The sequence below is a fragment of the Schistocerca serialis genome, chromosome 3, assembly GCF_023864345.2.
Source record: "Schistocerca serialis cubense isolate TAMUIC-IGC-003099 chromosome 3, iqSchSeri2.2, whole genome shotgun sequence".
NCBI lineage: Eukaryota > Metazoa > Arthropoda > Insecta > Orthoptera > Acrididae > Schistocerca > Schistocerca serialis.
This window is the reverse complement of record NC_064640.1, coordinates 679,383,799-679,527,977: the sequence shown is the minus strand read 5'-3', so window position 1 is coordinate 679,527,977 and position 144,179 is coordinate 679,383,799. Positions and strand designations below refer to the sequence as shown.

At 38.8% G+C, this 144,179-nt stretch overlaps 1 protein-coding gene, 2 non-coding genes and 1 pseudogene across 12 annotated transcripts; all 4 read left to right on the top strand.

Moving 5' to 3' along the window:
* The first annotated feature begins 9,173 nt into the window (after positions 1–9,173).
* LOC126471737 (5S ribosomal RNA) lies at positions 9,174–9,291 on the top strand (annotated as a pseudogene).
* Positions 9,292–33,992: 24,701 nt separating this feature from the next.
* Positions 33,993–97,799, top strand: LOC126470559 (uncharacterized). Of its 10 annotated transcripts, XR_007586236.1 has the most exons (6): positions 33,993–34,172; positions 34,287–34,324; positions 39,083–39,187; positions 79,252–79,351; positions 80,837–81,083; positions 95,240–97,799. XR_007586236.1 is itself a non-coding variant. In XM_050098497.1 (4 exons), exons 1-4 carry the CDS (start codon positions 73,344–73,346, stop codon positions 95,298–95,300), a joined length of 318 nt encoding a protein of 105 aa, XP_049954454.1. In that variant the 5' UTR covers positions 69,890–73,343; the 3' UTR covers positions 95,301–97,798. The 10 variants fall into 10 exon arrangements, 1 of the variants encoding a protein (XP_049954454.1); XR_007586240.1 differs by lacking the exon at positions 34,287–34,324; XR_007586237.1 differs by having other exon boundaries at positions 33,993–34,324.
* Trnat-agu (transfer RNA threonine (anticodon AGU)) lies at positions 97,166–97,238 on the top strand. Its single transcript has one exon. It is a non-coding gene; the product is annotated as a tRNA-Thr (tRNA).
* Positions 97,800–130,373: 32,574 nt separating the features above from the next.
* Trnat-ugu (transfer RNA threonine (anticodon UGU)) lies at positions 130,374–130,447 on the top strand. Its single transcript has one exon. It is a non-coding gene; the product is annotated as a tRNA-Thr (tRNA).
* Positions 130,448–144,179: the final 13,732 nt, after the last annotated feature.

Here is a 144,179-nt window from a genome sequence, read left to right as displayed (position 1 = left end):
CACACACACACACACTGGATAATTTTAAATATAAGACAGTCACAACACATGGAAATTGGAGGAATTTTGCGGCGTTGTGGAACGTTTCCAAACAGCTACCTGAAGGTGATTGACGGGGTGTTCACTTAAACTCATCTGTCACAGTAATGGAGTAGCTGATGACTCGGTGTTCATTTCGATTTATTCCTTGTATTGCAGTCACGTACGCGAACACTGTTTCGGTGCTAGCCATACCCGGAAGGTGTTGTCCCTCCACCAAGACTCTATCTCAAACAAACTACTTCAGTCAGTCATTATGTGGTAATCAACACAGTAACAGTGGACAGATGGGATGAAACGACACATTCAATGTACTGTAATAATAAGCATCACAGTTAATATTGGCATCAATTTCGGCAATTTAACCATAAATTCAACAGCGACCAATTATGCAGCTGCATGCTCCCCAACTTCTGTACCAGTGCTAAACTGTCCTCTTCTACTTTGCAAGGACCATTGCGAATGTAGATAGATGACTGTGTAGTGCGTCCATTCATTGTTGATTCTCGAACTTGTACACCAAAGTATACCAAGCACCAATCTAAATATTTCTAGCACTTCGATCATAGTGCGTAATTTACGAGCTTTCTCTATGTGTATGGAGGTAACGGAGAATTCTCGCATTCTTAGGATAAAGTTAGAGGTTGAAAGATCCCTGCAGCGCTCTCACCAATTTAATCAGCAGCTGACCAGAAGTAAACCGCTACATTCCACTTCTCGTGAAGGAATATGGCGAGCCGAATCTGTAACCACTGTTCCGCTCCTATCTTGCTCGTGGTACCCATCCAGGTGTACAAGATTTCTCCAGATAAGCTAATGTCGAGGAGATTAGCACCATTATCGGTGTACAGTAGTAGAAATGAAAGTGTTATGATGATATAATAAACGGTTAAGAACAAGAAACGAGAGGTTTATATACAAGATGGAGCTCCAGTGGGACGGAGTTTGAAGCATTTGACGTAAATCAACTGCGCTATCAATTTTAAACTAATGTTCTAGTGCCGGGGGTCAGTACCAAGAAGGTATTGGTAAGAGGGAACATAAAGACATGCACTCCTAAGGCTAAACAGATCTGCACTTAAAACACGCTATAATGTTAGATCGTTGCAGTTTCCGACATATTAGTCATGTTGAATGCAATGCTGTTACTATTCCAACGTAAGAAATATATTTTCAGCCCATAACGTACATCCTTCTTGAAAGTTTATCTACGGTAAACTATGGCGACAATCTGTAAAAGAAAAAAAAAGTTCTTCCTTAAAACATCGATTCCTTGTGGTACGTGTACAATGTAGCTTTCCAGAAGTGTACAGCACCCACTGTTCACATCCGATCACGGTTCAGAAATTATTCTATGTTCGCATCAGTCCTATATGAAATAATCTTTAGTAATAGAGAATGCCTCTTACAAGGAAAGAGACAAACGCATAGCGGCGGTGTTTGACATGTGAAATTACATGTCATGCCACCACAATCTCGGTAAACACGATATCAGTCAAGCAGATATATACATGGGGATTGTAGTACCTCACAAACACCTGTCGCTAACTTAGTATCACTGTAGTTATGAAACTGAAGACTCGATTTTATGCCCAACATGCGGCAGGGGAATGGAGTACATCGCATAAATCTTCGTTCATCTAGAGATTACCGCGAAACAGGATGGGTATGTTTCATCCTCATCACACGTGAGGTCGAAGTCCTCTGATGACCGCGCGGTCTCTCCGATGTAAGTTGTCTGGTTGACTGCTTCCACACATTTTCCATCGTTATTCGGTTGAGAGATCATCTATTGTGGTGTGTGCATATAGATGGTGAAAGATGGGTGGAAGACAGATCTGCTGGTTTTCCAGACATGAGAAACACCTTAGTTGACTTTTTAAATTAGAAGAATGCTAAGGAATCTGTTATATCACTCGTCTATTTTTCAGAGTTTACAGGTAAAGATCTTCATAGCCGACATACCTTTCTAGTTGCAGCATGTTCCAGCACAGTACACCTCGCTAAAGTTTCGGGTTTCTAGAAACATAATTTCCAGTCTTTATCTTCAGAATTATACTGTGGAAGCGAATTGTAGGGTACTGCTACGTGCTTGATATCGAGAGCTATCGCGTAAATGGTACGATATTCTGGCAAACCATATGAAAATATATATGTTCTTGTTAGCCCAGACTCTGGAGATTGGTGAAGAAAGCAAGCAGGTTGGGGCTAGAGACAGTAACGTCTTTGTGCCGAGGGGAACCGGCCCAGCGGCCTGAGGCGCTGCAGTCATGGACTGTGCGGCTGGTCCCGGCAGAGGTTCGAGTCCTCCCTCGGGCATGGGTGTGTGTGTTTGTCCTTAGGATAATTTAGGTTAAGTAGTGTGTAAGCTTAGGGACTGATGACCTCATCAGTTAAGTCCCATAAGATTTCACACACATTTGAACATTTTTTGGAACCGGCCCAGCCTTTGTACAACAGTTCGGAGAGCGACGGCTGGCCGTTGAGGGTGATCTGGTCGCGTGTCCGGCCAGCGTGTGTTTGGGGGCAGATGACTGGTGCCTGCCGCCGTGGATGACCTATGGGGCTCATGGGTAATATATAGCGCTGCCAAGGAGTATATACGGTGCATGTTCTTATGTTATCTGTCTTCGTGGTATATGTAGGAGTGACTGGTGGTCGATAGCTCTATGCACAAGATGCAGAAAGGATTATCTTGTATGGTGCAAGATAAGAATTGTGTGTTTACTACATCGATATGGTATGTGGTGATATACCTGGGTTGGACATCGGTTTCACGCTGAGATATTCAAAATTTCCTCGACAGTAGCAGATCAGTGCGATTGAGGAAGTGTCTTTCTGTATTTCGTAATCTATAGACCACTTTTGCAGGGTTTAACTGTCAGTGCAATATGGCTGCTGTATGTTTTTATCGATCTGTATAAAACACTTTTGTCGCTGAAAGTCTCGTAATTTGTATGTCTGTAGAAAAAACTGGCGGACAGTGCTCCCACTGTGGCAGCAGCAGTGTGATGGGTAAATTCAGTAAGAGTCATGCAGAATGCTCCATTCATTCACAAGACATCATCTGTGCAGGGCATAGGGCCTCTACAGACTGGTTCGAACAAGATGAGGGAAAGGTATCTATGGAAAATTATGAGAGTAACGTGATGTCTTCTTTGTCCGAGTATTGAGAGACAAGTTCAAGCAGACCATCCATCTCGGGTGGGATGCTGTCCCCCATCCGCCATTGTGGCTTTAGAGCATCTCCAGACCAGGGGCTGTAGGACACCGACACATTCCAGTCATTTTTCTCATCTGGAGAAGAGTGCTTCGAATTCTGCTTGTGTAGTTGTTCTGATTTTCCCTTACGTGCTTAGACACCAGTGTGTACTTCGAGAAGTGAGGAGAAAATAACTTTTTTTTGTGTTTTGGTAACAAAAGCGCGCGAAGTTCTCAGGGACGGTTTCACAAATGTGTCACTGTCTTTTTCTTTTAGAGTCCGTGTTCAAGTGTGGCGGTACCGGTATTGGTTCAAATGGCTCTGAGCACTATGGGACTTAACAGCTGTGGTCATCAGTCCCCTAGAACTTAGAACTACTTAAACCTAACTAACCTAAGGACATCACACACATCCATGCCCGAGGCAGGATTCGAACCTGCGACCGTAGCAGTCGCACGGGTACCATTATTCCTTGGAATAAAATGTGTCATCTGCAAAGCTCTCTCTCTCTCTCTCTCTCTCTCTCTTTGTGCAGTTGTACATTTGGTTCCTATGATATCCTCAAGTTAAATATGTGAAAATATTCCGCAACACAAGATGTAATAACTCGTGAAGCAGTTCGTGTTCAATGACAAAAGGTACCTGTGTGCCGAGTATGGGTATGAGGTGACCGCGGGTATTTCCAACGTGACAGGAAGTGCTTGGCAGATACTGCGTGACCATGCTGTAAGCTGGCGTGGAGACTTGGTGACAGGTAGCCTGGCGCGTTGCCTGTCAGAGTCCCTGGGCCCGTTGGAAGAGGCCATACGCCAGAGTGGGTGAACGTCTTGCCTCTTTTGCTTCGGCCAGACTCTTACTGAATGATCTACATTTACAGCACACGCATTTATCAGTATGAGCTGCGAAGCATAGCTTAGCCCATATTCGTCTTCACCAAATGTCAATGCTACTGGGCTTTTATCAAACGGTCTACATTTATAGCACACACATTTATCAGTATGAGTTGTGAAGTGTTACTTAGCTCGTATTTGTCTTCACCAAATATCAATGCTATCGACACAGTCCCCAGATTGTACTTTACTCCTCCTTCTCCAGCACAGATATCTCGTGCATTGAACACAGTAATCAATTGCGTCTGCCCCCCCAGTCCAGCAGCTAGACAAAGACTGAGTCCTTGTCCCAGCATTTTCCCCCCAGACCGCCATTTTGGATTACATCTTGGGAGGGGAGAGGGGCAGGGACGACAGTGTCCTCTGATAGCGGTACTGTGAACTAGATCAGTTGGACTCTGGACTGCATGGTGAACACAATGGATGGAGCTACTGCCTATCACAACTAAAATTGTTTAAATAAACAATGCATGCAAAATATAGACTTACATCTGTCCTATCGAGCAGCCCAACACAGACTGAGTCCTTTTTCCACCAATTTCCAGATGGGGGAGGGAAGGGCAGGCGATCAATGCATACAAAGTAAAGACTTATGTCCATCCTCTCTGGCTGCCCAGCACATACTGAGTCATTTTCACGCCAATTTCCAGACGTGGAGGGAGAGGAGAGGAGGGAGGGAATGAGATGGGGGAGGATAGGGGAAGGGGTTAGGTTAGTGGAGGTAGGCCAATTGACCTATTTGCCCACGAAAACTTGAACTTCCCTACATGATGTCATTGCAATGTTGTCACATCTATGGCCGCCATCTTGGACCCACTATCTTAAAAAAATTTGGCAACAATGCAATGTGGGGTGGTGCTGTCTTTGCCCTACTACTCATGATTGCCCTCAACTGCCAGTGCCTAATGTCCAAACCACAACTTGGGCTCCTAGATCATCAGTTATAAGCCCTCGATTTTCTGCTATGGACACGATATGTTAATGTATATTTGGTGGCACGTATCCCCCACATGGCACAGACGCTCCCTCTTCCGCCATCTATGGCCCACCATATACCACGGACATTTCATTCTTATGCTTTCCACGGCTTGCTGTTCAAGGTAAGGTACGAGACCCTCAGGGGAGTTAGGTACGTAGCATGTCCCTTTTCGTCAGCTGTCAAATGGTGCTGTTGTCCCATAGGCCTAAGTGTCTTACCAGCCCGTTGCTGGAGGCCCTTGCATCACGCTCCCTGTCAGCCCCTATCCAGATTTAGGACAGCCAACTGCCCTTCACTTACTTCCGCCATTTTTTCCTCGAACTTAGCTATGTTCGTACTGCTATACTTCCAATCCACTTGACATCCACATAGGCGATCTATGGCTTTCTGCATCAGCACAGGTCACCAAATGTGGTTTAGAGGAAGCATCCCCAAGTCGACTGGCGTGCCGTGCCGTCTGACAATTGGTGTGCACTCCCTATCTTGCCACTGACATCCAGTCTGCATGGTACGTTACTGTCAATGGGAAGCAAGTACGCCAGTGACGCCTTGCAGACACCCTGTTGTGCGTCGCCTGTGAAGTGCTGGACACAGACGAGCATCGCCTGGTGTGCAGGTCGGCGATAGGTGTCTGGTTCTTGGTGAGACAGATGATGGCCCAAATTACCCATACGACTCCTCATCAGATACCTCCTCACCTGCTCCTCTTTCCGGACTCGGAATACTTACCACAAACGAAGACTAAATCTGTGAAGTGGATTTGTGGACATGCAGTTTGCTGACGGCGAGCAAAATGTCCTTGACTTTTGGCTCTTTCTTAATAAACGCCGTTGTGTAGTTGTCCGCAATCTCAAATACAGACCCTTTTTCTACAATTTCCTTTGTAGTGTCTTCGGAGTTGGCTTTTTACTGCAATGAGGAGTTGATCCACGCCTTTTCCACTCTTAGAACCTGTTATCCTCAAGCCATCAGAATGTTCGTCTCCGTAAAAGTATGCATCGATAGTCTCTCCGAGTCTGGCGACTTGCCTCTTCCTTCTCCTCGCGATGTCGATTTGCTGCTATTCTCGGTGGTATTAACAATAATTAATAAAAACAAAGGGAAAAATAAATAAATATATAAATCAGCGATGTTCTTTGTACCCGTACTCCATGTTTCTTACACTTTCCTTGGCTCCTCGGGGGAGGGAATGGGACATGGTGGCCAGGTATTGGGTTGCGACCCCAGCACACTTTGCCCCCACCCCTCCTTTTGGGCTCCACGAAGATTCCTTTGAACAATGAAAAAAAAAGTGGTTCAGACAACAACTAGCAGTTTGCCGACCCGGGTTCGATTCCTGCTGTTGCCAACATTTTTTTCCATATTATTTTTTACCTCACAATGTTAAACTATTAATCATGAAACTTAAACATATTTCAACAGTTCAAATTATAGATGCAGAATTAATATCTTCAAATTAGTTACGATCACTACCATTGTAAGTCAAAAGCCATGAGGCTGGATGGTGGTGAAACAAGCGAGTATACGAGGAAATTTAATATGAAAGTGTTTTCTGTATTCTGTAGATAATCTGCTACAGAGGCCTTTTTCCAGTAGATTTTTGGAGGATAAAGTGAGTTTTAAAGAGTCACGTTGATGTAGTTCGAATGTAAATGTAAAAACAGAGGAGCATGAGATGAGGCAATTTATTTGGCTTATATAACACTGAAAGTTTCGAAATTCTTGCAAAATATTTTGATCAGCTTCTTATTTGTCCAGAACCAACCCATAAGTTCGAATCCTCAAAGATGCATGAAAATCTATAAGAATATTTACCCCCAACTATCAAAGAAACTGAAAAAATTAAAACCTTGTAAAGCTAGTATAGAAGAATGTACAACAGCAAAACTTTTGAAATTGTTTCTACCAAAAATAAAAAATGAGCTAAAATTAATCTTTGAGAAAACATAGAAAACAGAAAAACTGCCAGGAGACTAGAAGGTGGCCTTGATATCTCCACTACATAAGAATGGCAACAAACAACATGTTAACAACTACAGAGGAATTTATTTGCAACCAGATGCATATAATATATTTTCCAAGATTATACTGAACACAGTATAAACAACATTGGAGGGTGATTTCGGTGAAGATGAAGGAGGTTTAAGGAAGAGCAGGTCATGTCCTGAACAAATATTTAGTCCGAAGTGAAATATTACTGAATTCTGGAGGTCAGTATTTTTCTTTGAAATTGCGTGCAGGATATTTTGCAAATGTGCATTTTGAAAGCACTGCTGTCGTGACGGCACCGTGGACGAATAGTCAAAGCAACAGCCTAGCAGACTGTCTCAGATTTGATTCATGCTGATCCCATATTATTTTATTTCTCGCCATGTAAAACTAGTAGATATAAAATTTAAATATATTTAAACAGTTCAGTTTATATATGTAATATTAATATATTCAGTTTAGTTACGATTATTAACCTTGTAAGTCAAAGGCTGCAGGCCACCACAATGCAAAACACTGGTATAATTTTACACGAGTCACCACTGGTCGTTAAAAAAGTTTATTGTTCAACTGAAGTATCTCGGTTGATACAAGGGATTCAAGTGTTACCACCACAACAAATTATTTGTTTGGTTTTTTTCGTACCAGTACTATCATTCTAATAAAAACTTAATTGTGATACCTAGAATCGTTTATGAATTATTCGAGGTGTCCGAGTTATGCAGTTCATCACACAAACATTTTATGTATAAAAGCAATGTGTTACAGGTAAAGCTGTTACCTGGACCACTGTGAGTAACTTGGGATCAGCGTTGAGCATAAAAACTGACAAACTGAAAATCACTGTACATGTCTGCAGTGCCTTTAGTTACTACCCCAAGGTAGAATAGTGGATCCTCTACCACATACTAAAAATTATTTACGATGTAGGATGGAGCTTGTACAATACAAGAAAATGGATTTCAACTCAGTAGAGACAAATAACTGAATCAGAACTCCATGTGCGGAGACCGTTCTTTCGGTCATGTCCGAAAGAACAAACACCATTTTTGATCCGGCAGCCACTATGGATTAAGACACAAAGGAATTACAGTCATTGGCTGCAAGTGGGAATTGATTTAATTCAATGGGGAAAAGTAAAAATTTGTGCCGACCTGGGATTTTTTTAATCAAAGGTGCTATCCTTTTTTTATTTATTTATTTTTCAACTTTTTTTAATATTTCAATATTAATAAAAGAAGGAAATTTAAGTTGTTTTTTCACATATACTCCTTATACTGCTTTATTTTATTTTAGTACAACGAAAAGAAAAGTGACAATCCTCGTCACGGGCGGGAGTCAAAAGAAAACAATGATCTGCATCGCATTCCCAGCAGCACGCGGTGCTGCATCATTAAATTTTGCGTCCAGCCGGATAAACTTAATTATCGCCGCCATTGGGATGGCATCCCTATTTCGGGTGCCGACCGTTTATCGGAACATTATGAGAGTTGTTGCAACCGTGTACTATCGTTCGTACGACTCGTAAACATTATCCAATCACATGTGGTGGCAAAGAGCAAGGAGATAGTCGTCTTCTCAATGTGGAATGTGCCAACATGCATAAACCGTGTATCTTATCGTCTTTAAACGTCGCTGGAACTGCAATTAACAGCATTGGCGTAGGCACTGGGCGCCAGACATGCTGCCGAGCTCTCGCTGGAAGTCTGATTTCCATGACATTGCGGTCTTGGTGACTCATCAAGCAGCAATAGATCTCCTCAGTCGTGGGTGTTCTCATGGAAGATAGTTCCAGACGAACATAACTATAACCCATTAAAAAATGAGAATATTTGTGCAAGGAAGAAGAGACGCTGCCCACTGCTACCGGAGTTCGAACGATGGCGGAAGAAGTTTATCTATCAGAGCTGATGGTATGGCGTTTTTTCGCTAATGCCAATTCCGAACCACTGCTGGGAGATAAAGTGCCATAGCTTTGATGAGGACATTCATGAGGTTGAGGCTACCGTTCTGGAACCATAGGGTTACCGTGTCGTACTTGATATTAAATAACACCCCAGGTACTGACATAGCAGGCAACGGCCTTGCCGCAGTGGATACACCGGTTCCCGTCAGACCACCGGAGTTAAGCGCTGTCGGGCGTGGCCGGCACTTGGATGAGTGACTATCTGGGCCGCCATGCGCTGTTGTCATTTTTCGGGGTGCACTTAGCCTCGTGATGCCAATTGAGGAGCTACTCGACCGAATAGTAGCGGCTCCGTTCACAGAAAACTATCTTAACGACTGGGAGAGCGGTGTGCTGACCACACTCCCCTCCTATCCACATCCTCATTGAGGATGACACGGCGGTCGGATGGTCCCGATGGGCCTCTTGTAGCCTGAAAACGGAGTGCTTTCTACTGACATAGCATCCAAAGGCAACCATGAGGCAGTCCGCGAAACCCTTCGGTACCTGTAGGATCTGCACTACATGTGGCAGCGGTGACGCGAGGTGGCCGTTGGTGTACGGTACACGATGTACTATGTCGAGGGCTCTCAACGAATTGTTGCGTATGGACAACCGAACACTCTGAAGCAGCCGCCGACAAATCGCCGTCGCTGACCGCCTCAAAGAACGAATAAATGTGATCCCCTAGGCACCGCAGCGTTTCCACCGTCTGGAAAGGTCCTGGCACGTCTTCCAGATCTCGTCCAGTGTGTATTAATTATACTGGACTTCGTCATGTTAACGACCGTATCTGCCGCCATCCCGTAAGTATTGAGATGCCCGACAGCCTGACGCACTTCATGTCCTGAGTGGATGAGGAGTATCAGGTCGTCCGCATAGGCACGACAAATGAATGAGGACTCGTGTAGTTTTATTTCATTGCGAGAGCGTCGCATAACATGCATCAGCAGCTCGAGTGATATCACAAAAGCCACCAATGAAATCGGGCACCCTTGCCGCACAGAGCTGTTACGTGAACTGAGCCCGCTTCTCAACCGCTTACCATCACCTTTGATGTAGCTCCTCGGATCAGCGTCGTAACTATGGAGAAGAAGCCGGTTGAAACCGCCATTCGACTCATAACTGACGATATAAAGTCATGGTTTACCCTGTCGAATGCACGATCAAAATCCATCGATATTAGAGCTGCTCGCATTCGACATGTCCCTGCAAGGGCTATGGCATAACCATATTTACTTAAACCAGAGTGAATGTTGCTTCGCACCTCTAGGCGTGCCTTATCACGAGAGATAATCCTCGATATCGCAAGTTCAAGACGAGACACTAGCAGTCGTGCAAAGATTCTGTAGTCGTTGTTTAGCGTGGTGAGCGGCCGATATTGTTTCGAATTGCGACTTCGCTCCGACTTTACAATGGGAAGAATAAAACCCGTCACAAAATCCGGCGTCACGCGCATGACAGGTTGCATCAGCTCATTGTCCATCAACGCCCACTGTGGCACCATCATTTCCGCGAATTCACGATAAAATTCTAACGTTACCCATCTGACCCTGGGGATTTATGTGCTGCTCCTTTCTTGCGTGCCCCCATTATTTCGTCTTCTGTGAGTGGCTCCATCAGAGCAAATGGTTCAAATGGCTCTGAGCGCTATGGGACTTAACATCTACGGTCATCAGTCCCCTAGAACTTAGAACTACTTAAACCTAACTAACCTAAGGACATCACACAACACCCAGTCATCACGAGGCAGTCCATCAGAGCAGCCTTACTCATTTCAGTCAGTTTCATTGGCAACTGTTACAATATGTCCTCCCTCATCCGTTGATCCGTCGGCGCTCCGGCAAAGAGGTGGCGGAAAAGCTCCAAAATTCCAGCCGCAATGTCCTTTTGTGTCATCAGTTGACGACGCTCTAAGTCATGAAGCACTGTGACTAATGATCGGCGGTAGCGTTTTTGTTCCCGCGACACATGATGCATCGAGGTGTGTTCCCCAGTGATGTTGTCTAGACACCCTGCCGGGAACGGGATGCCTCCCAGTCGACTCGCATGGCCTGTAGGATCCGTGCCTTGACACGATGAGCTTCTGCATGATGTTCTGGAAACGAATCCCGAAATGACAACACACGAAGCATCTTCTAATAATAATCAAGAATGGTACACAAATAGGCTTGATGGTTGGTAAAGGCAGTGGGCTATCGTTCAGCATCAACAATCTTATCTCGCAGGCCAACAGAAACATATATCTGATCAAGTCGGCTTGCCGAGTAACCAGTAAAAAACAGAGGCATACCGACAATCTTTCTTTCCACTAACAATATGAGACTGGAATAGAAGGGAGGACCGATAGAGGTACTCAAAGCACCCTCCGCCACATACCGTCAGGTGGCTTGCGGAGTATGGATGTAGATGTAGATGTAGATATATCCATCGCGATTCCCCTGAATTGTGTCCTATGTGTCGGATAAGTCCACTTCCCAGCATATCGCTTGTAGGTCACGACAGGTATTGTAATGTGGAGTTTGATACTTCGGAGCTAATACACAGTCGAAGTCTCTATCCACCAGCAAATGATCGAATATATTTCGCGCATGCTCGTCTGTTTTCTTTTGCCGGATGCGGCATAAACGAAGACAATATGGATGCCATGAACTGTTATCGCCAGACGCCGTACGGAAGGTACACTGAAGAGCCAAAGAAACTGGTACACATACCTAATATCGTATAGGGTCCCCGTGAGTACCCAGAAGTGCCGCAGCACGACGTGACATGGACTCAAAAAATATCTGAGGTAGTGCTGGAGGGAAATGACACCATGAAACCTGCAGGGCTGTCCATAAATCCGTAAGAGTGCGAGGGGGTGGAGATATCTTCTGAACAGCACGTTGCAAGGCATCCCAGATATACTCCATAATGTTCATGTCTGGGGAGTTTGGTGGCCAGAGGAAGTGTTTAAACTCAGAAGAGTGTTCCTGGAGCCACTCTGTAGCAGTTCTGGATGTGCGGGGTGTCTCATTGTCCTACTGGAATTGTCCAAGTCCGTCGGAATGCACAATGGACATGAATGGACGCAGTAATCACACAGGATGCTTACGTACGTGTCACCTGTCAGTGTCGTATTTAGACGTATCAGGAGCTCCATATCACTCCAACTGCACACGCCCCATTCCATTACAGAGTCCCTCCCAGCTTGAACAGTCCCCTGCTGACATACGGGGCCCATGGATTCATGAGGTTGTCCCCATACCCGTACAAGTCCATCCGCTTGGTAGAATTTGAAACGACACTCATCCGCCAAGGCAACATGTTTCCAGTCATCAACAGTCCAATGTCGGTGCTGACGGGCACAGGCGAGATGTAAAATACACGAGTGGGCCTTCGACTTTGAAAGCGCATATCGATAATATTTAGTTGAATGGATCTTACGGTGACACTTTCTGATGGCCCAGCATTGAAATCTGCAGCCGTTTACGAAAGGGTTGCGCTTCTGTAGCGCTGAACGATTCTCTTAAGTCGTTGTTGGTCCCGTTCTTAAAGGATATTTTACAGGCCGCAGCGATGTCGGAAATTTGATGTTTTACCGGAGTCCTGGTATTCACGGTGCACTCATGAAATGGTCATGCCGGAAAATCTCCACTTCATCCCTAACTCGGAGATGCTGTGTTCCATCGCTCGTGCGCCGACTATAGCACCACGTTCAAACTCACTTAGATCTTGGTAACCTACCATTGTAGCAGCAGTAACGGATCTAACAACGGTGCCAGACACTTGATGTTTTATATAGGCGCTACCGACCGCAGCGCCGTATTCTGCCTGTTTACATATCTCTGTATTTGAGTACGCATGCCTATACCAGTTTCTTTTGCGCTTCAGTGTAGTTCCATAATGACTATAAGCCAGGTCACGAACTGTGACCACCTCTCGGACCAATATCCCCATTCCACTATCTTTGTCCGAGTTCGGTGCTGTTTCCGAGATGTAGCCGTATAGGCCTACTTCCTGGAACGCAGTAGTACAGATCTTCTGCGCCATCAGGATTCCACATCTGAGAAATAAAGCATCTCCTGGTAAAGCTGTTGCTTCACAGGCAATCTAATAGTATTAACATTAACTGTCCCTATTTTGCATGCCTGGTTCCGAGTATCCGCCATCTTCGCACTATGCTGAACTGGCAAACATCTACGAAGCCGGTGGTCTCATTGTACGCCCCCAGAAGGTTGCCGGTTCGACGTCTTCCCGTGGTATAAGTTCCTCTCAGTTGTGGAAGAGAGATACGAGTCTCCACTAAGTGCAGGAAGTCACATCGGTGATATCTTCGTCCTGCTCAGCCCAGTCGGTACCAGCGAGGGTCTCTACTACGCCGGGTTCTGTACTAGTATATAGTGTTCGTGAACTTTCCGCAGCATCAACCGCTACTGCTGAAAGATCGATGAACGCCTTAGGGGACAGATCGTCGGAACGACACGACATTCTTAGACTATTCAAATGCATTTGTTCAGTGACATCCGGTGGCGGCTAGCCCTTGTCGGAAAGGTCCATGTTGCCAGAATCATCAGGTGTCTCTTTATGGCCGGCCGGTGTGGCCGAGCGGTTCTAGGCGCTACAGTCTGGAACTGCGCGACCGCAACGGTCGCAGATTCGAATCCTGCCTCGGGCATAGATGTGTGTGATGTCCTTAGGTTAGGTAGGTTTAAGTAGATCTAAGTTCAAGGGGACTGATGACCTCAGAAGTTAAGTCCCATAGTGCTGACAGCCATTTGAATCATTTTTGTCTCTTTATGGGGATGGGGCGAATCTCCAGATTCGAGACGCAATTTCTTACAACGCTTCGGGGAGTCTTGTTTATGCGCCTAGATCTCGACCTCGGGCGCTGTTCAATCCTGCAGCTCTTGTTGCATCACCGTTGCCGCAACGTCCGGGGACCCCTCCACATCAGTTTCGATGGCTTTTGTTGTGTGGTCGTCCTCGTGATCTATCACTTGCAACTTCTAGGGCAGGAGTGGAGTGGGAGACATCTCAGCACCATTGTGGCCTAATGCCCCACCCCCTTCCCCCTCCCCACATCACATCACTTCCTCGCGGAGCGCCGACGCGTATCGCACATAGGGACCCTCCATACCGTAAATCACGGATTTTGATGCACTTCAAATATGTTGTAGAGGCACTTACCCTGAGTAGCTGGCTATTCAGCGACGGGCCTTGGTTTTTGAGAAAAACGATTTTGAAGTTCATTGCGAGCTCTGTATATCCGTAACATTAGACGTATTTGGAGCAAGTCAGCGTAGCGCAGCGGTAAACGTTCATCGCTACCGCGGTGGAGATACTGTGTTAGAATCCTGCTGGTGTCCTCTTTTTTCAAAATCGACCAAATTTTTCAATTTTGTTTCAAAGAATATCAACAAACAGTGTAAGGTGTGCGAAATTATAAGGATATATTCATTTATTAATTTTTTCAAATATTCACTCCGTCTGTGGTTCGCATCATATTCTCCCAATTCATCTTCTTCGTTGAAATCTAAGAATTAATCATCAATATTAACCTGTCTTTCGACCAAGAGATCCTGTATTGCTATACATATCTCATCGCCAATTGCAACGGAATTGGCAGAGATCACGCTAGGCGATGTATTCGTTACGAGATTCAAATCGCAGAGTAGATTTTCGGCGTATTTAATGGCATTTGTGATTTCACCTTTTGATTCTTTGTTCAGCTTCTCTACTTGTGGATACTCTTCTGGCTGCACTACTGCGGAAACACTTGGTTTTTTCATTTCACCGAGTTTTTCTAACACACGGCACTAGAGGCGCTTTGCGAGCAACTGACGCTGTAGTTAGATGCGAACGTACAGGAATGCAACTCGCATCCTCATTGGCCTAGGAGCTGGGGTTCCCGTTACGGTTAACGGTATTCACGAGAGAGGGGACGATAATGGGCGGGGATCGATTTCAGGCAATACAAGAAGCGACCGTTGTACGAACATTTGTAACTTCAGCTGCGAAGCACAAACGGAATGAATATTGAAGAAAATTAATAACTGAATACAACTTTATAATTTTGCACACCTTACACTGTTTTTTGATAAAATTGTAAAATTCTATCTATTTTTTTAAAAAAAAGTACACGAGCAGGAGTCGAACACAGTACCTCCGGCGCGATAGCCGCAAACTTTTTACCGCTGCGCTACGCTGACTTCCTCTTAATACAAGTACTGCTACGGATATACAAAACACGCAATGAACTTCAAAATCGATTTTCTCAAAATCCAAGGCCCGTCGTTAAAAAACCGTATAACCAGGTACTCAGGGTAAGTGCCTCTATAACATATTTGAAGCTCATCAAAGTCCGCGATTTACAGTATGGAGGGTCCCCTTGTCAGTGGTAATGACGTGTGGTGGCCTCCGCGGGGTAGTTGCCCGAGTCTCCTCTTCATGCACTCAGATCGAAGCACCTCACCACCAAATCCAGAGCACGTCCAGATGACAATCGCTCATCAACAGCCCACATTTAAATAGGAGGGCACATGTCTTGTAGGGGCAATTCGCACCTGACAAACACCGTTGAGCACTGGATACGCGCTTAAACTCGGCTAACATTCGGCTGTATGACTAATGACTCTGCAGCATGGCTGCAGTGATTCAATTATCAGTGATTCAGTTACTTCGAAGGGCAGCTCGAAGATTCGAATCGTGTGTACGCTGAGGCCTGCATGAATCACTAACACATCGCTAATACGACCAAGAGTGTCGAAACTGGAATCCCCTTTTGGCGGATTCTGTAATCGTATCATATGCTGCGTCGCCGATCATCTTGACACAAACAGTGTTGCTTGGATCAACAACGAACTTGGACGGGTGTCATGGGACGTCCGTCCAGAAAAAATGCAAGGAACAATAACGATCAAATTAGAGTAAACAAAAAAAAATCGGTTAAAGTATCTGCCTAGTAAGCAGGAGACCCAAGCTCGAATCCCAGTCCAGCACAAATTTTCAACTTTCCCCATTGATTTAAATCAATATCCACTCGCAGCCAATGTCTGTAATTTCTTTGTGTCTTGAATCAGAAGTAATGGATAACGAATGCGAAGTTCACTTATCTCATTAATTTTATCTTAGCATTCATTTTTATTTAATACCAGAGTATACTCATTTCTGACAAAAATAAAAGTCAAGTATTGAGATAGTACTGGTCCAACAAAAAATTTACCGATATTCTAGGTCTCAGTATAAGTTTTACAGGTGGAAAGACTTTCAACAATTTTCCAGATAATGGCGATTACGTACTGGTACTTCTTTTCTATTGCAGGTAACGCTTTGCATCCGAATATCCACTGGTGGAAAAAACGGAAACACAAACACCAACAAATAATTAATGTAGAGTAATGAAATTTCGGAAATACATCTCTCTAGGTAACATATTTCTCTGATTAACATTGCATGATCACAGGTTAATGTAAGCGCGAGAGAAGCCGTTGCAAATATGAAATGGTGGTACATTAATAACAGGTGTAACCTCCAGGATTTGAATGCAAGCGTGCAAACGTGCATGAATTGTGTTGTACGGATACCGGACGTCAGTCTGTGGGGAGCAGTTCCATGTCTGTTGCACTTGGTCGGTCAGTACGTCGACGGTTAATGCTGGTTGTAGTGACGCTGAAGTTGTCATTCGATGATATCTCATATGTGCTCCATTCCAGACAGATCTGAGGATAGAGCAGGCCAAGACAACATGTCGACACACTGTGGAGCATGTTGGGTTACAACATCGGTATGTGAGAGAGCGTTATCCTGTTGGAAGACATCTCTCAGAATGTTGTTCAGGAATAGCCGCACAACAGTTCGAATCACCAGATTGACTTTCAAATTTGTAGTCAGGGTGGTGGTTGTTGTTGTTGTGGTCTTCAGTCCTGAGACTGGTTTGATGCACCTCTCCATGCTACTCTATCCTGTGCAAGCTTCTTCATCTCCCAATACGCACTGGAGCCTACATCCTTCTGAATCTGTTTAGTGTATTCATCTCTTCCTCTACGATTTTACCCTCCACGCTGCCCTCCAATACTAAATTGGTGATCCCTTGATGTTTCAGAACATGTCCTAACAACCTATCCCTTCTTCTTGTCAAGTTGTGCCACAAACTCCTCTTCTCCCCAATCATATTCAATATTTCCTCATTAGTTACGTGATCTACCCATCTAATCTTCAGCATTCTTCTGTAGCACCACATTTCAAAGGCTCCTAGTCTCTTCTTGTCCAAACTATTTATAGTCCATGTTTCACTTCCATACATGGCTACACTCCATACAAATACTTTCAGAAACGACTTCCTGACATTTAAATCTATACTCGATGTTAACAAATTTCTCTTCTTCAGAAACGCTTTCCTTGCCATTGCCAGTCTACATTTTATGTTCTCTCTACTTCGACCATCATCAGTTACTTTGCTCCCCAAATAGCAAAACTCCTTTACTACTTTGTCTCATTTCCTAATCTAATTCCCTCGGCATCGCCCGACTTAATTCGACTACATTCCATTATCCTCGTTTTGCTTTTGTTGATGTTCATCTTATATCCTCCCTTCAAGACACTGTCCATTCCGTTCAACTGCTCTTCCAAGTCCTTTGCTGTCACTGACAGAATTACAATGTCATCGGCGAACCTTAAAGTTTTTGTTTCTTCTCCATGGATTTTAATACCTACTCCGAATTTTTCTTTTGTTTCCTTTACTGCTTGCTCAATATATAGATTGAATAACATCGGGGAGCGGCTACAACCCTGTCTCACTCCCTTCCCAACCACTGCTTCCCTTTCATGTCCCTCGACTCTTATATCTGCCATCTGGTTTGTGTACAAATTGTAAATAGCATTTCGCTCCCTGTATTTTACCCCTGCCACCTTCAGAATTTGAAAGAGAGTATTCCAGTCAACATTGTCAAAAGCTTTCTCCAAGTCTACAAATGCTAGAAACTTAGGTTTGCCTTTTCTTAATCTAGCTTCTAAGATTAGTCGTAGGGTCAGTATTGCCTCACGTGTTCCCATATTTCTACGGAATCCAAACTGATCTTCCCCGAGGTTGGCTTCCACCAGTTTTTCCATTCGTCTGTACAGAATTCGCGTTAGTATTTTGCAGCCGTGACTTATTAAACTGATAGTTCGGTAATTTTCACATCTGTCAACGCCTGTTTTCTTTGGGATTGGAATTATTATATTCTTCTTGAAGTCTGAGGGTATTTCGCCTGTCTCATACATTTTGCTCACCAGATGGTAGAGTTTTGTCAGGACTGGCTCTCCCAAGGCTGTCAGTAGTTCTGGGTGCGTGGAATAATAACCACGAAAGTGCTCTTGCCGTCATGCGAAATTGTATCCAGGCTTTTACTCCTGGTATAGGTCCAGTGTGTCAAGCAAGCAGACAGGTTGGTTGCAGGCCCTCGACTGGCCTCCTTGTAACCAACACACGACCATCACTGCCACCGAGGCAGAACCAGCTTTCATCAGAAAACACAATATACCTCCACCCTGACATCGTTTGATACCACTGAATTCGCAAATAGCGATGGTTTGGGGTCAGTGGAATGCACGCTACATGGCGTGTGACTCGGAGCTGTCCTGGAAGTAACCAATTTGTAACAGTTCGTTGTGTCACTGTGGTGCCAACTGCTTTTCACATTGCTATTGCAGAATCAGTACGATACACTTGAGCCATACGCCGAACACGATGGTCTTTCCTTTCAGCAGAGCCACGTGGCCGTCAGCAGCCCAGTCTTCTTGCGACCGTACATTCCCGTGACCACCGCTGCCACTAACCATGTACAGTGGCCACATTACTGCCAGGTCTTTCTGCAGTATCGTAAAAGGAATATTAAGCTTCTTGTAGCCCTATTACACGATCTCGTTCAAACTCAGTTAGGTTCTGATAATGGCACCTTTGTTTCCTTAAAGGCATTCTTGACTGACGTCAGCTCACCATGACTAATCTCAAAGGTAACTATCGCTCACGATCGTTATTGTGAGTATTTAAATCAAACCTGTTTCATCCTCATAGTGGCGCTAGTAGCGTCACTACTATGCGACTGGCACGAAATTTTAATAGACACCATTTTTCAGACGTAGAAATACGCCTATCAACTTTCGTTTATGTCGCACAAGTCCTTCTAGGTGTTGTGATTTTTTCCGTCAGTGTATTTAAGCAGTTATTGTTTCTAGATGGAACAGTATAATTTTTAACGGTACATATTTAATTTGCCGAAAGTACTCGTAGAAATGGTACTGGGCTATTTAATAATCACCAATTCAAGTGCTGGTATGAAGATACGTTTTACTAATGACTGTCTTTCTGTTTTGACTGATTGCTGCTAAAAAGTCATTTAATGAAAAAATAGTATATAATGCAGAGAATAAAAGCAAAGCAGTCTGGGATGTCATAAAAAAGGAAACGGGGAGAGCCAAACAAACGCAGAACAACGCACTTTTAAGGGAGAAGGATAAGGTAATAAATGATTCACACCACTTAGCAAACTATGTAAACTAGCATTTTTCAAGTATTGCAGAGAAGTTACAGCAAAAATTCCACCAAACAAATATACCGCCTGTAAATAATGTTTCACTAAATACAATGATGTTACTTCCAACCACAGAGAATGAAGTCAATAAAGCTGTTCAAAAACTAAAAAATAAAAAGTCGGTAGGCTTAAATGAAGTACCAATGTGTGTACTGAGATAATGCATCAGGATTATACAAGGCCCCTTAACAAATATGATAAATGAATCCTTCACAGGGGCATTTCCAGAGGAGTTAAAACAGGTAAGAGTTGTACCTTTGCTTAAGAAAGGTAATGCAGAAGACAGAAAATTGCCAGCCCATTTCCCTGCTGTCACCTTTCTCAAAAATAATAGAAGCATTATGAAAAACAGATTAATGATTTACCTGAGTAAATACAATCTTTTAAGTGAATCACAGTTTGGTTTCTGAAGTGGCAAAAATACTGAGTCAGCCACAGTAGAATTCACAAAAGTTGTACTTGATGCTCTTGATAAAGATAAGTGTGTCACAGGCATACTTTTAGATCTTTCTAAGGCGTTTGATACAGTCGACCACAAGATTCTATTAAATAAATTAGAAGCATAAGGAATAAGAGGGGTAGCTAATGACTGGTTTCGATCATACCTAGCAGATAGAGTACAAAGGGTAGAGGTAACACATACTTCAAATAGATCTAAACATTTAGTAAAACATTTATCAGAACGAAAATACATGAATATAGGGGTTCTGCAAGGTAACATATTAGGTCCAATACTGTTCTTGATATACATCAATGACTTTCCCAGTAATGTTACTCATGGTGAAAAAATTCTCTTCGCTGATGACAGAAACATTATAGTCACTGAGAAAACAAGAGCACTCCTTGCCGAGAAAGCAAATGAAACTCTCAAGGAAGTTTATGATTGGTCAATAAGCAATAAAGTGACATTGAACATAAAGAAAACTAATGCCATGAATTTCAGTCTGAAGAGGAAAAATGACAATGTTAAATTAAATGTAGATGGCACCTCTATAGACTGTGTAACAAATGCAAAATTTCTAGGAATGAATATTGATTCTCAGTTTAAGTGGTGTGAACACGCAAAGATACTTGCAAATAGAATGTCATCAGCATGTTACGCCCTTAGAAGCCTATCATCCGTGTATAACATGCAGTGTCTTTTAGTTACATATTATTCATATGTACACTCAATTCTTAACTATAGCATTCTTTTTTGGCTAACAAATACACAAAATATGAACACCATTTTCAAACTCCAGAAAAGAGCCTTAAGAATCATAACCAATAATACCAGTCGAGCTCATTGTAAAGATCTGTTCAAAACACTAGGGATTCTACATCTACATCTACATTTATACTCCGCAAGCCACCCAACGGTGTGTGGCGGAGGGCACTTTACGTGCCACTGTCATTACCTCCCTTTCCTGTTCCAGTCGCGTATGGTTCGCGGGAAGAACGACTGTCTGAAAGCCTCTGTGCGCGCTGGTGTGTGTGTGTGTGTGTGTGTGTGTGTGTGTGTGTGTGTGTGTGTGTGTAATGTTATGAAACACTGTGTGTATAGTGTGTGCAGTGACTGATAGTGAGATATGAGTGAACACTGTGGCATTACATTATTTAATAAGTTATTTGTAAAAAAAGTATTGTATACCAGGAGTAAATCTAATGATTGTCTCTAACTAAAAGTCTGTAAATATGTGTGTGCACGAATTAGCTTATTTTAAACTGATCTAAATTTGTAAATACTTTGACATGTCCTATATCCTTGTAAACAGAGATCTATGAATAAAGCTACTACTACTACTACTACTACTACTTGCAACTCTTGTGATCTAACAGTCGTGGCTCTACAGTAAAGTGTTGTGTGTTTGAACTGAAAAATAAATAGGGTAACGGGTGTGCTTGAACACAAACAACTCTACGGTATGCCTTCACATGACCTTGCTACTTCCATGCGTAATTTACACCATAGCCACAGATTTTCTGCGCGCATGCATGCGTAAAGCGGCATCATTGTATGGCAAATAAGTAACAGTCACCATCTTACGTCGCTTCTCAACATGGGGACAAAGTTCTCCTTGCTACTTTCTGCGCATCGCTCTCTCCGCTGAATTCGAAACTTAACTTAGCACCGATAACTTATATCGACTTGTGTCGGTACCTACGGAGCGCAATTATGACGTCTGAGATAATAAAACTTGAAAAAATAAATAAACATGGTTTAAACATGATAGTGATTACCAAAAACTTGAACGCTTTTAATACTTTAGACTTTAGAGCGTTTCAGAGTTTAATCTATTGTGATGTAACAACAGTATACCCATAGGCGTCCGCAAGGGGATGCAATAGGGGGCACTTGCGCCTCCCCTCTCCCCTGGATACAGGCGTACGGAATTTTAGTCATATATTGAGTAGATAACAGTCATTAGTCTGTGATATTATATGTTTTTTGAACCATCTATTCAGTTTAGCTCTTATGGCATGACATGATTCGAAACTATCCAACTCAGTTATATAAAAATGCGAACTCTACAGTCTTGCCCGCTTCCCTCCGCCCCTCCCAAAAAATCTCTGTAAACGCCCATGAATATACCTAATACGTACATAAGCCGTACCTGTTTCCAATGGCATAACAATACACGGTGTCTGTTTCCTAGGGTACTGACCAATCATCGAGTTTATGTTTGTTTACTTAAGGGTTAAATGACAAATACGAGTACAGTCTGCGGAATTTCGTCGCACTGATAGCAAGAAAGGAGCTGCAGCTGCAGCTGCGTGACGGAGTGTGTTGTTTGATCAGTTCATCTGAGGTGATGGTTCAAATGGCTCTAAGCACTATGGGACTTAACATCTGAGGTCATCAGTCCCCTAGACTTAGAACTACTTAAACCTAACTAACCTAAGGACATCACGCACATCCATGCCCGAGGCAGGATTCGAACCTGCGATCGTAGCAGGCGCGCGGTTCCAGACTGAAGCGCCTAGAACCGCTCGGCCACAGCGGCCGGCACCTAAATATACCTAATATACCTAAATATATAATTTTGCCTCATATTTCATTTCGGTAACAGTTCTAATGGGCTGCCGACCTGTCTCTGGTCGCCACACCTACAAATTATGCCTTTAAATACGCGATTTTGAGAGTTTTTTCAAATTGTGCCCATCTGGAAGGCAGCAAAAATTGATATCGTGGTGAAGAAAACTGAAAACTGTTGAATACGACGAAATCACGTAAATCCCCAGCATGGCGAACCTGTTTTTTTTTCCGTAAGCCAATAGCAGTATAGCCTGTTCAATGGCGGAAATCTCCCACAGTGTTGACACTTGCAGCTCGCGTTGAGATCTGACCACTTATTGTAATGGAAACGACACAAGAAAGTAACAAGGTAATGTGAACCCACTTTAAGGCTATGTTCACGTCCACATCTGGTTCTTATTTATAGTTATGAATGTGAAATGGAATTAAATTAATGAAGCTGCTTAAAGTTAACCAGTTCACTGAGTAGCGGCTACTGCAATGCCACTTACAATTAGTGTCGGCTTGTGTAAACTGGCACGCACAGTGGCAAGCCTCACGAAAACTTCCGAACTCTGTCGACAAACTCGTAGCTGTACTAGAGGACATTGCTTCAAGATAAATTGGAAAAGCTGTACGGAGTAGCCACATTACGCGAATGCAGTGGCCCTTAGCGGACAAAGTAATAAACTGCAAGGTTACTTCACGCAAACATTTACGTATGATGCGGGTCAATTGCTTGGATCGCCGCTACATGAGCGTGAAAGAAATCGGAATGGTATGTTAAATGTCCACTACTTTCCCTTAGATAGGAAAGCTTTTTGATTTTGAATGTAAAGAAAAGAAATAAAGAAAAACAGCGGGTTACATGTGAGCAGTGGCGCGGTAATCGCAATTTTTCATTTAAACCCAAAAAACTTCAAAATAGAAGTGTAAATCAGAAACATAACTACCCACACCCCAGTCACACTCTTCAATTTACGCGACGGAGCTAATCGATCAATGAAAAAAATAGTCTATTGACTTCAATATTAATACCTTCAACGTTAATACTTATGTTGTAATGAATAAAATATTGCAGTGACGCACTTTCTTTGAACGGATCTGTGTTGTGGAGGAATGGTTTCCAGGCAGTGCTACGCGCACCACTGGTGGAATGCAACGACGTTTCAGGTAGTTCGGGTAAAAGTGAACATAACACGTAGTGCTATAAGTAAAATTATTAGCTTACGTTGCTATATTTGATAATAGGAAATTGATTGATAAAAGTAAGTCCAGTATATCCGTTCCGCATTGCAACTGCTGCTAACTTGTGTGGTGTACCAATTTGTGGGGCTGCGGTAGTCATTACGAAGTGAACGGTTTATTGTTGTCATTGTCGCTTTTTTTAGGATTTATATTGAGTGGTATAGTGATATGAAGGAAACTTGCGTCTGGAACCGGAGTGTGCGTATTACAACGAGCTGATTCTTATTGTGACGTGAAGTTTAGCTTGATTCTGTGACTTGTACGTCATTGTGTTTAAGTTAGCCATGAAGCGATCTTTAAGCCAGGAAGCTCTTTCTACCGCCTAGGATGCTGTTAAAAAACCTGAAACTACACCTAGCCGCAAGTATGAAGAGAGCTACTTATAATTTTGCATTACAGTAAAGGGTGTACAGAAATCAGTGATAAGCTAATTTCCCATAAAAGTTCTAAGCACTCTGAGATAGTTGGTAAACCTATCAATTTTTAAAAAAATAAATCTGGGGTTTGTAAAAGAGGCTCCAAATGCATGGCAAATTTCATAAACACTGATAGTAACAAGGGAGTTGATAAATACCTCATACCTGGGTCGTTTTAGAATTAAAAAGGAAAGGAAACCTCACACAGTTGGTGAGTCTCTCTCACTGCCCGGAGCTAGAGACATAGTCCAAACAGCTCTGGGAGAAAAAGCTGCCAAAGAAATACAAAAAGTTCTGTTATCCAACAATAAGGTAAACTGAAGACACACCTTCCATTGTTGAAGAAATTTTGTTATTACAACTGCAAGAGTGCATTTATTTCGCTCTTCAGATGTATTATAACACAGACTTAACAAATATGGTGCAGTTAGTCGTTTGTGTATGTTTTGACCGTCATGAAGGTATAAGAGAAGAGATTTTTTTTTTCAAACCGCTTAAGTCAAATGATACAGCAGAAAACATTTTCAATGTGATTGACCTTTATTTGCTTTAAGTTGGTTTTCCTTGACAAAAATGAGTTGGCGTTAGTAGAGATGGGGCCAAGGCAATGGATAGTCTTAACAGGGCTGGCAGCAAAAGCGGAGAAAGTTGCCTCTGATTGTCGAAGTACATAGTGTACAGTAATACGCTGAGAATCATTGGTTTCGAAGTATATGCACTAAGCCCCCAAACACTTTATACTTTGCATTGTTTTAGCAGACGCTGTAAACATTACAAACCTCATCAAGGCAACGGCTCTCAAGTCACGATGTATGAAGATGTGGGAGGTAAATTTTAAAGTGCTCCTGCGCACTGAAGTAAGGTGGCTCTCGCCGGAAGATTTTAAGTAGAGTATTTGAACTGAGGGCTGAGGTTTTTATGTTTCCCAGTGACAAAAGCACTGGTATATAATACGAGGGTGGTTTGAAAAGTTCTCGGAACGGAATAGAAAAAAAGTACTTACATGACAAACTTTTTTTATTTTTCAATGTAGTCTCCTTGTAGATTAATGCACTTGGTCCAACGATGTTCCAGTGCCTTGATCCCATCTCGAAGATGTGTTTCTTCCAGGCCTGCATAATAGTTGTCAATTCTTCGTTTGCAGTGTATCTTCGTCCACCAAGAAAAATTTCCAGTTTTGGGAAGAGATGGAAATCTGACGGAGCCATATCAAGTGAATAAGGCTGGTGTGGTAACAATTAATATCTTAGTTCGTGTAATTTTGTCGTGGGGACGGCACATGTGTGCGGGCGCGCATTATCTAGATGGAAGATGACTTTCTTCCTTGCTAAACCTGGCCTTTTTTCGCGTATCTTTTGTTGCAATTTGTCCATGAGGTTAGCATAGTATTCTCCAGTAATTGTTTGCCCAGTGGGGAGATAATCTACAAACAGAATCCCTTTCGCATCCCAGAACAATGATACCATGACCTTTCCCGCCGAAGGAATTGTCATTGCTTTCTTTGGTGGCGGAGAATCAGCATGTTTCCACTGCTTTTGCTGTTGTTTTGTCTATGAAGTATAGTGGTGGAGCCAAGTTTCATCTGTGGTCATAAACTGGCGCTACAAATCTTGTTCGTTTCTCCTAAAACGGGCCAAACATAGTTCCGATATGTCCATTCCCACGCAATTTTGACCCAGCGTGAAGAGTTGCGGCACCCATTTTGCAGATAATTTCTTCATTTCTAATTCTTCAGTTAAAATGTAATATACTCTACCAGGTGGCATCTGGCAAGCGTGAGCAATTTCACGCACTTTCAATCGGCGATCCTCCATGACCATTTTGTGCACTTTTGCTATGATTTCTGAAGTAGTGACACATCTTGGCCGACCACTGCTCGGATCATCATCTAATTCTAAGCTCTCCCAACCAAATTTAAATTCATTTGTCCACTTGGCAACAGTTGAATATGAAGGAGCAGAGTCCCCCAGTATATTCTGCAAATCGGCATGAATGTCCTTTGCTTTCATACCTTTCTTTCGAAAGTACTTAATCACTGCTCGAATCTCGATTCTTTTCCATCCTCGCACATCACTACGCGGGAACAACAGCAGAGTCTCGTCACATCCACAGCTCTCTTCCAACAGCACAGACGTGGCAAGTGTTTAATGGCAGTTGTCCAATGAATATCACGTGAACAACTCGTTGCGCTAGCGCTGACATCTCGTGATGATTCCGAGAACTTTTCAAACTACCTCTTATGAAGAATTATTTCACTGATAATCCGTGGTTATCGATATAGGCTTATTTCGCTTATATCTTTGACAGGCTTAATATTTTGAATATGACTCTACAAGGAGGAGGAAACAAAACAGCTTTCTTAGCAGATAACAAAATATCGTCTTCCAAAACAAATTTGACACTTTTTAATTCATAAGTGCTGAACAATGACGTTTTCATATTACCCATTCTTACACCAGTGTTAGAAGACAATGAACTAGCTTCCGTTGCAGATTTAGGTCGAGATATTATTATGCCTTTAGCGGTCTTTCAAAAAAAGTTGCGAAAAGTACATTTCTTAAGATTACATAAAATATGACTGGATAAGAAATCCATTTTCAGGAGAAGTATCAGAAGAAGTAATCACGAAAGAAACTTTCACCGACATGACTAGCGACAGTTCAACGGAATGTGCTTTCAAAAAGAAAACTCTGCTTTCTTTTTGGATGGGAACAAAAACCGAATATGGTACCTTCTCTTGTGAAACAAGCAATCCTATTTTTGGCGCCGTTTGTTACTACTTACATGTTTGAAAGTGGGTTTCTGAGTTTTTGTACATTGAAAATAAATACAGAAACAGTGGTAATGCTGAAGAAGCGTTGGGAGTGAAGTTGAGCTTAACTGAGCCAGACTTAAAAGCTCTGAACAACATGCTTCCGACTGAAACAAGTATATGTTCTTTCATCAGTATCTAATTAAGAAAACTGATTATGAAGTGTGATTTAGCATCGAGGTTTGATTTGATCTTGTTTTTTTTTTTTTAATCTGATTTACTACACTCCATGTTCAGTTTACTTTCTTGAAGAACTGGTTTATATCATTTATGATGTAAAAGTTTAATATGTATTTTAATGTTACTCCTCCCTTTCTCATTGAATATTTGTATCAGAATCGGCTTGACTTAATTTCGTATTATTTGCCACAAATAAGTGCCACATACCAGCATGAACGATCCTGTAAAACAGTACTTCCACAAACCTTATTTCTAATGTGTGTCACATTTCTACCACACATAGTAGTTGATCAGCATGACAGAAAATCCGCACTTTCTTGTCAGTAATGAGCAAGATGATGAAATTTTTACTCTCGTACCGTTCCTCACCCCTGCGGCAGTCGTCACTCAACCATCCCCCCACCCCCCACCCCCTCAGTGTTTGATATAAAGTGAACCAGCCAGTGGTAGACCCAAATTTCTAAAAATGATATGTGGTATGCTGTTGCAAAAAGTCTGGGGACCCCTGTTCAGGAGGAATAGCAAAGTCAGTCTGTGGAATTTTTAAGCATTTCATTCTCTGAAATTTCTCAGTTTTCAGATTAAATTCTGGAAAATCGCGCTCCTTAAACTACTGCCATTCTTTTTCCTTAACACACAGTCTGTATGATTATTTTAGCCCTGCAATGCCACAACATTGTTCATTGCCACTTTTGAGGAACTATCACGGAGCCAACAGCTCAAAAAGGAACTTTGCAAGCATAAATGAAATCATTTTCTCAAAGTCAAGTAGCAAAATTGGAATCATCCGATGAAGACCTCAAAGAAAGTGGTGAAGAGGTTAAAAATACAGGAAAATCTTTCTAGTTTCACTTCTTCTTCTCCGTCTGATGTAGTCAGTTCAGAAGATAGGTACTATTGTGTTAACGTTTGTCCAATAGCAACTCCACTGTAAAAAGTGACATTCTTCAATTGTTGACAGAACTCGAAATATTAAACAATATATGGGTAACTATTCTGAGAAAGGAAGCTTTTGAAATGTTAAACAATACATGGGTAACTATGCTGAGAATGGAAGAATTTGAAATGGAATGTCGTATAAAATGCAGCCTGCAGGCGCTAAGTACTTGAGATTTACGGAGCGATTTACATCGACATCAATAAGCATCAGAATTTTTCTACTGCAGCGCGTTCATTTCCATTTATTTGTATCAGAATTTTCAGTGGATACAACATGTTTTCCAATTCTAAAAGTTGAAGCAGTTTATGCCAGTTCAGCTGCTAATATTTTGGGGTAACGAGTTGAATGAACACCTTTTAATTGATCAGAGCTGAACCCCCCCCCCCCCCAAATCCCCTCCCGCCCTCCACCAGAAGAAAAAATTGTCTCTGCTCCTGCAAATGTGGTTCCAATAAATAGCCAGAAATGCCAATGTAGATTAAATGTGGGGGGTACGACAGAAATGTCAGCACAAAATACCACACCATAAAGAGGAGAAAATGAATAGGAACTAAGTTTTAGTCTCTAGTGTAAAATACGTGTAAGTGCAATGGAAATGGAAATGATTTTTTTGCCATGTCTTAAGTCGTGAATACTAAGGCATTTGAAACATGGTGTGTCATTTGGTATATGGTGATTAACATATAATTTTGCACTTATAACTCAGCGTTGTTTCTTATAAAATATTGGACACGCTTTTCTTAATTTTGAAATGAAGTGGACGCTTTACATAGCCGTTCAGCTTTGGAAATTAAGAGGAAGTGTGAACAGTTAAATGTTGTGCATTTAATATTGCATGGAGTATTATGAGAGACCCTTTTATTTCCCTGACTTATTTTCCATTTCTTGACTCCTTCACACTTTTCATTGTTGTTCTCCACATATCAGTATTATAGTCGCCTTGTCACTCACTGTGCAAATACATAGCAAATTAAATGAGCTATATATTTTGCCCCAGGAGTCCTTCGTCTAATTTTTTTATTTTTTAATGATGGTTTACACTAATAATAACATGGTAAAATTTTTATGTATCAGTATTGAACCTCTTGCCACTGTAGCACAACAAACCTTACTGCAAAAGACGCGTCTTGGCGAAATCTTTAATGCGCTGTATCACTGCAATTGTATATTTTTGGAATACACTAGTATAAACTCGTCATCTACGAAATACGGTCCGGTAGCTTCCGGGAAGCTAAAATTAAAGTGATGGTTGCTCAATTTACTGTCAGCCAATCACAGCGAGTACAGGACATTTCATCTAGTTAGCCGATTACAAGGAGAACAACATACGTCATTTAGCCAGCCTACTACAAGACGATTATTTCGCTGCACGCGCTTCTATATATATATATATATATATATATATATATATATATATATATATATATATATATATATATATATAGAGAGAGAGAGAGAGAGAGAGAGAGAGAGAGAGAGCTATCCCTTCATATACAGCTTTGGTTGTCACAAATATGCAAGTAGAGCAGTGACATTCCTTTTCTTGCATGCGGTAAAAATTTGGCTGCTTTATTCCGAATATGTCGCAGTTTCCATATCTCGATTTCCGAAAGTATGGATGGGCTTGGATACAACAACACAACTCAAATTGCTGGGAGCGAAGCAGTGACATTTATACTTTCGTTGTCACAAATGTTTGGCTGTTATTCTCCGAATAGGTCGCTATTTGCATGGTGAGGCTGTTTTTTCAGAACACCTTGCAATTTCCGAGGGTGTATTTAGGCTGGTACACAAGAGCACAACTTGATGTGCCCCAAAGAAACAGTTGTAATGAAAGACTAACCTGTAGCATAGCCCGAGTTCTTGGTTAGGCTGCAAGGTAACAGTTTGGTTGTGAGCTGGTGAAGCCAACCAATGTGAAAGCTAAGAATCTTTTTGTGAAGACAGGCTTATCTGTAGCGTAGCCCGACGTCAAGTTTAGGTTGGAAGGTGGCAGTTTGGTTGTGAGTTGGCGAAGTGAACGAACATGCAAGCAAAAAACTGGTTGTGCTGACAGACCTATTTGTTGCGTAACCCAAAGCTTAGGTTACATTGGAAGGCAACAGTAGGGTTCTAAGTTGGTGAACTGAATGAATTTGAAAGCAAAAAATCTGGTTGAGGTAACAGATTGATCTGTAGCGTAGCCCGTGGTCTAGGGTAGTTTGTAAGGTAACAGTTTTGTCGTTAGTTGGCGAAGCCAACGAATGTGAAAGTAAAAAATATGGTTGTCGTTATAGACTTACCTGTAGCGTAGATTAAGTTGGAGCGTAACAGTATGGATGTGAGTTAGCGAAGCGAATGAACGTGGAAGGAAAAAATTTGGCTATGGTGACAGACTGTTCTGTAGCTTAGCTCGATGCGTAAGTTAGGCGAGAAGGTAAAGTTTGGCTGTGAGTTGGCAAAGCGAATGAATGTGAAAGCAAAACAACTGGTTGCGGTGACTGACTAATCTGTAGCGTAGCCCGAGGTCTAGGTTAGAATGGAAGATAGAAGTGTAGTTGCGAAGAGGTAAATGTAAATGTCGTGTGACTAGGGCCCTCCGTCAGGTAGACCGTTCGCCGGGTGTAAGTCTTTTGACTTCACGCGAGTATATCTTTCGACAGAAAGATTACAACACTGTTTCACTGGAGCGGGTAAACTTTACCCACCTGGCGGAACTGGGATGCAATAATTCTCTCGAAGAATGCTGCAGACATGGCTAGCCTTTTCGGGGTAAGCGATGCCTTCACTTGCCTTGGTATGTTATACCATTGCTTCCGTTGGTACTGTACACTTTGGGACACCTACTTCGTTCCTGCCTCATGCTTAATACTTATTCGTTGTTTGTTTTTGTGCATTGAAAATGTGATTATGTGATTGGCTGATTACATAACGTGTACTATGCTCTGATTCTGTGCTGTGATTGGCTGGCGAGATCACTTGTCCTGTGCTCTGTTCGGTGTTGACAGTTTGATGCTTTTGGCACCATGTCTGGTGCTTTTTAAATGCACCTGATGCCAGAGTTATTTAATTAACTCTATGGCGAAAATCCGGTGCTATTTTTTCAAATAATTAGCGCTGAACCTGGTGCTGTTGAAAATAAAAGATTTTATCAAATAAACAATTTAAACTGCTACTGCAAGCAACTGAAAACAACGGCTAATCAGCTCTTAGAGAAACCTTTCTTCGCCGTCTGCCATGCGCATTCATTACAAAGTTTTAAATGTGGCACAATTCGACGGATCTGCTGCCCGCACCGCGTTCCCAAGTAAGATTACCTGCATTCGTGTGATCTAAAATGGAACGTTGGTGGCATAAAGTCCTCTGCCACTCTTCCCCCTCACCAGACTGGGATTCCCCGAGATTGATTGATCAGTTTAGGGGTGACAGAGCTATTGAGTTGATATTTGAATGTGGTGGACAGTGAATAGTGAGACAGTTTTTGTTGATGTTTGCGCAAATATGTTATACGTCTGCAAGACATATTGTGCAGTGATGTGGGCATTTGCGGAAAGGAAACTACACACACTTATTACCGTTATAATTAAATATATACTACTAGTCAGCTAACAGTCACGTGGAAACTGCAATATTCTTGACGATTTCGAAGTCAGAGAGATGTAAACGGTGGGTAATAAGAGTGAAGGGAAACTATACTAAATATTAATGCACATATAGCAAGGTCTAATTACTTGCCAAGTTGGGGCATTTAGAAAAGTACAGTAAAACAAATAAGCACATAAAACCAGAGGAACCATTCAGTGGCATCCGGCAGCGTGCTTTACCATAAAGCCAACCAGACAAGCATCGAAGTTGGTGGAAGGGCGGTTCGCAGAACATTGTTCATTTCTGACCGCGAACTACATGTGTGACCTGTGTAAATCCTTCTTTTTCTGGCAGTAAAGGAGCAGTGGATAACTCTATCGTACAAAATGCACAGCAATTGCCCGTAACGTGTTAGCACCACAGTTGAGCAATTGTTAGTAAGTGACTTAGGAGGTCAAGGATATAGCTTAATTTTAGAGGAAACAAATGACACTTCAACAACAAAATTACTAGGAATTGTGGTTAGGTACTATTCTATTGCAAGAAATATAATCGTTAATACCGTAGGTACCTAGAAATTTTACAGTTAGACGAACGCACTGCAAATGGAATTATAGAGGTTTTTAAAAACCACATTCCTAAAACAGAGATGAATTTAAATAAGCTTATTGCTACAGGCACAGATAATGCCTCTGTCATGGTAGGAATTAACAATGGGGTTTATGCTAAACTGAGAAGAGAAATTCCCCATCTACCATTAATTAAATGCATGTGCCATTCCTTGAAACCTGCGGCTTCACATTCTGCCGGTGAGTTTCTGTAAACGAATTTGGTATTCTTAATTAAAGAGACATACACATCCCGATGTGGGGGACATTACACATAAGGAACTATGTGCTACAACAGATGACGGTGATTTGTCATTAAAACTAATTCAGATGAGTGAGGCGAGACGGTTATCCATTGAAAGTTCAGTAACCCGAACATTACGGCAATGGTTGGAGCTTAAAACTCATTTTGAAATCTCGAGATTGAGGGAATGCATTATATGACCGAGCTTTTGTTTTCTATGTATAAGGATGAATCTAACTACTTGTGGTTTTTTTTCCTTAAGCCTATTCTACAGGAAGTTCAGAATGTAAATAATAAATTTGAATCGAAAAGTCAGGATCCCACAAAGCCATTGAATGACCTGATCTTACCCACTAAGTAACTATGTTCAAAAATTATGATTCCTACATTCCAGTTAGATACGCTGAATTCCAAAGTTGAGGATCACCTATGGGCACTTCCCTAGCTTGGATTTTAATGCGAGACAAAACTTCCTTCAGGTAAGCTTTTTGTTAGTGAAGTTAAACAGTTGCGTCAGAGATGTGTTAAATTCCTTCCACAACTTATAAAACAACTGCGGCAACGGCTTCCTGATATCATTAAAGTTCTTCAGATATGTCGCTCTTTCCTTTGCGAGTGTCAAGTACCAGTAAAATGTCGTGTTATAGAAGTGGCAATGCAATTTGTTCAGGATCCCGCTATCATTACGTTAATATATGATCAGTATAAAAATTTACACCACATAAAATGGACTGAAGTAATGGACACAGTAGAATTTTATTGTGAAGTTACTTCATACAGAGGTGCTAGTGGAGAAAACCCATTTTATGAAATTGTAAAAATCGCAATTTCCATACTTTCCTTTCCCGAACGCCGATGTTGAAAGGGTCTTAAGCCAATCAAATGTAATAAAAACAAAACAATGAAATAGACTGAAAGTGAGAACCTTGCAAGTTTGGCAATAAGATATATGCTTATAAATGCAGGTAAATGTTGTTGCGACCATATCATCATCGTCGAAGGATAATACAGTTTTTGTGGCAGATTCTGACGAAAAGGGCGATTTTGAAATTGAGTAGGCATACAGCGTACGCAGTTTACATAATTGTACGTGATAATATTCGATATAGTCCCCGTCATGTGTCGTGGTATAATTGTAATGCTACCTCTAGGGCCGTTTCAATTGATTCAAGTTTGTAACTTCACTATACGTTATATAACTAGTTTTCTAGTCAACATTCTTTATATGGTGGGAGACGTATCGAATGCTAACCGTGCTTGTTAATTGATACCTCTAGTGCCTTTCTGGTACTTTTGAGAGGATTCGGTGCGGTTTTGATTTCCCGTGTTGGCAACACTGGCCCTGATTCTCTAACAGGGGCACATCGCACAGACGCACGCAGTATTGATTCACGGTTTGCGAAACTGTCGTGCGGTACTTGGTGGCTTTCGTATTCATACGTGCGTATTCCGATAATATGTAGTTTTAATGATACAGCGCATTAAAGATCTATCCAAGACCCGTTCTTTTTTGGGGTTGTGGTACAGTGCCAAGAAGTCCGGTACCGATTTACAAAAACTGCTAACAGGTGTGACGTTTACAATCAATATCTATTATGAATAAACATATATCAGTGTGTATTATCAAGTCTACCTGTACTGAACCATGCAAGCATGCTCATTATTCTTAATCTACCACCCAGGCACCGACAAAAAAACTCAAATAATATCTTACATACCGGTACGTACCAGTTCTTTAACTTTCTTAATTACCCATTAATGCTGCATAGTGTTAAATTTCTGTTTCAATGTGCTGCTCTCTTAAAATTTAATTGAATGATGTGCTGAACGTAATAAATAGGTTATTTTTGATTTTTTGACGCTTACAAAATTATATTTTTGAAAATTTTCGTAAGTTACGAGAGGTGTGGATAACTTCTATTTCGTAATAAATCAGCGTTTGTGACTCACAGTTACTGCAAAAGAATAGAACACCGCGTATGTCAGCGTATATCAACGCAAATAAGCGTACATTTTACGGAAGTTACCGTTGTCCTATGCATAAACTAATTCGTAGTATTTAATCGGCGTTGGTGATTAGTTGCAGTAGCAGATATTGCAACTAACATATTGTGTAACATTTAGTTTCCCCTTTCAAGAGGAGTATATATTACTTGCTTGCTTATTTATCGTAAATAAATTAACTCGATTTTCGAGTTTTTTAGCGGCTATAATTAACGTCAAAAAGTCTTAGGAAACTAGCAATTTTTACCGCAGGTTTTTCTGTTGCCAGAGACCCCATCTCGTAGAACACCTACTGAAAAGTCACCTCGTTAGTTACGGGTTAAAAACTTTCAATACCCGTTTAATGACTTAATACCATGAATGGTTGGTTGAATAAAGTTGGAACAATTCTAACGCTTTTTACAGTATGAGCTTATCTCTCTCAGAGACTAGTTTGCATCATAACATTTTTCACTAAATATTTTTATACTAAAAAACTGGATCAGTTTGCTTAGTCATGTGGGAAATCTCATTTCTCATACTTGGCGGCTATAATTAAAGTGTATCTGTTCGCGGAGGTCCAGTGTGGGCTGTAGTTACCGTACGACAGCGAAACTCGATAGGTATGCTAATACGGATATCGATTTAGGGTAGAGGAAAATTAATTCCAGTTTTGGCCGCCAGGAGAAAATCTAGCGCTGTACAGCATCGCGACGTCATCTCCGGTGCCCCTATCGAACAAATTGTGTAAGTAGCGGTTAATAATGAAATCAACATTACACCGTTCTCACTTGTTTGACATTTTATGCCTACATCCCATTCCTAGTCCATTGGATATGGAAACATTTCTATACGCTCATTTTGCTTTCAGAGCACATCTAAAATTGGTTCTAATTTTCTTCAGAGTGAATCGTCTCCACATTTATACGTTAGAATATCCACCAAGTTACGCTGGCATACGATAATTACAGCCCACACTGAATCTCTGTAAGTAGCTGCATCTTAACTATAGCCACCCAGTGCGTAACATAATATAATGTACACTTACTTACTGGTGTCCAAAATTAAAACGACAAACCACTATTTCCCCTTCCTGTATCTAATTCACGATATAATCATAACTGTCAAAAGATGACCGTACGATCGTGTCCTGCATGGAAGGTAGCATTCTGGTTAACGGATAACCATGTCGACGATGACGTTAGGGCACCTGTCAAACGGGATAGTGTTTGGCGGATAGTTCCACATCCACAATCACTGTGTACACAGACACAGACGGTGCAGTATGGCACAGAAAAGACACCTACCAGGCTCTTTGCGGTGGTGGGCCATGGGAAGAATGGAAGCAGGGCAGTCGCAAACTGATGTGGCCTGATGACTTAATAAGAATCATTGTGTTGTTTTTCGAATGTGATGACAGTTTATAGAGATCGAAACTGTATCCCGAAGACCAGGGCGTGACTGGCCATGTGTAACATCAGAAAGAGAGAACCGTTATTTGGCTGTAAGGGCACGATGGTACCACCTTATTACTGCACTGCAACTGGCATCTGACCTCGCAGCATCCAATGGACGTGTTGTATCGAGCAAACGGCGTACAGAAGGCTTTGGCAGAATGGCCTTTATTGTCAGAGACCCACCGTATATTTACCTCTGACGTGTCTTCACAGAAGGGAATGTCTAGAGTGGAGCCATCAGCATACCACCTTGATGGTGGAACAGTGGGCCTAGTTCTTTCCTCAGATGAGTCCTGATTTCGTCTGGACAGTGATTCTCGACGGTTTCGCATCTGGAGGGAATGTGGAAATATTATTTCGGGACCCAAACATTAAGGAAAGAGACTGATATCGAGGATGATCTGTAACGGCGAGGGTAGGGATTATGTTGACCACTTGAACACCTCTTCATGAAATTGTACAATTAAATTGGCAAGGTTTAACTGCTGTCAGGTATCGTGAAGAGATATTTGGACCTCACATGCAGCTGTTGCTAGGTGCTATGCGCCCAGACTTTGTATTGCTGGACGATAGTGCTCGGCCTTGTAGAGCATGCCTGGTTCACATTTTGTTGGAAATGACATATATTGCATGCATGGTGTGGCCCCCTCACTTTCCCGATTTGAAATCCATAGAGCATGTCTGGGATGCACTAGGGTCATGGGTTGCATCACCTCAGCATCCACCAATCACTCTCCAAGACTTGCAAGCAGTGCAGCAGGAAGAATGGGCATTACTACCTCAACATGAGATTGATGACATTCACAGTATGCAACGTCGTTTGCCAGCTCTGTATTGCTGCCAGAGGTGGTCACACCCCATAATGAGCGCATTAACCAGTTGTCAGAATGTGTCTGTAAATCCGCTATATTGGAAAAAACGAAGAACGTTTTTGTCTGCCATAATGGATTTTTCAGTTGTTTACGTTCTGTATTCTTCGTATTGTTTCTAGTTTACTATCACCTGATTATACTGTTTTGTGGCAATATAAACGCAACCTTTCAAAATTTTGGTTTGATACTTCAATTTTGGACACCAGTGTAGCTTGTGAGACAACTACTGAGAATACGGCTAACTACTGTCAGGTTTGCATTCAGTATTAATGCATTTGACAGAATACATTCCAGATAATGCTAGATATAATCGAGTTCGTCAACTAAGCTCTGAAGGCCCAAGTGATGCCACCAGCTTCTGTGTCATCCTTGGCGATCAGGTGTCCTGCAGATATGGGATGGAGGTCATGTGGTCAATACACTGGTTTCCAGATCTTATAGCCACTACTACTTAATCAAGTGGCCCCTCAGTTGGCATCATGAGCCTGAGTGCACACCATACTAGTCCTCTCACCATGGGAAATCCTTGGCAGTTCCTGGAATCGAACCCAGGTCCTCTGCACAGTAGCCATCTATGCTGACCACTCAGCTATAGAGGCAAACTAGTTGTGCATATGGGAATTATGAAACCTGATGCATATTTCCTCGAGACATGGATTTTGAAGGTCTGGACCACCACTAAATCATGGTCTATAGGAACAAGCAGCAATAGAAATTTTATTAATCACCTGTAGATCAAGTGAGGCAAGTAGGGGCACTAGTGCTCCCACCCCCTGCCGCCCCCCCCCCACACACACACACATGATCTGGAGTACATAGTTTTTCAAAGTTTTAAACATGACTGCTCGGTTCATTGGTTCAGTGACCATATCTAAATTAAAATTGAAACAAATGAACCCTCCGTCACTATTATTTTTACTCTTATTGACCAGGTTTCAACACTTCTTAGAGTGCCTTCATCATAATTAAAACAATTAAAATAGTCTATAACATAGTTACAAATTTATAGGAAAAGACATTTTTATATATAAAAAAACAATAAAAGACAGAGGCAATATTTACATGTCACATATAAAATAATTAACAGGCCAGAAGGGCTTTAGTCTCATAATATATAAAAAGGAATGCGTGAAGGCGAGCCACTATGGGCTGCTCGTACCTGTACAGCCACAGGTTGTAACGGACTGAGGCACCCACATTAACGCGTCTTTACTTACACTTTTTTATATAAAAAATGTCTTTTCCTATAAATTTGTAACTATGTTATAGGCCATTTTAATTGTTTTAATTCTGATGAAGGCACTCTTAGAAGTGTTGAAACTTGGTCAATAAGACTAAAAATAATAATGACCAAGGTCTCATTTGTTTCAATTTCACATAGTTTTTATTGATTACAGAATTCTCATACACTTCTGAAAGTGATTTCCCCCATGACACTGCTCAAACCTCTCATTTAGCTGATTGTAGCATTACATGGCTGATTGCAGTGAGACAATACTATGGCTTCTCGAATCTGACCAACTCATTCATATAAAAAATGGCGATTTTAGAATCTTGTATACTCAATCCCTGCCCCCTCCTTTGCATAAATTCCTGTGGAAGCCCATGCTGCAGATATATGTACACAAGTGTACAGCAAAACAATCAATTTGTCCTCTCTGTATGCTGGTGACAGTCTAGACCAGTTGGTGCTCTTCGGAAATCCCTTTACATTAAAAATAATCCACCAATAATGTTTCTTTTACATCATGCATTCAGTATGTCACCATACATTTAATAAGACAATAATATCACCAGTGGTTGCACATAGCACTCTGATGATGTGCTTTAACTTGAATGGCATCAGACAACACATGACAGACTAATCTTAAAGTTTTGATAATCTGTCCTCACCGAGTATTGTAAGAATGTGTACTGCCAACTACATAAGAGTTCCACAGATTCCATGGTAACAGAATTAGAACAGTGCATATCTGGAAGCATACAGTCAATCGTTCATCCAGTTCTTCCTCTTTGAATGGAACAGGAAAAGGGGGGAAGAGGCACAATATTGAGACATACTGGTATGATACACACACTTGTAAATTATGTGGTGACTTGTAAAATATATAAATGTAGAAGCAGGTACTGCTAGTATGAGTTAGAATGGAATGTTGTGTGTTACAGGGAATGGTGATTCTGTCCCAACCAAACATTGTGAGGATGGTAGAAATTTCTACAAAGAAAGAGAGGGAAAATCCACACCTTTAAGGTGAACTACATGCAAATAAGGTAAATGGGTAATGGAAGTGAAACATTGTGGCAAATGGTAGGAAATGTACAACTCAAAACCAGACTACTATCACTGTCAGAGAATAGTATATCTATTTTGGCCAGTTTGTAAAGATGACTGGAGATGTATTATCACAAACCTTTTCACACTTTCATCTAGGCTAGCACGATTTGGAAGACATTCAGCTGTTCTGAGATTAAATGTGGCAGCAAAACTGAAAAATAATTAAAGATATCTTGCGAACAGTGTGTCCTTCCTATTTTGACCTACGCCCATGAGACCTGGACACTTCATGAATATACAAGACAGAAATTTAGAACTGAGCAGCAAGGTATGGAAAGGTCTGTGTTAAGATTTACAAGGAAAGACAAAAGGGACAGAAGACAGATCAATTACCAATGTCAAAGGCATTATGGATAGAACAGCCTCTACGAAATGGCAATAGAGTGGTCATGTTGCCAGAAGAAATCATAACTGATGGACAAAGGCAATGCTGGAATGGAGTAAAAGAGGCAGGAGACACAGACCACAACAAAGATCGCCATTCTGATGAGGCAGAGACCTGTGGAAGATTGCTGGAGTTGAGTGACTTGAATATTGCCCAAGACTGCTGATCACGGAAGAAGAAGTTGCAGATGTGACTGATGATGATGATGATGATGTTGATGATGATTGATGATTGGTGATGATTTCAACTTCATCATCACCATCATCTTTATCATGTTCTGAACAATACGTCACACCACAGGTCATATCGTGGAGAGAACAGCCACTATGAAATCGTGATAGGGTGGGCATGTTGCCAGAAGAAGTGATAACCGATGGACAAAGGCTCTGCTGGAATGAAGTGAAAGAGGAAAGAGACTGACGGACCACAACGAAGATCGCCATACTAATGAGGCAGAGACCTGTGGATGATTGCTGGTGTTAACTGGCTTGAACATTGCCCAAGACTGTTGAGCATGGAAAAAGAAGTTGCAGATGTGACCGAGATGAGAATGGGGAGGGGGGGGGGGTGATGATTATGATGAATGATGATTGTTGATGATTTAAACTTCATTATCATCAGCATCATTTTTATTGTGATCTGAACAACACCTCACATCCCAGGTCATATTGTGGAGAGAACAGCCACCATGAAATGGTGATAGGGTGGGCAAGTTGCCAGAAGTGATAACCAATAGACAAAGGCACTCCTGGAATAGAGTGAAGAAGCCAAGAGACTGACAGATCATAATGAAGATCACCACACTGATGAGGCAGAGACCTGCTGGAGTTAAATGGCTTGAATATTGCCCAAGTCTGTTGATCATGGAAGAAGAAGTTGCAGATGTGACTGAGATGATGATGATGAGGATGATGTTGATGATGATTGATGATTGGTGATGATTTCAACATCATCATTAGCATCATTTTTATCATTATCTGAGCAACAAGTCACACCCCAGGTCATATCGTGGAGGGAACAAGCACTATGAAATGGTGATAGGGTGGGCATGTTGCCAGAAGAAGTGATAACCGATGGACCACAGCACTGCTGGAATGGACTGAAGGAGCCAAGAGACTGACGGACCATGATGAAGATCACCATACTGATGAGCCATTGACCTATGGAAGATTGCTGGAGTTAATCATCTTGAATACTGCCCAAGACTGTTGATCATGGAAGAAGAAGTTGCAGACATGACAGAGATGATGATGATGACGACGATGATGTTGATGATAATAGATGCTGATTTCAACTTCATCATCATCAGCATCATTTTTCTCCTTATCTAAACAACACGTCACACCCCAGGTCGTATTGTGGAGAGAACAGCCACTATGAAATGGTGATAGGGTGGGCATGTTGCCAGAAGAAGTGATAACTGATAGACAAAGGCACTGCTGGAAAGGAGTGAAAGAGGTAAGAGACTGACGGACCATGATGAAGATCGCAATAGTGATGAGGCATCTGTGGAAGATTGCTAGAGTTAATTGCCTTCAATATTGCCCAAGACTGTTGATCATGGAAGAAGAAGTTGCAGACATGACAGAGATGATGGTGATGACGATGATGTTGATGATAATATATGCTGATTTCAACTTCATCATCATCAACATCATTTTTCTCCTGATCTAAACAACACATCACACCCCAGGTCGTATTGTGGAGAGGACAGCCACTATGAAATAGTGATAGGGTGGGCATGTTGCCAGAAGAAGTGGTAACCGGTAGACAAAGGCGCTGCTGGAATGGAGTGAAAGAGGTAAGAGACTGACGGACCACGATGAAGATCGCCATAGTGATGAGGTATCGGTGGAAGATTGCTAGAGTTAACTGCCTTGAATACTGCCCAAGACTGTTGATCGTGGAAGAAGAAGTTGCAGACGTGACAGAGATGGTGATGACAATGATGTTGATGATGATTGATGATTGATGCTGATTTCTACATCATCCTCATCAGCATCATTGTTATCATGATCTGAACAACACCTCATACCCCAGCTCATATTGTGGAGAGAACAGGCACTATGTAATGATGATAGGGTGGGCATGTTGTCAGAAGAAGTGATAACTGACAGACAAAGGCACTGCTGGAATGGAGTGAAAGAGGTAAGAGACTGACGGACCACGATGAAGATCGCCATAGTGATGAGGCATCTGTGGAAGATTGCTAGAGTTAATTGACTTCAATATTGCCCAAGACTGTTGATCATGGAAGAAGAAGTTGCAGACATGACAGAGATGATGGTGATGACGATGATGTTGATGATAATAGATGCTGATTTCAACTTCATCATCATCAGCATCATTTTTCTCCTGATCTAAACAACACGTCACCCCAGGTCGTATTGTGGGGAGAACAGCCACTATGAAATGGTGATAGGGTGGGCATGTTGCCAGAAGAAGTGATAACCGATAGACAAAGGCACTGCTGGAATGGAGTGAAAGAGGTAAGAGACTGACGGACCATGATGAAGATCGCAATAGTGATGAGGCATCTGTGGAAGATTGCTAGAGTTAATTGACTTCAATATTGCCCAAGACTGTTGATCATGGAAGAAGAAGTTGCAGACATGACAGAGATGATGGTGATGACGATGATGTTGATGATAATAGATGCTGATTTCAACTTCATCATCATCAGCATCATTTCTATCATGAACTAAACAACACCTCACACCCCAGGTCGTATTGTGGAGAGGACAGCCACTATGAAATGGTGATAGGGTGGGCATGTTGCCAGAAGAAGTGATAACCGATAGACAAAGGCACTGCTGGAATGGAGTGAAAGAGGTAAGAGACTGACGGACCACGATGAAGATCGCCATAGTGATAAGGTATCTGTGGAATATTGCTAGAGTTAACTGGCTTGAATACTGCCCAAGACTGTTGATCGTGGAAGAAGAAGTTGCAGACGTGACAGAGATGGTGATGACAATGATGTTGATGATGATTGATGATTGATGCTGATTTCTACATCATCCTCATCAGCATCATTGTTATCATGATCTGAACAACACCTCATACCCCAGGTTATATTGTGGAGTGAACAGGCACTATGTAATGATGATAGGGTGGGCATGTTGCCAGAAGAAGTGATAACTGACAGACAAAGGCACTGCTGGAATGGAGTGAAAGAGGTAAGAGACTGACGGACCATGATGAAGATCGCAATAGTGATGAGGCATCTGTGGAAGATTGCTAGAGTTAATTGACTTCAATATTGCCCAAGACTGTTGATCATGGAAGAAGAAGTTGCAGACGTGACAGAGATGATGGTGATGACGATGATGTTGATGATAATAGATGCTGATTTCAACATCATCATCATCAGCATCATTTCTATCATGATCTAAACAACTCCTCACACACCAGGTCGTATGGTAGAGGGAACTGCCATTATGAAATGGCGATAGGGTGCGCATGTTGCCAGAAGAAGTGATAACCGATAGACAAAGGCACTGCTGGAATGGAATGAAAGAGGTAAGAGACTGACGGACCACGATGAAGATCACAATAGTGATGAGGCTTCTGTGGAAGATTGCTAGAGTTAATTGGCTTGAATACTGCCCAAGACTGTTGATCGTGGAAGAAGAAGTTGCAGATGTGACAGAGATGGTGATGACAATGATGTTGATGATGATTGATGATTGATGCTGATTTCAACATCATCCTCATCAGCATCATTTTTATCGTGATCTGAACAACACCTCATACCCCAGGTTATATTGTGGAGAGAACAGCCACTATGAAATGGTGATAGGGTGAGCATGTTGCCAGAAGAAGTGATAACTGATAGACAAAGGCACTGCTGGAATGGAGTGAAAGAGGTAAGAGACTGATGGCCCACGATGAAGATTGCCATAGTGATGAGGCATCTGTGGAAGCTTGCTAGAGTTAACTGGCTTCAGTATTGCCCAAGACTGTTGATCATGGAAGAAGAAGTTGCAGACGTGACAGAGATGATGGTGATGATGATGATGTTGATGATGATTGATGATTGATGCTGATTTCAACATCATCATCAGCATCATTTTTATCATGATCTGAGCAACACCAGCCACACCCTGGGTCTACTTCACTTGCTGAGGCATATGTGTTCCTGTCCAAGTAGTTTAAATTTCTGGATGTTCTCATGAGGTGAAATGACATTTTTTATTTAATTATTTATTTATTTGGGCCTCAGACAATCTTATTTGATCACTGTATTGCATAGATGATCACATAAAGACATATCATTGTAAAATACTGACCTATTCAGTAGACAAATACATATAAATTGATAAGTAGCACATTATCACTTACAAATCAGTTACAAATTGTAAAAGAATCCACCATGTATGTATACATCATACAATGAAAAACTCATACTAAAGTTTATGCAAAACAATGTGATTTGTTGCAAGCAGAGTCTTGAGACCTGTGTGAATTAGATTCACAAATTACAGTAATAGTTAATTAGTCAGTTTTGTGTTCCATGGATGATATTGCATGAAAAATCTTAATGATGTGGAATGAGTAATTCTACATTCACATTGTTAACTAACTGGTAAATATGGCTACAAGCTGAGAATTATGCTCCTGTTTATTCATTTTTATTTTCATTTATTTATTTAAAAAACATAAAGATGTGAAGTAATAATTTCCTACCACCATCTTCTGCATATTACAATACTAGATGTTCTTCTACAGAATAAGGGTGGTTGTCAAGGAGAAACTTTTTCAGTTTGTTTTCAAAATTTACTTTGTTGTCTGTCAGATATTTTATACTCTTTTTTTATGTGACAGTATTCATTAATTGGCTATACCATCAGTCACATAAAACTTTAATTTATATAGGAGAATAATGTGATTCATACAGTCAGATCCCTTGGATAGGTCACAGAAAATACCAACCAGCACTATTTTATTATGTAATGCTTGTAAAATTTGGTGAATGAACATGTAAATGGCATTCTCAGTAGAGCAACTCTTCTGAAATCCAATCTGTGGATTACTGAGGATAGTATTGTTACTCCAGTGAGATATGATACTAGAATACATCACCATCTCAAAAATTTTGGAAAATGATGTCAGCAGTGGAAGAGTTAGGTTGTTACTGACAGCTCCCCCATCTCCTTCCTTAAATAGGCGTTTGACAATGGCATATTGCAGTCTCTGGAAAAATGCCTTGAGTTAGTGATGCATTACATATTTCAGATAAGACCTGTATGTGAAAAAATCTTTAGTACTCTATTGGAAACACCATCAGAACCAGCTGAGCATTTATTCTGGAGAGAATATATAATTTTCTTAATTCCAGAAGGAGAAGCTGGTAATATAGTCATATGAATGAATTTTATGAGAGTTAATTTTCTCAACATACTGCTGTGATTTTTATCTTGATCTGTCTGTCACTATACTTTGCAGTGTATTTAAGAAATGATTATTTGCTACCTGTGACTCTTCATTTCTTCCATTTAGTTCAATAGTCATGTAATCCTGTTCTGTTCCTGGTTCTCATGTCTCTTATTTCACTACATTCATCTACAGTTATATCATACTCCGCAAGCCACCCAATGATGTGTGGCAGAGGGTATTTTTGTATCATTAACTGAGCCCTCCAACTGTGTGTTCAACTCACAAATAGCTTGTGGGAAGAAAGATTGCCAGTAAGCCTCTGCATTGGGTCTAATTTCTCATATTTTCTCCTCATGATCATTACACAAGACATGTGGGGGGGGGGGGGGGGAAGTAATATGTTGCCTGTTGTGGGTGCTTTCAAAATTCCAATAGTAAATCTCTCTGTGATGCACAATGCCTCGCTTGTAACTTCTGCCAATAGAGTTTGCTGAGCATTTCTGTAACACTCTCGTGTCAGCTAATCAATCCCATGATTAGATGTGCTGATCTTCTTTGGATTTTCTCTATCTCTTCTATCAGTCCTATCTGGTAGGGATCCAAGATAGATGTACAGCACTTAAGTATTGGTTGAACAAGCACCTTATAAACCAATTCCATTGTGGATGAGTTACATTTCCTTAAGATTCTTCCTATGAATCTGAGTCTGGCATCTTCTTTTCCCACTATTTGTTTTATGTGGTCATTCCGCTTAAGGCCACTTGGGATAGTTCATCCTAGATATTTTATGGTGGATATTGTTTCCAGCGGTTTGTCAGCTATACAGTAGTCGATGTCTTTTCCTATGTATGCGCAACAAGTTACATTTATTTATGCTCAGAGTCAACTGCCAGAGACTACATCATTCATCAATTCTCTGGAGGTCATTCTGCAAATTGTTACTATCTTCTGGTGTTGCTACTTTGTTACAGACAGCCACATCATTTGTGAACAGTCTTACAGATCAACCAGTGCTTTATACTAAATCATTTATGTATATATTGTAAACAGTAACAGTCCTATCATACTTACTTGGCGTACTCCAGAAATTACCTTTACATCTGTCGATTTTGTTCTGTTAAGAGCAACGTGTTGAGTTTTACCTGCAAGGAAGTCTTGAAACCAGTCACAAATCTGCCCCAATACTTGAGAAGCTCACTCTTTTTTCACTAAACAGGAGCGTGGGGTGGTGTCAAATCCCTTCCTGAAGTCAAGGAATATGGCATCAACCTGAGCGCCATTGTCTACGGTGCTGTGGACCTCATGGAGGAACAGAGTGAGCTGAGTTTTGCAGGATCCCAGTTTGTGGAATCCAAAAACACCATAGTTCTTGAGCATAGAAAATGTTCCATAATTCTACAGCAGACTGACGTCAATAATATAGGTCTATAACTGTGTACAACCCTTTTTAAAAATGGGAATGACTTGCATTTTCTTCCAGTTGCTAAGTACTCTTCATTGCTCAAGCAGTCTATGACAAATTACTGCTAGAAGGGGAACAAGTTCTTTTGCATATTCTTTTGTAGAATCTTATAGGTATCTCATCTGGTCCTGATGCCTTTCCTCTACTAAGTGATTTTAGTTGTTTTTCTGTTCCACAATTGGTTATCTCAATATTTGCCATTCTGATGTATGTATGACAATTGAAAGGAGGGACTGCGTTATGATCGTCCACTGTGAAACAATATTGGAAGACCTAATTCAATATTTTAGCCTTTTCTGTGTTATCTTCTGTTTCAATGCCAGTATGGTCACTGAATGAATGCATAAATGATTTTGACCCACTTACTGATTTTACATTTGACCGAAACCTCTAATGGTTTTTCCTCACATCAGTTCACAAAGTTTTACTTTCAAAGTCATTGAACGCTTCTCTCATTTTCTCTTTACACTCATTTTTTCTTCGTTCAGCTTTTGTTTGTCAGCTAGGTTTTTACTTCCCTCGAATCTGAGATGAAAGCCTAGTTTACACGACGACATTGGGTTGCGCCACTCGTTGTGTGGAATGAGTTGCACACAAATAGTTTCATATTTGACTGTAGACACGGTGAAACCAGTATACACATCAGTTTCATCGTTTTGTGGGTGCCTGAGTTGTGTCTGAAATGAAAGTTTTGGCAACTGCACGTCGCACGAGATGTGATGGAGTTAAAGCTTGTTGCATGGAATCGCTGCATAAGAAAAAAAATGTTTCGATTCGTGTCTAGATAAAGAAAAGACATCAGCTCGGTTGCTCAGCATCCTTGCTGAAATAATTTATAATGGGAGACCCAAGAAGTTCTTTCAATTATCTTAGAATGTCACCAGAACTGTTCATGTTTCTTCTAAATAGAGTTAATTATGCGATAAGGAATAAAGGTACTGTAATGCATGAAGCACTGTTGCCAGAACTGAAATTACATATCATATTGCATGCATTACTGCATTACAATTGAGAACACTCATCATGCTATAAGATATGGTTTTAGTTGGTGATGATGCTATTTCATTAACAACAAAAATTATTAACATTAACAGTAATAATTATTAACATTAGCAACCATAATTATTCGAAGCAGATCAAACTGAGAAGAGAATGGTTTGCAAACTACTCTCTTGAAGATAGATCTGTACAGTGGCAATATTTCATACTTCTAACATACGTGAATGGGGAGCACTGCAGCGACATTTTAAATAGATGAATTTTGAATAAAGAATGCAGCTTCTTGAATTTGTATAGCCTTCCCTCCTGTCAACAAAATTCCTTAACAAAGAGTTGAGCAACTCGAACGATGGGATTTTAGTCTCGTAGACGAGAGCATTGCCACAGCTAGAATTACACTTGCTTGTATTTTTCTTAATTCAGTTGTATATGTGCTCCTAACTCAATAAATTTTGCTGTGCAGCTCCAATATTGTCAAACCATCTATGTTATGATCGCACATGATGGTCTCAGTGGCAGCAATATGTTGCTTATTTTTGTAATCAGCATCGCTGAAATCCCACAAACACCTGTGCAAAGCATAGATGTCTGAAAAGTGAACATTATTCTCCGTTCTCCACTTCATATTTCAGTTTGTCTACCCTCTACGAACACACATAACCTCAAAACTCATGCAACTAGTGCCGCCAAAGTTGGAACACACCAAAAGTGTTTAGTCTCACCAACAAGTTGCGCAAACACGTGGCGCGCATGCGCAGTGGCCAGTAGCGCAGTTGCCTGCAACCTAGTGTTGCTGTGTAAATTAGGCTGAAGTTCTCTTTGTTTATGTAGCAGTTTTCTAACATGGCTATTAAACCATGGCAGATCTTTCCCATTCTTTAAGACCTTACTCAGAACATACTTGCCTAGGGCATTTTGCATGATGCCTTTTAATTTTTTCCATTTGTTCTCCACATCTTTGTCCTCATCACCAAATATTTGATGCTGACTGCTCAGACACCCTGAAATTTGTATCCTCTGACTCTTGCTAAGCAAAAATTTTTCCTACCTTTCCTAACATTCTTTGTAAGAGCTGTTGTCATACATGCTATCACAACCTTATGATCACTGATACCTTCGTCTATGTTAACTGATTCAATAAGTTCACTCTGTTTGTTGCTTGGAGTTACCCTCACAAGATGGTTCTCTATCTGCTCAAAGTAATGTTAAGACAAGACATCCAGAACTATGTCATACAAACCCCTGTCAATGTCAACAGTTTTGATAGCATGATACTCCCAATCTATACCTGGTAGGTTGACATAACCCCTTATTGCAACGGCTTGATTAGGAAAATTACTAACAATATTCTGCAAGTTCTATCTGAAGCGTTCAGACACTAGAGCTTCTGACCCAGGCAGTATATAAAAGCATCTGATTATAATTTTTGACAGATCTTTGATACTTAACTTCACCCAGATTAATTCACACTTGGAATCTGTGATAACGTTGCTAGATTTTATTGAATTCTTTACTGCAATAAACACACCACCACCATTGCTGACTAAACTATTCTTACAATAATTATTGGAATCTGAATCAATCCTGGGTATGATGCTACAAATAGACAGTTTAGCCTGCACCCTGTGTGCGATGCTAGTTGCCTTACCTTTAGCCCTAAGCCTATCATTGAAATTACTGATTTCTGACATTATGTGCATGTTCATTGATTTCTAATAACATTTCTTAGTAATTCTGAGTTGTTTTGTAGTGTGCAACTACTGCAGGATCTCTACTTCTTCTAGCCTACAAATGAATTTCCCTTTTTCTTTCAAAAGATGCTTTAGTCCCTCTAGTGATCCACAGTTTTTACATGGATGTTTAACGTCCTTTCTGATTAGCTAATGTGTAAAGTTACTTTCAAATAATGATGTGAATCTATTATGGAATAAATTAAATTTAGTGACAGCATTTGGTTCATTACAAATGTCATCTCATGTTATCTCTTGTAAACCATTCTTAAAAACATTTGACCAACAGTCATTAATTATTCAAACTGATTTCCACTGAAGAGTATCCATACTGTAAGACACTATGTTATTTATCATAACTAACTGTGCACCATGATCAGAGAGAGCACTTGTTACTGGATGAACAGTTATTTTCTTACTTTGAGCTTCACCACAGAAAACATTATCAATCAGGGTTCTACTGTTTTTATCCACCAATATTGGAAAGTTAATCACTAAAATCAAATTGTAGTATCCAATTAAGGTTTCCTGATAGTTTTTCCTATCAGAGTCCTTTAGAAAATCAACACCGAAGTCACCACAGTCTATTAACTGTCTTCTGCTGCAGCACAATTGTGGCTTCCTACCACTCACGTACACAAAAAACAGTTAATTTTGGTCTTAAATCAGACATACAGTCACATCACAATTTATTAATGATGAAGACAAGGCTGGAGACTATTAAGGAAGAAATAATGTGCAAAGAAGTGGGGTATGGAAATACTAAGAATGAGGAGATACGTCTGAAGTTCTCTGAGGCTATAGATACTGTGTTAATGAATAGCTCTGTAAGCTGTTCAGTTGAAGAGGAATGGTCATCTCTAAAAGGGGCAGTCACAGAGGTTGGAAAGAAAAATGTAGCTACACGGAAGGTAACTGTGAGGAAACAATGGGTAACAGAAGAAATACTTCAGCTAATTGACTATAGAAGGAAGTACAAAAATGTTCAGGGAAATTAAGGAATACAGAGATACAAGTCACTTAGGAATTAAGAAAATAGGAAGTGTAGGGAAGCTGAGGTGAAATGGCTGCACAAAAAATGTGAAGAAATCGGAGAAGAAATTATTACGGAAGGATTGACTCGGCATATAGGAAAGTCAAAATAGTCTTTGGTGAAATTAAAAGCAAGGATGGTAACGTTAATGGTGCAGTGCGAATTCCACTGTTAAATGCAGAGGAGAGAGTGAATAGGTGAAAGAGTACACTGAAGGCCTCTATGCGGGTGAAGACTTGTCTGATGATGTGATAAAAGAAGAAACCAGAGTCCACAAGGAACAGATAGGGGATCCAGTATCAGAATCCGAATTTAAAAGAGGTTTGGAGGACTTAAAATCAAATAAGGTAAAAGGGACAAATAATCTTCGATCAGAATTTCTAAAATAATTGGGGGAAGTGTCATCAAAATGACTATTCACATTGGTGTGTAGAATGTATGAGACACAATATAACATTAGACTTTCAGAAAAATATCATCCTCATGGTGAGAATTATTGCATGATCAGCTTAACATCTCATGCATTCAAGTTGCTGACAAGAATGAGGATCTGTTAAAAGGAAAGGTAAAGGCACCAGGGTGGCAGTTCTGACACTGTGGTCGATAATCGAAGCAAGACTGAACAAAAATCAAGACACATTCATAGAATTTGTCAACTTAAAAAAGCATTTGACAGTGTACAATGGTGCAAGATGTTTGAAATTTTGAGAAAAGTAGGGGTAAGGTGTAGGGCAATATGGGTAATATATACTATGTACAAGAACTAACAGGGAAAGAATAAGAATGGGAGACCAAGAACGAAGAGCTCAGATTGAAAAGAGTGTAAGAAAAGGATGTAGTGTTTTGCCCCTACTGTTCAATTTATATAGTGAAGAAGCAATGACGGAAATAAGACAGATTCAAGTGCAAGATTAAAATTCGGGGAGAAAGGACATCAATGATAAGGTTGATTGATGACATTGCTATCCTCAGTGGATGTGAAGAAGAAGAATTGCAGGACCTGTTGAATGGAATGAACAGTCTAATGAGTACAGAATGTGGATTGAGAGTGAAAAACAAAAGTAATGAGAAGTAGCAGAAATGAAAACAGTGAAAAACTTAACATCTGAATTGGGGATCACGAAGTAGAAGAAGTTAAGGAATTCTGCTTTCTAGGCAGCAAGATAACCAATGGCAGATGGAGCAAGGAGGACACAAAAAGCAGACTAGTGCTGTCAAAAAGGGCATTCACGGCCAAGAGAAGTGTACTGGCGTCAAACATAGGCCTCAAATTTGAAGAAGACGTTTCAGGTTCAAATGATTCAAATGGCTCTGAGCACTATGGGACTTAACATCTTAGGTCATCAGTCGAAGTTTCAGGTAATGTATGTTTGGAGCACAACATTGTATGATAGTGAAACATGGACTGTGGGGAAACTGTAACAGAAGACTGTGGGAAAACTGTAACAGAACAGAATCAAAGCATTTGAGATGTGGTGATACAGAATAATGTCAAAAATTGGGTGGACTGATAAGGTAAGGAAAGAGGAGGTTCTCCACAGAATTGATGAGGAAAGGAATGTATGAAAAACACTGACAGTAATAAGGAACAGGATGATAGGACACCTGTTAAGGGATCAGGAAATAACTTCCATGGTACTATAGGAAGCTGCAGAGGGTAAAAACTGTAGGGGAAGACAGAGATTGGAATACATCCAGCAAATAATTGAGGACATACGTTGCAAGTGCTACTCTGGGATGAAAAGGTTGGCACAGCAGAGGAATTCATGGCAGGCCACATCAAGTGAGTCAGAAGACTGATGACTCAAAAACAAAAAACAAAAATAAAAAGCATGGCAAATTTACAGCAGTAGCACACCAGTGAATACTGTAAACTTGTGGGCAAACATCCCCACTGGTTAAATTGTGCCATGCAACTTTGTCTGTACAATATTCCCTTGTACCAGAGTTAATGTTGAAATTAAGTATGTTTAACAACACAGGTTTGATGGCAGAAAGCTCAGCCAGAATTAATATTGTGTACAAAATTCACATTAATTAAATGCAATGTATGTTTCTCAGTCTGTTGCCATAATATCTAATAATAGGAAAATTGATCTCAATAGCATTCTAGATTCATACAAAAAAGGCACAAAAGTTTTCCTTCCATTAAAATATGCAGTCATTGTCAAAAGAAACATTACATAGTAACTTAATAAGAAAGTGTTGTCTAGTGATTTATGTATCTTCCGTGCTTGCATATTTTGCTGTCCATTATACTATATAAAACTATTCCTCTTCTGTGATAACATGAAGTTAATTACTGACACCAGAGGGGATAATTATTTGTATATGAAGCAAAGAGGATTATGTGTAGTGTAAGGTATGATAAAATGGACATTGAGATAGAAATTCACTGACAGCAACTTCTGCTGTTATTCTGCTGCTGTAGGATGCCTCCAACAACTTTAAGAAATAATAATGATGATAATATGCTACTAATGAATTAATTTTGATGTAATCAGTTTATTGAAAGCTCATCATAGCCTACACAACAGCAGCTATAGGAACACAGAAGTTTTCTGATAATTTTGTTGTTGAAGAAGAACAATGCAGTTGTTAGTACAATTCACAAGTCTTATTGCAACCTTGATTCACTGCCTGGCAGGACCAGTCATGGGTGTTTGCCTTGTAAATGCCAAACTACATCATAGAAAAGGCTCTGAAAGGAGTCTAAGATACTGTTTATAACAGGCATTTGGACATTAATCAGTTATGAGCCAAACACAGGATAAAAATAACATTGTAAGTGAACAAGCTGTTTGGTATTATTTCACAGTATTATGTATATAATGGTAAAAAGGAAAATGGACGTCTACAATTACGAATAAGGAGTGGTTTTTCAAAACTTGATAAATGCAAAAATTTAAATTTTTAAGGATATGCACTTCTTAAATATCGTACCAAAATACTAAGTACATGAACAAGATAATGTATCATTTATACAACTTTTGTAGGTATGATTCCAACTGTCTGTCTAAGTAATTTTTATTGTTTATTTCACAATAGAAAGGCAACGTTTCCAAAGTCTATAAATGCAAATATGGAAATTAAAAGTTTTGTTAATATACACATTCAAATTTTTGTATCTATAAAACTAAATACAAAGAAAGCTACATAAATGTTGGACAAGCAGAAGTGCAAAATAGCAATGAACACTATTGATACTACACAAAATACCAGCTACAACAATACTAAACTGGAAATCTATTGATCACTTTCAAGAATGTTCCTCTAAAACTCTTCTGCTCCTTCTAGTACTTTAACATGCCTCATTTGTCTCAAGACATACTTTTTCTTTTCCTTGCTGGCTATGTTCTCCCCCAAATTGGCTGCTTTTCTCACTTCCTGGCTGCAGTTTTTCAATTTTCATACCTCAGTCTCTACAAGACTTTCAATATAAGGGTACAATACTGACAACAATACCTTCTTCTTAAACTTTTAAAAAATAATCAGTTACAGAGCAGTTATTTAGAAAGACATCCTATGTTGTATGGCGTTTAGTGCACTGGACTTGAGACCCTTTGCTTCCCTGTCTTCCCTGTCTTGATGGTGTCCTGTTGTTCCAGCACTTTAGATTATTCAGTCAGTGAAAGAATATCTTCCTTTTTCTGGTAGTCTTTATCCATCTTACCAAACACTCTGTCAAGACTACAGCTATGACCACAAGTGGGGAAATAATGGACCAGCTTATTAAATATTCTGCTTTTTTTCATGAAGGTTACTAGTGTACACATCATTACTGGATTTTTATCTTGACTGGTACAGAAATTAGAAAATAAATGAATTTCATTCGGACCATTTTCTGGCTTGGATACATCGGAGTTTGAGAAAGTCCAGTATAGCAGAGGCTACTTCTTGGTTGCATCCTTTCAGTCCTTCTGTTTCAAGCCATATGTAAAAAGCAGTCCTGCTCTTCGTATGTGCTCGGGAATGAATCATAATGCACAAATTGCATAACCAATCCTGTTTTGAATAGATTACTGCACCTATGGAGAGCTTTGGTACTGGCTGATTCTTTTGTATATCAAAACCTACTTTAACCATATTTGGGTTTTTCTCCTTCATTATTGCTCAGAATTTTTTGCATGAAGTTTGTGCAGCATGTGGTTTATTATTACACAGTCCCAATAGTGGGATGCATTGCACAATTTTTTTTTTTTTTTTGTATCATTGTATTTCTCCAAATCTTGTTCTTTTTGAGAGTCTGTATTTAGACATTCGTGATGTTGCTTGAAATGTTGCAGCCCATACAGATACTGTCTGGCCATCTTTTTCCCTTATGCTGCTCTTCATCAATACAGTATTCTTCCTTCTTGCTTCTTTCTTGATGTTCATTCTCCCTGACAAAGCTGGCTCAAACTGAGCAGTAGTAAGGAGTTAATGTTGTTCATTGAACCAGTAATTTATTTCTGTGTTTAGTTCTGTTGGCAAGTGCTTGCCTACAGTGCATGGTTTCTTCTTCTTCTCACCCCCCGCCCCCTCCTTTTTCAGTTGGCAGTGACATCCTATACTGTTATTTCTCCATCAGGTCTCTCAGAATCAAAGCACAGTTTGTGTTTATCGACTTTTCCTTTGGTAGAAAGTCTCTCAGACATGCAGCTGGATTGATGGATCATTGTAGAATGAATTTTCAATGTAATGTGTCATCATCATCAGGTTATTCCTGCTAACAGACATTGTGGACCAGTGGGTGCAATATATATACCAGTCATCTCCCCTCTGCATTGACACCATGTATGGACTGTGCGATGTGCTGGCCACTTTGATGGGGGTAGCTTGCCCTCGGGAGTTGGGTTGTGGTCCACAGTCTGCACTCCACTTTGCCATGTTTAGTATTCTGTTTCCACTGCATCTGGAGAATTTTCAGTGCCAGAGCCCATTCTTGACAAAGTTGAAATCCATTGGCCTTTTTGATGTGGTTCTCATGTAATCAGATTTCAATGCTCTGCTTATATACACAGTCCCAATAGTGGGATGCGTTGCGCAAAATTTTTTTTGGATCTTTGTATTTCATTTTATGATTGGTTTCAAGGCAACATTCAGCAATTGCTAATTTTGTGGGCTACTGGAGGTCGGTGTGCCATTTGTGTCCCATGTCTTTCTTCAATTGTATGAATATTTTGTCCGACATATGCATTCCCGCACTCACTACGTAATAGACTCCAGATTTCCAGAGTCACGGGTCATCTTTTACTGTGCTTAAAAGGGATTTGGTTATTGCTGGTGGGTGGTACATACATTTGATATTTTGTCATTATAAAATTTTACCAATTTTTCTGCATATGTTGTTTGTGTATGAATTGATGGCTCTCTTTTTCAGCTGTTCTTCATTGGGTGTTGGCTGTGGTGTGACCTTTGGCTTGAAGGTGTATCAGACATGGTGGTCACTATAGCTGTTTTGCAGGTACATATCCCTGAAGTAATTTAGTCCTGGTTTAAGGCTTTATTAGTCAGAGATCTCACAAGCTTTGTGGACCAACCTGTTTAGCACTCCTTCCCTTTGTGATGGGTGATGACAGCTGAAAGCGTGAAGGTACTGTTGTGTGTGGGTGTTGTTCCAATAGATGCTGTGTCCCAATATTCTGCCCAGTTTTCTCTGTACCAGAACTTCCAAGGATGACAACTGACTGTTTTGCTCCAACTCCTAGGTGAAATGAATTTGGTTGTGTATATAGTTCAGGTGTTGTAAGAAAAAATGAAACTCATCTTTCCCATGAGGCCAGATGATGAATATATCATCAACATATCTGTAAATGTTGGTTTTAATGCTGCTGAGTCTAGTGCCTTGTCCTCAAAGTCTTCCATGTATATATTGGCCACCACAGGTGACAGAGAACTAACCACTGTCATGCCATTGGTCTGATCATAGTAATGTCCATCAGAAAGAAAATATGTGGACTTGAGCAGAAAACTGAAAAGTTTTGTAAATGAGAGCCCAAATTTCTTTGCAACATGTTCCAGCAACTCCTTGAGTGACACTCTGGTGAAAAATGACACAACATTGAATCTGACCATGAGATCTGAGCTGGCCTATCTCAGTTTCCATACACATACCACAAACTGAGCTGAGTTCTTGATGTGGTGCTCACGTTTGCCAACCAACAGGCTCAAAACTAACATCAAGTGTTTGCAAGCTGGTACATTGGCACTCTAATTGTACTCACTACTGGTCTAAGAGGTGTACCCTCTTTGTGTACCTTTGGAAGCCCATAGAGACTAGATGGTGCAGCAGCATGTGGCCAAAGTTTCTTCACCCAAGAGGGTGAGACTTCAGTAAAGTTAATTGTCTTGCGTTGCATCCGACTGGTAGAATATGTCGTCATAGTCTTGTAAGCTACGTCATCTAGGAATTTGTATATTTTCTCTTTGTATTCTGCCACGGATCATCACGCAAAGAATGCTGTGCAGCACTTTCCCATCTGGAGATATTATACCTTGGTGGTGCAGACCTGGCGAAAGTACAGCACATTTTCCACTGTATCTCCTCCACCATATTTGGTGGTGGAGTGGACGCAACTTGTTCCACCCCTATGATGATATCTGTGGCAGTTAATGCTGCTGCCATAGGGGCACAGTTTAAGCCTTTCTTAAGGACAGACAAGGCAGCATTATTGGTGGTTTTCCCTGCAAAATTCATTATGGATCATCTAGTATCTTGTTTTGGCTGTTTTGTTGACAGTCAGTTGAATTATGAAGACTGTTTCATAGATGCCTTTTTTTGTACCCCCTGCTTGCACCCAGGTGAACATTCAACTCACTTCCAGGTAATGGAGGTGACCATTCTAAATGTAGGGCAAAGAGCTTGCATTTTATGGAGTCAAGCTGGTGCCACGTGTGTCTGATCAGTTCGTGCACTGGAGCTAGGCTGGGTCCTCTGGTAATTCGGTTTGCTACTGGTGTCTGGATACGATGTATAATATCAAAAAAGCACATTTTCAAAAAGGCAAGTACACTCAAAAGGCATTGTTTCTTGTTTTGGAGCATATCAAGCTTTTTGAGTTGCTGCAGCATTTCCTTCCCATAGAGGAAACTAATGTGTGTTTTTAGGTTTTTCCAGCAAATATGTTGCTTCAAAGTCTCTTAGGTATGCAGCCAGATTGATTGATCATTGTAGAATGAATTTTTGATGGTGTAATGTGCCATCATCATCAGGTTACTCTTGCTGACTGACATCCTGGACCAGTGGGTGCAATATATATATACCAGTTCACTCACCCCTTCACTGACCCCACATATGGACCACATGACATGCCAGCCTTGGTGGTGGAAATAGCTTGAGCTCAGGATTTGAGTTGGGGTCCACAGTCTGCACTCCACCTTTGCCATGATCAGTGTTCCATTTCTGCTGTGTTTTGATAATTTTCAGTGCCAGAGCCCATGCTTGACTGAGTTGAAATCCATTGTCCTTGTTGATGAGGTTTTCATAGCCACAGTTCAGTAGCCTCCCTGTATACACAGTCCCAATAGTGGGGTGTGTTGTGCATAATTTTTTTTATCTTTGAATTTCATTTTGTAGTTGGTTTCAAGGCAATGTTCAGCAGTTGCTGATTTTGTGGGCTGTTGGAGGCTGGTGTACAGTTTGTGTTCCATGCACATTTCTTCAATTGTGTATACAACCTGCTGGCAAAGACCTAGTCCCTTTTAGGGACAGTAAAAAATAACTGAGACTCCAGAAATCTGGAGTATGTTACATACCATGTGAGTGCAGGAATGCATATGTCGGACAAACTATTCACACAATTGAAGAACGGTGCATGTAACACAAATGGCACACTGACCTTGGGCAGTCCACAAAATCAGCAGTTGCTGAACATTGCCTTGAAACCAACAGTAAAATTCAAAACAAAGATACAAAGTTCTGCACAACACATCCTATTGTTAGGAATGTGTATGCAAGGATGCTAATGAAATCCAGCTACACGAGGACCTCATCAACAAGGACAGGGATTTCAACTTAGTCAAGGATGGGCTCAGGTAGTGGAAATTCACTAAACACAGTGTAAACAGAAAAATGAGCATGGTGGAGGTGGTGTTCAGACTGAGACCACAGTTCAAGCTACCCCCATCACTGCAGCCAGAACATTGTGTGGTCCATTACATGGGTCAGTGGAGGTGGGAGATGACAGACATATGTATACTGCACCCAATGATCCAGGATTTCAGTCGGTAGGAATAATCTCATGATGGTAGCACATTCCACCATAGACAATTCATTCAACAATGATCAATCAATCTGGCTGCATGCCCAAGAGAGACTTTCAACAAGTATATTAACAAGGAAAACCTACAAACATACTTTTGCTTTAATTGCCTGAGAGAAAATGTCAAGTTTTGGAAAAACTCATAGGTTCCAACAGCCTATAACAACAGCAAATATGAGATTTTGCCAAAATCCTTTGAACATATCATCCATGGCAACAAACTTGATTTGTAACTTAAAAAATCTAAATTTTAAACAATCAAGCATTTATTGACTTTTGAAAGAATCCTCCTGAATTATAAACAAGAGTGTTATATTTGACTCTGATTCATAGCTGACGTGGACACTGATACTTAAACTGTCTTGATGAGGTGCAGTTAATAGTGTCTTTTGGAAGTGAGTTGTTTAAACACATATCCACTCAAGAAAAGGTATATCATTAAATACTTTCATTACAGAAGTGCATGAAAGAGGAAATTGACACTAGAGATTATTGTGTCATTGGAACATCAATATATGGAGTCTTCCTTTGTTTCACGATATTGTGAACTTTTCCCATGAATGTAATTCACCCCAATGTGTCCAAATTGTCTGTGAGTCTACTCCTAGTTAGCGAAAAGGATATGTTATAGAAGAATCATATTTAAATAGAAAAAGATTTGACTTATACAAACATTATTGTGGGTTCTTCTGAGTTCTAGTTATACTACAAATTGCATCTGTGGCATGGTGACAAGTATTCACACTAGCAATTATATGAGAAATAAACTTCCTGATCCATTAATTAATTCATCACAGGCGGCCTGTAGTTGACATCCAGAGAAGAGGACCAGTGCATTGTGTCGACCCGGTTGCCGCAACTGCAAAGGAAGCAGACCGGGGAGATTTATATGATCGTTTGATCAATGTTGGAAGATTAGGAACAAGAAGAGTTCAGTGAATGTCAAAAAGGCCTTTTGCATCTGCATGTATTGAATTTGTACAGGTGCAGACTGGTAGCAGTTACAGCCAGGTTTCCAGTAACTGGGTACAGATGGCAAGCATCCAGGGGCATTGTTGACGGAGATCCACTTGAGGTCATCACACTGCCGTGAGCCAGTGGAATATATAAGGTGTTTAACTGTGAGTCATTTAGGAGAAGCGTTGTAAGGTGCGTATAATAAGTGTTTCTTTATAACACAGTATTTTAATCCAGTGAGTTAAGAATGGATGGTGAAGTGTACCAAATGTTAAAAGATTTAAAGAAGTAATTTGACAAAAGTAGCTGATAATTAAGAAAAGATAATAGGTCATCTAAAAATGATGTAACAGAAATTAAAAGGTATTGACAGTGACTTAAAAAGGATACTAAGGAACTTAGAAATGATAACCACAAGTTAAGGCAAGCGGTAATGGTTCAAATGAATGAAATCAGTAAAAACTCAAAGATCATTTTTATGAATCTCAGGCTGAAAAAGACCAGTTACACCAGGAAATTCAAATATTGACTACAGAGGTATCTAATTTAAGAATCACTTTACTTGCTGATCTAGATAATGAAAGTAAAGAAATCCAAAAGGATATGTGTGATAAATTAGAATTAGTCCAAGATGGGCTTATTGAATCAGTTAAAAAAGTGGAGTTAGGCCTTCAGAAAAAAAACAGGAAGAAAACTTTTCAAATTTGATGAAGGAAAATTGATCAATAACATGAATAAATCAAAGCTGTAAGGAAGAAGGTATAATTAGATGGAAGGAGGATTGCTGAGTTGTAACAAAATAAGGTTAGTGAGGGCTTACAGTTTGCTATAAGTTCAGGTGCACCTAAACAAACAAATAAAAGTGATAAGGCAGTTAGTTAAAGTCAGAGATGTTGTATCAAATATGAATGGTCAGATGGTCTTGCCCATATGTAACAGAAAACCATCACTTTGGCCTATCATATGGCTAACCTGTAAGGTACATGGGTTGTAAAGAACAGTAGGAAATGGTTTAAATGGGGGAGGTAATAGAATGTGACTGTGGTATAGTTGCATGGAACAACCATCTATTACTTCTGCTTTAGACTTGTGGAAAGAGTTCTGCATAGAAAGCAGAGAGCCTTTAGCAAATCAATTCAAAATTTTAAACCTGAGAGTGATATACCTCCTATTATTTTCCTGAGAGCATTTGAGAACACAATACCAACCTCATGGGCTGATAAGAGGAGAGTTAGATTTGCAGTGGGTCATTTAGAAAAAGAAGTCTCTGAATAGGAAGTTGTACACGCAGATTAGTTTCGTAGTTGGAAGATTTATACCAACAGTTCAAAGAGAAGTTTTGATCAAAAGGTGAACAACAAAAGGTGGCTTTAAAATTACTTGACCCAAATCCATATTATGGAAGTTGTAGTGGATTCAGAAATTTCTTTGAATGGCATCTAAATTGTAGGAAGATTAAGTATCATTACTTCAAGAACATGAGTAAATTAGTACAGAAGATTTTAAATCATGTTCAAGCTATGAGTGAGAGAAGGAAACTGGGTGGCCAATAAAATTATAATATATATTTGTCACGAGTGTATGTTGGTCTAAATAGGTGTGGCTATGTCTGTTAAAAGTAGTTACCACCAAAAGTGTGGTATGATGTATAGGAAAGGATTACTTGGTAAATGGTGTTTAAAAATGGATTTTGTCTGATAATGTTAGCCAAGTTGTTAGCAAGGACTTTAAGGAGTTGTTGGAAAGATATGACTTCAAACATGTAATGATTTTGAAATATTATCCACAAAGTAACCCAACAGCATGTATCATGCAAGACTTCATAGGAAAGGCTTCACAGGATGCATTGCTCTGAACGACATATTCCGTGGATGGACCTTGTCCCTGAATTTGAGAACATATTGAAGGAAATATCTCATATCAGTACAGGATTAGTGCCCATGGACATTATAGGAAAGGAGTTTGTAGGAGAGCCATTTTTATCCTTGTTTGACTACCTGTCAGACAAAAAGCTCAAGTGAATGTGACTTCAGCATGGTAGAGAATGAACACAGTGGTGTTGCTGATTAAGGAAACATAATGAAGTAGCACTAGTGTTTAGTTTTAAAGTAGGAGATAAAATGATGGTTCAGACCAGTGGATGAATTTCCAAATTATGTAAAGAAATTTGGAAATTCTTTCAGCTTTTCCAAGTGCCATAGGAGATGTTAGAAGTACCCCCTCCCAAAGCAGTTGTGCTGTGGGACCCAAACAATGGATAAATAAAAGGCTTATATAATATATCAAAGATATGTAAGTATCATGAGGAACTATAAGTAATGTTGACCTTAAAGAAGCATCTAAAATAAGCTAACTGCCTGGAAATACTATAGTAGTAGATGTATGAAGAAGTTGCAAGTTAAAAACAATTGACCCTAGTGACAACTAATGAGGGAAAAGGAATGCATAGAGTTGTAGTAGATTATCTTGGATACAACATGGTGAACTAGCTGCTACATAGTAATTGAATGATCAGGTAGAAATGTAGACAGAAACAGTAAGTAGTAAGTACCGTTGAGACCCCAAGTATAGAACAATAATAATTGCTAATGTTCGTTTTAACAAAAGAACCATGATGCTGTAAACATCTATGATAACAAGTACAGAAGTATATAAATCAGTAACCTTAAGTAAGTAGCAGGTATAATTGAAGTAGTCCATAAATAAGTACGTCTCAAATTAAGTGGTGGAAGGAAATGATTTTAAAATATCCTATTAGCCCACGGGCAGCATAGTATTATTGATCTACTGAAGTTGTAATCTCTAAGTTTAGGTACTTAGCACCAGGGCTGTATGGTAGACAGACCTGATTAACATATTCATATGTAATGTTGTCACTGGCCCTTCTGTTCATGTAGAGCTGTTGGTAATATGATACTGGGGGGTCACATTACCGCATAGGATGTATTATTAAATGTTCCTGTGTATCTAGCATTGAACATGCTTAAAATAGGACCAAAAAATGGAGCTCTGTTAATATCATGAAGAGAAAATAGTTAAGTAGTAGTTTGAGGCTGACAATGTGAGGGGAAGTAATGTCTTACATGTTCTCTCAGGACAAGGTAAAGGGGGTAAATGTATTATTATCCAGTGGGAAACTAATAGCCCTGCTTGAGAGAGATGCTAACAATACAAGTGATAGCATACGGTGGGCATTGACAGTAAGTCACAGATAACTATCTGTCTATCATAAATTTTGCTGTCAAGTTTTATTCCTGTATAATAAAAAACAAAGGTTTAACTACACTTTATAGAACCTAGTAAATAAAACTATGGATCTATGAATCCTAATAGAGCATGGAAGATGATCATGTGATGGATAATATGACAAGTCATCTGTTTCACCAAACACTACTGTAGAAGCACAAGATGACCTTTGGATAAAAGAAAATGTGAATGTTCATCAATTATGTAACACTAATAAAAAGGCAGATAGTTTAAGGGAATGTCAGTCAGTGGGAAGACCGCTATAATTTAAAATAGCTTAATATTTACAAACAATAATAAGATGCTATTATTTAATCATGTATGTAAAAGATAATTACAAAACTAGATTTAGTATTGTTAGGGAATAACAAAGCGTGTAATTATTTATTGTACTATGGCAAACATAATACACAAAGCAATGCTAATGCACCTAAAAATAATAAGTCTTCATGTTAATGAAACAGTAATGGTTAATACATCCTAGTGACATAAAGGAACTGTAAGGTAGTACAATGAGGAAGTGGTGGCCATATGGAGGTACATCTAACTCTGCTAAAAAGGACCTCAATTCACATATTAAAAACAAAGATGTACCAGTAGGTAACCCTAAAAAATTAGCTGATTTTGTAAACTCATATTTCAGTAGTATTGCAAAAAAATTACAGCAGAAATTTCCAGATACGTATGATTTACCTACTCAGAACCAGCCAACAAACTCAATGGTGCTCTTGCCAACTACAGAAAGGGAAGTGGCACTAGTAGTACACCAACTAAAATATAAAACTTCAGTAGGACTTGATGAAATCCCAGTCTGCGTAATTAAAGATTGTATAGACTCCATAAAGGGCCCATTAACAGATATAATTAATGAATCTTTCAAATCTGGATACTTTCTGGAGCACCTAAAACAAGCAAAAGTTATACCTATCCTTAAAAACAGAGATGTGTAAAATGTAGAGAACTACAGGGCGATCTCTATACTGTCTATCATTTCTAAAATAATAGAAATACTAGTCAAAAAGAGACTGCTAAATTACCTGAATAAATATAATCTTCTTTCCAATGACCAATTTGGTTTTAGGCCCAGAAAAGGCACACAATCTGCTATAGCACAGTTCACTAAAGTAATTTTAGAAGCACTGGACAAAGGTGAAAATGTAAGTGGTATCTTTTTAGACTTGTCCAAGGCCTTTGATACAGTTGACCAGAAAATCTTACTTCATAAATTAGGGCAAATAGGAATAAGAGGTGTGACAAAGGAGTGGTTCAAATCATACTTGGAAAACAGAGTTCAACGAGTTGAGATATCACAAGTTTCAAACAATTCCCTTATAAAACACCTGTCTGACCCAGAAAATGTGAATATAGGCGTCCCACAGGGAAGTGTATTAGGCCCAATATTGTTTCTTATATACATTAACGACTTCCGACAAAGTATCAGACATGGAATAAAAATACTTTTTGCTGATGACAGCAACATAGTAATAACAGGTGAAAATCCAACACAACTGTCAGAAAGAGCAAACGAGGGTCTCAATGATGTCCACAACTGGTCATTAAAAAATAAAGTAACCCTAAATGTAAAGAAAACTAACTATATTAACTTCCAATTGAACAAAAAACACAATGCCACTAGAATAAAAGTTAATAATAATGAATTAGAATGTGTAACAAGTACCAAATTCTTAGGGATGAATGTAGACAGCCAACTGAAATGGACAAACCATGTAAACATTTTGGCAAAGAAATTATCCACAGCATGCTATGCTCTTAGAATCCTTGCACCGGTATGCAATAATACCTGTCTTAAAATAACATATTACGGATATCTACACTCAGTCCTCAGCTATGGGATCATGTTTTGGGGAACAAGTGCCAGTAACATACAAACTGTGTTCAAAGTACAAAAAAGAGCCATAAGGATAATAACAAACAGCAACAACAGGGCCCACTGTCTAGAATTATTTAGAAAGCTAGGAATTCTAACTGTTTCTTGTGAGTATATGTTTCAGAACATAATGTTCATTAAGAAAAATCTCAACATGTACAACACAAACAGCCTAATACATGACCATGAAACAAGAGCTTGTCACCACCTCCATCTAGATAGAAAGAACAAGGCAAAGACACAAAAAAGCATATTTTATAATGGGATAAAACTGTATAACAAATTACCACAAGAAATTAAAGAAATAAATGAGCCCCTCACTTTCAGACAAAAGCTTAAAACCTTTCTAGTAAGTAAAAGTTGTTATACTGTAAAAGAATATTTAACATAGATGTAGATTATTAGCAACATATGACATTATCACCAAAATATTATGTAATTATAAATGTGTGTATGACTAGTTATAAAAACTACACAAAATATAAGAAACCTGTTTCATTGTAAATGTAAATGTGCGCTCATGTGTTGTAAACTGACGACATCCATACAATATTTATTGTTCCACAGATGAATAAATAAATAAATAAATAAATAAATAAAATAAAAGCTCAAATGCTGTGAGTAAAAGAGTTAAGATATAGTAATGCAAATGAGTATGAGATGACATAACCTGTGTAGTCAAATAAAGCCATAAAATGGAGCAAGATGCTTAATCATCCAACATAAACTATTAACTGTTATTTAGTTTAAAACTGAAGTATCTCAGCTAGTGTGAAGTATTTATGGTATATTGTGACAAACACTTATATGTTCCACTGAGTGACATAAGCCAAGTAGGAATATATGTTATAATTTTGTATTATAGGTATTATGTGAGTAAGTGTACTGAAAATGTTTGTTTTGTATGTGTTTCATGACCCATGATCCTGTTCAGCAAGATGTTCCAGTGCTGTTCTGATGACGCAGCAGGTGCTGTAGGGGTCCATCCACTGGCCAGCTGAGCTGGTGGCAGATGACCTGGAAGACATTGTCAAGACTGAATTTAATTATTAAAAATGTCTTGCTAATAAATGAACATAAAATTGTATCACTTTAGTATCTGATGTCAAACTGTTAACATTAAAAAGTTGTGATATATCAGATCTATATGTGCTGGTGATTGATTGTACATAATAAGTTCTGAGCAGACACAGTAAGATAGTTCAGTTGAGAGAATTGGTTGATACAGAAGTCTTAATTTTGAGACTTTCTAGTTGCATGAAGATTAGCCAGGCAACTATAAATGACTATTTTTATAACTCAGGGAGTTTGTTAGAAGCTTCAACTGAGTTAAATGACAAAAAATGTTACTATACACAGAATAAGACTGGAAGTGTAGCAATATCTGCTGGCCACTGTGGCCGAGCAGTTCTAGGCACTTCAGTTCAGAACTGCACTGCTGCTATGGTCGCAAGTTCGAATCCTGCCTTGGGCATGGATGTGTGTGATGTCCTTATGTTAGTTTGGTTTAAGTAGTTCTAAGTCTAGGGGACTGATGACCTCAGATGTCAAGTCCCATAGTGCTTAGAGCCATTTGAACCATTTTGCAGCAATATCTCTGACAGTTAATATAGTGATTATTTATACATTATTTTACACTTCAGTATTCAATATGTATTGAACTCTAATGAAGTTTTATGAACTGTTAATCCTTGTTTAACCATCTTAATAGTGACTTGATGGTTAGAGGAAAATCCGTGAATGATATTACTATGGTTGTGAATTCTGTGTATATCAGCTATGCCGAGTGAACTGAATGGAATTATTAATGACACTTAGGCAATTTTAAAGAACTTACACGAGCTTATTGTGAGTTTTGTAACTGTACTGATGAGGTGCAGTTAATGGTAGCATTTGAAGTGAATTATTTAAATGCTTATGTACTCAAGAAAAGGTATATTGTTAAATACTTTCATTACAAAAGTACATGAAAGATGACATTGATACCAGAGATTATTGTGTCATTGGAACATTGATATATGGACGTTTCCTTTATTTCACAATATCGCAAATTTTTCCCATGAGTGTAATTCAATATTAAACATCCAAATTGTCCATGAGTCTACTCATTGTTAGTGAAAAGTATCTGATATAGAACAATTGTTTTTAAATAGAAGATTTGATTTATGTGAATGTTATTGCAGGTTCATCTGAGTCCTGACTATACTAATTTGCACCTGCAGCATGGTGATGTGATCACACCAGCAACTACACGAGAAATAAAAATCTTTATATAGTAATTACTTCATCACAGGCAGCCTATAGTTGTGTCAGTAGAGGAGGGATAGGGCAGGCCCCTGAGTCAACATAGTCTCAGGCCAACAGAAATAGTGTATGCAATTGATGAGCATTTTCTCAAAAGTCGATAAATGCTCGGTTGTTCCAAATTCAGATTTTTGTAGTTGCAAATCAAGCTTGTTTCCATGCATAATGTGTTGAAACAGTTTTGTCATAGCCAGTATTTGCTGTTGTTATGAGGTATTGAAAAATACAAGTTTTGCAAAACTTGATATTTGCTGTCAGTCAATTAGAGCAAAACTACCAAATTGTGATTTGATTCTGAGAGACCTGATGGGAGAATAACAATATAGGACATTACTGACAATGATAATAAGAGAGATTTTTCTGAAAAAAAGACTGTAGGCAAGTACTTGCCACCAGAACTGACAATAGAAATAAATTAGTGGTTTATGTGACAACATTAACTCCATTTTATTACTCAGTTCAAGTCATCTGTGTCAGGGAGACAGAGCATCAAGAAAGAATCAAAAAGGAAGTGACTTGTTCTGATAAAATACAGCATAAGGAAAAAAGAAGACTAGACAGTCCCATTATACACTAGAACATTTCAAGAAACACCTGAGAGCCCCAAAGACAGCAAAAACTTCATGAAAAGAAGTTCTATGCAGTAATGAAGGAGGAAAACTGAAATGTGGTTAAAGTATGTTTTGATTTACAACAGAATCTGCCAATACCAAAGCTCTGAAGTATTCTATTCAGAGCAGGTTTGTATATACAGCTTGTGCATTTGATTCATTCCCAGTCATAGACAAAGGAAAGGATTGTTTTTAATACTTGGCTTGAAACAGAAGGACTGAAAGAATGCAACCAAGTAGCCTCTACTGTAGTCTGTTTTCTCAGAAACCTCAACCCAACCAAAAAGTGGTTCAAATGAAATTTGTTTATTGACCAACTCCTATGTCAGTCAAAATGTAAATACAGTAATTATGTGCACCCTAATGGCCATTATGGAAGAAAGCAGAAAATCTTATAAGCTGGTACATTATTTTGCTATTCATGGACCCAGCTATAATCCAGACAGAGTGTATGGTAGAGTGGATAGATAATTATTACTGGAAAAAGAAAGACATTCTTTCACCAACAGAATACTATAAACTGCTGGAACAGTATGGTGTTGTCAAGATACTTAAAATATTGGGAAGCAAAGAATTTCAAGTCCAATTCACTAAAAGCCATATGATCTGAGATGCATTTCAAACTCACTGCTCAGCAAATGGTGGATTAAGAAAAATGTAAGAAGATGGTATTGTTGTCAGCATCAGACAATTATGATGAGGTTGTACTGAAATCCAGAAACTGTTGCTAGGTAGTGAGGAAATCAGCCACTCTGGAAAAGAACAACATGGTCAGCAAAGAAAAGAAAAAGTATCTCTTAAACCTTATGAGGCATTTTAACAAACCAGACGGAGTAGAAGATTGCACAGTTAATAACATAACATACAGTGTAGAGCATTTACATCACGATGATAACCTAAAAATTAAATTCATGAACACCAATGCAGTGTGGCTGGACTGTTGGAAATGCTGAGAATACATGCACAGCTTCACCGTTTAATGTCAGCACTGTTGAATATGCACCTCCTTATCTTCTTGGAATATATTGACCTCAGTGTATTCCAACATTTATATCATTTGTCAGTTGAAAGAATAACTCCACTACAAACGTGATCAAAATAACCTGTTGTAGCAAACCCACATTAATGCATAATTGTATCATAAACTAGATGTCTGGAAATGAGAGTTAGTAAAAGTTTTAAGAACATGAAAGATTTTCACAATACAAATAAATGATAAATCCCACATTTTGATAAAAAATATGATACCAGCAAGTAAATCATTTCCAGTGGCTTTAATCTACCTCGCACCTCTTACTTACAGAATAAAATGTTATTCTGACATATCAGCAGTTACGAACCTCCACAAACTTCCTCTGTGACTGCTATGGATTACTGCCAACAACAAAACCAATATCATGAGTTTAAAGCACACGGCCTATCTCCATCGTCTGCTGTTGTCATCTGCTGAACCAGATGAGTGTTAAGTGCACGTGCACCGTAGCAGATCAGTACAAAAGCATATAACGTGATAGTCAGAAAAGTTAACTAGAGGCAAAACTTTACAGATCCATACCAAAAGAATAAAAAGACTAAGATTCTTTGTAGGCACTATAAGAATGTATTTCATCTTTCTGCTGGGATGAAAGTGAATTTCATGTATACATATGAACACCTTGTGTTAATTGAAAGGGCTCGAGGTGTGTGGGATGGTGCAGTGCGTGGTCTTGCCACTGCATGGTGGTGTCCACAGTGTGCGAGTCGAGGGCTGGGAAAACCCTTTCAGCAGTGGTGGCCATTGTGTCAGCACTCTGAAACTTCTGTGTGGCTAATACTATGCATACTACGGTGGGGAAAAGCACGCCAAGTTGTTACAGACAGCGTGAGGAGGTACTGGAGGTGTTGCAAGGGCCACTTGTCAGTGCACTGCTTGGATGAGAATGCTGCTCGCATGCATGCACTGCAGCTCTAACATGGCGAGTCCGCTCTGTGAGCCTGCCACATAGGGCACTGATGTTGCCAAATTGTGGCAGGTTTGTAATTATGTCACATGTCCCCATGGCAATTAACAGTTCCAGCTGTGTGAAAGCAAGTGCAAAATGTGTTGTATCATTCATAATGGAAGAGCCTGCAAATATTGCCTCTGCAGAAGTGAACCACAAGTGTGGGTCACACACGTTGAATGGCAGTAAGTGCACGGTGGGGTGGACAGGTGAAGAGGTGGGAGAAACTGCATGTGCACACCCAGTGGCAGCATGTGCAAGCTGTGTGAAGTGACTTAGGGATGCTTGGAATCCGCCCATCTGTGTGTGCAGGTTGGGGAGGGGGGATTTGGCCATTGGTGGGGGCCGGACCTGATTGAGGCGGTGTTGTGGGATTGTCTGTACCATGGCGTACTGTTCTCTTCACTAGCAGTGGCAGGCAGAGGGGTGGGGGTGGATGCACAATGCAGCTGTGCAATGCACATGACCCAGTACAATGATCGGAAGCCATATGGGGGGGGTTCATCCGAGGGTCACCAATGTAGAAAATATGTTCCTCACTAACTTAGCACACTTAGCCCTGTAGTACACTAGTACATCTGAGCATTAGTGGAAAAAAAGGCAAACAGGACACAGATAGTACCTTTGACTTTTTAGTTTATTTATTGGGGCAGGACACAAGTACATAAAAATTAACAGGGGACATTAACACAGTAAAATTACTTAGCAATAAAGATGGACACAGTTCCTATAGCAGACAGTAGCCCAACAAAACTGAAGGTTTCAGGGACTGGCAAGTAATGAATCATAAAAGTTGAAAGTTATAGACAGCTATTCCATACCTAGCAAATACAAGAAAAGAAAGTTTGTGGACATGCACATGGTAGACTATGGCAGTCAGGCACTTTACAGCACACTGACCACTGTGATACAATCATCACTGAGAATTCTGTGGTGCAGAAGCAGCCTACTGATCCTGTGAAGCTGGGGGTAGCATGAAAAACATCAATGTCGAATTGATCTGTTTGTTCAAAATTCTCAGGCTTTGTAAATGCCCACAATCAGCCAATGTGTACAATACAGACATACCAGTGTTAGCTTCTCTGCAAGTGTATATGTCCAGAATATTGTCACTGCACATCATGGCAAGTCGCATCTTCAAAGTCACACAGCACAAAAGACATTCACTGTAAAACACTACCTTGCTCGGACAAGCATGTCAATCATTTGATGTCAGCATGGGAAGTACGATTCAGGGAGCTCTTTCTGTCTCATACTTCTCTCCAGGAAAACTCCCCTGGGCTGCAACAAGGCAGAGCATGGCAGAGAGAAGTTCCACTACTTCAGTCCGCTTTGCTCACGGCCTATCTGCATCATCTGCTGTTGTCATCTGCTAAACCAGATGAGTGGTGAGTGTGCCTGCACTGTAGCACATCAGCATAAAATCATACAATGTGATAGTCAGGAAAGTTAGCTAGACGCAAAACTTCACTGATCCATACCGAGAGAACAAAAAGATTCAGATTCTTTGTAGGCACTGTAAGACTGTATTTCATCTTTTGGCTGGGATGAACGTGAATTTCATTTATACATATGAACACTTAAAACATACCTTCACTCAAGAATATCAGGCTCATAAAACCAAGTGAAGTTTTGTTGGTGATGCAGAAATGGAAATATTTATCTAACTGCAAATTCAACTAGATTTTAGGATGTTCGCAAGTATTCCCAACGTGTATACAGGCCTGCACTTAGGGTCTCTTATTGATTGGAATAGTACATCTATTTCATAATTTTCACACCACATTTGGTAGCAGTTTCCCAGAGCCTTATTGCGGCTTTGTGTAGTTGAAGTGTGGACTCATTTGCCAGTAACAGGTTCATATATATGTAAGGATAATATGATTTTGCTTTATAATCTTACAGAGAACAATGAGTAGATAAAACAGTGCATCAAAGGACTGTGTCACAAGTGTGGAAAATTACATTATATGAAATAAACAGGTAAACTGCATCATTTCAATTATTTCAACATGAAGTGTCACATTTTATGTACTAGCTGCATCCTGAATTGCATGTTCCTGCTGGTGGATTAGTTTTATACTATCATTTGACTTTATGAGCCCAATGTTACTGAGTACAGCAATATACTACATTGACAGGAAATGAAATTAATTTCCATTTCAGCTGAAAGTTAAAATACATTCTTATAGTGCCTACAGAGAATTTTAATCTTTCTTTAATGTTTTTGATGTGGATTTGTGAAGTTGATCACTAGTGAACCTTTGTATCACATTATATGCACTCAATCAGCACAAGTACTTGCAGACTGTTTATGCAGTAACTCTTACTTTAAACCCACAATTTCATTTTTGTGGTTGGTAGTCACCCATAACACAGTCACAGTGCAAAATTCAGGCGAGTTGTAACTGGTGATATGTCAGGATAATATTTTATTGTGAAAGTCAGTGGAGTGAGTTAGGTCAAGCTACTGGAAATGGATTACTTGGTGGTATCATATATTTTATCAAAAGCTGTGATTGGTATTGTGAAAAGCTGTAATGTACTTATAACTATTGAGTTAATACATTGTCTCTTACACATAATCATTGCCAGTCATGTAGTTTACAGCATAATTGTGCAGTAATGCAGATGTGTAATAACAGGGTTTTTTTTCTTGTTTGCAGTGGAGTTATTGTTTCAGTTGACCAGTTATATAAGTGGTGGATTGTGCTGTTTCCATTGTACTACAGAAGACATGGAAGTATATATATTCAACAGTGCAGACATTAAATGGGGCAGCTGAGTACACACTGAACGAGATTAAGATGCTGTTCTCAGTATTCTCAACAGTCCAGCTATGGACATTATTACTGATAATGATCCATGTGGTCTGTCGCACACTCTAAGTGATAAAGGGTGGAATTGTTTGTGATGCAGAAATAAAAATATTTAACTAGTTACAACTTCAAACAGATTTTAAGGTGTTTGCAAGTATTTCCAACATTCACATAACGCTGAACTTAGGATCTCTTATTAGTTAGAACAGGACATCCATTTCATAATTTTCACATCATATGTGTTAACTAGGAATTTTCCATAGCTTCTGTTGTAGTTTTGTATAATTGCAATGTTTACTCATTTGTCAGTGAGACATGTCATATATATCTACAGATAATATGGTTTTGCTTTATAGTTGTACAGAGAACAATGTATAACTGATAAGAACATTTAACAAATTATCAAAACAGGGCCTCAAAGGAATGTCTCACAAGTATGGAAAATGACACTGAATAAAAGAATCAGGTTAACTGCACCATTTCAATTATTTTGACAAGTCTTATACCAGATATGTTCTGAGTTGCATGTTCTTGCTGATAGATCAGTATTATACCATAATTTGACTTTATGAGCCCAATGTTACTGAGTGCAGCAATGTTTGAGGTGTTCATGTATGTACATTACATTTGCAAGGAATGAAATTTTAAAAAAAATCCTACTTTTTGTTACCAATTGAAATGTTACAAACAGCTGCTTTATTAGCTGGCATTGCAAAAAGAAAAAAACTAAAATACAACTAAATACAGTTCTGGGGTAGAGTCGCCAACAAACTCCCAGGCACTGGAACTAATACAGGAAAAACTAGCACTTGAAGAACTGTTGCCTACTACAAAGCCTAACTCCTAACCCAGTCTTCCCCAATGGCACTTTGACATGAGCTTAAGTGTTGGACTGTAACCAGTTGGCATGTGACATGGCCAGCTTTCATTGGCAGGAACTATCTGCAGTGGTTCCTGGTTTGGCTTAAATAGTCACCCTTCAAAAAGGGATGTGCTGCTCCTTGTGTCTCATGACCAGATGGAAGTGTGATTTTTTGGTGCAGCCAGTGACCTCATGCTGTTGCCAGGCTCCTGGCTATGTAAGTAGATATAAATGTTGAATTGAATTGAATTTTATTTGAACCTGTAAGATTACTTAGTGTACAGTAAATGTACGTGTAATATAGGACATGTCAAAGTATTAACATTCATTATCACTTATTTTTATACACCTTTAGCTTACATTTTTACATAATTGATAATGAATAACAATATATACAAATTTAATGGCATAAGTATTCTGCAACACTGTGAAACTCTTTTTCAATGAGATGGTCTTTAAGTTTCTTTGGAAAGTCATTGTCAAGTACACTATCTTGCAGGTTTTTAGGCAGACTTCTTAGTAGTCTGTTACCAGAGTACTGGGGTCCTTTTTCTAGCATTGCCAGTTGGTGGGGTATGCTCCGTACTTCATTCTTCCTTCTTGTATTGTGGGTGTGTACACTAGCATGTGTAATCCAGTCCTCACTACCTTTTGTGATGTACATTATTGTTTTGTATATACACAACAATGAAAAAGTTAAGATACCTAACTTCTTGAAACAGTTTCTTCACGTTTCAGAGGTCTTTCTCCTTAAAATGGTCCTAAATGCTTTTTTTGTGATGTGAATACTCGTTTTGTCTCTTGTTTGTTTGAGTTTCCCCACACAGTCACTCCATACTGTAAGTGTGGTTCGAAAAGTCCATGATACACAGTACACAGAAGGTTCTTGTCTGAATGCTGTGATAGCTGCATCATTAAGAATATGACAGAGCTCAGTTTCTTACAGACTTTATTAATATGTTTTTTCCATTTCAGTTCATTATCCACAAGAATACCTAAGAATCTAGCAGATTCTACTTCTTCCAGCCTTGTTCCATCAACCTCTAAATCCATGTCTACAGCTTTCTCCTTGTTTTTAAACACTGCATAAATAGTCTTTTTTAGATTTATAACCAGTTCATTTTCCAGCAGCCATTGAGCTGTGGCATTTGCAGATATGTATGCTCTTCTCTCAAGCTGTTCCATATTTTGGTCACTATTTAGTATTGTCATGTCATCAGCATACAATATTTTCTTTTCTTCCTCCTCAACACCTATAACATTAACAAACACATTAAATAACAATGGCCCCATTACCGAACCCTACGGCACTCCTTATTTGATGGGTTTGGTTTCTGATTGGTATGAGTTTCCTAATGATACATACTGCTTAGTTGCCCAATTTTTGTATCAGAATTTCATGGTCAGTGGTGTCAAATGCTTTTGAAAGATCCAGAAACATTGCAGGCACAACCTTTTTCTCATCTATGGGCTGTAAAATGTATTCTGTTAGACTGGCAATTGCTGATTCTGTAGATTTACCCTTTCTGAAACCATGTTGTGAGGGTATGAGAATGTTATGTTTGTCGAAATAATTAACTAATCTGGTATACATAAGCATTTCCAGGATTTTCGAGAAACCTGATATCAGTGAAACTGGTCTCTAGTTGTTGGGGTCATCCTTATACCCTTTCTTGTTCACTGGCACCACCTTCATTATCTTCAGTTTTCTTGGAAAAATTGCATCTCTGAAAGAACAGTTTGCTATGTTCAGCAGTGGTGTTATTATCTGCTCACTTACCAGCTATATTACATGATTTGATATTTCATCATCGCCAGCTGATTTCTTGGACTTCAGTTTCTGTATAGTTTTCCGTAATTCATCTTCCGTGACTGGTCTCAAGAACATAGTACTGCATGATCTTTTTGGTACCTTAATACCCTTCATTCGGAAGGACGACGGTTCAATCCCGCGTCCGGCCATCCTGATTTAGGTTTTCCATGATTTCCCTAAATCACTCCAGGCAAATGCCGGGATGGTTCCTCTGAAAGGGCATGGCCGACTTCCTTCCCCATCCTTCCCTATTCCGATGAGACCGATGACCATGCTGTCTGGTCTCCTTCCCCAAAACAAACCAACCAACCAACCTTAATACCCTTCTGTTTTGGGCTATTTCTCTCCAATTTTAAGTTTTCTACTACACTGATATAGTTATTATTCAGTATGTTTGGTATTTCCTTGCCATCTGTGACCACTGTGTTGTCTACTTTAATATACCTAATACCTTCTTCTTTGTTTGACCCATCTTTTTCCTTTCTTTCAGCATTGATTGCATTCCAAGGTGCCTTTGCCTTGTTGTTTGAGTTCATTATGGTGGTGTCAATTGCTCTTGCTTTGGCTTCTCTTATTTTTTTCTATACTTCTTTTTTAACATTTTATAGTTTTCAGCTTCGCCCATCCGTCTCAGATCCTGAAGCTTCCTTCACTGTTCTAGTATTTCACTGGTAATCCACTGTGTTTGATCTTGCTGCCTTTCTTGTCTCTTTACTTTGGGAAATGCTTCATTTAAATAGTACTTAATTGTTGAAATAAATGCATCATATTTTTCATTTACACTCTGGGCCAGTAGGGTTTCATTCCAGGTTTCCTTACTTAACATTGTTCTAAAGATGTTGATATTTTGTTCACTGATGATCCTAATTTCTTTGGTTGTTCATTTTGGTTCTGATACTGTGTCATTACTTCTGCAAAAGCTGATTAGTTGTCCATGATGATCAGATATTGCTGTATGAACTACATGTGACTCATAGTTACACATATTAGTAATTATGTTGTCAATAACTGTCTCGCTGTGTGAAGTCACTCTTGTTGGTGCAGTTATTGTTACTTTCCTGTTATGCTGTATTAACAGTTCTTCAAATTCCTGTCTTATTTTTGTGTCTTTTCCCATGTCAATGTTGAAGTCTCCACATACAATAAGATTTCTCTTCATATTCATTCTCAATAAGCTAGCAATTTTTTTCAGAAAGATGCTAATATTGCCACATGGTGACCTGTACACACAAAACACTCTAAAATCAACTCACTGCATTCAATCTCATAGGCAACTAATGCTCATGACTATTTCAGTGTGTATTTAAAGTAAACTTGATTTGCATCCTAATAGTGGTGTTACTCGTGCCACTCTTTTGAGTGGAAAAAAATTTTTAATAGACATCATCTTTTAGATGTAAAAACACATTTTGCAACTTTTGTTTATATCGTACAACTCTGTTTTTGTGATGTGATTACAGCAGCAGAAGGATGCTATACTAGCATGACTTATACGGACATCAAGGTGATGAAGACACCATTAGCAATACCTCACTGACTTTGAACAAGGTCACATAATAGGGCCATGGGAGGCTGTATGTTCCTTCTGCAATACTGCAGAAAGACTTGTCAGGAATGTAGTCACTGTACATGATTACTGGTAATGGTCATCAGGGGAACATATGATCGAAAGAAGATGGCTCCGTATGGCCATGTGGCACTTCCGAAGGGTAAGACCATTGTGTTTGGCATATGGCTGTTGCACATCATACTGTATCTGCAGCAGCAATTTGTGCAGCAGTTGGCAGCACAGTGACACAATGAACTATTTATAATCAGTTACTTCAAGGATAGTAACAAGTCAGAAGCCTTGTTGTGTGCATTCCACTGACCCCAAATCACTGCAATTTGCGAATTCAGTGGTGTCAAGCGAGAGCTCATTGGAGGGCAGGATGGAGGTCTGTTGTGTTTTGTGAAGAGAGCTTGTTCTGCCTCAGTGCTAGTGCTGGCTGTGTATTGGTTAGGAGTAGGCGATTTGAGGATCTGCAGCCAGCTTGTCTGCATACTAGACTCACCGGACCCACACCTGGAGTTATGATATATGACAGCAGGAGTGCACTCACAGTTCTCCCACGCACGCTGATGGCCAATTTGTAAATCAATCTGGTGGTTTGACCTGTAGTGTGCCAGTAATTAACAGCATTCTGGGGAAGCTTCCCAACAGGATTCATCTCTGGTGTCCCTCTATGATTTTTACACTCCCACCCCACACTTTCATAAAATACTAAATTGGTGATCCTTTGATGTCTCAGAATGTGTCCTACCAACTGATTCCTTTTTTTGTGAAGGTGTGCCACATTTTTGTTTTTTCCCCCAATTCCATTCAGTATGTCCTCATTAGTTACAGAACCTACCCATCTAATCTTCAGCAGTCTTCTGTAGCAGCACATTTCGAAAAGTTCTTCTCTGCTTGTCTAAATTGTTTATTGTCCATGCTTCACATCCACACATGGCTAAACTCCATACAAATACCTTCAGAAAAGACATCGTAACACTTAAGTCTAAATTGGACATTAATGAATTTCTCTTCTACTGAGACCGCAGTTGTGTGTGTGAGGTTCATTTGTGCGTGTGTGTGTGTGTGTGTGTGTGTGTGTGTGTGTGTGTGTGTGTGAATATGCATGTCTACTGTTGACGAAGTCCTTAATGGCTGAAAGCTTTAATTGTCAGAGTCTTTTTGTTGTGCCTATCTGTGACTCAACATCTCTGCTATATGGTGAGTAGCAACTTTCCTTCTCATAATATTGTTACATTCCATCCTCAATTTTCCATTGTTTGATGGTATAATTACACACCAATACACGTGTTCAATAACAAGCTTTTTTGATCTTCTAAAAAGAAGGAGTTGCAATTTCAAAATATTGACAGTGATATAAATATTCTAATATGCTGAGGCCAAAGTGCTTCAGAAGACAAGTAAGTACATATTTAACAGTTCAGACATTAAATGGGCAACTGATTATACTTTGAACCAGATTTAGATGTTGTTCTCTGTATTCCCAACAATCCAGCCACATGGCATTCATGATTTTTAGGTTTTCGACATGTTGTATGTTATGTTATTATGAAATGCTTGCTGTGCTTATATAAGTTTTCATAAGAGATCTCGTATGCATCTTGCTCAGCAGGAATAGTCATGAGTGCTCCAAGTATAGTGTAAAATTATATACATGGAGCTACTGCACAATAAGGTTAAATACAGAGAAACAAGAATCTGAGTAAAAAAATTCTCATATCAGTCTGTATACATTGTTTTGAGATGCACACGTATAATAACAGTTAAACACTGTGGTATATAATTGACCTTATTAATTCAAATAGACAAGAGACTATCCCATTGGTTTGCAAAGTTAATAGACTGTTATGTAATTCCAGTTCAGCTTTGCAATCAAGCTTGACTATCTTTTATTATAGTATGTTTGTATTGCAAGATTCTCTACACCATGTAAAGAAAATTTTATTGATGCTGAGTTCAGAGAGAGCACAAAGAATGTGATTCACTAATCATGTGGTTATTATATATGTTGTTTCTGTTCTTGCAGATGTGTACAAGAGGACACACACCACATATATAATTAAGGGGAGGATGGCCAATGATCACTTCAGTGCAGATGCGCATAACACTCGAACTCATAAGGGAATCAGTAAACTCCCACAAGTAACGAGAATAACAGGCAAGGGGCACTGCATCAGTATTGTGTGTTTAAGTTAACAATCTACATCTGATGCAGGTGTCCTAGGGCAGTCCTTGCAGTTACGATGACACTGTGTCTGGATGGTGCAGTAGTCAGCACATCTGCCTAGTAAGCAGGAGACCTGAGTTTGAATCCCAATCCAGCAGAAATTTTCAACTTTCAATTTCGATTTAAATCAATGATCACTGGCAGGTATTGTCATTAACTCCTTTGTGCCGTAAGTATGACACACAGCTATTATTTGAGAATTATCTATCAAAAAAGAATGGTTCGAGAGCCAATGTGTTTATCAGCAATATATAGTCTTTGAAGATATTAGTATTTTGGGGTATATGTTCATTTTAATATAAGGCGCAATTTGTGATTCATTCTTTATAGTGTCCTTGTAGTGTAAGGTTCTTCATTTGCATAGTAATTTGTGCTTTTTTGTCATGGAAGTAATGCATAATGTTAATAAGTGTGTCAGTGGGAAGAGCTGCTTGTAGTATGGTACATGTACTGAGTCCTTCTGTCATGTGTGTTTTGCTAATGGCACATTGATTTCTGTTTACAGGTAATGATATCATTTTCAATACATTTTGGTATTGTGGTACTATGTGCATGTCAGGTCCTTTGTCCAAAGTAATTTTTCCTATACAAGTCAATTATTTGAGGTAGGTATCTTATGTGAGTAATGTGATATTAGTAGTTTCTGTAACTTGTAAAATGAAATACATTTTATGACATGAAGTGTACTCTTACATATCAGCGTTATACTAGCATGTTTCCAGTCAGTCACAATTGAAGGGTTTGGAGCAAGAGGGTGGTAACTCCAAAAGTCACGAAAAACTGCTTATTGCATCTGTGTATGCCATAAAATTAGTTGCCTATCTGATGCGACAATGAGGCAGATTCACTGGAAACTGATGGTAATACATGTGATTAAAACTTTAATATCTTTTGCATTTTGGGCATAAAAGAGACTCTTCCAAGATGTACCTCTCTCTTGCCCCAATGTGTTTCAGCAGTTACGCAGTAGAGAGAAGCACATTCTGACTCTTGTGCATGTTGCTTTGAGTTCTCCAGCTGGTAGTTGGTTAAATATTGGAGAGTAGTGATGTGAGTGAACCTTGAGCAGATTCAGGCAGTGACATAGGAAATGAATCTTCACAGGAAAATGTAAATGTGAGTTATGAAAGCAGGTGAAAGTGGTTGAGAAATCCAATGATGTGGAAAAAGAATCTGAGGAAGCTGAGAAGTGCTAGGAGTGAAGAATGTATAGGTTTTGCTGGAAAAGTTATACCAAGCAGGAAGCCTGCTACAGACTGCAGATGCAAGGGAAACTGCTTGTTAATTCTCACAGATGATGAGAAAACTGATGTCTTCACATTGTTCTGTGGAATAGAAAATCAATAACATCAATACTTAAGTGGTTCAATAACAGTATGAAGTATCATGAAATGTAGACCAACAACAGGGCAAGGGGTTGTTGAGATGGCAGTTTCAAGTTTAAGGTACATGTGAAACGCAACATTTTCAGAAATGAATGTCTGTTTATGTGTTGCTATGTAGCGTAGTGGAGTTTCATTCTATATTATTTCTGTTTAGGTTAGGATGGGACGAAAGAAACCATTTTTTGAACCATCTACTGATGCATTTTACTGTTGTCAACTTTGGATGTATAATTTCTGTGTCTATGGAATCAAGAATTAGACAGCACTCTTATATATGTATGATGAATCGACTGGAAAGAAAAGTGCAAATGAGACAATCAGCTTTCTGAAACACTACTTTGGGAATATATTGAATGGAGATATTAGACATCTATACACATTCTCAGACAACTGTTGTGTGGGGAAAAAAAAAAAAAAAAAAAAAAAAAAAAAAAAAAAAAAAAAAAAAAAAAAAAAAAACAGGAATATAAGAAAATAGTGAAAAGTGAAAAAGACATCACCACACCATCAAAGTCCCGTGTAATCACTACTACTACTATAAATAGTGACTTTGAGTCATCAAAATCCTTAACTTCCTAGAAACCTTTAAAGGTGACACCAAAGATAGATTTCTAGTGTCTATTTACTGAGTAATGTATTTTGTGTCATTCACAACAGTGATGTCATAGAATGTAGTGTATCTGCAAGCATCCCTATCTTTTGCAGGTTCAAGCTGCTGAAGCAATCTCAGAATATTACCCTCACTGCTCAATGTGCATATTAAGGAAAGCTGCCATTAAAACTCGCAAAACTAAAAGACATGATGACATTGGCAGAGTAGTACATACCACATAATGACAAGCAGTATTATAAAGCACTGAAGTGTACATTACGTGAGGGAAGTGCAGACTGTACTGACTATCTTACAGAAAAGAAAGATAACACTTCAATATTGAACATTCATCATGCAATGGTGACTAGTTTTGTTTTATTGTGTTTGCATATTTGGATTCAAAGAGCATAAGTCTTCATTCTACATTTGCTTTGTCATTTTCCATTTTAATGATTTGGATAATCAAATATTTAAACATATTTCTAATATTTTGATCAAAGACAGATGTAACTCCACGTTATTATTTATATTAATATAAATAGTACTAATTGGTCTGAACTTTCAAATTGTACCCTCACATTACCACCTCAAAGTAGGTGCTTCAAGAATATATCTGTCCGAACTATTCCAGCTGTATGAAATACATTAATCAGTATTCTGCACTCCCCCCCACACACACACACAAAGTTATCGCTGTCTTACATGAATCAGACCCTTCAGTTGTTGCCTGGGATACTGCTCTTGAGAATGCATTATATTTGGAGCAATGTAACTTTCAGATGCTACTTTGGCATTATTTTGAGGGATTTGATTTATTGTACCCTATGCCCACTATAACTGGTGATACATTTGATACATTGTGTTGTCTGCTGTTCACTCCAGGAGATAAAATGTGGCATTGTTGGTAATGTGGATATGAAAATTTTCAACTAACTAAAACTTCAACTAGATTTTAAGATTTTTGCAGATATTCCCAACATTACGTAGCATTGCACTTAGGGTATCTTATTGGTTAAAATAGGACATCCATTTCATAACTTTTATATCATGTGTGTTCGATAGGAATTTTCCGTAGCTTTTATTGTGGCCTTGTATAGTTGAAATGTGGACTCATTTGTCAGAAACAGGTAGGTTCAAGCTACTGAAAATGGATTCCTTGTTGAAAATATATTTTATAAAAAGGTGTGATCTGTGTTGTGAAAAACTTTCATTCTTTTACAACTATTGAGTTAAAATACATTGTCTCTTACTTATATTTATGCCTAACATCTAGTTTATGGTTTAATAATGCACTAATACAGATGTTCAGTAACAGGCTTTTTTGTTCTTTTTTGTAATGGAGTTTGTTTTTCAATTGACTAATGATTTTAGTGTTGGAATGCACTGGAAGAAATGTACTCCATAAGATAAGGAGGTACATATTTAACAGTGCAGACATTAAACAGGATAGTTGAGCGCACATTCAACCAGATTTTGAAGTTGTTCTCACTTTCCAACAGTCTAGCCACACTGCACTGGTGTATGAGAATTTAATTTTTAGGTTATGACAATATTGGAAACAGTCTACATCCTATCTTATGTCCTCAATTATGAAACTTTTGCTGTGCTTACATATGTTTCTATAAGAGATCTTATATGATGGTTGCTCAATTAGAGCAGTCCTGAGTGCTCAAAACTGATTTGTCATGGTGTGATGCAAAATCATATGCACTGAGCTACTGTGCAGTAAGCTTACAAACACAGAAATGTGACCAAGACATGAAAAATTCTCATTTCAATTTTTATAGCTTGTGTTGAGGTCCACTGTTACAATAAAAGAGATACTCTGTGGTATATAGTTGACCACATTAATGCATGTAGCCAGCAGTCCATCCCTTGAGGTTGGAAGTTACTAGACTGTTACATAATTCCATTTTAGCTTAAAGTCAAGTTTGTCTTCCCTTTATTCTGCTTTGGTAGGTATGGTAGGAGGGGCTGGCTGCAGTTCACAAACAGCTGAATGCCAATGTGGAGGCTGGCCATCTGTCGTCACCTATTTGTCCTGTGGGTGAGCAGCTCGCTGCTCCTTCAGCAGAGTCTGAGCGGGTGCATTATGGAGCCACCTTAGGAAGATAATGTTCACGACTGGAAAGAGAGTCAATGTGTACTCAGAGCACCTGCTGGGGGGGCTTCATCAGAGATGTGAAGACAGCCTTGCCTGTGGCTATTGAGAGTGCAGGCTGCAGATGTTTGCAAGTTGTGACACATGTTGGCACCAACAGTGCCTGTCACATGGGTTCTGAGGCCATTCTCTATTCATATAAGAATATTGTGGAGGTAGTGAAGGTTGCTGGTCTCTCATGCGGGGTGCTAGCGGAGCTCACAATTTGCAGCATTGTTCCCAGAGTTGGGCAATACCTTTGGTTTGGAATCAAATGAAGGGTCTCAACCAGTGGCTTTGTTGACTCTGTGAGTCTTGGCTGCAGATTTCTATACCTGCATTATTGGGCGGGGATTTTTAGGACTCACCCTGATATGTCAGGGTTTCACTACACAAAGGAAGCAGCTACATGGGTAGCAGAGTACTTGTGGAGAACACACAGAGGTTTTTTAGGCTAGGTGGTAGTTTTAGGTATTCTGATGAGTGCTCACCAGTCGGTACACAGAAAGGGAAGTCAGACTACATTCAACAAAGTTTCCGAATTTACTGCCCTTCAGGAAAGTCCTCACACTCAAATTATTCACGGGACAGAAAGCTTGCCTAAATATTAAGTAAGAAGCTCTGAGACATTTAGTGAGTCATGGAATGTATATTGGACAGACAGATGAGATACCACAGAAGGCTCAGTGTCATTGCAGTTGACAAAAGTATTGTCTCTATTGTGGTCAAAGTTGAGTGTGATAGTGAAGATATCTGGTCACTTATAACAGCTGTAGGTGAAACCAAGTTAATTGTTGGATGCTTTTACCAGCCACCCAATTCTTCTGTGACAGTTCTAGAGTCATTCAAAGAAATTCTACTCTCAGTAGCACGTAAATACTGAGATTGGGGAATACTTATTGGAGGTGACTTTTACTGACCATGTACAGATTGGAATATCTATAGATTCATTGTTCTGGGAGGGATACAAATAGACAGTCTTGTGAAGTACTTTTGAACATGTCTTGAGAAGCTAGTTCAGCAGCACAAACTCAATGGAAATATCTTAGGCCTTGCAGCTGCAAATAAGTCAGACCCTGTCAACAGTGTCGGTATAGAGATGGCTGTTAGTGATTACGAAGTCTTTATAGCAAATATGGTTACAGAAGTCGATAAATCAGCGAGGAAGGCTAGGAGAGTGCTTGTATTAGAAAGAGCAGATTAGTAGCTGTTAGCATCTCACTTAGACAATGAACTGATGTCACTTATTTCCAATAGAGGAAGTATGGGCAAAGCTTAAACAGATTGTGAATTCTGATCTGCAGAACTATGTGTCTTGTAAGTGGATTAAGGATGGAAAAGAGCCACCATCATTTAACAATGAAATTCAGTAAATGTTGACGAAGCAAAGGTTGTTGGACTCTCGGTTCAAAAGAGAACATGCAAATGATGACAGGCAAAGATAAGATTTGTGCATCTGAGAAAAGATCTAGGTGCAAAGTGTACAACTACTTCCACTGTCAAACATTAGCAAAAGATCTGGCTGAGAGACCAAGATAATTCTTGTTCTATGTAAAACTGCTAAGCAGATTTAAAGCTTCCACCCAGCCACTCATTGACCAGTCTGGTAAGGCACCTGAAGGTTGGAAAATGAAAGATGAAGTTTTAAAATCCACATTTTCAAACCAATTATGCAAAAGAATCATAAAGGCGTAACATCATTTGACCATCGAACAGACTCCCATGTGGACAACATAGTAATAAGGATCCCCGCCATAGAGAAACACCTGAAAGAGTTGAAAACAAATAAGTTAACAGGTTCCCAATTCAGTTTTACAAAGAGTACTCCTTGGAATTCACCCCTTAATGAGCTTACATCTATCATGAATCTCTCAATCATCACAAAGTCTCAAGCAACTGGAAAAAGGGCAGGTGACTACTATATATAAGACGGGCAAAAGAATGAACTCACAAAATTTAGGTCAATTTCCTTAAATGGTTTGCTACAGAATTTGTGAACACAGACTGAGTCTGAATGTAATAAATTTCCTTGAGACAGAAAAGCTTATGTGCATGAACCAGCATGGTTTTAGAAAGCACCTCTCATGCCAAACTCAGCTTGCCCTTTTACCACATGATATATTGTGAACTATGGATGAAGGGCAACAGGCAGATTCCGTATCTCTAGATTTTCAGGAAGCCTTTTACAGTTGCCTCACTGCAGACTGTTTATGAAGGTAAAAGCATATGGTCCCAGACATGTGAGTGGCTCAAAGACTTCTTAAGTAATACAACCCAATATGTTGCTCGACAATAAGTATTCATCAGCCAAGGGTATCATCAGGAGTACCCCAGGGAAGTGTTGTAGTACTGCTGTTGTTTTCTATGTGGGTAACTGATCTAGCAGGCAGGGTTGGCAGCAATCTGCAGTTGTTTGCTATTGATTCTGTGGTGTACAGGAAGATGTGGAAGGTTAGTGACTGTGAGAAGATATAAAATTACTTAGGCAAAATTTCTAGTTGGTGTGATGAATGGCAGTGAACTCAAATGTAGAAAGAATATAAGGTACGGCAGACAAATAAGGAAAAAAAAACTGTGACATTTGAGTACATGATTAGTAGTGTCCTGCTTGATACAGTCATGACATTAAATATCTGGGTGTAACATTGCAAAGTGATATGAAATCAAATGAGTATGTGAGGATTGTGGTAGGGAACGCAAATGACTGACTTTAGTTTATTCGGAAAATATTGGGAAAGTGTGGTTCAACTGTAAATGAGACTGCATGTAGCATGCTAGTGTGACCTATTCTTGAGTAATCTTTGAGTGTCTGGGATATACACCATGTCATATTAAAGGAAGGTATAAAAACAATTCAGAGGCAAGCTGTTAGATTATTTGCAGATAGGTTCAAAAAACTTGCAGGTGTTACAGAGATGCTTTTGGAACTCAAATGGATATTCCTGGAGGGAAGGCACATTCTTTTTTTTAGGATGTCTATTCAGCAAATTTAGAGAACCAGCATCTGAAGCTGACGTCAGAATGATTCTACAGCCCCCAAAATACATTTCACATAAGGACCATAAAGATAAGATACAAGAAATTAGGGCTCATATTGAGGCATGAAGATGGTTGATTGCCGGCCAGTGTGGCTGTGCGGTTAAAGGCGCTTCAGTCTGGAACCGCGTGACCGCTACGGTCGCAGGTTCGAATCCTGCCTCGGGCATGGATGTGTGTGATGTCCTTAGGTTAGTTAGGTTTAATTAGTTCTAAGTTCTAGGCGACTGATGACCTCAGAAGTTAAGTCGCATAGTGCTCAGAGCCATTTGAACCATTTTAGCCAAGATGGTTGATTCTCTGTCATTCTATTTGCAAATGCCACAGGAAAGGAAATGACTAGTAATGGTACAGAGTACCCTCCACCATCCACCATGTCTTAGCTTGTGGAATACATATGTGAATATAGACTGCAGGATCCTACACAATGTAAAGAAAATATTATTGATGCTGAGTTCAATGGGAGCAAGTATTCTTGGTGTTGTTTTCTTACTTATATAAAAGGAGCTTATAGATCCAAAATCAATTGCAGATCTGCTATACATGTTGTGCTTGTACAGAGGAAAAGCAAGGTATAAGTTACATCTGAAAAAAGTGCATTTGATGTTGTACACATCTCAACTACTTCATCAGCCAAACTACATGTGCATTTCCAAAGGCCAATAGGTGCCAGCTGGTGGGCCTTTTTACCTAATGAAATTTGAATACAGAGCAAGAAAATCTCACCATTATGCATTTCTATGCAGCAGATCTCCAAAGCCTCCATGTTGCACAAGTTCTTCAACATTGTGGAGCACTGTAACATTTACAGGTACAAGGCACTTATGGTCACCCTAAAATGTACTGTCTATTCAGATTTGAATTGTTTTTTGAAAGATGTGGAGTATGAGCAGCCGTCTCGATAAGAACAATTATTTTGTTATTCCCTTATAAGTCATGATACTATAATGTCCTTCTGATACTGTAATGTTTTATAAGACATGGGAGATATTTAAGATTTAGTGTTCTTAAGTATGAAACACAGCCATTATTTGAGAATTATCTATAAAAAAAGAATGGTTTGAGATTCAATAATTAATATCTATCTCTTAAGATACTTTCCTTTTCTCTTTTTTAGTAGTAGGTCATTTCAATGTGAGGTAAAATTTCAAAATTATTCTTGTAGTGTAAGGTTTTTTAGTTGCATAGTAATTTGTGCTTTTTTGTCATGAGAGTAATGCACAGTAATAATAAGTGTGTCAGTGGAAAGAGCTGCTGTAGGATAGTAGATGTACTAAACCCTACTCTCATACATGTTTTACAAATGACACATTGTATTCTGTTTACAGGCAATAACATCATTCTCAAAACATCCCCAGTGTTGTAATACTAGGTGCATATCAGGTCCTTTGCCAAAAGTAATTTTTTCCCCATAGCAGTCAGTTCTTTGAGTTAGTTAAATTTTGTGTCTCAAGTGACATTGGTAGTTTCTGTAACTTGTAAAATGAAATACATTTTATGACATGAAGAGTATTCGTACATATTAGTGTTATACTTACACATATCTGGTGAGTCAGAATTTTCGCCTGTGATATCAGTATTCTTGAAAAACTTAAATTCTGAAATAATGCATCAGCATTATCTTGCAGGAAGTGATTTATTGTACCCTATGTGCATTGTAACTGATGAAGCACATCGTTTTCTGGTGTTCAGTCCATTAGATAAAAGGTGGCATTGTTGGTAATACAGAAATCAAAATATTTAGCTGTCTACAACAGCAATCAGATTTTAAGCCATTTGCAAGAATTCCCAACAGTTATATGACATTGCACTTAGTGTCTTGTACTAGTTGGAATAGTACATACACTTGTAATTTTCACATCGTGTAAATTAGATAGATATTTTTCATAGCTTTTGTCATGACATTGAAGAGTTCAAATGTGGACTCATTTGTTAGTAAGAGGTGTTGTATATAGAGAGACATAAAAAAAAATCACATCACAAAGGAGGAGTTGTGCAACATAAACAAAAGTTGGAAGGCATGTTTCTATATCTAAAAGGTGATGTCTATTAAAATCTTGTGCCAGTCACATAAAAGTGGCATTAGTAGCACCACTATTAGAATGGAAATCAGGTTTGCTTTAAATACACACTGAAATGGTTGTGAGCATTAGTTGCCTATGAGATTGGATGTGGTGAGTTGATGTTAGTCAAGAATGTCTTCAAGGTGGCAAAGACGCCATTATCAACACCTCACTGAGTTTCCACGAGGTCATGTAATAGGGTTATGGAAAGCTGGATGTTCCTTCTGCAATATTGCAGAAAGACTTTGCAGGAATGCAGCCACTGTACATGATTACTGGTAGCAGTGGTCATGGGAACATTTGGTTGCAAGAAAACTGGGCTCCATATGGTCATGTGGCGTTTTCAAGAGTTAAGACCATTGGGTTTGGCATATGGCTGTTGCACATCATACTGTATCTGCAGCAGCAATTTACGCATATGTTGGCACCACAGTGACACAACAAACTGTTAAAAATCAGTTACTTAAAGGGCAGCTCCAAGCCAGAAGCCGTGTTGCACACTTTCCACAGACCCCAAAGCACCACAATTTGAGACTTCAATGGTGTCAAGTGAGAGCTCGTTGGAGGGCAGAATGGAGGTCAGTCGTGTGATTGGAGATCTGTTGTGTTCCCTGATGCTCAGTGCCAGTGATGACCATGTATTGGTAAGGAGCAGGCCATTTGAGGGCCTGTAACCAGCCTGTCTGCATACATGGCACTGGACATACACTTGGAGTCATGGTCTAGGATGCAATCTTGTATGACACTGATGGCAAATTTGTATGTCAGTCTGGCAATTCGACCTATTGTTCTGCCATTAATGAGCAACATTCCAGAGGTGTTTCCAACAGGATAACACTTGCCCATTATCAATTTTGTAACCCAACATGGCCCACATGTGCCTTGGCTTGCTTGATCACCAGAACTGTCTCCAATCATGCACATATGCAGCATCATTGGACAACAACTCCAGTGACATTCACAACCAGTGTTAACTGTCCTTGTATTGACCATGCAATTAATTCTACATTAATTATTTTTTGTTTTGCAATTTTTATTCCCATTAGTGTATATCCAAGGACAATATGTTTTTGCTTTGTAATCTTGCAAAGAACAATAAACAGTTGTAAAATAACATTTGACAAAATAGCAAAACAATGCTTCAGTGGAGTCTGCCAAATGTAAAATGACATTATATGAAAGAAGCAGGAAAACTGCATCAATTCAATTATTTTAACACGAAGTGTCACATAGGTATATCCTCAGTTGCATATTCTTGCTAATGGACTAGTTTTAGATCATTATTTGACTTTATGAGACTATAGTTACTGAGTGCAGTAATGTTCGAGGTGTTCATAAGTATAATGTATATCCACGGGAAACAAAACGGTGGCTGGTGTCGCTGGTCCCCAAAGCAGAATTCAGCTGAAACCTGAAATACTTTTTTGTAGTACCTGTACAGAACATTTGTCCTGTTGTTCTTCGGGTACGGATCTGTTGTGCCACTAGTTAACTTTTCTGACAACCACATTATTGTAGGTGGGGTCTTCAGTCCAAGACTGTTTTGATGTATCTCTCCATGCTACTCTTCCCTGTGCAAGACTCTTCATCTCCAAATATCTACTGCAACCTACATCCTTCTGAATCTGCTTGCTGTATTCATCTCTTAGTGTCCCTCTATGATTTTTACACCACCACCCCATGCTTTCATAAAATACTACATTGGTGATTCTTTGATGTTTTAGAATGTGTCCTATCAACTGATTTCTTGTTTTAGTAAAGTTGTGCCACAATTTTTTTCTTGCCTCCAATTCTATTCAGTATCTCCTCAATAGTTATGCAACCTACCCATCTAATCTTCAGCAGTCTTCTGGAGCAGCACACTTTGAATGCTGCTCTTCTCTTCTTGTCTAAATTATTTATCATCTAAGTTTCACTTCAGCACATGGCTACACTCCATACAAATATCTTCAGAAAAGGCATCCTTACACTTAAGTCTGTATTGGATGCTAACAAATTTCCCTTCTTCTTGCAATTGTGAGTCAAAATTGTATATCTTCTCTACTTTGGCCATCATTAGTTAATTTTCTGCCCAAATACCAAAACTCGTCTACTACTTTAAATGTATCATTTCCTAATCTAATTCCTCAGCATCACATGATTTAATTTGACTACATTCCATTACACTTGTTTTGCTTTTGTTGATATTCATCTTATATCCTCCTTTCAAGACACTGACCATTCCACTGAACTACTCTTCCAGGTCCTTAGCGAAACAAGATTTGGAAAGGTTAATGGGGGAGAAGGGAAAAAAGAGATTATAGAAGAAATAGGAATAGGACATTCTCAGACAGTGTGTTTGTGAATGTGGAAACCACGTTTGATCTGTTGTCACAATAGGAAACTTATGAGCCACAAATAGATGTAGGAGTAGACAGGACACAACAAACTTTCAAAAAGTGTTTGAAAAGTATGAAGTCAGAAGAAGCTGTAAAGAAGAAAAAAGTTTTGTTGTTAAGTAGCTCATCATGGTAAAGGTGTTGGCCAACTGTTGCAGGATGTACTAGGGTCAGATTACCAGGTCACAAATTCTTTTAAACCTATTGCAAGTCTGGTTCAGGTGATAGAGGATATAGGTTCATTTTGCAAAGACTTCACAAAGGAAGACACCATGGTAATAATGGGTGGGGCAGGCAACAGCATAGATAAGAACCATAATTATTCAGTTGAGAGTAACCTGGTAAAGATAGCTTCAGCAATGAGACATACTGGTTTGGACTTGGGACTGTTCTCAGGCACCATGACCGGCCCCATTTAAACTCTCCTGTTAGGAGAGTTACTTTAGAGGTGGAATGGCTGCTTGGATCAGATATGGGGTCTCATATCAGTGTGGTTCCTGCTGACTCTATCAGCAGGTGGGACTATACTACGCATGGCATTCACATCGACAGGAAAGGGAAGGGAAAACTAAACTGTATGGGCTAATAGCAAATAACTTAAGAGGGCGGGGGGGGGGGGGGGGCACTGTCACAAGTGATAAAGTACCAGTGGGTACAAGTGACAGATCAGCAGTTTTTTCAGGGTATGGAGGGTAGAAATAAAAGATGTTCAAAGACAGGCTGAAAATGACATTCACATTGATAAAACAGGCAGCCAGAAAGCAAATTATAATGTACACAATTCTTGCAGACAGCCTCTGATTGAAACTAGAGATACTCAAAAACTGGCAGGAAAATTAGGTTCATCCAGTTGTAATTCAGCCAGTGCACAAAATCAGTTATCATTATTTCATCAAAATATCTGAGGACCATGGGGGTAAGCTTGATGAGTTGCTTATTTGTGTTGAAGAATTAGAGTTGAGCAAACCAGTTGATATACTCTCCTTCTCTGGACATCATCTGACCACTGGTATAGATATGTTAAATGTTACAGGATTCTAGTTACCTTCTTATTTCTGTTAAGAAAAAATGGAGAAAGGAGGAGTTGCCACATTTGTCAGAAACTGTTTTGATTTCAAGAATATTGATATTAATAAATTTTGCTCAGAGTAACACTTAGAAGCTTGTGCAACACAAATAGTATTTCATAATAAGTCCTTTATAATAGTAAGTATAGACAGATCACCTTCAGGAAATATTAATAACCTCACCATAAAAAGTCTGGAAGCCCTGTTGTCCCATCTCATGGTAAAAAACAAGGAAATAGTGGTTGCTGGTGATTTTAATGTGGACTTATTGAGAAGCTCTGTTGGTGAACAATTATTGCAGTCAGTAAAACTATCATTCATTTTGGTTCCTACTGTGAACTTTACTACTAGGATATGTAAATGCTTCAAGACTGCTATTGATAATATCTTTGTAGGCAAATCTAGGGAAAAAGTCACATCACAAAACCAATATTAAATGGGCTATCTGATCATGACATGCAGCATCTTGTGTTAAATGTTAAAGCTTGTCAGGAAAAAAAACTATTAAATCTGAGTACAGGAGGGTAATAAATAAGTAAAAAATAGAGAAATTCAGGAAATTGCTCAAAGACGTGAACTGGATAGATGTTTGCAATACTTCTGACTCAAATGGAAAATACAAAGTGAACATTAATAAAGTTACCTCCATGTTTGAAAATTGTTTTCCCCTAAAGGTGACTCAAATCACATGGAAGTCAAAAAATAAACTGTGGTTTACAAAAGAAATAAAGATATAATGCGGGATGAAAAGGAGAGTGTATCTACTCTCTAGAAACAGCTTTGAAGTTAGAATTGTAATGCATTACAAAGAATATAGCAATAATATTGAAGCAAGTAATCCATAAATCGAAGTAGCTTTATTATGAAAAAATATAATTACATCAGGCAACAAAAGAAAAACTGTATGGGATATAGTGAAGACAGAGACAGGTGGGGCCAAAAAGGAAGAGGGACACATAGCTCAAAAAATAAATGAGACTTTGATAACAAGTGCATGCAGTGTTGCAAACCTCTTAAACAAGAACTTCATTTCTGTTACTGACAGCTTGGGGTAATCAGGTTCATTGAACAGTGCAATGGAGTATCTGAGACCAGTCTTTAAAAATAACTTCAGTAAAATGGAAATGACACTCATGTCTCCCAAATAAGTAGTATCCATCATAAAATCCTTAAAATCTAAGTATTCCAGTGGGTGTGATAACATATCAACAAAATTAATCAAAGAGTGTTGATGCGAAATGAGTTCCATCTTAAGTTATTTGTGTAATCAATCCCTTATCAGTGGAACATTTCCAGACTTAAGTTAAGGCTCTTTAGAAGAATGGGGATAGACAGATACCATCAAACTATTGACCAATTATTTGCCAGCTTTCTCAAAAATATTTGAAAAGGTTGTGTTCAAGTGTCTCATTAAGCATCTGACTACAAATAATATTTTGTCCTTGTCACAGTTTGGATTTCTTAAGGGTTCTGATACAGAGAAAGCTATTTACACTTACAGTGAGGATGTGCTTAATTCATTAGATAATAAATTAGAGGCTACTGGCATTTTCTGTGACCTGTCAAAAGCCTTTGACCGTGTGAACCACAGCATTCTCTTAAGTAAATTAGAATATTATGGTGTTACCCGTAATGCTGCGAAATGGTTTGAGTCTTATCTATCTAACAGGAAACAAAGGGTGTCATCAGGAAATACCTGTGAAGTAAGCAGTCAGTGTTCATCTGACGGAATTCATTACATGTGGTGTTCCTCAATGTTCCATCTTGGGTCCATTGCTTTATCTTGTGTACATTAATGACCTTCATCTGTTACATTGCCAGCTGCTAAGTTTGTTTTGTTTGCAGATGATACAAACATTGCAATAAGTAGCAGGTCAGGTACAGATTTAGAAATAGGTGCTAATTAAATTTTCACTGACATTAATATGTGGTTTAAAGCTAATTCACTGTCATTAAACTTTGAGAAGACCCACTATATGCAGATCAGAACCTGTAAGAGATTTCCTTGCAGTGTGTGTATAACATATGAAGACATGCAGACCGAAGAGGTTGACAGTGTTAAATTTCTGGGACTACAACTCGATAATGAATTCAGTTGGGAAGGGCATACCACAGAACTGCTTAAGTGCCTAAACAAGTGTGTATTTGCAGTGAGAATGATGTCAAATGTAGGAGACATAAATATAAAAAACTAGTATTCTTTGCTTAATTTCATTCTATTATGTCATATGGGATCATATTCTGGGGCAACTCATCAAACTGATCAAAAGTTTTTAGGGTGCAAAAGCATTGATAAGAATCATTTGTGGTGTACATTCAAGAACATCATGTAGAAACCTGTTCAAGGTTTGGTATTCTAACCACTGCTTCTCAGTGTATTTATTCCTTAATTAAATTTGTTGCAAGTAACATATCTTTATTTCTATCCAATAGCCCAATACGTAGTATCAATACAGGGAATAAGAACAATCTACATAAAGACCTAAAATCACGTACCTTGGTCCAAAAAGAGGTCCAATATTCAGGAACACACACACATTTTCAATAAATTGCCAGCAACCATTAAAAACCTGGTTTCAAATAGCCAGAGTCTGAAAGACTTTTTGATAGGCAACTCCTTCTACTCTATGGATGAACATCTTAACAGGGACTTTTAGACAAGCTTATGTAAAAATGTCTGTTAGATTTCAGTTTTGATAGCACTTGATCACAGTAGTCAAGATTAGGTATTTTGTGTATAATAAATTTATTAACAGTGCATAACAATGTTTCATTCTGACAGTGTGTTAACTCTGTAAATATTAGCTGTTCCAGTTTACCGCATTGCATTCACCTATTTCTACAATCTCCTGACAAATGATCAGGGTAATAAGTATTATATTCAAATGCTTTATGTTTTTATGGTATACTTTCTGACATGTTCCACATCCATGAGAATCATCTCATTTTTTGTGTGTGTGGGATGAAAACTGAATCTAATCTAATCTAATCTGCTGTCTCTGACAGAATTACAATGTCACCAGGAAATCTCTAATTCTTTATTTCCTGTCTCTGAACCTTAATCTTTGCTCCAAATGTATTTTTGGTTTCCTTTACTGCTTGCTAAATGTACGCAGTGAATAACATTTATGATAGGTGGCTTCCTTTTAATGCCCGTCAACTCCTATGACTGCCATTTGGTTTCTGTACAAGTTGTAAATATCCTTTCAATCCCTGTATTTTACCATTGCTACTTTCAGAACTTCAAAGAGAGTTTTCCAGTCAACATTGTGAAAAGCTTTCTCATCACATTATGCACTTTCAGTTGCCACAAATACCTTCAAATTGTTTGCAGTCACTCTTAATTTAAATCCATGATTTCAGTTTTGTGGTTGGTAGTCATCCATAACAAATTCACAGTATAAAATTGTGGTTGCTTGTCATTTCTGATATGTTTAAAAAACCTTATTTTTGTGAAAGTTGGTTGTGTGAGGTAGGTTCATTCTACCTGAAGTGGATTATTTGTTGATATCATATATTTTATCAAAAGGTGCGATTTGCATTGTGAAAAGCTTTCATCTACTCATAACTATTGGGCCAATACATTGTCTCTAACTCATATTCATCGCCAGACATCTAGTTTATCTTATGGCATAATTACACGCAAATACAGTTATGCAATAAGAAGCCTGTTTGATCTTGTTTTTAGAGGAATTGTTATTTGAAAAAATTTACAGTGATGTATGAGAGTTGTTCCAAAAGCTATGCCTCCAATTTTTTGGTGACTTTTGATGTCCATGCCAGATGTAATTGGTGTAGTGTTAATGCTTGAACCTTCCTCTTTTATTTGCAGGTGGTTTTGTTGTCCTGCAGTTGTGGGCTCCAGCAGAGGAGTCTTCCAAAATGGAGTCTGATATGGACATGCATATAAAACAGCTATGTATGATTGAATTCCTCACTGCCGAAGAAATCACACCAACTGAAATCCACTGACACTTGCTAAAGGTGTATGGAGACAATGCAATAGACGTGAACACTGTGAGGCGATGGGTTGCAGCTTTTTCGAGGTAGTGGAAATGGTTTGCATGGCAAGCCAAGGCCTGGTCGACCCTGTACAGCTATCATCCCTTGCAATGAAGAACATCATGATTAACTCATCCATGCCGATTGGCAGCTAATGACCAGAGAATTGTGTAGAAAGCTGAATGTCGGCTGTAATGCCTTGGAAACAGTGCTGGAACATCTTGGTTATTGCAAGATCTGTGAACATACGTCCTGCTGGATCAATACGAAGCTCGAGGTGACAGTTTTCTGAATAGCGTCGACACCAGAGATGAGACATGGCATCACCACTTCAAGCCAGAATCGAAATGACAGTCCCTTGAATGGCGACATGTGAATTCTCCATCAAAGAAGAAATTCGAGTCACAGCCATCCGCAGGCAAAGTGATGTTCACAGTCTTCTGTAATAGCCAGGATGTGGTTCTTTTGGATGTCCTGGATCCTGGAGAAACTTTCAATTCAGCATGCTACAGGATGACACTGACTAAGCTGAAAGCCTGAATTTCCAGGGTGAGGTCAGAGAAGAAGACCGCTTTCAACTGCAACATCATAACATCAGACCCCACACCAGTTTTGCAACCACACAACTCACTGCAAAATTGGCTGGACTGTCTTACCACCTGTACCATACAGTCTGGATTTAGCACCTTCAGACTTCCATTTCTTTGGGCCTCTAAAAGATGGACTACATGGTGAACATTTTCAAGACTCAGATGCTGTTGTCAAAGCTGTAAGGAAGTGGTAAGCCTCAGCTGGTTCTAATTTTTAGAAGTGTGGCATGGTGGCATGGTGGTGTCTATGTGGAAAAATGACAGTTACTTGGGGAATAACCCCTTGCAAGTGTTCTAATGTGCTGAGGCCAAAGTACCTCAAATGCAAGGAAATACATATGTAACAGGTCAGACATCAACTGATAACACATGGAACCAGATTTAGACGTTGTTCTCAGTATTGCCAACAGTCTGGCAACATTGCATTGGTGTTTGTGAATTGTGATTTTTAGGTTTTCAACACATTGTATGTTATGTTATCGATTATGAAATGTTTGCTGTGTTATATATGTTTCATAAGAGATCTTGTATGCTTTGTGCTCAGCAGGAACAGTCATGAGTGCTCCAAGTATAGTGTAAAATTATATCCATTGAGCTACTGTAGAAAAAGGTTACATACACAGAAACGAGAATCTGAGTAAAAAATAGGTTATTTTGAGATGCACACATATAGTAAAAGTGAAACACTGTGGTATATAATTGACCTCATTAATGCAAATAGACAAGAGACTATCCTGTGGGTTTGCAAAATTACTAGAATTTATGTAATTCCAGATTGACTTTGCAATCACAGCTTGACTATCTTTTATTCTAATATTTTTGGATGCTAGATTCTTCACCCTATAAAGAAAATGCTATTGTTGCAGAGTTCAGTGAGAGCACAAAGAATGTGATCCACTAATTAAGTAGTTATTATATATGTCATTTTTGGTCCTGCAAACATGACCAAGAGGACACATGCCACTTTTATAATTAAGACAAGGTCAGCCAATGATCACTTCAGTGCAGATGCATGCTGCACTTGAAATCTTAAGGGAATTGGTGAACTCCCACAAGTAATGAGGATAACAAGCAAGGGGCACTGCATCGGTAGTGTGTGTTTAAGTTAACAATTTACATCTGACGCAGATATGCTAGGGCAGTCCGTGCAGTTACAATGACCACTGTGTCTGGATGGTGCAGTGGTCAGCACATCTGCTTAGTAAGCAGGAGACCTGGGTTTGAATCCCAATCCAGCAGAAATTTTCAACTTTCCACATTGATTTAAATCAGCGACCACTGACAGCTAATGTTATCAATTCCTTTGTGTCTTAAGTGTGATACATGGCTATTTTTTGAGAATTATCTATCAGAAAAGAATGGTTTGAGAGCCAATATGTTTATCATTACTATCTAGTCTTTGAAGATATAATATTTTGGGGTATATGTTCATTTTAATATAAGGTGCAATTTGAGAGTCATTCATATAGTGTCCTTGTAGTGTAAGGTTCTTCTTTTGCACAGTAATTAGTGCTTTTCTGTTGTGAGAGTAATTTATAATGTTTATAAGTTTGTCAGTGAGGAGAGCTGCTTACAGGAATTTACTGAACCCTTTGTCATGTATGTTTTGCTAATGGCACATTTATTTCTGTTTAAGGTAATGATACCATTTGCAATACATTTCAGTGTTGTCATACTATATGCATGTCAGATCCTTTGTTAAAAGTAACTTTTCCCATATGAGTAAATTATTTGAGGTAGGTATCTTGTGTGAGTCATTTGATGTTAGCAGTTCCTGTAACATGTAAAGTGAAATACATTTTATGATACATAGAGTATTTGTAGATATCACTGATATATTTACACTTGTCCTGCCAGTCACAAATGTTGCCTCAGATGCTGTTCATGAGAATGCATTATATTTGGAGGAATATTACTCTCAGATGCTACTTTGGCATTATTTTGAGTACATGACTTTTTGTACCCTACGCCCACTGTAATTGGTGATACACTGTCTTGTCATCTGTATACTCCAGGAGATAAGGGGTAGTGTTGTTGGTAATGCGGATATGAAAATTTTCATCCATCTAAAACTTATACTATATTTTAAGATGTTTGCAAGTATTCCCAACATGTATGTAGTATTACACATATGATATTTTATTGGTTAAAATAGGACATCCATTTCCTAATTTTCACACCATGTTTGTTAGATGGGAATCTTCCGTAGCTTTTATCATGGCTTTGTGTAGTTGAAATGTGGATTCATTTGTCAGGAAAATGCAGCTCCAAGCTACTGGAAATGGGTTACTTGTTGGTATCATACATTTTATCAAAATGTGTGATTTATTTTGTGAGAAGCTTCCATCATCTTACAATTGTTGAGTTAAAGCAAACTGTCTCTCACTTGTATTTGTTGACAGACATCTAGCTTATGAGTTAATAATGCCCTAATACACATGGTCAATGCCAGAACACCAAGGTTTATGAAGAAAATTCAGAAGATGTTGAAGAAGCAAAGGCTCTTGTTGCACTCTCGGTTCCAAAAAGAACATGCAAATGATGACAGGCAAAGATAAGTAGAAATTTGTGCATCTGTGAAAAGATCTATGTGCAAAGTGTACAACTACTTCCACTTTCAAACGTTAGCAAAAGATCTGGCTGAGAGAGCAAGATAATTCTTGTGAACAACTTTTGAACATGTCTTGAGAAGCTAGTTCAGCAGCACAAACTCAATAGAAATATCTTAGGCCTTGCAGCTGCAAACAAGTCAGACCCTGTCAACAGTGTCGGTATAGAGATGGCTGTTAGTGATTACGATGACTTTATAGCAACTATGGTTACAGAAGTTGATAAATCAGTGAAGAAGGCTAGGAGAGTGCTTGTATTAGAAAGAGCAGATTAGTAGCTGTTAGCATCTCACTTAGACAATGAACTGATGTCACTTATTTCCAATAGAGGAAGTATGGGCAAAGCTTAAACAGATTGTGAATTCTGATCTGCAGAACTATGTGTCTTGTAAGTGGATTAAGGATGGAAAAGAGCCACCATCCTTTAACAATGAAATTCAGCAAATGTTGACGAAGCAAAGGCTGTTGGACTCTCGGTTCAAAAGAGAACATGCAAATGATGACAGGCAAAGATAAGATTTGTGCATCTGAGAAAAGATCTAGGTGCAAAGTGTACAACTACTTCCACTGTCAAACATTAGCAAAAGATCTGGCTGAGAGACCAAGATAATTCTTGTTCTTTGTAAAACTGCTAAGCAAATTTAAAGCTTCCACCCAGTCACTCATTGAACAGTCTGGTAAGGCACCTGAAGGTAGGAAAATGAAAGATGAAGTTTTAAAATTCACATTTTCAAACCAATCATGCAAAAGAATCATAAAGGCATAACATCATTTGACCATCGAACAGACTCCCGTGTGGACAACATAGTAATAAGGATCCCCGCCATAGAGAAACACCTGAAAGAGTTGAAAACAAATAAGTTAACAGGTTCCCAATTCAGTTTTACAAAGAGTACTCCTTGGAATTCACCCCTTAATGAGCTTACATCTATCATGAATCTCTCACTCATCACAAAGTCTCAAGCAACTGGAAAAAGGGCAGGTGACTACTATATATAAGACGGGTAAAAGAATGAACTCACAAAATTTAGGTCAATTTCCTTAAATGGTTTGCTACAGAATTTGTGAACACAGACTGAGTCTGAATGTAATAAATTTCCTTGAGACAGAAAAGCTTATGTGCATGAACCAGCATGGTTTTAGAAAGCACCTCTCATGCCAAACTCAGCTTGCCCTTTTACCACATGATATATTGTGAACTATGGATGAAGGGCAACAGGCAGATTCCGTATCTCTAGATTTTCAGGAAGCCTTTTACAGTTGCCTCACTGCAGACTGTTTATGAAGGTAAAAGCATATGGTCCCAGACATGTGAGTGGCTCAAAGACTTCTTAAGTAATACAACCCAATATGTTGCTCGACAATAAGTATTCATCAGCCAAGGGTATCATCAGGAGTACCCCAGGGAAGTGTTGTAGTACTGCTGTTGTTTTCTATGTGGGTAACTGATCTAGCAGGCAGGGTTGGCAGCAATCTGCAGTTGTTTGCTATTGATTCTGTGGTGTACAGGAAGATGTGGAAGGTTAGTGACTGTGAGAAGATATAAAATTACTTAGGCAAAATTTCTAGTTGGTGTGATGAATGGCAGTGAACTCAAATGTAGAAAGAATATAAGGTACGGCAGACAAATAAGGAAAAAAAAACTGTGACATTTGAGTACATGATTAGTAGTGTCCTGCTTGATACAGTCATGACATTAAATATCTGGGTGTAATGTTGTAAAGTGATATGAAATCAAATGAGTGTGTGAAGACTGTAGTAGGGAAGACAAATGACTAACTTTAATTTATTGGGAAAATTTTGGGGAAGTGTGATTCAACAGTAAATTGGACTATACCGGGTGATCAAAAAGTCAGTATAAATTTGAAAATTTAATAAATCACGGAATAATGTAGATAGAGAGGTACAAATTGATTAACATGCTTGGAATGACATGAGGTTTTATTAGAACCAAAAAAATACAAACATTCAAAAAATGTCCAACAGATGGCGCTTTATCTGATCAGAATAGCAATAATTAGCTTAACAAAGTAAGACAAAGCAAAGATGATGTTCTTTACAGGAAATGCTCAATATGTCCACCATCATTCCTCAACAATAGCTGTAGTCGAGGAATAATGTTGTGAACAGCACTGTAAAGCATGTCCGGAGTTATGGTGAGGCAGTGGCGTCGGATGTTGTCTTTCAGCATCCCTAGAGATGTCGGTCGATCACTATACACTTGCAACTTCAGTTAACCCCAAAGCCAATAATCACACGGACTGAGGTCTGGGGACCTGGGAGGCCAAGTATGATGAAAGTGGCGACTGAGCACACGACCCTCACCAAACGACGTGCACCAGAGATCTTTCATGCGTCTGGCAATACTTTTTTTTTCTTTGGTTCTAATAAAACCCGATGTCATTCGAAGCATCTGTGTCAATTTTTACCTCTCTATCTACATTATTCCGTGGTTTATTAAGTTTTCAAATTTATTCTGACTTTTTGATCACCCGGTATATAGGATGCTACTTTGATCTATTCTTGAGTACTGTGTTTGGGATCCATACCAGTCTGGATTAAAGGAAGACATGAAAACAACTCTGAGGCAAGCTGCTAGATTTCTTAAAAGTTGGTTCAAAAAACATGCAAGTGTCGCAGAAGTGCTTTTGGAACTCAAATGGGTAACCTGGAGAAAAGGCAATGTTCTTTTCGAGGAGCTCTATTGAGAAAATTAAGAAACTAGTATCTGAAGCCGATGTCAAAACAATTCTACTTCTTCTGACACACATTTCATGTAAGGAACATGAAGATAAGATATGAGATGTTGGGGCTCATATGGAGGCATATAGATTGTCATTTTTCCCTGCCTCTATTTGCAAGTGCAACAGGAAAGGAAATGACTAGTAGTGTTACATGGTATCCTCCACCATGACTATACAGTAGCTTGTAAAACTGAAACTTATTGCCTCAAAGAAGATGATTCAATAATTTACATCCCCTACAGGTAGAAAGTCAGTTGCAGATATGCTACACATGTTGTACTTGTACATAGGAAAAGCAAGACTTAAGTTACATCTGGAAATAGTGTATTAGATCTTTTACATTTCTCAAGCACGTCAGCCATACTATATTGCCATTCCAAAGGCCAATAGTTGACAGCTGACTGGAGAGCAATAAAAGTCTCATAATTGTGCATTTCTATACTGCAGAGCTCCAAAGCTTCCACAATGCACAAGTTCTTCACAGTGTAGAGCACTGAAACATTCACAAGTCACTTATGCTCACTTTAAAATGTACTGCCTATTCAAATCTGAATTATTCTTTGAGAGATGTGCAATATGAGCAGTTGTCGAGATAAAAAGAGTTACTTATAAGTCATGAGAGTATAACATCCTTCTGCTAATGTGTGAGAGACATTTAAGATTTTGTGTTGCTACATTAAGTGTGATACACAGTTATTATTTGAGAATTATCTGTCAAAAAAAATTTTTTTTTTTTTTAGATTCAGATTTGTGTATAATTAAATCTACTCTCTGAAGATACTGTTTTTTTGGGAGTAGATGGTCATTTCAATCTATGGTGTAACTTGAAAGTCGTTCTTGTAGTGCAAGGTTCTTTATTTGCATGGTTATTTGTGCTTTTCTGTCATGAGAGAAATGCATAGTGTTAATGAGTGTGTCAGTGAAAAGAGCTGATAGGATAGTAGATGTGCTAAACACTACTCTCATGTATGTTTTATGGGTGACACATCAATTTCTGTTTACAGGCAATAACATCATTCTCAATACATCCTCAATGTTGAAATACTAGGTGCATGTCAGGTCCTTTGCCAAAAGTAATTTTTTTCCATAGAAGTCAACCGTTTGAGGTAGATACAGTGACAGAAAAAAATCACAACATCAAGAAGGAATTGTGCAACTTAAGCAAAAGCTGGTAGGTGTGTTACTACATCTGGAAGATGAAGGCTGTTCAAATTTCACACCAGTCAAATAAGTGTGGCGCTAGTAATGCCACTGTGAGGATAAAAATTAGGTTTCCTTTAAACACATACTGTAATGGTCATGAGTGTTAGTTACCTTTGAGATTGTACATGTCGAGCCAATGTCAGTTAAGAATGCCTTTAGGGTGACAAAGACACCATCATCAACACCTCAATGAGTTTGAATGAGGTCATGTAATAGGGCTATGACAAGCTGAATGTTCCTTCTGTGATATTGCTGTAAAACTTGTAGGGATGTAGCTGCTGTATATGATTGCTGGCAGCAATGGTCATAAGACTATACCATCACGAGAAGACTGGGATCCAGACAGCCACATGGCACTACTGAGATGAAAGACCATCATGTTTGGCATATGTCACTGGCAGCAGTTGGCACCACAGTAACACAACAAACTGTTACAAATTGGTTACTTCAAGGGCAGCTCCAAGCCAGAAGTCCTCCAGGATGCATTGCACTGAAATTGAACCACCGCCATTTGTAACTTCAGTGGATCAAGCAGGAGCTCATTGGAGGGGAGGGTGGAGGTCTGTTGTGGTTTCTGATGAAAGCTGGTTCTGCCTTGGTGCCAGTGATGGCCTTGTATTGGTTAGGAGGAGGCCAGGTGAGGGCCTACAACCAAACCTGTCTGCATGCTGCACACACTGGATCTACACCTGAAGTTATGGTGTGGGGCACAATTTCATATGACAGCAGGAGCACTCTCATAGTCACCCCATACAACCTGATGGCAAATCTGTACATCAGTCTGATGATTCGACCTATTGTGCTGCCATTAATGAACAGCGATCCAGGCGGTGTTTTCCAGCAGGATAACACTCACCCACATACTGCTGTTGTAACCCAACATGCTCTACAGAGTGCCAAAATGTTGCCTTGGCTTGCTTGATAACCAGATCTGTCTCCAATTGAGCGCATATGGAACATCATAGGACGACAACTCCAGCATCATCCACAACCAGTGCAGCAGCGCAGTTCTTTCTGTCCCTTTATGACGGACCTGCACCTACCTATGAACATTGTCTCAGCAGATCACCAGTAGGAAAGCCGAGTGAAACCTACTGTACTTTGACGTGAACCAGGCTGCAATTTAAGTCACTAATCTACGTTTCGAGAGAAACACGAAATGAAAGTTTGGAAATGTTGTCCTCAGTTAATATATTCTGAAACTTAGGTGATTAAGTATCACTGCCAAGCCCATGCTAGTCTTAACACAGTCACTCACAATCCCTTTCACTCATGTTAGCAAGTTTATGGTGTTGCATTTCCCGAAAACGTAATAGCTACAAAAATACTGATTGTTTTGGATCGATAATGCTCACCAAATATTAAGTCTGTTGGTAGCAAATGCAGTCACAGTTTTTAGCCACTGACCTGCTCAATATGCCACGTGGAATATATGTCTTATCTCGTCACAAAATTCACTTAAAAATTCCGAAATTTCTACACACACATCGGAATAATTATGCCATCACTTTCCAACACTTTTGATGTATGAAACACTGCTAGATCCGGCAACTTATCATTTCCATCGGAACTACTACTGCACACGTCCGATCTCTTTCATGGCTAGGCTTCGACTCTCTTTAGAATACTCTAAGTCTTCTCTATCAGCAGAGAAAGGTGCGCGAAGAATATTGCTTTACCATTGTTCAGTTTACTTAGCAGCTAATAGCAAAACAACATTCTCCCGTGTCAGTCCGCACTTTTCATCCATAACCAATCGCAAAATAGTAAACCTCACGAATCCACTTTTTACCAATGTAATTATCTAATATGCTGAAGTTTTGTTTATGCATAAAGTTATTTACTATTGTTATTTATATCTGACTTAAATTTCCCTTTACCATTAACTTACTTTACAAATCTATTCTACAAAAATCCCCTTTGTTCATATCCATACTTTTTTGAAATGTTCCCACACTAAATCCTACTACACAACTTGTTAAACAATTATCTTCATATTAACCTTAAATCACACTCATGCATCATTCATACTGCTAAAACACATTTATAGTATTTTACATACACAAAAAGACATACTAACACTTTATGAAAATACTAGAACAGTTTATGAAAACATTCTATTACTTTAGTGCACTCTACTGGGCACAATCGAAACTAAATCAGTCCCCTATCCAATACTGTCCTCTATCAGCTGATACATAAACTACATGCGCATCCAGTCTCGCGTCACCATCTGTCACTATCCAACTCTGAGACACATCTCCCACTCAACCGCCTCCAAAGCAGGATCGTATATGGCGCTAGGCCTCACCAGCGCTAACAGTCCTTGTATTGACTGACCAATTGATTCTATATTAATTACTTTTTAGTTCTGCTGTTTTTTCTGTTAGTGGATAACTGAGGATAATGTGTTTTTGCTATATAATCTTACAGAAAACACTGAACAGCTGTAAAACAACATTTGACAAAACAATAAAACTATGCCTCGATGTAGTGTGTCAAATGGAAAATGACATTATATGAAAGAAGCAGGTAAACTGCATCATTTCAACATGAAGTGTCACATGTTTTCTACTAGGTATTCCCTCAGTTGCATGTTCTTGCTAATGGACTAGTTTTAGACCATCATTTGGCTTAATCACATGTTTTCTACTAGGTATTCCCTCAGTTGCATGTTCTTGCTAATGGACTAGTTTTAGACCATCATTTGGCTTAATGAGACTAATGTTACTGATTGCAGTAATATTTCAGGCATTCATATACATAATTTACATCCACAGGAAATGAAACTGTGGCTGGTTCCCTGGTCACCATAGCAAAAGGCATTTCTGATGCAGCTGAAAAGTTGAAATACATTCTTGTGACGCCTGCACAAAATGTTAGTCTTCTTATTCTTTGGGTAAGGATCTGTGAAGTTTTGCCACTAGTTAACCTTCCTGATTAGCACACTGTTGTCATTGGAGTCTTCAGTCCAAGGACTGTTTTGATGCATTTCTCGATGGTGCTCTTTCCTGTGCAAGACTCTTCATCTCCAAATAACTACTGTAACCAACATCCTTCTGAATCTGCTCACTGTATTCATCTCTTGGTTTCCCTCTATGATCTTTAAACCGCCACCCCACACTTTCATAAAATATTACATTGGTGATCCTTTGACATTTCAGAATGTGTTGTGTCAACTGATCCCTTGTTCTAGTGACGCTGTGTCACAAATATCTTTTGTCCTCAGTTCAATTCAGTACCTCCTTATTAGTTACACAACCTACCTATCTAATCTTCAGCATTCTTCTGTAGTGGCACATTTCGAAAGCTGCTCTTCTCTTCTTGTCTAAATTGTTAGTTGTCCATGCTTCACTTCCACACATGGCTACACTCCATACAAATACCTTCAGGAAAGGCATCCTTACACTTAAGTCCGTAATGGATGTTAATAAATTGCTCTTCTTGCAATTGCCAGTCAAACCTGTATGTCCTCTCTACTTTGGCCAGCATCAGTTAATTTACTGCCCAAATACCAAAACTTATCTGCTGCTTTAAGTGTCTCATTTCTTAATCTAATTCCTCAGCAGCACCTGATTTAATTTGACTATGTTCCATTACACTTGTTTTGCTTTTGTTGATATTCATCTTATATCCTCCTTTCAAGACACTGTCCATTCAACTGAACTGCTCTTCCAGGTCCTTAGGTGTCTCTCACAGAATGTCATTAGCAAACCTCAAAGTCTTTATTTCCTGCCCCTGAACTTTAATCCATGCTCCAAATCTATCTTTTGTTTCCTTTACTGCTTGCTCAGTGTATCCTTGAAAAACTTTCAGGGTATGCTACACCCCTGTCTCATTCCCCTCTCAACCACTGCTTCCCTTCCATGCCTGTCATCTCTTATAACTGCCATTTGGTTTCTGTATAAGTTGTAAATATCCAAACTGCTGGGAATGCAGGAGGATGGCGTCAGTTATCTTCAATCGGGAAGAGTCCCAACAATTAGTAATAAAATGATAGTTATTAAATATGAAGAAAGATTCAACTTAAATGATGCTTCTTCATGTGAAATGTCCAGTACAATTAGATGTTTGAAATTATGCCATCTTCTCTAGAATATTAAAGTCTTGTCATTGTGCCTCTGAGTGATGCCAACATAGAGTCTAGAGGTGGCCTATGATGCCTACAGAGCTTAAGTATCAGAGACAACTGACAAACACTGCAGATTTTAGACTTGGCAGTAACTGTAAACTGTTCACAACTCAGCACTGAAGAGAACTTTGTGCTAGAACTCAGTGCTCCAGTATTTAATGAGCCACTGACCAGTTGCTATCCACACATGTGATGCCCACGGGTTGGCAGCTGTGGCCCCTGGTGGACATCGGTATAGTTCATACTGCCAACCCATATAGCTGGTGCACCACAAGTGTTTTGAGCACAGCTTATCGATTATGCTGTGGTACTCTCTGAAGGCATGAGTACTGTCACCATACTTTCACTCCTTGTATTTTACCACTGCTACCTCTATAATTTCAAAGAGTATTTTCCAGTCAACACTGTCAAAAACTTTCTCATCACATTATTCACATTCATTTAACATCAGTACCTTCAAACTGTTTGCATGGTCACTCTTTCTTTTTTCTTTCTTTGTGTGTGTGTGTGTGTGTGTGTGTGTGTGTGTGTGTGTGTGTGTGTGTGTATGTGTGTGTGAAATTCAGTGGTCTGAGTTAGGTTCCTTCTACTGGAAGTGTATTACTTGTTGGTATATTTATCAAAAGGTTTTTAATTATTTATTTACACGTCAGGTTCCATAGGGTCAAACTGGGGAGCAAATCTCCTAGGTCATGGAACATGTCAGTACATGAAATTACAACATAAAAGTAATAACAGATAAAAATTAAATGTTTATGAACCTGAAAAAAGTCAGACCATAAGTTTAAGTAAATGCAATCAACCATACTATAAGAATCAGCTTAAGTTTTCAAGGAACTCCTCCAAATAATAGAAGGAGTGAGCCATGAGGAAACTCTTCAGTTTTGATTTGAAAGCACATGGATTACTGCTAAGATTTTTGAATTTGAGTGGTAGCTTATTGAAAATGGATGCAGCAGTATACTGCACACTTTTCTGTACAAGAGTTAAGGAAGTCCGATCCAAATGCAGGTTTGATTTCTGCCAAGTATTAACTGAGTCAAAGCTACTTATTCTTGGGAATAAGCTAATATTGTTAACAAGAAATGACAGTAAGGAATATATATATATATATATATATATATATATATATATATATATATATATATATATATATATATATATATATATATATATATATATATATATTGAGAGGCCAATGTCAAAATACCCAGGGTTGATAAGAGATTCATGAACTTACACCACTTATTGCCTGAACCACCTGTTTCTGAGCCAAAAATATCCTTTTAGAATGGGAAGAGTTACCCAAAAATATAATACCATATGACATAAGCGAATGAAAATAAGCAAAGTAGACTAATGTTCATGTCGAACGATCACTCACTTCAGATGCCGTTTGAATAGTAAAAAAGGCAGCATTAAATCTTTGAACAAGATCCTGAACATGGGCTTTCCACGACAGCTTACTATCTATCTGAACACCTAGAAATTTGAACTGTTCAGTTTCACTAAAACCCTATGCCCATTCTGTGAAATTAAAAGTCAGGTTTTGTTGAATTGTGAGTTAGAAACTGTAAAAACTGAGTCTTACTCTGATTTAGCATTAGCTTATTTTCTGCAACCCATGAACTTAGGTCATGAACTGCACTATTTGAAACCAGGTCAATGTTGTACACAACATCCTTTACTACCAAGCTAGTGTCACCATCAAACAGAAATATTTTAAAGTTACCCGTAATACTAGAGGGCATATCATTTATATAAATAAGGAATAGGAGTGGCCCCTGGGGCACCCACCACTTGACTGTACCCCGCTCAGACCCCACATCACAGCCAGTCTCAACATTGTGAATAATGGCCTTTTGCTGTCTGTTGCTAAAGTAAGAGGTGAACCAATTGTGAGCTACTCCCCGTATTCTGTAATGGTACAAGTTCTGGAGCAATATTTTATGATCGACACAATCAAACACCTTAGTTAACTCAAAAAATGTGCCTAGCATTTGAAACCTTTCGTTTAATCCATCCAGTATCTCACAAAGAAAATAGAATATAGCATGTTCAGTTGTTAAACAACTTCTAAAGCTGAACTGTACATGTGACAGCAAATCGTGTGATATAAAATGATCAATTATCCTTACATACACAGCTTTTTCAATAACTTTAGCAAACACTGATCACATAGAAATAGGTCTAAAATTGTCTACATTATCCTTTTCTCCCTTTTTATAAATCAGTTTTACTACTGAGTACTTTAATCGTTCAGGTAACTGACCATTCCTAAAGGGAAAATTTCAAATATGGCTAAATACAGGGCTAACATGTGCAGCACAGTACTTTAAAATTCTGCTAGGCACTCCATCATATCCATGAGAGTTCTTACTGTTCAGTGATTTAGTTATTGACCCTTCTCTGTATCACAGAGGAGTATTTCGGACATCAATCTCAGAAAGGCATTAACCAAGAAAGTTATATGATTCCCTGTAGAAACTAAATTTTTATTTAATTCACCAGCAATGCTCAGAAAATGATTGTTAAATACTGTACATATGTCTGATTTATGAGTATCAGAAATATTTTTGCTATGAACTGACTTTATCTTGTTGACCTTGTGCTGCTGACCAGACACTTTCATCACAACTGACCATATGGTTTAATTTTATCCTGTGAATTAGCTATGCAATTTGCATACCACATACCCTTTGCCTTCCTAACAACATTTTTAAGCACCCTACAATTCTGTTTGTAATGGGCTATTGTATCTTGACTGTGATTACTTCTAACATTTTGATATAATTCCTGCTTTGTTCTACATGATATTCTTATCCCACTTGTCAGCCACCCAGGCTGCCTATTACTGCTAGTACCCTGTTTAGAATGTTCTAATGGAAAGAAACTCTCAAAGAGCATGAGAAATGTGTTAAGGAAAACATTATATTTGTCATCTGTGTTATCAGCACTATAAACATCCTGCCACTCTTGTTCCTTGACAAGGTTTAAAAAACTCTCTATTCCTCTTGGATTAACTTTCCTACATAGTTTGTAATTATATGTGACACTTGTTTGAGTACAAAAGCCTTTTAGTGTTAAAATTTGTGCATCATTATCTGAAACGCCATTCACCCTTTTACTAACAGAATGCCTATCTAGTAATGAAGAATGAATAAAAATATTGTCTATGTCTGTACTACTGTTCTCCTGCACCCTAGTTTGAAAAAGCACTGACTGCATCAGATCACATGAATTTAAGAGATCTACCAACATCCTTGTTCTTGCACCATCATATACAAAATGTATGTTGGGGTCACCACATATAACTAACTTCTTGTACTTCCTACAAAGTGAATCAAGAACCCTCTCTAGCTTGAGCAGAAATTCTCTGAAGTCAGAGTTAGGGGACTTATAAACAACAACAATTAGAAGTTTAATTTCACTAAATTCATCTGCCCCTGAACAACATTCAAATATCAGTTCAGTGCAGTGCCATGATGTGTCTATGGACTCAAATGGAAAACTGTTTTTACATACATAGCCACTCTCCCACCCTGCAAGGAACTCCTTGAAAAACAGCCAGCTAATCTGTATCCCGATAAAGGAAGCCTCTAAATTGTCAAATTATATAAGTGGTGCCCCGATATACCAATAATTTCAGAGTCAATATCTATAAGCAGTTCACTAACTTTATCTCTTACTACCTCTTATATTTTGATGAAATATGCTAATATCTTCCCTACTTGGAAACATGATGTCCTCTGAAGGTGAGCCCTTAGTTAGTCTTCCTTTAAGCAGGTATACCTATCAGCTGACTTCAATCTAAAAAAGGTGCAGCTCTAACACCAACTATTACAGGAATTTTTCCATGACTGATCCCATCACCAACCACTACACATTTACCCATAAGCTTTGCCAGCCTCCCCTTCCCATACCTATTGAGGTGTAGGCCATGCCTAGTGAAACCCGATCTACTGATAGACCCAACTGGCACCACTGAAATGTGACCCATGCCCTCTGCCATCAGCGCCCTCTCCAGCCCCTTGTTAACACACGTAATAGCCGCATCAAGATGAGGCCTGTCATGATGCTGAAACAGTTGCACGAAATGCACATTAGTGCCACCAGTTGAGTAGCTATCTTTACCAGGTCACCACGTACATGATATTCCCCATCCCTATCAAGACTGTTCCCTGTTACACCCACTATCCTCCTTTGTAAAATTCCTATATAACTCCCCTATGCTGTCAGTCATCTGAGCTGACCCTGCTCTAGGCTTCACAATGCTGGTGACCTGGCACTCACTCCCCAACACTTCCTGCAACTGCTGGCCCACAACTCTACCATGCAGACTACCTAGAAGCAGAACCTTCTTCTTTCTGTTATACTTTGCAACTGATCTAGGCCTCCTAACTGCTAAGGACTGTTTCACGTGCCCTACATCTATAGCTACAAGAGGCTCCTCTCCACTCAACTCTGACAGTTGGTCAAATCTTTTGCATATACGCAAAGTATAACTGTCTGAATACCTCCTCCTCTTAGCTGCATTCTTGCTAACTGCCAATTCCCATTCCCCACTACCCTTCACCCTTCTCAACCTATCTAGTTCCTCCTTTGTGCATTGTAATACACTCCTGCTCCTCTATCAAACTATTGTGAAAATCTTTCATATACTCATAACTATTGAGCTAATACATTGTCTCTTATGCAAATTATTGCCAGACATCTAGTCTAGCTTATGGTTTAATTACACAATAATACAGATGTGCAGTAACAAGCATTTTTGTTCTTGCTTATAGTGGAGTTGTCATTTCAAAATATTGACATTGATGTGGATATTCTTATGTGCTGAGGCCAAAGTACTCCAGAAGACAAGTAAGTACATATTTAATCATTCAGGCATTAAATGGGCAACTGCTTACACTTTGAACCAGATTTAAATGTCCAGCCATGTTGCATTGGCATCTGTGAATTGTGATTTTTAGGTTTTTCTACATGTTGTATGTTATGTTGTTGATTAAGAAATGTTTGCTGTGCTTATATATGTCTTCACAAGAGATCTTGTATGCTTCTTGTTGAGCAGGAACAGTCATGAGTGCTTCAGGTTAATTAGTTATGGTGTAATGTAAAATTACATCCATTGAGCTACTGTACGTTAAGGATACAAACACAGAAACAAGAATCTGAGCAAAAGATTCTCATTTTAGTCTGTATAGGTTGTTTTGAGATGCTCGTGTATAATGATAGTGAAACACTGTGGTATGTAATTGACCTCATTAATGCAAATAGACAAGAGACTGTCCCATGGGTTTGCAAGTTCCTAGACTGTTATGTAATTCCAGTTTGGCTTTGCAGTTGAGCTTGGCTATCTTTTATTCTATTATGTTACATTTGCAGGATCATAAACCATGTAAAGAAAACATTACTGATTCTGAGTTCAGTGAAAGCAGGTATTTTTGGTGTTGTTTTTTACTTGTATAAAACTGAAACTAATTGCGTCAAACACTGGGATTCAGTCATTGACATACCTAGAGTTGTAAAGTCTGTTCAGAATATAATGTACATACTGTAACTGAAGTGAGGAAAAGCAAGGGGTAAGTTACATCTGGAAAAAGTGAATTTGTTCTTCTACTCTTCTCAAGTACTTCATCACCCAAATCACATGTGTAATTCCAAAGGCCAATAGTTGCCAGGTGATTTGAAGCTTTATACCTGATAAAAGTAGAATGCATGATTATAATAATCTTATCATTATGCATATCTATGCTGCAGAGCTTGAAAAGCTCCACAGTACACAAGTTGTCCTTGGTATAGGGAACTGTATCATTCACAAGTCACTTATGGTCACTTTAAAATCTATTGTCTTTTTAAATCTGAATTATTGTTTGAGAAATGTGCAATAGGAGCAGCAATTTAGATATATTCAGTGATGCTGTTATGTCCTTACAAGTTATGAGCATATAATATACCTCTGGTACAGTAATGTTTAATAAGGCATGGAAGATATTTAATATTTGCCATTATTAAGTGTGATACACAGTCATTATTTGAGAATTAGCTATCAAAAAAGAATGGTTGGAGAGTAAAATATGTTTATTATTAATATCTAGTCTTTGCAGATCCTAGTGTTTTGGGGTAGAAGGCCATTTTAACAAAGGTGCAATTTGAGAGTCATTGACACTGTGTTCATATGGTGCAAGGTATTTTATTTGCACACTGATTTGTGTTTTTCTGTTATGAGAGTAGCACATAATATTAATAAGTGTCAGTGGACAGAGGTGCCTGCCATGTATGTTTTGCAAATGGCACATTGAGTTCTATTGTCAGGAAATGACATCATTCCCAAAACATCCTCAGAGTTTTAATACTAGGTGCATGTCAGGTACTTTGCCAAAAGTAATTTCCCACAGAAATCATTTATGTTAGGTAGGCATATTGTGTGAGTCATGTGATATTGTATCGTATTGTATTGTACGTTAACCAGGGGACTAGGTGCATGTCAGGTACTTTGCCAAAAGTAATTTCCCACAGAAATCATTTATGTTAGGTAGGCACATTGTGTGAGTCATGTGATATTGTATTGTATTGTATTGTGTGTTAACCAGGGACCTAGAAACGACGGAGAGGCTCCGTCCCCGCTGCAGCTGCAGTGGTCCACAACCCCACGACTACCGCAGTCCACTTCACCCCTCCGCCACCCCACACCAAACCCAGGGTTATTGTGCAGTTCAGCCCCCAGTGGATCCCCCCAGGGAACGTCTCACACCAGATGAGTGTAACCCCTATGTTTGCGTGGTAGAGTAATGGTCGTGTGACGGTACGTGGAGAACTTGTTTGTGCAGCAATCACCGGCATAGTGTAACTGAGGCGGAATGAGGGGAACCAGCCCGCATTTGCCAAGGCAGATGGAAAATCACTTAAGAACCATCCACAGACTGGCCGTTTCACCAGATCTCGACACAAATTCGCTGGGCAGATTCATTCCAGGGACCAGGTGCTCCTTCCCACCCAGAAAGCCGTGCATTAGACCACACAGCCAACTGGGCGGGCCATGTAATATTAGTAGTTCTTGTAACTTGTACAATGAGTTTCATTTTATGACATGAAGAGCATTTGTACATATCATTGATATACTTATATGGACCTACCTTCTGTCAGTCATGATTGACGAACATTTCCTCCAAAGTTGATAAATCTTCAATTGTTCAAAATTTAGATTTTTGTAGTTACAAATCAAGCTTGCAGCAAGTGGGTGCTGTTGTAAACCATTTTGTCAAAAACCAATATTTGCTGTGAGTAGAGGGTATTGAAACCTATAAATGTTTGTAAAACTCAATATTTCCCCTCAGCCAGTTGAAGCAAAAGTCGATAAATGAAGACTGTGCTTTCCTTCTGAGAGACCTGTCGGGAAAATAAAAATTTAGGACATCATTGTCAATGATAATGTGAGAGAGTTTCCTGGAGAAAAAAAAAATAAAAGAAAAAGAACCTTGAACTTTAGGCAAGTACTTGCTGCTGGATCCAACAATAGAAATAAATGAGTGGTTTACAGAACATTTAACTCTGGCATATTGCCCAGTTTTAGCCAGCTTTTTCATGGAGAAGAACTGCCAAGAAAGAATCAAAAATGAAGAATATTGTTTCAATAATCGACATCAAAATGACAAAAGATGGCTTCACAATACCTGTATGTGCTGCAACATTTCAAGGAACATGAAGGATATCCAAAGACAGATTCTCAAAAGGAACAAGATCTGGAGAAAAAGAATCAGATAATAACAAACCACATGTTGCATGAAAATTGTATGAAATTATGAATGAGGGCAGTCCAAATGTCATTAAAGTATGTTTTGATATACAACAGAATCAACTAATACTGGAGTTCTCCATAGGTGGAGCATTCTATTCAAGTAAGGTTTGGTTATACAAGTTGCGCACTATGATTTATTTCAGAGCACAGGCAATGGAAAGGACTGTTCTGTATACTTAGCTTAAAACATAAAGGCTGAAAGGATACAGTCAAGTAGCCCCAGTCGGATTTTCTCAGGAACCCCGAGGTATCCCAGCCAGAAAATGGTCTGAATGAAATTTTATTTAATTTCTTTCTCGTGTACCAGTCAAAATAAATACAGTATTGATGTGCACACTAATGGCCTTTATGAAAGAAAGCAGATAATAATAAGCTGGTACATTATTTCCATGTTGTTGGTCGCAGCTTTACTCCTGACAAAGAGTTGGGTAGAGCAGATAAAGACTGCTGGAGCAAAGATATTCTTTCACTGATAGAATACTATAAAGTGCTGGAACAACATGGCATTGCCAAGATACTAAATAAAGATCAGGATGCACAGGATATCAAGTCCAATATACTAAAAGCCTAAGATACCTTTCAAAATAACTGCTCAGTAAGTGATGGCTTTTGAAAAGTGTGAGAAGAAGGTATTGTTGTCAGTATCATACCCTCACAATGGAAGTCCTGTAGAGGATGAGGTATGGAAATCCAAAAACTGCAGCCAGGAAGTGAGAAAAGCGGCCAATGTGGAAAAGAAGAACATGATCAACAAGGAAAAGAAAAAGTATTCTTAAGACTTATGAGGCTTTTTAACATACTAGAAGGAGCAGAAGGGTTTTATATGGACATTGTTGAAAGTGATTTTCAGTTTAGTATTGTTGTAGCCAGCATTTTCTGTTGTATTTCAGTAGCATTTATTGCTATTTTCACTTCTGTTTATCAAAAATTTATGGAAAAGTGGAAAGCCATGATGAAATAATAACAATAGTATGAAAAGGGTGCCGGCCGGTGTGGCCAAGCGGTTAAAGGCGCTACAGTCTGGAACCGCGTGGCCGCTACGGTCGCAGGTTCGAATCCTGCCTCGGGCATGGATGTGTGTGATGTCCTTAGGTTAGTTAGGTTTAAGTAGTTCTAAGTTCTAGGGGACTGATGACCTTAGAAGTTAAGTCCCATAGTGCTCAGAGCCATTTGAACCATTTTATGAAAAGGGTAGTTGCAACTGGCCATATAGCAGAGATGATGAGTTGGAGATAGGCACAAGAAACAGACTGTCAAACAAAACTTTCCACCAAACATTTGATTGTCCAGTTAGTACTGCCTGACCTCATCTGTAACTTGGCACTGAGTAACTGTGGATTTTTCATTACAGAATGATTAGTGATGGCTACAGGTGACTATCAGAACACCATTCAATGAATGCTTAACAGAGACTGAATGTAGCATTTTCAGTGGTGACAATTAAAGACTACTGTATGGAAGTTTTTAAACAATGTTAAAATATAGGGGTGTTACATATTAGTAATAGCATGAAATACAGGAATTGTTGGCAGTACTTGTAAACATGTAGAAGTGAAGTTATTTTGATTTACTATCCATTAACTGGCACTAACATAGGCTCTAGTTTTATAAGCAGATATTTAGGTGTGCAATTTAGGTATGAAAGCCCACAAAAATTAGCCTAAAAATCAAAATGTAATATTTGAGTCAAACAATGGAAAATCCAGGATGGAATGTTACGATATTTAGAAGGTGTTGCTACTCACCATATAGCGGAGATGCTGATTCACAGACAGGCACGACAAATAGACTCTCAAAATTATCGCTTTCGGCCATTAAGGCCTTCATCAACAATAGATAGACATGTGTGTGCACACACACACACACTCACACACACACACACAAATGTGTGTGAGTGAGTTGTGTTTGAGTGAGGGTGTGTGTGCATATGTCTGTCTATTGTTGACGAAGGCGTTAACAGCCAAAAGTTATAATTGTGAGAGTCTTTTTGTTGTGCCTATGTGTGACTAAGCATCTCCACTATAATGTAATATTTAAAATATTTCATTAATTTGTGTCTTTTCTCAGAAATGGTACACATTTTTGTCAACAGAAAAAAATATTACTTGAATTAACGTGTGATCCCCTGTCAGTAGCACTCATTAGTTCGTATGAGTAAAGAGCTAGTTGTGTTTTACAAGATGTCAATTTCAGAATCCATGCTGACTATGTGTGAATAAATGGATTTCTTTGAGATAATTCATAATGATCAAACACACTATATGTTCTAAAATCCTATTGCAAACTGATGTCAGTGATGTTGGTGTATAATTTTGTGGATTGCTCCCATTTCCTTTCTTATGCTTTGGTTTGACCTTTGTAACTTTGCAATCCTTAGCAAATGATCTTTTGTTGAAAGAGCGGTTATGATTCCTATGTATGGAGGTATTACATCAGCAGACTGTGAAAGGAAGCTATTTTCCTTTATTAAGTGATTTAAGTTGCTTTGCTGCAGTGAGGGTATCTACTTCTAACTTACTCATATTGGCAGCTATTCTTGGTCCAAATTCTGGAATATTTACTTTATCTTTCATGAAGGAATTTCAGAAAACTGTATTCTGTAACTCTTAGTGGCGCTGCCAGTGATAACATTAACATTGTTTTCATTGAGACCATCACAGTTGGGACTACAGTGTTTTGTACTGGAATTAGTCACTACCATTTTAACATTCCAAGCTACTTTCCAATTGTTTTTGGAATTTAAAATATACTCAGTTGCTTCACACTCAGTAATTTTAGATTAGTATTGTTTCCTCATATTTATATACCTTACTTTGTCCTTCCCACTTCTCTGAGGCATAGCATTCAGAATAATTATCTGCAACCTATGCCCATTTTGTTGTGGATTGTACCATTTGTAGGTACAATGCTGTCTGTGTGCAATATGAATGTAACATTTTTTGGTGACGCTTGTATATGTGCTATCTAGTAAGTCCATAATGTCAAAGGATAGTATCAAAATCTTAAATAACCTTGATAATTTTTATGTTGCCAACAGATTTTGTAGAAGTAATTTAACTCAAGCAGGATCATGCATACTAGTGGAAACATCAATGGAATGTAAAGCAAGACTCGATTTCAATTCCCTTGATGAAGAATGTATATTTGAAAGCTGCTGCATAGAGTTAGGGCAAAATATTGTAATTTTATCTGTGTACAGAATTCCAGGTGCAGAAATAACTAAACACTTTTTGTCAAAATTCCAGTGTCTGTTGCAAAAACTTCAAAAAGAAACCAAGAAAAGAATCATAAAAATCACTGATTTCAACGTACATGTAGCCAGTGAAGCCAATAACACAAAAAAATTCATTAATATGATTCAAACATCGGGTTTCAGCACAAATTTTACTGATTTCACTCAAGTATACGAACTGTCTGCAACATGTATAGATAATGTTTTAACCAATTACACTTGTAATAAGGCAAACAAGTTTTTTTTTTTTTTGTTTTTTTTTTTTACTTTCTGATCATTGTGCTCTGTTTATGGAGTTACCAAAAACAATAGAACCTTGCTCAAAAAAAAAAACTACACCAAATTCCAGTTCAGCAAAGAAAATATAAACTTATTCTATCATAGATTAAATAAGGGGGAGAGGTGTATACACTCCTGGAAATTGAAATAAGAACACCGTGAATTCATTGTCCCAGGAAGGGGAAACTTTATTGACACATTCCTGGGGTCAGATACATCACATGATCACACTGACAGAACCACAGGCACATAGACACAGGCAACAGAGCATGCACAATGTCGGCACTAGTACAGTGTATATCCACCTTTCGCAGCAATGCAGGCTGCTATTCTCCCATGGAGACGATCGTAGAGATGCTGGATGTAGTCCTGTGGAACGGCTTGCCATGCCATTTCCACCTGGCGCCTCAGTTGGACCAGCGTTCGTGCTGGACGTGCAGACCGCGTGAGACGACGCTTCATCCAGTCCCAAACATGCTCAATGGGGGACAGATCCGGAGATCTTGCTGGTCAGGGTAGTTGACGTACACCTTCTAGAGCACGTTGGGTGGCACGGGATACATGCGGACGTGCATTGTCCTGTTGGAACAGCAAGTTCCCTTGCCGGTCTAGGAATGGTAGAACGATGGGTTCGATGACGGTTTGGATGTACCGTGCACTATTCAGTGTCCCCTCGACGATCACCAGTGGTGTACGGCCAGTGTAGGAGATCGCTCCCCACACCATGATGCCGGGTGTTGGCCCTGTGTGCCTCGGTCGTATGCAGTCCTGATTGTGGCGCTCACCTGCACGGCGCCAAACACGCATATGACCATCATTGGCACCAAGGCAGAAGCGACTCTCATCGCTGAAGACGACACATCTCCATTCGTCCCTCCATTCACGCCTGTCGCGACACCACTGGAGGCGGGCTGCACGATGTTGGGGCGTGAGCGGAAGACGGCCTAACGGTGTGCGGGACCGTAGCCCAGCTTCATGGAGACGGTTGTGAATGGTCCTCGCCGATACCCCAGGAGCAACAGTGTCCCTAATTTTCTGTGAAGTGGTGGTGCGGTCCCCTACGGCACTGCGTAGGATCCTACGGTCTTGGCGGGCATCCGTGCGTCGCTGCGGTCCGGTCCCAGGTCGACGGGCACGTGCACCTTCCGCCGACCACTGGCGACAACATCGATGTACTGTGGAGACCTCACGCCCCACGTGTTGAGCAATTCGGCGGTACGTCCATCCGGCCTCCCGCATGCCCACTATACGCCCTCGCTCAAAGTCCGTCAACTGCACATACGGTTCACGTCCACGCCGTCGTGGCATGCTACCAGTGTTAAAGACTGCGATGGAGCTCCGTATGCCACGGCAAACTGGCTGACACTGACGGCGGCGGTGCACAAATGCTGCGCAGCTAGCGCCATTCGACGGCCAACACCGCGGTTCCTGGTGTGTCCGCTGTGCCGTGCGTGTGATCATTGCTTGTACAGCCCTCTCGCAGTGTCCGGAGCAAGTATGGTGGGTCTGACACACCGGTGTCAATGTGTTCTTTTTTCCATTTCCAGGAGTGTAGATCGTAGTATTTTATGCTCTGAAGATTTTGCTACTTTTTTGGAAAAATTCCTTCTTGTTTTTAATGAAACTTTCCCCCTTACTGTACATCATAAAAAAGTAGGAAATAAAGTAAAATGGTTTACTGAAGGAATAAAAATCTCGAGTGCAAGAGAAAGGCGGCTACATTGGGAACTAAAACATAATAAGAGTCCTGATTTTGTTACCTATGTAAAAGATTACAAAAATATTTTTAAAAAAGTTGTAAAGGCAGCCAAAGAACAGGCAAATAATATATTTATATTGTATAGTGAAAACAAATCAAAGACTTTATGATCAGTGATCAAAGCTGAAACCGGTGCCACAGGTAGAGGCCACAATATTTCTGAAATCAAGATAGAGGATAAAACTATTGTAAATCCTGCTCAAATTTCCAAATTGTTTAATGAATTCTTTATAAATGTAAACAAATCTAATGTCAATGTCGCAGAATATCCAGACACGGTAAATTTCTTCAACAGTGAGCAACTTGACGGTGAATTTTTCAGTACCTTTACAAAAACTTCAGTAAAATATATATAAAATGTGATACTGTCACTAGAAAGTAAAACATCAGCAGGATGGGATGGGATACCAACAAAAGTGTTAAAAACAGTCTCTAAAATAATTACGCAGCCACTAACTACAATAGTTAACCAGTCCCTTCAAGAAGGTTATTTTCCAGTAACACTGAAGTACGCAGTAGTTAAGCCACTATTCAAAAAAGGCACAAAAGAACACATGGGAAACTATCATCCAGTCTCTCTTCTTCCATCACTGTCAAAAATATTTGAGAAGGTAGTCACCATACAAATTCAAAATTTCATAGAAAAATTTAAAGTAATCTCAAAAAATCAGTATGGATTTCAGAAAAGCAAAACCAAAATATCTGCTATAAATAATTTTGTTGATAAAATTGGCTCATCTTAGACAACTCACTGCATGCCACAAGAATTTTTTGTGACCTATCAAAGGCCTTTGATAGTGTGACTCACTCTTTGCTACTCTGTAAAATGGAAAAGTATGGAATTAGGGGCTTGGTATTAGAATGGTTTAAATCCTATCTAACCAACCAAAGACAAAGAGTGGTTATAACATCAGAGAGAGGAGCTTATACTTCGGAATGGAAAACCATTTTACAAGGAGTACCCCAAGGTTCTGTCTTAGGTCCCATTCTGTTTTTGTTGTACATAAATGATCTGCCAATTAATATTGAATGTCGCTCAGTATTATTTCCAGATGACTAGAGGTGGGCCAAACGGTTACTCTGGAGTAACCGTTATCACAGTTCTGGCTATTCTTTGATAACCATTATTTTTAACGGTTATCAATAACTGTCAAGTTATTTTTCGCTACCGAATACTGAATACTCCGACAGGGTTACAGTTAAATAACGACATAGTTGGAATCCATCACATTAGTTATCAGTATAACTGTGAGTAGTGTGAAATGGCAGGAATGTCGTATGAATCGTGTCATAACCTTAGCTAATTAACTCCGGGTACATTTTAGTTGATGTTAGAATGATTATTAGTGTTTCATATTATATGTATGTAGGTTATCAGTCACTATTAGAAATATTATCTTCACAGCTGCAACAGAAAGTATGCAGAACTTTGCCACAGCACTGTTTAAGCAAAATGTTAACAACATGCGTTTTTAAGTATGAAGTAATATGTAAACTGAATACTGGAGGTTCAATTTGAAGCTTAATTTCTTGTGCTGCTCACTTAATAGAATAAGTGTACAGCCTTGTAATACAACAAAAAACATATATAATGTGACAGATTCGTTTACTCTTGTCCTGTGCAAGATAGTCCTATTGGGGAAAGTGTGAGTACGCTAATCCAAGTTTTATGTGAGATTTGGAAAACTGCTCGATTTCTCCAGCTACAGCATGTTTTATAACATATGAAGACATGCAGATCAAAAAGGTTGACAAAATTACATTTCTGGGACTTCAACTTAATAATAAATTCAGTTGGAAAGGTCATACCACAGAATTGATGAAGCGCCTAAACAAGTCTGTATTTGCAGTGAGAATGATGTCAGATGTAGGAGACATAAATATAGAAAAGTTTACATATTTTCACTCTATTATTTCATAAGGGATCATATTCTGATATTCTGTGGTAACTCATCAAATGGAGCAAAAGTTTTTTGCACGTAAAAGTGTGTAATAAAAATCGTTTGTGGTATACATTCAAGAACATCATGTAGGGACCTGTTCGAGGCACTTTGCATTCTAACCACTGCTTCATAGTATATTTATTCTTCAATGATATTTGCTGCAAGTATTTCCAACCAATAGCTCAATACATAATATCAGTACTAGAAATAGGAACAGCAATCTACATAAAGACCTAAAATCACTTACCTTGGTCCAAAAGAGGTTCAATATTCAGGAACATGCATTTTCAATAAACTGCCAGCATGTCAGCCACCATTAAAAACTTGGTTTCAGATAAAGCATGGTTTACAGAGTGTTTGAAAGACTTTTTGAGACAGAAGTGTCCAATTCCACCCGCCTTCTTTGATGCAGGACATCATCAATATGCCGGAAATGGCTATTTTAAGTGTGTCCATGACATCACTACATACACATGGCAACAAACACGAAGATACATATAAATAATACAATAACATCTCAAACCAAAAATAAAATCAAACCAACGGGACAACTGCGGGAAGTTGGGGTTTTAGGGTGAAGACAAGTTAATAAAAAAAACATAACATGATCCCAAAACTCAAAATGAAGAACAAAAAGAAAAAAAAATTACAGCTTTCTGCTACACCAACAAAATTTGCAGGAATCGTACACTTCCCTTGAACAATATAGATCAACCATAGGTGACCATACCAAAACACCAATAGATCGGCCAGCCCAACCCCCCTCCCCTGCACACACACGCACACACATTAAACGTCTTACCACACTACAAATAACAAACCAATAACACCTAACAAAAATGCCAAACACATAAACAAAAAAACGTGATAATTCACTGAAAAAACTTCCAAATCTTACGTTTGGAATTACAATTACTGCTGCCAAAAAAACACACACACAAAACCAACTCATAAACACCGTGCCATAATAACATTCACACACCACAACACCTTTATGTCAAAGGAGACGGATGGAATCGGACACTTCCATTGACCCCTCCTTCTACTCCGTAGATGAATATCTTAACAGAGACTGTTAGACCAGCTTAAGTAAAAATTCTGCTATATTTCAGTTTTGACAGCACTTGGTTGCAACTGTCAACCCGGGTTCCCGGGTTCGATTCCCGGCGGGGTCAGGAATTTTCTCTGCCTCGTGATGGCTGGGTGTTGTGTGATGTCCTTAGGTTAGTTAGGTTTAAGTAGTTCTAAGTTCTAGGGGACTGATGACCATAGATGTTAAGTCCCATAGTGCTCAGAGCCATTTGAACCATTTTGCAACTGTCAAGATCGGGTATTCTGTGTATGATAAATTTATTAAAAGTGCATAACTGTGTTTTATTCTGACAGTGTATCAATTCTGTAAATATTAGCAGTTATATATTCACATATTTTGACAATCTCCTGACAAATGATGAGGATAATAATTATTGTATTCAAATGTATTATGTTATACTTTCTGACATGTTATTTGTCATTCGCAATGGCCAGCGGCTATTTCCGAAGCAGTATGAAAATATTTGTTCGATCCAGTAACTATCCTCTCTGGAAATATCACCGGGGCCTACGACTGGAGTCACTGAGTCAGGAACAAAGACACACAGTTATTCCGTTACCAACTTCCAGGTTACCTGTAGTGGTAGCCCGATAACTGCCAGAGAATGAGAACTGTGAGCCAATAACAATACATGCCAGAGGAAAATACCAATCTCTGACAGTTATTTCCATAGTCGCTCGAAATCCTTATGGTAACTCTCTTTATACTACCCGTCCAAGCTAAATTGACATATAAGGCAGTGTCTCAAGGGAACGACCGTACTTGTTAATGCCTGTACTGCAGCTCCTATCAGCCACCACTTGGACATTAACTTTATTTAATTGTTCGTGCTAAAAGTAATGCAGGCACACGAAATAGTTCACAGTTCTTATCAACAGATGGCGTGCAGCCTCACAGTTATTCCCATGGCCTATAAAATGTCTTCCAAATGGTCTATCCCTCTCCTTCGTTTGTAGCCAGATCTCCGATGGGTTGAAGTGAAAGTGTAATATGATCTTCGGTCAACAGATGGCGTGAGGCACTGTTGACACCAGACAGTTATTGAAATAACTACCAGTATCAGAGGAACGGTTATCGCAGTAACCGTTACCTCTCAGTAACTGGTTATTTCTATCAGTTACGTTATTTTTTGCCACCTCTACAGATGACACATCTTTAATCATTGAAAGTACCATTACAGATCAAATTCCACAAACTGTATTAAATACTCTAGAAAACTTAGGTACCTGGTTTGATTTAAATGGACTAAAATTAAACATGGAATAGATTCAGTTAATGCAATTTAAAACAAAACAAGCAAAATTAAGTGATATTCAGGTCAGTGACAGAAACCAGGATTTGCAGGAAGCTAGCTGTGTGAAATTCCTAGGAATGCAACTAGATAAAAATCTATCATGGGGGTCACACATACAGTAGCTTGCAAATAAATTAAATAGCCTAGCATATGCAATGAAAATATTGTACAATGCTACCAGTATGGGCATAAGAAAAGAAGTATATCATGGCTACTTGAGTCAGTAATAAGGTATGGAATTGTATTTTGGGGTACCTCAAACCCTATGTGTCAAATACTAAAACTTCAGAAAACCATCATTAGAAATATGCGCAATGTAGGACAAAGAAAATCATGTCGCCCACTCCTAAAAAATCTGAGTATGCTAAGTGTTCCCTCACTATATATATATTAGCTGTTTACCTTTGTACACAGTAACCCAGATTTATTTGTAGCAAATCATTTTCAACATGATTACAACACCAGAAATCAAAATAATTGTACACTGCCCACCCACTGTTTAAAACTTTATGCTCAAACTCCACATTATATGGGTATGAAAATTTATAACAAAGTGAAAGGAAGAGAATTGCTCAGCATAAATTTAGAAACACTGAAAAAAACCTTATATGAGAAACTAGTTCAGAAATGTTACTATTCAGTATAAGAACTCATAAATGACAACCTGAAAATTTGAGCAGTAGAGAGCAAGTGCTTAGGACTGTTAATCTTAAAAGTTTGTTACTTTTGAAGAAAAATTATTAACTGCTTAATTAAGTAATTATTCAGTACTGTATATTATATTACTGGTATTATAAGGAAAATTGTAAACCAGTTTTTGTATTTTGACGTGTCTCCTGTACTTTGAAGTCAATGGCTTGAAATTGTATGTTATGAGACAATAAACTTCTACTTCTACTTCTGCTTCACTTTCTTAACAGTTATACTGTCTAACTACCATTAACTGGCCTCCCTTATTATGTGATCAAATATGATGTGTTAAATCTTCATGTTGTAGTCGGAACTGAGTTTCTTATTTCATTTAGTAATGTACACAGTTGGATGTTTCTTAATCTGCAATTTATCTCATTTTTTTCTCTTTGCTCGTATTTATGATAGTATCACTCACAATGATATGTTTATGTTTTTGATATTTAAAAAAGGGGAATATTAAAGTATTCAGTTCATCATCACTGTCTTACAACTTATTATAAAATGGTCTGAGAAAGTAAAACAATTTTTTGTGTGTGCATTACTGTATCTGCTACTTAAAATATGCCTTCAAGGTGTATTCTGCTGAATCCTATGGCTGGATAATGCAAATGTAGGTCGTTTTTAATGCAAAATGATACCTGACAATGTGTGATACTTATTCTACAGCACCTAACAGCAGCAAGTATCCCAGAAGATACTCTAATGTTTTTCATTCAGTCTTCATTTTATAAGAGACGCTGCAATCAATTCTCTCTAGTCACTATAGCTGTTCTTTAAGTTTTCCTGTAAAAGACTGTACGTACAAATGGAGAAAAACAGCATAATTATTACTACATAATTGTAGTTTTTGTTCATTGGGTCCATTATGTTTGTATATACTCACTGTGTTTTGTTCTCTAACATTTTTGAGTATATTTTGACCAATTCCTACCTGTATTAGATTTTGTCCATGTTAGTAGCCACCTGCAGTGTTTTATTCCTGGAGTGTACACAATGCTTTATTACCTTGACCAAATACATATCTTCCTACATTGAGTGTTTTCTTGCTTTTTGTAGACTTTTCTAGTTCACTTAGGTACTGACAGTGTCTTGTATGGTATGTTCTAAAGCACTGACACATGTTGACAAACAACGTACCAATTGCGTGGTTGTGTAATTTGCTTTCATAGACACTGTCACTTTTATAGTTTTAAAATTCTTGCTAATTAAATCACATGATTTGTTACCTTTGGTTACTTGATTATTTCTGTAGGATGATTCCATTGTGTTTAATAATTTGCATGCTGGACTGTATGTGTAAGAACTTGTTGCAGTGTCGAACATGTTTGCAGATACACAAACATTATACATTTTTCTCAGTGAAAGGAAGTGTACATGCTGATGATTTGCATGATTCAAGTTTACTTTAATTTTAATCCACTAAACAATTTACAAAATATAACTCAACCATATGTAAATATTGTCTAATCATAAATACATATTTGGAGTAGAAGGAATTCTCAAGTAAAAATTTGTTCAGTTGGTTTTTAAAATTGTTTTTATTGCCTCATTACCTTTAATTTACAATGGAGATCATCAAATATTTTTATGACTGTGTACCTTGCTCCTTTCCATATAGTAATAAGGTTAAGTTGTAGATAGTTGAGCCATTTTTGATCCTGGTGTTGTATTTATGGATGTTACTATTATTTTTAAATCATGCCACATTTTTCTCAGTAAATTTCATAAGAGAGTAAATGTATTGTTAGGCTTGCCTGCATGACCTTCATTGCTGGACACCTTACAACATGTTTCTGTGCAATTAATAATTTACTGAGGTGCTACCCAAAATATCTTTGAATTTCATTCTAAAAATCATAAAACTATACCTATATTCTAATGTCCTTTATCACCTTCAAAGTAGTCACCTTGGGCATGTATGTAATGATCCCAACATTGTTCTCAATTTTGGAAGCACTCTTGGAAGTCCACAAGGTGAAGGGTGCTCAGGACCCATTGTGATTCCACTTGGATGTCTTCAGTCGAGTCAAAACAGTGCCCTTTCAACGTGATTTTCATCTTCAGGAAGAGGCACAAGTCACACAGGGTTAGATTTGGTGAGTGGGGAGGGTGGGGTTGTTTTTGGCCAGGAATTCCTTCACAACAGGCGAGATGTGCGAGAGTGTATTGTTATGGTGCAACACTCATCTTTCTTTTTCCACAACCCTAGCCATTTGTGCTGAACATTTTCCTTCAGTCACCTCAAAATCTCACAATAAAACTGCCTGTTGAGTCCGAACAGGTGGAACACACTCCTTATTGACTATTCTCCGAATGCCAAAAAAAAAAAAAAAAAAAAAAAAATTATCAGCATGAACATCTTGTTGCTGTGAACGTGTCAAGCTTTCTTCAGCCTTGCAGAAGATGGGATTTTCCATTGTGATGATTACTGCTTCATTTCAGGGTCATAACCACAAACCCAAGATTCATCACCTGTTATGTCTCTGGATAAGAATTTTGGACACTCCTGATCTCTTTGTTGTAGCTTATTGCATGTCTAAATCCTGAGATTTCTTTGGTTAATGCTGAGAAGGTGGTGGCCAAACTTTCTCTCATGTTCAGTTAAACAGCTGGAATTTGTTGACATGCCAGTCTTCATGGCCCATGTCACGCACTTTCATGATCATTTCTGGTGTTGTGCATGTTGACAGTCAACCATAATGTTTGTCATTTCTACAGATTCTAGGCCTTCCTTGAAGTGCTTGAACAATTTAATGTTCTTGCTTGATTCACTGCACTCCCACCAAATGCCTCTGTCAGCTTGTGGCAGGTTTCAGATGCAGTTCTCTTCAACTTGAAACAGAATATAATGCAAGACTGTTGCTCCTTCACATCATCCATTTCACAATTTTGAGAAGCACTGACACATGTGCTGACATGCACCGCAACAACTCACAACTTCCTGCACCAGATGACACAACTTGGTGTGCCACAGTAATTGAGATGTGTACCTTGGAACAGCTAGCATCAGAATGTAGTACTGTTACTGGTTTGACTGGCACAATGAACTTCTCAGATAGTTTGTGTGCACCTTGTGTGTATAAGTGATGACTTGCTCCAGAAAATTGTTTCATATGCCATTAACAAAAGGAAGTAAACCAATTTTCTGATGCTTTCACTATCCAAATTATTGATACTATTGATATTGTCTGCAAGGTCATTAATAAACAACATAAACAGAAAGGATCAGAACACACTTTCCCGGCACACACCTGAAATTACTTCTACATTCATTGATGACTACACATCCAGATAATGTACTATGTTGACTGTAAAAAGAAGTCCACAGTTGAGTCACAAATTTCACTTGATACTCTATATGATTTTACTTTCAATAATAAGCATAGGTGTGGTACTGAGTCAAAGACTTTTTGTAAGTCAAGAAATATGGCATCTGTGTGACTGACATGATTTACGCTTTTCAGGATGTCATGTGACAAAGGCAGGAGTTGTATTTCACATGATTGATGTTTTCAGAATCTGTTGTGGTTGGCACGGTAGTCATTCTGTAAGAGATATCTCATTACATTTAAGCTTGGAATATGGTCTAAGATTCTACTACAAACTGGTGGCAAAGATATTGATCAGTAGTTTTGTGTGTCACTTCTGCTACCCTTCTTGTAGACTAAGGTGACCTATTCCTTCATTCAACTCCTGAACACAGTTTTTTGTTTGAGGCATCTGTGGTATATTGTGGTTAAAAGAGGTGTTACATTGGTTGTAAATTGGTATTGAATGTGATAGGTATTCCATTGGCCTGTGGAGATTTGTTCAGTTTTAATAATATCAGCCATTTCTCAACACAGCTGTCACTAATATCTATTTCCCTAATATTTGCAGTGGTGTGAGAATTAAACTGTAGCAAAAGTCCTGGATTGAAAATAAAGGTCACAATTTTTGCTTTTGTTTGGCTGCTCTCAATTGCAGTTCCTGTCTCCTCCATGAGTGTCTACGACACTAATTTTGGGTGTTATGAAAGATTTTTTAATAGTATTCTGCTACATTATTTGTTGAACCCTTCATGCATTGCCACCTTGCAGGCAAATATGTTTCATTCAGCATATTTCTGTCTGTAGCTCTATGGTATATTTTATATCTATTATGCAGTAATCGGTTTCCATAGAAGTTTCTTTACTATGACCGCATGTTATACACTTGTAATACAAGTAGTAATTTGCTTCTACCCAGATTTATTGTGGAAACTGCAAGAGCTACATAAGAGTACCTGTTGCCTTACTATGGGTTAAAATGAAGTGAACCATTTACTCATTGTATCTTCAGAATGATACACATTGAGTTTCCCTAAAAGAATGTTATCATTTGGGTAGTAGAGTGCCATAGAGAGGTTACAAAAATTCCAAGTAGGAAAAATTTTGTCATTCACGTCTTTTAATTCATATGAAGATAGTAACTGTTCTTGAAAGAACAGATACCATTGATGACCGTGCAGCTTCTCTTAGAATAAATGATAATTAATTGAAACCCTCAGCTGCCGACAGGTGTTGTTGATATTCCTCGATGGGGACAGCTGAAAATGTGTGCCCCGACTGGGACTCGAAGCTGGGATCTCCTGCTTACATGGTAGATGCTCTATCTATCTGAGCCACCAAGGACGCAGATGAATAGCGCGACTGCAGGGACTTATCCCTTGCACGCTTCCCATGAGACCCACATTCCCAACTGTCCACAATCTACATACGTAATGTTCCTAACAGATATTTGCCCATCCACTCATTACTCATGCCAACTAGGTGACGATTCCCGTAAGAGTTCGGGCAACCTGTGCGCATTTGCACAGACAAAGTTCAATGGCTGGGTAGCCTCTAACTATATATGAAGATAATAACTGTTCTCGAAAGAACAGATACCATTGATGACCATGCAGCTTCTCTTAGAATAAATGATAATTAATTGAAATCCTCAGCTGCTGACAGGTGTTGTTGATATACCTCAATGGGGACAGCCAAAAATGTGTGCCCCAACTGGGACTTGAGTCCAGGATCTCCTGCTTACATGGCAGACACTCTATCCATCTGAGCCACTGAGGACACAGATGAATTGCGCAACTGCAGGGACTTATCCCTTGCACTCTTCCCATGAGGCCCACATTCCCAACTGTCCACAATCTACATACATAATGTTCCTAACAGGTCTTTGCCCATCCACTCATTACTCGCAGAACTAAGTGACAATTCCCATAAGAGTTCGGGTAACCTGTGCACATATCAACAACATCTGTCGGCAGCTGAGGGTTTCAATTGATTATCATTTATTCTAAGAGAAGCTGCATGGGCATCAATGATATATGTTCTTTCAAGAACATTTACTCTCTTCATATATAGTTAAAGGCTACCCAGCCATTGAACTTCGTCTGCGCGAATGCACACAGGTTGCCTGAACTCTTACGGGAATCGTCACATAGTTGGTGCGAGTAATGAGTGGATGGGCAAATATCTGTTAGGAACATTATGTATGTAGATTGTGGAAAGTTGGGAATGTGGGTCTCACAGGAAGCATGCAAGAGATAAGTCCCTGCAGTCATGCTATTCATCTATGTCCTTGGTGGCTCAGATGGATAGAGCGTCTGCCATGTAAGCAGGAGATCCTGGGTTCGAGTCCCAGTCGGGGCACACATTTTCGGCTGTCCCCATCGAGGTATATCAACAAAACCTGTTGGCAGCTGAGGGTTTCAAATAATTATCATTTATTTTAATTCATAGTCGATAAAATGATAGATGGCATGTTCAGCAGAGATGCTCTTTTGTAGCACAAATTGTGACTGATTGAGAATCTCATAGTTGCCGATATATTCGTCCATTCTGAAGTACCTTTTCCAAGGCCTTTAAGGAGTAAGAGTTCATAATTATTAACATCCATCATTATACCTGCCTTAAAGATTACTCTATTTATCTTTATTGATTTATATATTTCAAATCCTGTATACTTACTTAGTGAGACACTTGGATGTAGGAAGAGTCAAAAAATACTTACAAAAATTACTTCAAATATTATTATGAGGTACATAGAATATAAGAAATATAAAGTAAGAAACTGTTCATTCAACATGGTACAAGGCAGAAGATACTTAACACAGTGATAATGAAATAAAGAGTGTAACATGAACAAATAAGATAGGTTAACAGACATTTAAAAGAAAATTGAGACTTTGTAAAAATAAAGCATGAATAATGAGTCAATAATTAATAGATTCTACTGAATTACATTAGATTATATTGTATTAAATAACTGTATGGGTTACAGTCAAAAGTGTGCTGGCATAAGGTTGATTCCATTTAACCTTCAAAATTAGGTAACAGTTAATGAGGATTACATTACTCAAAGGTACAGCACTGCAGATTTAACAACAATTAGTAGATGTTTTCCCTTTTTGTTTAGATAATCATCTGAAGTGTATATGGATTTTTCTTTTAGGAATTATTTAAGAAGGCATATTAAGTTTTGACTGTTCATCGACAACAGATGTAATGTGGGGGGAAAGAGTATTGAACACTTGTGTGATAGTGTGGTGCACTCCTTTGTGCATCATGCTAAGGTTCTTTAATTCACAATGTAGGTCAAGCTTTCTCCTTATATTGTGATTGCGATATGAAATGTTTGATTTTTACAAACCACCTCATCAGGGAGTCTATATATTGGGATAATGTCATCAAAATTCCTGATTTTCTAAACAGGTTTCTGCATGAAGTTCTGTGGTGAACCATGCACATGATTCTTATTACTCTGTTTTGAGTAGTGAACATCATTTTTTGTTGCCTGTAGCTGGGTTGCCCAGAATATAATGCCATAATATAACAGTGAGTGGAAGTAGCTAAAGTATGAGTTCTTGACAGCATCAGTATCACAAATAGAAGTAAAAATATGGACAGCAGAAGAGGTTGAACTAAACTTTTTTAGAGTCCACCCTCATTAAGTCTTGATCATTATATTTAATGTTAACCTCTTCCAGCATTTTTCTCCCACATGGAAATGCGCAATGCCTTACTTTAGTTGTCAGAGATACATTGTGAAAATAACTACACCAGAAGCACAAAATTTGAATATTTTGTGTGAAATATTATAAACCTCCATGCATTTTTTTTTCTTGTAGGAGAGTTCATTATATTCTTTGTTTCCCCAGTAGGAGTTGAAATCAGATCGACTGAATGCTTGTGGTACTAATTCACTTGTACACTGCAGTGATACAAATTTGAAAAATGCTGAGGAATCAGAGATTGTTACATTCAGGTTAAAAAAAGAAAGTGCAAATGTTGCCATGAAAAAGTTAGTAGTGATTCATGCTTCCATAACAAGATCAATGTACAAAAGTGCACAACAACTTCCACCAGCAGAACTTAGGGAAAGATCTTGCCAAGAACCTGAGAAAATTGTGCTCGTATGTAAAATCACTCACTAAGTGAGTGAAAGGCTTCTATCCAGTAAGTCATCGACCTTCATGTGTGCAGTACAATACAGCAAAAGGAACCATGAAGTTTTAAATTTCACATTTAAGAAACCATTCACACAGGAGGATCATACAAACAAACTGTTGTTTGACTGTTGCACAGACTCACACTTGAAACACACAGAAATAGGCATACCTGGCATAGAGAAGCCCCTGAAAGAGTTGAAAACAAAGGTATCTCTAGGTCCCAATTGAATCCCAGTTTGGTTTTACAGAGAGTACTCTGCAGCAGTGGCCCCTTACTTGCCTTGAATTTAACATGAATCCCTCACCCAGTGCAAGATCCCAAGTAACTGGAAAAAGTGCAGATGACCCCTGTATATAAGAAAGATTAAAAAATGGACTTGCATCATTACAGACCAATATCTTTTAACACTGGTTTCTGCTGAATTCTTGAACATATTCTAAGTTGGAATAGAAGAAATTTCCTTGCACTATAAAAGCTTATGTCTGCAAATCAGCATGGATGTAAAAAGCATCACTTGTCTGATACTCAGCTTGCCATTTTCTCACGTGATACCCTGAGAACCGTGGATAAAGAGCACCAGGTAGATTACGTATTCCTAGATTTCTGGAAAACATTTGATATGGTGCTCCACTGCAGTCTGTTGATGAAGGTTTGAGGATATGGATTAGTTTCCCTGATATGGGAGTCACTCAAAGACTTCTTAAGTAAAACCTGTGCGGATAAAAATCATACGTCAAGATCATAATTTTTTCTTTATCAATTACCAGTTTTCGACCACTGGCACACCATCTTCAGATCTAAAATACAGAAAATTGCATATAAAAATGAACAATACAGAATACATTCAATATTTAATTTCCATTATGCAATACATACCAGTCTAAATGTTGTTCAGTTTGTGACGATCACTACACATTGTCGTATTCCAAGTTGCCTTAGTTGAATAAAAAATCACACAGGCATAATGGGAAAATATTAAAATGTGCCACAATAAAAACACGCAAAAATGTATGGTGAGTGATATGAAAAATGTAAATTGACAACATTAATCTCCAATCAAATATTGTTACAGTGCTCATATTGCAAACATGTGTAAAAATGGTTGATGGCAGTGATAGGTGTATCACCTGTGAGTGCATGTAGACAAGATATCATTTCTAATATTCATAACAGGAACAAGGAAGTGTGTGCATGACAGCCATCAGTCAACTCGCTGAGGTGTAGCATCATGGTTATGCTTCATATAAAAGCTGTGAATAGCTAAAAGTTACACAATGTTGTGACCTGATGCTTGGGTGTGAAGTATAAATGTCACTAATATATCCATTACCAAAACAGCAATAATTAATGAAATAGATACGTAAATGGTAGTAAAAACATTAGGTGTCAATTACAATTATAAGTAGCCTTACATCAGTGCCATAGACATAGAAAAAAAAAAAAAAATTATCAGCTGATCGTAAGCTAAAGGATAACACATAACTAGTTCAATCCTGTAGTTAAGGCAAGATCTGGAAGGCATAAAAAACAAAGGGCAGATAATCATCCGAATGTATCTCAAGGTCAATGTGTTACATGCATAAACCTCTAGTAGTAATTCATGGTCTAGGTGCTTCAAACAATGGATGCTCTGTGTTAAGATTTAATACAAAATTATAATATTTGCATAAAAGTGTAACAGAAAAACCAACAACATAAGGTATAAGCACATCCTAATATATATCCACTAATGTGCCGCATGTGACTAAACCACATGTGACTAACCTCATTATGGAAATTTTAGCTATTCACTGCTTGTGTGTGAAGCATAAATTCTTGAAGTACTTTACATGGCATCAATGTACGGGGTATGTCCACAAAATAAGTTCCATTTGGTTATATAAAACAAATGTGTACAGATACAGAAAAAATATTTATTGTATAAAATCTACAACTGTTAAACTACTTTTCTACATAGCTTCTGAAATTTTGTAGGCACTTGTCATAGCACGGCACAAGTTTTTGTATGCCTTCTTCATAGAAGGTTGCCTCCTGTGTACTCAGCCATGTGGTAACATGTTCTTTCAGCTTGTCATCATCGTTGAGTAACAATTTCATGAATTAGTGATCGTGAGATTTGCAGAACTTCCATAGCAAGGGCACTAAGTGTAAACTTGCCATTGTGCTTTATCTTCTCTTCAATTGTGCGAACCAGTTCATCAGTAACCATAGATGGGTGTACACTTCATTCTTCATTGTGCACTTGATCATGTCCTTCATTGAACAGTCTGACCCATCTTATAACCATTGAATCACTCATAGCATTTTGTCCGTAAACCTTGCAGATTTGCCAATGAATTTCCTTTGGTTTAACTTTCTTTGCATTTAGAAAATGAATCACAGCTCTGATTTCACATGCGGCAGCATTTTCAATTACAGCTGACATTATCAAGAAGCACTACAAAGCATACTTTGACAGCAGCGATCTGAAAATGATGTACATGTCTTCTCCTTGAGTCAGAGTAACTGCCACACATGATCAGAACTGCGATCGTAGCTCTGCTTTGGATAGAAATAGAACTTACTTTGTGGATGATCCTCATATTGAACACCTAGACCTTAAGCGAGATGTGTACAATACATGGTGTAAATTTTAAGTTGACAAACCAGAATAACTCGAAAAATAAGCGTCACACAAAAAAATGAGTAGAACCCAAAGTTGATTATTTTTTAGGTGGACATCTGCTGGTGCTAAAATTAGCCCTGGGGGTGGGGCAGGAGGCAACTTTAAAATTTCAACTGGGAACCCCCATTTTTTATTGCAGTGTCAGATTCTACATAAAAAAATGCATACATTTTGTCTTAAACATTTGTTTTGATTCTTGGTAGTTGGCACTGTAATTCAAGAAAATCCATGTCCTCATTTTTGTATAGAAAATGGTTACGGATTAGTAAAAAATACTTATTTACTTCATAAATTTTGATTTGCTAAAACTAAAACTCTCCCCATAGGGTGGGGTTTGAGAGAGAGGAATTAGAATTTTACAGATGTTGACCATGAAACAAACAAAACTTATTTGAATCTGCAGACATAATTAATATTTGGGTCAACATTTGTAAAACTCTAATTCCTCTCTCTCAAACCCCACCCTGTGGGGAGAGAGGGAGAGTTTTAGTTTTATTGAATCATAATTTATGAATTAAATAAGTAATTTTTATTTATCCGTAACCATTTTCCACACAAAAATGAGAACCTAGATTTTCTTGAATTACAGCGCCTACTACAAAGAATCAAAACAAATGTTTAAGGCAAAATGTACCTAGTTTTTTATGTAGAATCTGATTCTGCAATAAGAAATGGGGGTTCCCATTTGAAATTTTAAAGTTGCCTCCTGCCCTACCCCCAAGGGGGCTGGGGTGGCAGGCTAATTTTATCACCAGCAGATGTCCCCCTCAAAAATAATCAATTTTGGATTCTACACATTTTTTCGTGTGAAGCTTATTTTTCGAGTTATTCAGGTTTGTCAACTTAAAATTTACACCCTATATATGTATTTTATGGCTTCCTGATTTCAGTCTTTGAATGTGATTGACTCGACAAAAATATTACAAAATAAACTGGAATATTGCTCGTTAGTGATCGGCTCATTGTATTTTGACACATGCAGCAGTTCATGCTATGTTCTATAACAAACAGGTAAGTATAAGATCACTTCGATAAAATTCTTGACTTTTGATATCATATTCTATGACCTGTAACATTTAATGTCTCAGCCGTAATTCTGTTGGTTAGCCACATATATACTGGTTGGTTATCACATCCATTGGTTGAGCTGGTTGCATCTGGCACCTAGACCTTGGGCTTTGATATTATTTTGTCCTGGTATCCAATATTACTAATTTATGTTTCTTGATCAGTAGTATTGTTATTTTCTGTCTTTAAAATAATGTACTCTCTCCAGTTGTACCTTTGGACATGATTCCATGACATTTGGTACTTCCTGCTTTTTATTTTTCATTATTCAGTGAACAGATAATGCTCAGTGTGTATTTACCACAAACACAGAGATATGAATATAATTTCTTGAATTTATACAATGTAAATTTATTTAAAAAATGTATTGTATTAACATCCTTTGTCATATTTGTCACACATCTGTATTAAATTAAGTGGATGATAGCGCCAACTGACAGTTAGTGTTTTCGTGTAGCCTTTACGTTACTCCTCTGGCAGTTGGCTGATGGCTGTCACACAGACACTTTCTTCTTCCTCCTGTGAATATTAGAAGTGATATCTTGTTTACATCCACTCATGGGTGATGCACTTATCATTGCTGTCAATAGTTTGTACACATGTGGGGCAATATGGGCACAGTAACAATATTTGACTAATCATGATAATAATAATAATAAAATTTTATTGTCATTTGGCTGATTACAGCAATAGAAAAAGTCAAGAGCATATATTTCTACATAAACTAATATATTGATGTAAATTGGTTTACATAAAATAGGTACACATTAGAATACAGTGTTTTCATCTTCAAAACATTCATCAATGGTGTAAAACGGATTGTTCACTAGTAGCTTGTATAATTTAGCTTTAAAAATATTTACATGCAGTTGTTTAAAGTCAGCACTTAGTCTGTTAAACATTCTTAATCCCAGAACTAGGTAGGAGTTCTGCGATTTTGATAATCTATGATATGGCATGTCTACAGATGTTCTGTTTCTAGTATTGTGGCTATGAATATCACTTCTCAACACAAAATAAGAGACATTGTTTCTAATGTACAATAAAACATTGTAGATGAATAAGTACTACTGTAAGACACTGCAATTTAATAAACAGATGTTTACAATGTTCTGTTTTATCAGAATCTGTTATTATTATTACTTTCTTCTGTAAAAGTAAGATGTCATTTACATGACTACCCCACAGTAAGATTCCATAAGAGATGATGCTTTGGAAGAAGGTAAAATATGCTGATCTCACATAGTCATTGGGAACATGTCTTTTTTAATTTCTAATTAGATAAATAAGTCTTGAAAGCCTAGCCATTATATTTTTAATGTGTGGTTCCAATGTCAATTTATTGTCATTAGTAACACCTAAAAATTTGACAGTTTCTAGTTCTTGGTAGTTAGGAATCTCTTTGAGGCTAAAGTAAACTGTCTGGGTTTTGTTTTCATTTAGTAAGAAGCCATTAGCTTTGAACCATAATGAGGACTGAGCAAGGGTATTTTCGGTCAGTGTTTTCAGTGTACCTAGATCAGAGTGGTGGTGGTGGTGGTTAGTGTTTAACGTCCCGTCGACAACGAGGTCATTAGAGACGGAGCGCAAGCTCGGGTTAGGGAAGGATTGGGAAGGAAATCGGCCATGCCCTTTCAAAGGAACCATCCCAGCATTTGCCTGAAACGATTTAGGGAAATCACGGAAAACCTAAATCAGGATGGCCGGAGACGGGATTGAACCGTCGTCCTCCCTAGATCAGAGTGTTTATGTATAAAAGTTTGTGTCATCAGCATACAATATTGTGTGAGAATTTATGAACAAAGGCAGTCATTAATCATTAGTATAAACAGTAAAGGTCGAAGCACCAACCCTTGAGGCACTCCGTACCTAACATTAACCAAATTTGATTTCTCCCTACCAATGCACACAACTTGTTGACGGTTCTCTAGAAAAGACCTGAACATATTTATACTATTGTCATCAAAACCATAGTAAACTAGCTTATTCAGCACAGTGGCATGCTCTACACAGTCAAAGGCTCTGCTCAGGTCACAAAATGTAGCCTGGGCATAGTCCCCAGCCTCGAACACATCTAGTACTAATTTTACGAGGGAGTCCATTGCATCCATTGTGGATGTACCTTTCCTAAATCCAAACTGTTTATCACTAATTATATTTAGTTTACCCAAGTAGACACTAACTTGCTCATACATAATTGTTTCTAAAATTTTTGAAAAAACTGGGGTTATGGATATAGGTCTGTAACTAGCGGAACAGTTCTTTTCCCCTTTTTTATACGGGGTGTTACAAAAAGATATGGCCAAACTTTCAGGAAACATTCCTCACACACAAATAAGGAAAAGATGTTATGTGGACATGGGTCCGGAAACGCTTACTTTCCATGTTAGATCTCATTTTAGTTTCGTCAGTATGTACTGTACTTCCTCGATTCACCGCCAGTTGGCCCAATTGAAGGAAGGTAATGTTGACTTCAGTACTTGTGTTGACATGCGACTCATTGATCTACAGTACTAGCATCAAGCACATCAGTACGTAGCATCAACAGGTTAGTGTTCATCACGAACGTGGTTTTGCAGTCAGTGCAATGTTTACAAATGCGGAGTTGTCAGATGCCCATTTGATGTATGGATTAGCACGGGGCAATAGCTGTGGCGTGGTATGTTTGTATAGAGACAGATTTCCAGAACGAAGGTGTCCCGACAGGAAAACGTTCGAAGCAATTGATTGGCGTCTTAGGGAGCACGGAACATTCCAGCCTATGACTCGCGACTGGGGAAGACCTAGAACGACGAGGACACCTGCAATGGACGAGGCAAGTCTTCGTGCAGTTGACGATAACCCTAATGTCAGCGTCAGAGAAGTTGCTGCTGTACAAGGTAAAGTTGGCCACGTCACTGTATGGAGAGTGCTACGGGAGAACCAGTTGTTTCCGTACCATGTACAGCGTGTGCAGGCACTATCAGCAGCTGATTGGCCACGACGGGTACACTTCTGCGAATGGTTCATCCGACAATGTGTCAATCCTCATTTCAGTGCAAATGTTCTCTTTATGGATGAGGCTTCATTCCAACGTGATCAAATTGTAAATCTTCACAATCAACATGTGTGGGCTGACGAGAATCCGCACACAATTGTGCAATCACGTCATCAACACAGATTTTCTGTGAACGTTTGGGCAGGCATTGTTGATGATGTCTTGATTGGGCCCCATGTTCTTCCACCTACGCTCAATGGAGCATGTTATCATGATTTCATACGGGATACTCTACCTGTGCTGCTATCACATGTGCCTTTAGAAGTACGACACAACATGTGGTTCATGCACGATCGAGCTCCTGCACATTTCAGTCGAAGTGTTCGTACACTTCTCAACAACAGATTCAGTGACCGATAGATTGGTAGAGGTGGACCAATTCCATGGCCTCCATGCTCTCCTGACCTCAACCCTCTTGACTTTCATTTATGGGGGCATTTGAAAGCTCTTGTCTACGCAACCCCTGAACCAAATGTAGAGACTCTTTGGGCTCGTATTGTGGATGGCTGTGATACAATACGCCATTCTCCAGGGCTGCAACAGCGCATCAGGGATTCCATGCGACGGAGGGTGGATGCATTTATCCTCGCTAACGGAGGACATTTTGAACATTTCCTGTAACAAAGTGTTTGAAGTCACGCTGGTACGTTCTGTTGCTGTGTGTTTCGATTCCATGATTAATGTTATTTGAAGAGAAGTAATAAAATGAGCTCTAACACGGAAAGTAAGAGTTTCCGAACACATGTCCACATAACATATTTTCTTTCTTTGTGTGTGAGGAATGTTTCCTGAAAGTTTGGCCGTACCTTTTTGTAACACCCTGTATATGGGCACAACTCTAGAAATTTTTAGTATGTCGGGGAACTTACTTTCAACTAGGCATTTGTTAATACAAAAAGTTAAGGGATAAATCACACAATCAACAACATCTTTCAACAAATTACATGACATATCATAGTAATCAACACTAACTGAAGGTTTGAAATTTTTCACTATTTTTAGAATGTTATTTGGGCTCACTTCTGTGAAAGTGAAGGTGCTTGTGGAAGCTTTTCAAAGCAGCTGTCCATAATACTAAGTGCATTTTCAGGGGGTTTGTTTATTGAGCTACTAATTTCTTCAATGGACTGAATGCAATATTTATTAAATTCTTCTGGGGTAATGGTGATTTTCTCTTTGTGTTTAGTGTGAGCAATGGGGTTTATTACACTACAGGCCTTTTTGCATTTATTGTTAGATTTTTCAATGTTTACTATGTTATGCAGTTTCTTTGCTTCATTTATTGCCTTCCTATACTTGTATTTAGCTTTATCATACAGTTCTTTATACAGTTCTGATTTACTGGTTTTGTACAGGCTAGAATACAACATATCAGTATTTTTCAGTTGCCCTAACTGTGGAGTATACCATTTCTTCGTTTTCCTTTTCTTGTAATTACTACTAATATTCATTGAACATTTTTTCAGAGGGATGTTATTTTCAAATATATTTAAAAATATGGAGAAAAACTTGGTGTAAACAATATCAGCTGAACAGTGTTGAAGCCTAATAAAATGTGTGTCCCAACTGAAATAAGTGAGGGCATGTCTAAACCTATCCATCCCCTCTCTGTTCACTGGTCTAGTAATCACAATTTTAGATTCTGGTTTGGTGCAGTCTGAAGTTACATTAATAAGTCTAAGATATACTGCATCATGGTCTGAGTAAGGGAAACTAATTACATCAGTGGACATACAAGTTCTCTTAATATTTGTAAATATATTGTCTAGACAGGATGAGCCTCTGGTAGGTTTGCAGTTAACATAGTACAGGTTAAATTATTGAAGCACATTTTTGAGCTCTTTCACAGTTTTTCTGTCCTTCAGGACATCAAACCTTGAATCGATATCCCCTCCAATGACAATATTGTATTTTTTCCATTTCGGTATACATATGTACATTAAGAGTTCAAGTTTCTCCAGAAAGATATGGGGGTCACCACTAGGTGGCCTGTACACTACTACTGTCATTAACTTAAGGTTCTCAATTACTAGATCTGATATTTCGAAATGCATTTCATCACAAACGGTATTGAGATCCATCCTACCACAGTTTGGTGCAAGAGGTGTTTTTGCATATATTGCTACCCCACCACATAAGTGCTGTTTTCTGCAATAGCAACTAAGTAGTGTGTAATCATCCAATACTTTGTACCCAAGCTCATCCTCTTTACACCAAGGTTCACTCAAACATAGAATATCTACCAAGTTTTCTTTTGAAAATTCGTTGACTATTAAGATTTTATCTGCCATACCCTGAATATTGAGGTAGCATATTTTAAACTCTACTTTAGGCAGTTCTTTTTTTGCATATTCTCTTAGTTGACAAGACCTAATGTTACCACCTGAAAGTTGACCAGGTTGTATCCTAGAACACCCAGCCTGGTCTATGCATACAAGTTTTTTGTCATCTCAGTTGAAACATTATCCAAGCACATTACTGGTCTTTTTTCCTTCTCTAGCTTATCCGATACTATTCCAAGAATTGTATCACTTAAAACACATTTACCTAGATTATAGAAATGTTGACCATGCTTACTATGCCATTCTCTGCTACAACTACTGGTGTTAATTAAGGAAATGTTCTTAAAGTGCTTACAGATAGCTTTTTACTACTTGTTGGTCTGCTCCATTTCCTTATTCACAAATTACCACTGGGGCAAATCATGTCGATGAGGCACATTAACGAGAATCATGTTGGTGTGGGTTAACACTCCGAGAGTCTTCTTCAGTGTTGAAGTAGCTATCTTCCTTTCATTTCTGCTGATGTTGTTTGCTCCAGCCATTACCACAACAAAGTCTCTGTCCACAAGGGCTGGGCTTTCTTTCTTGATTGATGTTGAAACGTCTCATAAACCAGCTCCTGATTTACTGGTACCTTCTATTTCAAACTCGTTAATCACACAAGGTCTGCTTCCCATTAACATAGGTGCTAATCCTCTGGCATAACTGTCTGAAAAAATTTGGATTTTACAATTAATGCTGTCAATTTACATTTTTCATTTTAGGTAAGATATTTCATATCACTCACTATATATTTTTACATGTTTTTATTTTGCACATTTTAATATTTTTCCCATTATGCCCATATGATTTCTTTTTATTTGCTAGGGCAACTTAGCTCTAAGAATATGACGACATGTAATGACCATCACTCTCTGAACAAAATTTTAGACTAATATGTATTGCATAACTGAAATTCAAATATTTAATATATTTTGTATCATTCACTTTTTATACACAATTTTCTGTATTTTAGATCTGAAGATGGCTAGTCAGTGATCCAAAACTGGTAATCAATAAAGAAAAAATTGATGATCTTGAAGTATGATTTTTATCCACACATGTTTTAAATCAACAGATTGTGTGTTGCCCCACTAACAATGTCAAGGAATTATTTCTAAAGTAATTGAAAGCAGTGCATTGTCCTCAATGATGAGTGTTCATCAGAAACAAAGGTATAACTAGGAGTGCCCCTGGGAAGTATGAGGGAACCACTCTTATTTCCTACATATAGAAATGATCTGATAGACAGGGTGGGCAGAAATTTACAACTGTTTGCTGATTATACTGTGGTGTACATGATTTGTCATTGTTGAGTGACTGTAGGAGGATACAGGGTGACTTTGAAAGAATTTCTAGTTGGCGTGATGAGTGGCAGCTTGCTCTAAACATAGAAAAAAATGGATGCATATGAAAAATAATCCTGTAACATTCAAATACAGCATTAGTAATGTCCTGCTTGATACAGTCACAGTGATTAAATATCTAGGCATAACATTGCAAAGCAATATGAAATAGAAGGAGCATGTTCGATTGATAATAGGGAAGGTGAATAGTTGATTTTGTTTTTTGGGATAATTTTGAAAAAGTGTATCTCATCTATAAATGATACCTTGTATAGAACATAAGTGCAATCCACTCTTGATTACTGCTTGAATGTTTTGGGTCCCCACCATGTCTGTTTCAAGGAATATATTGTAGCAATTCAGAGGTATGCTGCTAGAATTGTTACCGGTAGTTTTGATCAGCATGCAAGTGTTACAGGGATGCTTCATGAATTTCTTTCTTAACATACTTCCCAGTTTACCTTCTAATTACTCTCCATATTGTTGTAATTTTATTTTCAAAATTATTAATTCATAATACAACCTGCAAACATTTTGATTTTTTACAAGCCTTCTCACTTAAGAACAAAGATACTGGGAACTAAAAGAACAAGAGGAGACAAGTAAATCATGAACTGTATATTCTGATAGAAAGGCTATTGGATACCAGCAGAAAAAGTACTATTGTGTTATTTAGACACATTACTAGAGTGGACCAGGGGAGATTGGCACAACAGATACTGCAGTTTTTGTTAGCCAGAAAAATAAAGTCTACTGGATTCAAGTGACACAAATGGATTTGAAATGGGAATACAGAAAACCAAGACTTACACAGTTCAACTTTCAAATTAAAATCTGGAACATAGGGCTAGGCAGAATAAATCTTGGACAGACAAGCAAAGATCATTTCAAAGTGTGGGAATGAAAAAATACTTGACAAGAATATAGACCAAAAGAAAAAAAGATACTCCAAATTAATGTGGTCCACACAGTGTGAAAAATGAGAAGAAGAAGAACAAATTCTTCTATAATATCAAAGCAGTTACATACATGTACCTGTCCTGACAATTTTGTAATGGTCTCTTTTCCTGTTGCACGATACTCACTTGCGAAATTTTTGCCCTAGACAATTGGTGGCCTATTTCACATGTTTCATTGGCATCAGCCATTAAAAAGTACTTATTTTATTTTGCATGATCAGGCCCAGAGGACTGTGTGATGGCACAGTTAAGGCTCTCCATCTACTTTTGTCTTTTTCTATCTGGTTACAACTCTCCAAGCCTACCAGTTGCAGCAAGTCTTTTGTTATTCCAACCATCCATACCTTTCTAGTCTTGTTACTGGTCTCCTGTCTGATGGTTTCCAGTCCATTACAATTTTGGGTCATCTCATTTCTTCCATTCTCACTACGTGTCCATCCAATTGAAGCCTTTTGCTTTCAACCATTTCATTAGTGTTAGGCTCTTTGCACAGCTCTTCCAGTTTTGTGTTGCGATGCCTTGCCCATTCTCCAGTG

What these genes read in the sequence shown, in the direction of transcription:
- LOC126470559 (XM_050098497.1), top strand. Translation starts at nt 73,344, where the DNA reads ATGCTGTTGCCAGGCTCCTGGCTAT. An exon ending in ACAAGTAACGAGAATAACAG is followed by an intron (nt 78,678 to 79,251) that starts GCAAGGGGCACT and finishes TTCTGTTTACAG; the next exon opens with GTAATGATATCATTTTCAAT. An exon ending in ATACAAGTCAATTATTTGAG is followed by an intron (nt 79,352 to 95,239) that starts GTAGGTATCTTA and finishes TTTTATTTGCAG; the next exon opens with GTGGTTTTGTTGTCCTGCAG.